This window comes from Lepidochelys olivacea (assembly GCF_965140295.1).
Source record: "Lepidochelys olivacea isolate rLepOli2 genome assembly, chromosome: 3".
Lineage (NCBI taxonomy): Eukaryota > Metazoa > Chordata > Testudines > Cheloniidae > Lepidochelys > Lepidochelys olivacea.
The window spans coordinates 100,190,318-100,305,271 of record NC_140413.1 but is presented as its reverse complement, the minus strand read 5'-3'; the positions used below and the strand labels follow the sequence as shown (position 1 = coordinate 100,305,271).

At 42.5% G+C, this 114,954-nt stretch overlaps 1 protein-coding gene across 4 annotated transcripts; it reads right to left on the bottom strand.

Moving 5' to 3' along the window:
- Positions 1–31,570: 31,570 nt before the first annotated feature.
- TMEM200A (transmembrane protein 200A) lies at positions 31,571–114,586 on the bottom strand. 4 transcript variants are annotated; one of them, XM_084623212.1, is made up of 4 exons: positions 114,336–114,586; positions 113,369–113,786; positions 57,669–57,827; positions 31,571–34,744 (listed from the first exon to the last, which is right to left on the bottom strand). In XM_084623212.1, the coding sequence occupies exons 3-4, from the start codon at positions 57,815–57,817 to the stop codon at positions 33,253–33,255; spliced, it is 1,641 nt and encodes a 546-aa protein (XP_084479338.1). In that variant the 5' UTR covers positions 57,818–57,827; positions 113,369–113,786; positions 114,336–114,586; the 3' UTR covers positions 31,571–33,252. The 4 variants fall into 4 exon arrangements, with proteins under 4 accessions (XP_084479338.1, XP_084479339.1, XP_084479340.1 ...); XM_084623213.1 differs by lacking the exon at positions 57,669–57,827; XM_084623214.1 differs by lacking the exon at positions 57,669–57,827 and having other exon boundaries at positions 31,571–34,739.
- Positions 114,587–114,954: the final 368 nt, after the last annotated feature.

The following is a 114,954-nucleotide window of genomic DNA, read 5'->3' as shown; positions in this document are numbered from 1 at the left end:
ATTCTCTGTAATTAAAAGATGAGGAGGATCCTGAGAAAAACAAGCCAGCTAGGTGGGAGAAAGCAAAAAGATAACAACTGGTTCTGTTCATATGGTGAGGAGGATGGGATGGGGGTGTGGGGAATGTAAGAATGAGGATTGAGAGACATGGAAGAAGATGATAGGGAAATTGATAGGAAGAGGGTAAGAAAATAATTGTGGAAGTCCCATTGCCCAAATAAGTTCAAGAGGGAGTGTAGAATGCACAATACCATAGGGGACAATTTTTCCTTACCTGGAGGGTGCCCCTTCCAGTGTTTTCATTGTAATGGCACTGTCTCTGTTATCATTATCATGACTCAACTTGTTGCGGTTCAATGACAAGACAGGACAAAGCTTTAAGCAAGCAAGCAAGCTGGTCTGCAGACGGGCTTCTGCCTGTCAGCTTTTCCACCCTCTCTTTTATTTCTCTCCCCCCTGTGCATTACATACTCCGACCGCAAAAGGCATCAACAAAGGAAACAATATGACTTTGATTAATATTCTTATTTACCAGCCTCTATCTACTACTGTCCTTGTTCTCAGGCCTTGAGCCCAGTCCAAGGAAGCTTCCCACGGTTCATGTCCTCTGGGCGACTTCCCATGATCCATGTCCTTGGACAGAGCAGTGTGTGCACTGCTCCTACACAACACCCAGGGTGTGCCCTGAATGTTTTGAGGTGCATGAACTCTACATGAACCCTTAATCCCCTCCTTTTTTGTTTATTTGTGCTCGGCCATCTTATGGCAGCCATCAATTTGCTTTTGCAAGTGATTTAACTCCCGGACAGACAAGGACATAACTCGGGGAGCCTGCCAGGGTAGGTCTCTACAAAGCCTTAACAAAGAGGGAATACATTGTACACAGCAGCAGCAAAAAATAAGCCCAACAATCACAAATACAGCATAACCGAAGAATTGTCGCAGCCATCCTAGAGAGGGCAGCCAACCTGTAAGCCAATTCCAAAAGCCCTCAGACCCCAGATCTTGGCGTATGTGTGCCATAAGATTGGCCAATTTGGCCAGTCTAGTTTCTATGGAATGACTATTATCAGTTAAATTAAAACAACACATATGCTGAAACGTGGAACAGCCTAAATGATGTTTCAAGAGCAGAAAATCAATGGCTGCTCTGGTATCCAAAATTGCATCCCTTAATTCGTGTTGCTCTGTGTTAAGTAGGGCAATTGCCTGGGATGTAGTATTAATTGCCTTTGCCGCAAAACACGCCAGGGCATTTAAAGTTTTTGCTGTATAAGTGGCAAGCCCGGGGACCCCAACAATAGAGGCCTCTAAGGCGGTATACTCAGAGCGGCTGAGAAGATTGACATCTGCGACACAATCTTCTGAAAGGGGTGTACTTCTTTTACTGCGCTTTTGGCCGGCAAAAGGCAAAATGAGTGTCATTCTACTGAGGCAACAAAGGGTGCCATCGCTTAAATTTGCGGGAATATAACTAAAGGAACGTGAGCCACAGGTAAAAAACCACCCTGATGGTAGGATGATATGGCCATAATTGTACGAAATATTCACGGCGTGGGAACAATTTAAAAAAGGTTGAGAAATTTGCCGACAGCTTAAGGGCACCTTTGTACTAGTGCAATTGACCACACGCGCACAGGTGACATTGTTGGCCCCGGCCGGATACGGCGTGTGGAGGGATACGGCCGTTTGAGGCAAAGAATAGTTGGCCGGGCCCCAATTAGCCATGCCAGAGTACTGGGAAGAGAGATTCGCGTAAGCAGCGAGCATCGTCTCATTCCCTATTTCCTCAGGATGATGACATACTGGAATAAGGCATGTACCTAACAGTTCTCCGGCTGCTACAGAATCAGATAAACAAAAGTGGGTAACATTTGCTATTGAAGCCAATCTTTCCCATAGGTTATATGTCATTTGGGCCCGTAACGGAGGAAGCGCTCCCGAGCCAACCCCTACAGGAAATAGCAGGCACAAAAGGCATACAATTAATACAGAATTAGCAGTAATTTGGGCAAGAATTGCCACAAACAGAGTCTCAGGAGTCTCTGGCTGTTGGTTTGCTGCCAGTCTTCGTTGAGCCGTGGCGACCAATGCTTTTACTGCTCCCCATGTCATGGGCTGGCTTGGGACGCTACACCTCCTCCGTTTCCGTCCCGCCGTTGTCGACCTGGGAGGCACCGCATTCTCCTCCAAGGTCAGCTGAAACTCCAGTATGGGGTTCGATAGCCCCTGGTGCCACGCCATGCTGTTTCAGTGCTGGTCGCACACACCGGGCCGGAACCCACAATGGTCTTGCAGGGAGAGACACAGCAGCATATCCCCGCCCCCAAGTAATTAAAGGTACTGGGCCCAACCATTGCGGATCGGGCAGCTGACACTAATAGACACGTGGTCTTTCCAGTACCTCGGATTTGTGAAAATCCCGATCCGCGGGGGTCTGCTGATCTGCGTTCAGCGTTAAATTATTTAAAGTAAACAAAAGGATATGCAATTGTTGCTGAATGTCTCCTAAGGTTCGGAGACGCAGCTCCCCTTGTTTTAATTGTTTGTCAAGCAAGGTTTTTAGCGTGCGATTTGCATGTTCAACAATGGCTTGGCCCATGGAATTATAAGGGATCCCGTGTTTGAGACGGACGTCCCATTGGGCACAAAAGGAGGAAAGGGCTGTGGAGCAATAGGCTGGGGCATTATCTGTTTTTATCTGGCTCGGGCGACCCATAACAGCAAAACAGGCTAGCAAGTGCTGAATAACTTTGGGAGTGGCAAGGAGAACCAACCGCAGGGGACGAACTTCAGTGAGTCTATCCACAAACTGCTGACTCAACGCTGCATTGATCTGTTGAATGCAGGCAATGTGTTCCTCAGTGATGGCAATAACTGCGCCCGGTGCCCGAGCTCCACGTAGGAGCTCGAACAACGGCTGCTGCATCGATGTGGGGAGACGAAAGTAGGGTCGAATCCAATTTAAATGACCCAGAATCTGTTGTAATTTAACAAGGGTTAGGGGTTGGGGTAGGACCACTTCCGGGCAAACAGGGGCAGCATAGGTTTGTAAAACCTTATGCCCGAGGTACTGGTAGGGATAAGAGCGTTGGATTTTTTCGGGTGCCACTAACAGGCCATTTTGGCCGAGAATCTGGGACAAATATTCAAGCTGTTGTGCCGTGACCTGGGGACTGCTAAGCAAAATGTCATCCATATAATGGTAGACCTTTAGTGTGGGGTATCGGGCATGAAAAGGGGCGAGGGCCCGATCCACAAAAAGTTGACACAAGGTTGGACTATTTTGCATTCCCTGGGGCAAGTCTTTCCACTGATACCTTTGAGAGGGTCGCTGATTATTATATTCCGGCACTGTAAACGCGAATTTTTCGCGATCTTGTGGGCAAAGGGGGATGGTGAAGAAACAATCTTTTAAATCTAACACACAAAGCTGATCGGTTTGAGGTATTAAATTCGGGTTTGGCAACCCAAACTGCAAGGGGCCCATGGGTTGGATGCGTTTATTTATTTCCTTTAAATCATGTAACAGCCGCCATGCACCAGATTTTTTCTTAATAACGAACACCGGGGTGTTCCAAGGACTAGTGGAGCTCTCCAAGCGCTGTGCATGCAAATGTTGGTGCACAAGCGAATGAAGCGCTTTCAGCTGTTCTAGAGGGAGGGGCCACTGGTCAATCCACACGGGCTCTAAGGATTGCCACACCAATAGTAATGTGGAGGGCAAGGTGGGTGAGGGAGGGTTTTGGGCCATTATATATTAATATCGAGGGTGGTGCTTTGCAAGTAAGTCACGGCCCCAAATATTGAGGTGGACAGGGAGCACAAAAGGGCGGATCATAGCAAGGGCACGGCCTCCTGGTTTAGAGGCCATGACCCAAGACAAACTTTGGCGCCCGGGTTTGCTACCCCTGATCCCCCACAACTCTTTAGAAAGAACTGTTGGCCAACTACCCGGCCACTCCGGATCACGAATCACCGTAACGTCAGCTCCAGTGTCCACCAGCCCTGTAAAAGAAACATTATTTAAGAGAAGTGTTAACTGAGGTTTCGAGGGGCGGACCGACATTGCTAGAGCAACAAACAGAGAGGACGTGTTGTGAGACGGCAACTGAGACAGCGTTGATCCAAAGCTGCCTCCGCCCCTGGCTCGATCCTCTGCGGCTGGCACCTGATAGGGGACTAAAATCAATTGAGCAATTGACCGTCCACGCGGGAGCGACTGCGGAAGATGGGTCCACACCTGAACCTTAATAACGCCGGTGTAGTCAGCGTCAATGACCCCTGGGATGACAAAAAAACCCTGTTTCCCAGCGTGTGAGCGAGGGAGAACCAGACCAACAAATCCGGCAGGGAGAGGTCCCATCACCTATGTAGGTATGGCGCAAACCTCCCCCAGCAACCGAAAATCAGCATCCTTCTGCATAATCAAATCAAGCCCTGCACTTCTGGCAGTTGCCGCCCTCATGGAGTCTATGGATTTTAAGGCAGAGGGACAGTCATCTGAGTGGGAAACACCCCCGTTTGGCCCTGGGTTCGGGGGGGACCCGTCGTGCGGTTTCCTGACCCGCTACGACACTGATTAGCCCAGTGATAGCCCTTCCGACACTTGGGGCATTTCTTTGAGGGGCGAGCAGGCGCCGTCGAGGAGCAGCACTCCCGCTGAAAGTGACCCTCCTTACCACAGCGGTAACAACGCTTCCCCTCCTTCCCGCTTTTTCGCAGGGCGGCGGCTAGAACTCCAGCTTTATGTGCTTGGGTTCCGATGTTTTGGCACGCCTGCAGCATGTCTGACAGCTCTAGAATTCCAGAGGCTTGTGCCGCCTGGAGAGCACGTCGGCAATCCTCGTTCGCATTTTCAACCGCCATTTTTAACAGGATCTCCTGAGCTGCTGCCTCCTGCAATCTGTTGGTAAAATCCATAAAGGACCCTGATGCACTCTAACGGATACTGGCAAAACTTTTAGTAAGCTTGCCTGAATCCGGGACCTTCCGGAAAGCATGCTGGGCGCAGGTGGAAATAATGGGGAAGACGGCCTGCATCTGAACGGTAGCAAACTGGCCTTCCCCTGCCAAGTGCTCATAAATGACACCTTGCTCTCTATATACCTGGGCTTGGTGTTCCGCTATCTGCCAATACTCACTAAGCCAAATAACATACTGACTGGGTGTCAGCATCATGCGCAACAGCGCTTTCCAGTCTTCAGGGACCAGGGTGTACCCAGTACCTAGCCCTTCAATGAGACCACGTACATACGTACTAGTCAGGCCGAACTCGCGAATCGCTTTCTTTACCTCTCGGATCACCGAGTAAGGCAAACTGACCCAGTTTGCAAGCTGGTTGCCCTGGCCATCATCCTGCCAGGTCACTGGACAAACTGAGACCAGATCAGCCAGCTCCTCTGCTGTAATATCTGAGCGAGTCTTCGCTGTGTGAACCATTTGTTGCACCAGCGAAAGCCTCTGAACAGACACGGACGACCCCCCGGGGGGCCCCGGAGCATGGGGCCCCACGAGGGGATGGCGATCACACACCGGCTCCGGTGGGGAAGACAGGGGAGGCGGTGGTAACTGGGGTGCTGGGGGCGAAGCAGGGGGAGGGATGGCTGCAGGAGCGGACGGGGGTGGCGAGATCGGCAACCCCTCTATTGGCGCGGGAGAGGATCTTTCTGAGGCGACACGCTGTACTGCATCGCGGCAGAGGTGCCAGGCATGTAAAGCCTGCACGGGCGCCCGAGGCTCTTTGTGCAGTGTCTGGCCCAACCGCTCCCAGTCCGCTAGCTTAAGGGTTCCAGCTTCAGGGTACCACAGGCATTGGGCACTCACCTCCTGTAGCAGGAGAGTGAGTTCTCGAGTGGGGCAGTCATGCTGAGCCTTACGCAGCAAATACTGTAGCTCACTGCGGTGTTGCACTTGCAAAGCAGAGAGGGAGCTTCCCATATTTACCACAATGAAAAATACTCACCGGGATCCGCAAAGCGGATGAGTGATGCGTCTGAAACCCTTGCCGGGTGAGGTGAGTGCTGAGGGCCCCACGTTTGGGCGCCAGTTGTTGCGGTTCAATGACAAGACAGGACAAAGCTTTAAGCAAGCAAGCAGGCTGGTCTGCCGATGAGCTTCTGCCTGTCAGCTTTTCCACCCTCTCTTTTATTTCTCTCCCCCCTGCGCATTACATACTCCGACCGCAAAAGGCATCAACAAAGGAAATAATATGACTTTGATTAATATTCTTATTTATCAGCCTCTATCTACTACAGTCCTTGTTCTCAGGCCTTGAGCCCAGTCCAAGGAAGCTTCCCACGGTTTATGTCCTCTGGGCGACTTCCCATGATCCATGTCCTTTGACGGAGCAGTGTGTGCCCTGAATGTTTCCAGGTGCATGAACTCTACATGAACCCTTCACTCAACTTACTTCTCAGTGAGTCTTTTCCTCTTTGGAATGAATGACTTGCAGTATTCACTGCTTCCATTGAAACTGGGCACATTTTGCGGGGACGTCTAAATGGACAGGTTTGGGAGAGAGAACCAATTCTAAAAGAGCAGTAGTAGGTGCAAGGAGTTGGCTAAGGGGAGAATAAAATGGACAGCTGGGCAGGGTTGTTTCCTCACCTGCCTGTCTGCTAAAATCTGACTACCTTGAACTCCCACTGATATAAGTTTGGCATTACACTAGTTAAATTACTACTATTTCTACATATGCATATACTGTGGATGTTCATATACTTTTCAACATCTTATTTATGTTGCTTGGAGCAAGCAAATGTTGTTTTCCTTTTAGATAATATTACAGCAGTTATATGTCCTTTGTCAGCATTACTTTGTAGGAGAGAAAACAGATGGTTCATACTGAAAAAGGCAAATAGAGGAGACTGTATTCTATCATTTAAGATAATGCCTCCAGGCTTGAGTTACACAGGGATCTCAAAGGACCTGTGGTAAATTGAGGCATATCCTTCTATCCAAAAATAAATGCAGTAATAGAAACAAGTTTAAAGAGAAATTGGGCAGGATGGTACAAGGGACTGATTTTTATTGTTCTTTATATTTCAGTAGTACACAGAGGACCCCAATCAGAGCAAGAGCCACATTATATAAAGCCTAGAAGATCCTTACCCTTTTTCAATGTTCAGATGTAATTTTGACTACCATTATCTAAAAGTTGTTACCGTTTCAAAACAATTCAGTAGTCTATGTGAAATAAGATTGTTGCAGTCTCATTGCTAATGGCCAGGGCTCTTCATCGCCAAACTGACTTCTGGCATTAATTTGGTACCCTTTTTTGTTAATGTCAGGGAGGCATAGGAATGACTGAGCATGGAGAACCAGCTCCCTTTATAGCTGTAGGAGGTTTTCCCTCTAAAACGGGGTTGAGGCATATTTATGGGATGGTTGAGGGGAGCCTGCACTTCTGTGGAGTCAAGCTGTCATTCTAACACCTTTGACCAGCACTTAAGTTACCTAAAGATAAATACAGTTCAGTCTACTATGTAGCAAAATGTTGGCCAAGGTGAATTTCTTCAACAGCTTTCTGATCTATAAATAGCAAAAGTAAAATAATCCTCATTTCAAACTTGTCCATATAATTTATTGTTTCTTTAATGGGACATGCATTCAGTTCCTTCAGCTGTGATTTTTGTGTGTCTTTCCCCCTCTCTGTCCAAAGTATTCAGCATGTATTCGGGATTGTGATTTTTTGACAAGACATTGAAGAGTCCTTCAAAGTCTATTCCATTCAATTTCTACATGTTCTTTGACGGGACTTAATCAGAACAAAAATAATATTAAAAATATAGGCGTTTATTGGTTGTCTCCTTCATGACATCATTGTTCCTGCATCCTTGAAAAGAATAAGGAAGGTGCTGGACCTGGTTTAAGAAAAAGGGCGGTAAGGGGAGAAAGTTGAAAGTTCTAACTTTGCCCTGTGTGCCTGTGGGGTTTGCTTATTTATTTAATTTTGAAATTCAATTGAAATTTTTCATTAGAAAACTTCTGCTCTGCTCTAGTAGATACCAGTTTTCACATAGGGAGAAATTAATCAGTTGTACAGCAGGTTATGGCACCTAGCCCTATCTCACCATATAAGCCATGTTGGCTGGCTGAGTCCTTGTAAAGGGATGGCCCTGCAACCCCTGTGTGTTCAGGCAGTGGTCTTTGGCACAGAAAATCACTTCATGGGTGGAGTAAGAAGAAGTCATGGATCTGTATGTATGCAGATCCTTTGGCTCCAGTGTGGAGGGGCTGGGCAATTTAAAGAGTATAAGAGGTTGTGGGATTCCTGGCTATGACTCGGGAATGTGAATTAACCCTCATTACAGCACTTCATCAGATCCTGAATACTTGGGCTTTGTGAATTTACTTCTAGTAGTCACGTTGGAGGAAATTTGCAATGAAAACTTCACATACATCTAAATATCTAAATTTAAGAGTAGTTGCAATTTGCTTAGCTCAGTGAAACACACAGGAACGTGTTTTCCCAAATTTAGCTTTTCAGCAACAGTAAAGGCTCCTATACTTTGATGTCATAGAACCTATGAAACATTTCTTATTGGCTTATTTGCAATGAGGGTGATAACTTTTTCTCTGTGTGATGTTTTTTTAATCTTTAGATCTCATTGGAAAGTGTAGAGTATGTGTAGCACTCAAATGATTATTTTTGTACGGTCATTCCAATCCTTATGTTGCTAACTACTGCTTTATTTTAAGTGTAATATAAGCTCACTTAACTGTACATTGAACTACCACAGTGCAAAATGTCTGCAGCTATATAAGACTTTCTTTTCATATTCTCCTCCTCTTAGCAGATGGCCAAAGGCTAATATTAGCATATCTTTTGAGGCATATGTGTGGTTTTGTTTTTGCTTCATTTTTTAAATGATCATATGACTTTCTAATGCTAAAGGAGGGAGAAAAAAGTGTGTCTGGTAACACAGAAAGCATCCCATTTGCTGATTATGTTAATGAGAGAATTTGCTTTTCTGGGAAATGGAAAATCCTTCAAGAAAATTGCATTAGCAGGTAAGAGCTGATTTGCCTCGCTGTGAAAGGAAAAAAAGACTGTTGATTAGCAGATGTCTTGCATATATAAGGGGGAGCGGGGGAATATAGCACAAGAATGCAGATAACCTTTAACTTAGAATCAAGTTATCTGCTTTTTACAGTAAGTGAATTACTATTTAGTTATTTAAATGACCAAGTTAGTTATCTGGTTTGTGTGTGAGTCATTAAGATTGAGGGTGATTCTAAATCTTATTAAATTAGTTTCTAATAATACATATACTAATTTTTAGAAAGCTTCAAGTTCACAACAGATGCCAAATTACAAATTAACAAATTATTTTTTTTTCTAATTTAATTCATCCACTCTATTGTAGCTTCATTTCAGTCTATACAACAGAGAGGTGAAATCCTTATGTTGTTTTATTCACCAATGACACTTTCACAGAATCACTGAACCATAGGAATGGAAGGGACCATAAGATGTCATCTAGTCCAGCCCCTTGTGCTAAGGCAGGACCGGGTGTCATCACCTGACACGTGTTCTTTATAAAAAAAAAAAAATGGTGGGGATTCTGCAACCTCCCTTGGAAGTCTATTCCGGTGCTTAACTACCCTTATATCTAGAAAACATTTCCTAATATCTAACCTAAATCTCCCTTGCTGCAGATTACTTCTTGTCCTACCTTCAGAGGACATGGAGAACAATTGATCACCATCCTCTTTAGAACAGCCAGTAACATAGTTGAAGACTATTATCAGGTCCACCTTCCTGTCCTCTTTTCTCAAGGCTAAACATGCCCAGGTGTTTTGTTTTTTTTAAACCTTTCCTCATAGGTCAGGTTTTCTACTCCTTTTATTATTTTTGCAGTGCTCCTCTGGACTCTCTCCAATTTGTCCACATATTTCTTACAGTGTGGCACCCAGAACTGAACACTGAGGCCTCATCAGAGCTGAGTAGAGTGGGACAATTTCCTCCTGGGTCTTACATAGTACACTCCTGTTAATACTCCCCAGAATATCATTAGCCTTTTTCACTACTGCATCATGTTATTTATTGGTTTTATATACTGTTGGTATTGTTTTCCCTGTACAGTTATTTCTGTTTTGCTCTCCTGCTGGCCTGTGTGTAGCTGCTCTTACATTATCTTGATGAGATTCTGAGGGGCAGAAGAGAAGCTTGAACACAGGAGCCAGCATTCAGGCTACTCTTTATCCTTTCTCTGAATTCATACCATCAAAATGCTCAGAAATAGTTTCTTTTTCATGCCTTCACCTCTGATGCCTTGATCCAGTACTTCCATGCAGAGATGGATTCTCAGAGCCTCAACAACTGGCATCACAAGATAGGCACCGGTTTCTTCAGCTTCTGTTAGACTTTAACGCCTCAAAAGATTTGAGAATTCATGTCACAGTCTCTGCTAGCCTTCACTGTATTTGAGTCAGCACACAAGTTTTACTTCTTGAGGCCAAAAGTGAGTGTCATCTGTTCTCTGGTTTCTCAGCATAAAATATGGAGTTATCATGTTGCTACATTATGGGACAGATATTTGCTAATGGAGGCCAATTTTTGCTGATAGTCTAACTCAGAAACAGCAGTGGAAAAAATGCTTAAAATTGACAGGCAACTTCTGGCCTTTTTGCACAGATTGAAAGAGAGATTGATCTCAATCTCAGAGTCTAGTGAAGTATCTCCCCTTTATATTTAATAATGTTCTCCAGCAAAGATAAAATTAGAACACATCTTTTTTTTTTTTAAATTTGAGTGAATGATTTAATGCTGAAGGAAATGTGGGTAGTTCCACTCCCTGAGTAAAGGGTGTCTGCTCAAATAAATTGGTTAGTCTCTAAGGTGCCTCAAGTACTCCTTTTCTTTTTGAGAATACAGACTAACACGGCTGCTACTCTGAAACCTGTGAGAATGGAGTAGTAGTTAGAGTAATCCCCACCCCCCCATAATGTCATGTAAATTAGTTTCCATCCTCCAGGAACAAACTGAGGAAAATTGCCTTACAAAACACAATTCTTCAATGCTAGCATAACACCCCACCACCACCCACACACACACCATCCAGGAGCATCAGAAAGGGAGCTGCAGGGGTATCCTCCCTGGAAAAAACACGCATGACAGAAGATGGGTTTCCCCAAACTTGCTCCAGGGCATAGCTGCATGGGTGGTGGGCTAGGCTTCTCATGCCACGCAATCCTTTGTTGGGCTGCTATTGACCAGGCATATCAGAGCTGTGGGTCTTGGCCTTAATCGATTGAAGTAGCTATTCTGTTTTACTTTGCTGCCTTCCCAGATGGCTCCTGACACTAGTTCTACCTCCAAAGTGAATCAGTTAGCCTGGGGAGGGATTCAGGTGCTGTACCTTAGCCCCCTGTAATGGCTTTTTCAGGGTCCTTATAATATTAGGAAGTTTGATGGTCCATTAGCATTTTATAAGGCTAACCAAAAATAAACAAAAAGGGAAACCATGAGAAGTGAAAAACATGCATATTATCTGCAAGGTGCCAACTCACATGGTTTAGAGATACATGGATTTTGGGCATCCAGCAGTTTGCATTTTTATTCCAACAAACCTACCATATCTGCAAAATTGGACTGGAAATCCTAGGAGAACAAATTCTCTCTCAAGACTTCAGGTATTTTCAGTATTGGTCCTAATGCTGACTGGATCATAGAAATTCAAGGACAGATGAAAAGGGGAAAAAATAATTTTTCAAAATCTCAAACACTAAGCTCAACTTTGATTTTCAAAATGGGTAAGGGTAAGTCTTAACTGGCTTGCTCACCTTTCGTTTTTACTAACGTGACATATAAAGATTTTTAAGAGAGGATTATAGAGGGAAATACAGCTACACAGTGGCAATTCCCAGTGGGAAGCATCACTTTTCTTGATTGTTTACAAAAGCTCTGAAGTCACCAGAAAGCAATTGCATTGTTGGCTTTATTTTGATTAAATATATTTATTGCTGACATTGCAAGCCACTGCACAACATACAGGCAGAAGAGGAAAACCCTAACTGGAACTCTCTTGGCAGTATGCTTTATTGTAGGTCAAGACCGTAGTCTCTCACAGGCAAATGACATAAACTTTCTGTGACTGGCTAAATCCACCCCCACACCACCAACCCTGTCTTTATGTAATAAGTCTAAAACCAAATACAAACATTCTGTATCTCCTACCTATTGTAAAGTCTTCTGTCCACATAAGTTTTCCAGCTGGGCCTGTCTTGTGCTTTGAATGAGTCAAGTCCTTGCTTGTATGTGGATGTGAATTATCAGGTATTTGGAGGAGTTCATGTCCTCCAAATTTCATTTATTGGTTGTGTGCTGACTGTCATGGTTACAGGACTAGCTATATCTTTGTCCTCTCTCTGGTCCCTCAGAATGTGCCCCCCCCCCCCCACAAGTGTTAGGCCTCACCTTCTCCTGGCTGGAATCTCATGATCTTCCTGTGCTTACACTGTCCTGCCTAAAACCCAGTCTATCATCTGAGCTTTTCCAGCAGGACCAACTGAGTTCAGCACTGAAATTTTCCCTTTGGGAGTTTCTGACCTGTGGATAACACAGGTGACCAGACAGCTGTCTCAAAACAAAGAATGGTTAATCTTAGTAGCAGGAATAAAGCATAACATAAGAGAAAAAGGAATTTAACACACTAAAGGTCTATATATGCATGACGATCTTACCTATATTCCAAGGCAGGCCTATCTTACCCCAGATCCCCAACCTCTAGTGTCTGGTTGTCAGTCTAATCTCTGCCTCAGTCTCCCTCCCTGTCCTTCAGGAACTCCATTTTTAAAACCAGTTGAAGGTCTTTATTCTGTCTTGTCTTTTCAGTTCGGTTAAACCACTTCCAGGAGCTCAGCAAGGCATCAGAGGTGCATTTCAAAGTAGATGGCTGTGCATTGTCTCTTATCCCTTGAATTGTTTGAGAGGAGATGAGACTATCAGGATCCAACCTCCCCCACCCCTCCCACAACCACCACCCTGCCTTCCTGGAAGCATATCCTGACAAACTTGCTGGTGAATTAACTCAGTTTATACCTACAACACAATATCCAGTAGTCACAAGTTATTATAGATGAACCCCATGTCCTTCACATTGACTGTACCAAGTTGGGACAAGATGAGGGGAATAGAACCCCTCATATCCCTGCAGGGGCACAAAATAGTGGTTCTCCAAGCACTTGGCCACCAACGGTACCAAGGCCATCATACCCTGAAGAGCTCTCGCAGGCTTGAGGAGCTCCTCATTAATTGGAAGGGCTACCCTCCCAGGAACAGAGGGCTGGAGAACATCCATGAATTTATGGGTATTCTCCTGGAGAAACTCCACTTGAATACCAAGGGACAAGACAACCCAGCATAAAAGGTCCTGGTATGCCTTGAAGGATGAACCAGGCAGCATCACATCATCTGGGGACAAGGACGAAACTGTTGGCTGAGCCAGAGATGGGTCCTGCTTCTGAGGTAGCGACTCTAAACAGGGAAACACCAGAGGCTCCACAGGAAGGGGAACGCTGGGTGTCTGGACTTGCAGCCAATCTGCAGCCACCAATGCTACATGAGCAGAAGACCTCCATTTTGACTTGGACAATGAGTGAGACCTCTGGAAATGAGAAGCTTCCTATTGAGCCCAAGGGGGCCATTGGCATGGGTAAACACATTTGTGGCCAGTAGGGGCCGGGCAAGGAGCCTCCATCCCAGCCTACGGGTGCATGCCAACCCTCGTAGCCATGCTGGTCAACTGGTGGCCTTCAGACCTCCTCTTGCAAAGTGAGGTGTGAGGATGAGGAGCCCAACTCTGAAACAGACAAGTCCCAGGACCTCGGGGACATGAGGGGAGAAACACTATTGGGAGCCATCCAGTGATCCAACTCATCTGTGGCCCAGAACAAGGTCAGAACCAGTGCTCCCAATGTCGTTGGCACCACCTGTGCCAAAAATGTCATTGCCACAGGCAAGGTTGGTTCTGGTACAAACAGTGGCATTGGAGCACCTGAGTGTATCGAAGTTGAGGGTGGTGACAATCTCTACAGCACCATCTGTGGCATCGATTGCATTGGTGCTGAGGAAGGGCCTGGAACCAAAGAACCTTGTACCATCTCTGGGGCTGAGCCAATACCAACCAGTAGGAGAGGTGCTTTATGGTACATTGCTGAAGGACCCAAGAGTTCATGGCATGCTCCAACTGGAGGCGCCATTGTGGACACCAGTCTCATGAAGTCCTGGACCAGTGGCAAAGCCAGGACCAAAAGGTCTTCCACAGCCAGGTAAGTTGATGTCACAGACATTGTCGGTAAGGGCATCATTCCCCTCAGTACTGGACTCAACATATGCTGGAATTGGAATTGACAATATGGAGTGTCTGTCCTCCCTACCCTGTACTGAAGGAGGGTCAGAAGTACCCATGCCATCCTGCACACTAGAGACAGTCCCATGCCAGGTCACGCTCTTCTTAGGGGAGACAGAAGAGCTGCCCCAGGACCTGGAGCACTCATAATTTGTCTTACCAGTCTTCTTTGGCACTGAGAACAGGAGGACTCCCATGCCTCTTTGGAGAGGCGCCTGCCCACAGTGGGAGGCAGCAGCACTTTGGGAGCCGGAGGGCGATCCGTGGCCTTCGGAAACCCTGTTCAAGCAAGGGCTGCTGAAAGCAGAGGTCCCGTGCCACCTGCGTCCTCTCCTTGAATGGTCTTCAGATCAAACAGTGCTCTTTACGATGGGCCTCACCAAGGCAGAGCAAGCACCTCATGTGGGGATCGCTGTTGAGAATCACCCCTCCTCACGAATCCCAGGGAGAGCACTACCACTACCGGTATAGTATACGCCCACAACTTTTGCACTAACACTAACTAAGCTAACTAGTAACTGTGTACAATGAATTAATCTAAGAGGATAAATTGTGAGGTTGTGAAAACAACCACCCTGCAGAGCTCTGACACCAGCGGAGAGAAGCAACTGAGGGGGGTCAGCGCGACACTGCCTCATATAGCCGGGGAGGGGCACGACCACCACCCTTCTATGAGTACTACCAGGCAAAAGTCTCTGGCTTCAGCGTACGCACACACCTACTTGGAATACATTTCCCCTAGTCCTGTTTCTATTCCACTAATAGCTGCTGTTTAACATCCTCCTGAGGTACTAAAGTTAGACATTGTTAAATCATCAGGTCCAGCTAACCTGCATCCAAGTGTGTCAAAAGCGATGGCTGTGACGCTCTCCGCACTGTTAATGTGGAGTTTTCACTAAGTATTGGCGCACTGGGAAAACTTAAGAATGAAGGAAAGCTAAAGTTGTGCCAGTTTTTAAAAGGGTAAACCAGATGACCCAGCTAATTATAGGCCTGGCAGCCTGACATTGATCCCAGGCAAGAAAGTGGAGCAGATGGAACCAGACTCAATTAACAAAGAACTAAAATAGGGTAATGTAATTTAATGCAAATCAATGGAAAATATAGCTGTGACGGGTTGAACCTCTTGGGAAGCCATCTGACGTGCTGAGATACCACTGAGTCTACCTGTTCTGACAGCTTGGGTGCCCTTTAACCTGTCTTGCTAAGCCAGGGTCTTAAAACCTCCTCTAACACACAGACACACAGTCAGCTGCAGATCAGCTCTGGGAAGACTCAGCTTAAGGGACTTGCTCCAGCACTCAGATGTCCACCTCCTTTGGAGTGCAGCCCCAAAGGTATATTATGAAATCTGCCCCCTCAGTGTGGAGAGAGGAGTGCACACTTCTTACCCCCCAAGTTAGAAATTACAGAAACTGGGTTTAATAACAAACAAAACAAATTTTATTAACTATAAAAAGCAAATTTTAAGTGGTAAAAGGGATAACAGAACAAAGCAGATTACTACGCAAATGAAATCAAACATACAAACTAAGCTAGTTTCACTAAAGAAATTGGTTACAAACAATATTTCTCACCCTAGATATTGTTGCAGGCAGGTTGCAAAGTTTCTGTGGTTCAGAGTTCCAGTTATATTCCTTTTCAGACTAGACCCCTGTCTCAGTCTGGACTCCCCCCTTGCCTTCCTTTTTGCAGTCTTTCTTCTTGGGTAGATAGGCCATGGAGAGGAGGAGTCCTGTTTGCCTTCCTCCCCCCCCCCTTAAATAGGATTTACATAACGTGGGAATCCTTTGTTTCCCAAACTTGACACCTCTTTCCTTCCAGTGGAAAGTTACAAGAAGTCCCAGGTAATGTTTAGTATCAGGTTACAAGACCTGACTCTGTAGGATCATAAGAGTCCATGAGTCAGTGGCAGTATGGAGATTCCACAGGAAGGCCAAGCTTTTCACAGTCTATTGTCCTCGCTGATGGGCCATCCGCCCTGTCTGGCTTTTTCATTGTTGTACCTATAGTGTTACCAGTGGGTGTCACCCAAAGTAGCATAGTTGAAATACAGATACATAGTCAGGTTTCAGAGTAGCAGCCCTGTTAGTCTGTATTCGCAAAAAGAACAGGAGTACTAGTGGCACCTTAGAGACTAACCAATTTATTTCACCATAAGCTTTCGTGAGCTACAGCTCACTTCATCGGATGCAAGTGAGCTGTAGCTCACAAAAGCTTATGCTCAAATAAATTTGTTAGTCTCTAAGGTGCCACAAGTACTCCTTTTCTTTTTGTGAGATACATAGTCAATATTCCTAACTTCAGATACAGAAATGATACAGGCATACAAATTGGATAAACACATTCAGTAAATCATAACATTTCCAATGATATCTCACACAAGCCATTTGCATGAAGTATATCTCAGTTATGTCATTCATATCATAAGCATATTTTCATAAAGAATATGGAATGACATGTCATAATAACCTGTCAAACTAAATTGAAGTCTAAAATCTTTTTTTATGAGATTACAAGTTTGGTTACTAAAAATAATAGTTTTGATGTAATATACTTAGACTTCTGTAAGGCATTTGACTTGATGCTGCATGACATTTTGATTAAAAAACTAAAACAAGATAAAATTAACGTGGCACACATTAAGTAGATTAAAAACTGGTTAACTGATAGGTCTCCAATTGTAACTGTAAATGGGCAATTGTCATCGAATGGGCATGTTTCCAGATGCATCCCCAGGTGTTGGCCCTATGCTATTTAATGTTTTTATCAGTGACCTGGAAGAAAACATAAAATCATCACTGATAAAGTTTGGAGATAAGACAAAATTTGGAGCAGTGATAAATAGTGAAGAGGACAGGTCACTAATTCAGAGCGCTCTGGATCACTTGGTAAACTGGACACAAGCAAATGACTATATGTTTTAATATGGCTAAATATAAATGTATACCTCTACAAACATAGACCATACTTACAGGATAGGGGGCTCTATCATGGGAAGCAGTGACTTCAAAAAAGGTTAGGGGATTGTGTGGATAATCATCCGAATATGAGCGCCCATGTGACTGTGGCCAAAAATGCTAATGTGATCACAGGATGCATAAACAAGGAAATCTCAGCTAGGAGTAGTTATTTTACCTCAATATTTGGCACAGGAGTAACCTCTGCTGGAATACTGTGTCCAGTTCTGGTGCCACAGTTCAAGAAGAATGTTGATAAATTGGAGAGGGTTCAGAGAAGAAGAATTAGAGGATTAGCAAACATATCTTTTAGTGATGGAGTCAAAAAGGTTAATCAAGCTTAACAAAGTGAAGATTAATTAGTATAAGTATCTACATGGGGAACAAATATTTAATAATGGGCTCCTCGATCTAGCAGAGAAAGGTATAACACAATCCAGTGGCTGGAAATTGAAGCTACGCAAATTTGTACTGGAAATAAGGTGTACATTTTTGACTGCTAGAGTATTAACCATTGGCACAATTTACCAAGGGTGGTGGATGATCTCCATCATTTTTAAATAACTTCAGGTTACAAGGCCTATTGACTTCAAACTGCAAACTCTGATGGATAGTGTCCCAGTTCCCAAGGTAACTGCATCTCTGGCATCTTCGTGACCTTCTTGAGAGCACTCTGCTTAGTTGTCTAGCATCTAGCTGTTACCCTTCTTGGGGCAGAGTCCCACAACTCTCGCTGTCTAGATCTTGGCCTCAGACGCCTCCAATCTACTGTAATTATCTCAGCAAGTCTGACTTTAGTTCAGCTCAGAAGCAATGTCAGGATTAACCAGTGACCAACCAACTTTCATAATGTAAAGTGCTATTTATTCAGAGCAAAAGCATCACAGAGAAAACATAATAAAAATAAAAAGCTTTTCTGCATCTTTAGCTTAGTAGTCAATCACCCATCTCCTGTCAGACTTCTTATTAGAAAAAAAAATATGTAAAATCTGAAATGCTATCATTTAGGAAACTAATTAAAGAAACAAGTACAAAACATCCATTTTAGCAATTTGACTATAAAAGAAGAAGAAAGTAAAGAACTAACAACATGTAAATAAAATACCTTAGTTTAAATTTTAAAAAAATCAATTTAACTTAGAGAAAATCATTATTTAAATAAAAAACATTATTAATGTAAACAATTATTTTTATGTAAAGCTATACATGAAAGTGATGAAATGCAGTGATGAGACATTGTACATTAATTCCATACAGCAACTGTCATAAGCCCCATTAGATGAAGCGAAATATGAATACCAGCTGCTTAGAACACAGTGAATGAATGCCACTGAATCTACAAGAGACCAAAAGTGAATTTCTGAATTTCAGCACGGAGATAAAATTCAGAATCAACTTGGTATGAAACCCATTCTTAATCTGATTGTGAAACATCCTTCCTCAAGTTAATTTTTAAGGTTGTCGTGTTTTTTCTGAGGAACACAAAAGTTCGTTCAAAAGTCACTGGGCCAGAAATATCTCAGATTTGTTCCTTAGGTGGACATCCAAGATAATCTTTGCTGAGAACAGGGAAGAGACCACCATTTCTGTGTTAAATTACAAAAGGTACAGATTAACAAATTGTAGTTTAATGGGATTCTACCATACCTTTTAAAATTTCTGAACACTTGATGTACTTTACTCAACCTAGACCTACAATAGGTTTAGAGAATAATTCCTTTTTCATTCTTTTAAAAGTTGTAAGTCTAAAACCTTTTCCAGTCCACAAAAAGAACAAATGAAGCACACTGGTAAACCAGAGATCATATAATCTACTCATACTACTTCAAAGTGCTTCCTGTCTATTAAAATGACAATGAGCTCTCTACACGAAAAAGTGTTTAATTATGTCCTACTCTGTGAGATTCAGAATCTGAATGCTGTTTATATTCTTTTACTCATATATTTTAATGTGACATATGGAGAGCCTTGAAAGTCATGTGAACGTAATAAGAGTAATAAAAAGAAACTATTAAAAGGTATCCCTAAAAGTTAGAATAGAACATGTCAAAAATTAAATTATTTCTGAAAAATGTAAGGACATGCATATTGGAAGGAATCATTTGAAGTACTCCTACACTGTAGTAGGTTGTAAACTAATTGTAACCACTCAAAAAGTGACCTGTGTGTCACAGAGGGCAGTTCACTGAAAAACTTTTCTATGCACAGGAGCAAACAAAAGGATGTTTTTGTGCCTTAAGAAAGGGATATAGATTAATACTGGAAATAGTATATTGCTACAGAAATCAACAGGATACTCTCACCTTGAATATAATGTTTATAATATAATATAATCACTTTGTCTTCAGAGGCATAGTGTAGAAATTGAAAAGGTCTTGAGTAGGGCAAGGAAAATGATTAGAGGCACAGACAGACTTTCATATGCAGGAAGATTTAAAAGATAAGAAAGAACTGATCAGAAAGGAGATGAATAAGAGGGGACTTGACAGAGACTTATAAAATAAATGACTGTTATAATGAATGTGAATCAGGTGCTCCTGCTATCTCTCTCTTAAAACCAAAATGATGGGAGGTTCCAGTGAAAATGAGAGAGAGCCAATTTAAAACTGTTAAAAGGAAACACATTTGTACAACTCATAATTAACCTGCAGAATTCTGCAGAAAACAACATCAGTGAGGTGGAGAGCTTAGTAACGAAAAAATAGATATTTTCATGAATACAGTCATCTGCAATTACATTAGTTGGGACAAAAGTTGATAAAGGATAGCAACCTTTATGCCTGAGCATATAAGTCTGTCACTAACTACTTATCTTATGAAAAAAAACCACCTTCCTTATAGGCACTTTATGGTGGTTTTACACTGTCCTATAAAACATCTGCTATGAATTAGTGTCAAATGCAAGATATTAGACTAGATGGACAGTTGATCTGTTCCAGTTTCAACAAAACATAATGGTTCAAATATAAAAATATTTGCAGTCTAGTTTCCATTCCCTCCCAACTAAGGCACCTAATCCTGCAAACACCTTACTCTTACAAGTAATCCCATTAAAATCGGGGATTCTGTGTGTGAATATGAATTACTTATGAGAGGCTATTTTGCAGTTTCAAGTCCAAAAATTCAAATTACAGCCACTCCCAGTAGGTGCACATGTTTAACACTAATGAAAGATTTGAAATGGGTGAACTGAAAGTTAAATGTGATTTTAGATAAATTAGCTGGAATTAGTTTGAATTCTCTGTAACAAAGAATATGAGCTTATTCTACAAAAGATAAGGAGTCTATTGACCAGAATGTTCCTAAACCACACATCCATTTGCACTTTACCCACCAAACAAGAGTCATGTTAAAAAAGACCCTTTTCTGTTCTGAACAGTGTAATGTTTTGTGGGAAACTGGAAAAGAGAAACAAATAGAGCGGAGAGGATGGACGTAGAAGGCTCCTGGAAAAAGACAGAGAGAGACTCCTAGAAGCAGGAGAAACAGAGAGACAAACTGAAAGGAAATAGAATGTGAGGTTGAAAATAACAGGAGTAAGTCTGGCAACTCTACTAGCCAGAGTGTAACTACAAAGTTTATTCAGGGAGAAAGCTAGGCTGGAACTTAAAAGTACTTCTCAGACTTTGTTCACCAGAGCTTGAGAGCTGATAACGTAGTACTGTAGTGAGAGGCAGTATTACCCCTAGGTCACAGAAAGGCCCTCTGCGCCTTAAAAGCCACTGTAGCCTGCAGAAGAAAAGGTTAACACTTTTAAGTGTTAATATATTGCTTAAGTAATATATTAAGAAATTTTTGCCTACCTTGAGCCAGTTATTTTCGTAAGTGACAATAAATGCTGTTAACTGAATGTAATGTGCATAAGCTGAATTTTGATTTTGTAGTGTAGTATATAAGCTACAAAGTTACACTGTGTTTATGATTTCTTCCTTTTAATAGGTGGCAATAATAGCAGAATTTAGTTTAGTACATGGGTGGAGTCCTGCATCCTCTGTCCTGAGCTATATCAAATATGAATTAGTTTGGGCTTTTTCTGTAGAAAAAGTCAGCTTTCTGATAAAACTTTTCAGAAGTTTAAGACTTTCTTTACCTTGTGTTTCCAGTGACTAGTACAACTATTTGTGAGTAAATTCTACAGTATCAGTCTCTAAATTCAAATTTCCAAGTACCAGCTGTTCTACAATTTAGAAAGGACCACTACTCTTCCATAAAATGGTGCTCAAAAGCCAGATTTTTAGGCTAAGACATAATTTAACTAATCAAGAAAGATCATGTCATCCATTTTTAAATAGTCTTTTCAGTCTTTATAAATACAATTATACAATTAAAAGGGGTACAGGTGGCAGATTTTCCTAGATCTAGCCCAGGTATGAACATAGTTCATATTACACACAAAAACTATGTTAAAATAATTTTATGCAGTGGTGTTGTAGACACGTTGTTCCCAGAATATTAGAGAGAGAGAGAGAGGTGGGTAAGGTTATATCTTTTATTGGACCAACTTCTGTTGGTGAGAAAGACAAGCTTTTGGGATTACACAGAGCTCTTCTTCAGGTCTGAGGAAAAGCTAGGATGTTAAAATAATGTAATGTAAGTTTGCAAAATCAAGAACCAAAATTAGGAAATGCCAGATTTACAATTCCCATGCAACCTTAATTCTGCCCCCGGGTATATCCATCATGTGCACTGAATGGGGTCATTGGGAAAAAACAGTGATGTGATCATATAATTAAATATTGTATCATAATGCATACACACCAGGAGGCTGAATTAAGGTTCACATTCCTAACTTTTGAGTGCTTGACTTTGCAACCTAAACAAAATTCTTGTAATATAGTGTAACATTCTGTACACCTTTTTTTCTTCCTCAAAGAAAAAAGTCGGGGAGGGGTTTTCATTAAATGGGTCATTGTGACCATGTTCTAAGTCTGGTTATTTATAGAATGGAGGCATCCTGGCCCAACTCTGTTGCAGCCTCCCACACAAACACTACAGCCCGCTGGTCCTGTCGCTCCATGATGTCCTGCCAATATGTTCCTGAGGAATGCAGGTGAGAGAAGAGAAATTATGATTTTTAACAGTTGGTCTCAGCAAAATCTGAACAGAATTTCATAGGACATAGCCAGAGCGATTCCCCCTACAAAATATCAAAGGCCTGCTGCAACTAAGAGAGATGTGAGAGCTTCTCAAAGAAAAGGTCCCAAGCATTCTTATAATGGAAAGTATTATGCAACCTAAAATAGGGGTGTTGTGGGCAAGTATAGTCTGTCACACCACCTCCCTGGGGTGGTAGCGTTATGGCCCTGTGGCCAAGTCCAAGAGACTGCTCCTCCTCTCAGGGTGGGATACCATAATGGTTAGAGTCGGGGAGCTGTCCTTAGGTTCAGGACTGTCTGGCCATGCCACCAGAGTAAATGGGACCACCCTTCAGAAGAGGGCGGTACAACCTAATGGCCAGAGTTAATGGGGCTATACTTCTGTGCAGGGCGGCGTGGCCTAGTGGCCAGAGTCAATGGGGCTGCCCCTCTGTGCGGGGCAGCGGGGCCTGGAGGTCAGAGTCTGTAGGACAGTCCCTCTGTGCGGGGTGGTGTGGCCTAGTGGGACCACCCCTCTTTGCAGGTCAGCATGGCCTAGCGGTTAGGCAGGGGGTTGGTCACCACCCAAGGGTAGGTTGGTGTCCGGGGTAGAGGGACCCAGACGCTCCCTACTCCATCAGGTCCCAGCCCAGGCCCTAACAGTAGTGAGTGTATCCACCATGAATCAGCAGGGATCCCTCCAAAACACAGGGACTCTGTTCCTGGTTCCACAACCGGATCAATGTCTGGTTCCCCTAAACTACTTCTTACCCTGTCTTCCTGTTCCAAAGTCCACAGGTCCTCTGATCCTCCAGGGTAGTCAACAGGCGAAGTTCCCAATGACTCCTTCCCCTTCTGGGCAGCCAGGTATTCGCCTGGGTCTCACCATGCCTGGTGTCATAAATATAAAGGGAAGGGTAAACCCCTTTGAAATCCCTCCTGGCCAGGGGAAAGCTCCTCTCACCTGTAAAGGGTTAAGAAGCTAAAGGTAACCTCGCTGACACCTGACCAAAATGACCAATGAGGAGACAAGATACTTTCAAAAGCTGGGAGGAGGGAGAGAAACAAAGGGTCTGTGTCTGTATGCTGTTTTCTGCCAGGGATAGACCAGGAATGGAGCCTTAGAACTTTTAGTAAGTAATCTAGCTAGGTATGTGTTAGATTATGATTTCTTTAAATGGCTGAGAAAAGAATTGTGCTGAATAGAATAACTATTTCTGTCTGTGTATCTTTTTTGTAACTTAAGGTTTTGCCTAGAGGGGTTCTCTATGTTTTTGAATCTAATTACCCTGTAAGATATCTACCATCCTGATTTTACAGGGGGGATTTCTTTATTTCTATTTACTTCTATTTTTTATTAAAAGTCTTCTTGTAAAAACTGAATGCTTTTTCATTGTTTTCAGATCCAAGGGTTTGGGTCTGTGGTCACCTATGCAAATTGGTGAGGCTTTTTATCCAACATTTCCCAGGAAAGGGGGGGTGCAAGTGTTGGGAGGATTGTTCATTGTTCTTAAGATCCAAGGGTCTGGGTCTGTAGTCACCTAGGCAAATTGGTGAGGCTTTTTACCAAACCTTGTCCAGGAAGTGGGGTGCAAGGTTTTGGGAAGTATTTTGGGGGGAAGGACATGTCCAAACAGCTCTTCCCCAGTAACCAGTATTAGTTTGGTGGTGGTAGCGGCCAGTCCAAGGACAACGGGTGTAATATTTTGTACCTTGGGGAAGTTTTGACCTAAGCTGGTAAAGATAAGCTTAGGAGGTTTTTTCATGCAGGTCCCCACATCTGTACCCTAGAGTTCAGAGTGGGGGAGGAACCTTGACATGGTGGCATAGTGGTGGGATTAACCTGAAATCATTTTGAGATCCAGTTGAGATTTTTTGAACTAGAAATACAGATTTTAAAAAGAAATTTTTTTTTTCCTTTGGAAAGAAAGTCCAGAAAGCTTTGAAACTGAAAGCAGATTGTTTTTTCTCTGCTTTGTGGCCAAGCAGAGACAAAAGGGGATTATCTTGTGAATTGCAGGTTTTCTTTGCCTGGAGGCAGGGTACTTAACTCCTGCAGGGAAATTCACAGTCTTCCAACCCAGAGGTTTTTTTTTCTTTTCTTCCTAAAAGTAAATAGGGGGTGTGTGTTCTACCCATTTGCTTTTTCTTTGGGCTGGGTAAGCAGGTTTCCAAGTAGTTGGAGGTTTTTTGCTTTAATTTGGGCCCAGAGCAGAGACAAGGGAATTGTCTTTTTCTGTAGGCTGACAGTCACTATCAGAGAATAGGTATTCTATTCCAGCACAGCAAAATTTTACAGCCACGTTTTGTTTGTTTATTTCTAAACCTCGGGTGTAAAGTTAGTTAAAAACAGAGAGGTTAGAATGACCAAATCCTCAGCTCGACTACAGCTGGAATTAGCCAAATTTCAGGCTGAGGAAAAACAAAGGGAACATGAAAGACAGATAGAACTCATGCGGCTGGAGAAGGAGGTACAGGAGGCTGCCCACAAGAGGGAAATGGAGGCAAAGAAGCATGTGGAGGAGGAGAAGGAAAAAGAGAGGAAGCATGTGGAGGAGGTGGAGAGGATAAAGGCCCAGCAGAATATACCAACAAACCCTAGCAATCCTTCTCCAGGTACCACTTCCCATCCCAGAAAGTTCCCCACCTACAAGGCAGGTGATGATACTGAGGCCTTCTTAGAAAACTTCGAAAGGGCCTGCCTTGGGTACAACATCTCTACTGACCAATACATGGTAGAGCTGAGGCCGCAGCTCAGTGGACCCTTAGCTGAGGTGGCAGCTGAAATGCCTAAAGAACACATGAACAAGTATGAACTGTTTAAATCCAAGGCGAGAGTCAGAATGGGGATAACACCCGAGCAGTCTCGTCGGAGGTTCAGAGCCCTGAGGTGGAAACCAGACGTGTCATTTACCCGACATGCCTACCACATTGTGAAACATTGGGATGCCTGGATATCAGGAGCAAGTGTTGAATCTCCAGTAAATTTGCCCTTCCTAATGCAAATGGAACAATTCTTAGAGGGTGTTCCTGAGGAAATAGAAAGATACATCCTAGATGGGAAACCCAAAACTGTAATTGAGGCAGGAGAGATTGGAGCCAGATGGGTGGAGGTGGCAGAGAAGAAGAAAACTGGTCGCAGTTGGAGCGGAGACCAGAAGGGACCACCCCAGACCACACCCTATTCCCGGGGGCCGCCCAAAGCCCCACCTACCTCCCAAAGAACCCTCCAGACCCCTTATCGTCCCACCACCCCGTTCTCCAGCAACCCACCTCGCCCCAGTGACCCGTCAGCTGGACGATGTTTTAAATGTAACGAGCTGGGGCATGTAAAGGCCAACTGCCCAAGAACCCCAACAGATTACAGTTCATTGCACCGGAATCACACCAGAGGTCCACAGGCCCAGATACCTCCCAGATACCCTTGGAGCGGAGGGAAACTGTGAGTGTGGGCGGGAAGAAGGTCACCGCGTGGAGGGACACCGGAGCACAAGTGTCAGCTATCCATGCTTCCTTAGTGGACCCCAATTTAATCAACCGAGAGATCCAAGTGACGATTCGACCCTTCAAGTCCAACTCTTTCAATTTGCCTACAGCCAAGTTGCCTGTCCAGTACAAGGGCTGGTCAGGAATGTGGACTTTTGCAGTCTATGATGATTATCCCATCCCCATGCTGTTGGGGGAAGACTTGGCCAATCATGTGAAGCAGGCCAAGAGGGTGGGAATGGTCACCCGCAGCCAGGCTAAACAAGCCGTGAGGCCTAGCTCTGTTCCGGAAACTTCTATCAGGACCCATCAGAGGTGATGGACCCGGACCCCAGGCCAATGTCTGCAACAGCAGTAGTGGATCCAGTCCCAGAGACCCAGACGGAACCAGTCCCAGAACCGGAACCAGCCAAACAACCAACACCAGACCCCGTGCCAGCACTGAATCCAGTACTTGCAACCTCAACACCAGAGGGCCCCACTGAACCTGAACTGGCAGCAGCCGATAACCCTACACAAGAGGCTCAGCCGGAGCCTGAATCCCAACATAGTGCACCAGCGGAGAGCGGTTCACAGTCAACAGAAACAGCTCCATCCTCTATATCGCTTCCAGAGGGACCAAGCCTATGTCCCCAATCCAATGAGGAACTGATGTCTCCAGCATCAAGGGAACAGTTCCAGACCGAACAGGAAGCAGATGAAAGCCTCCAGAGAGCTTGGACGGCGGCACGGAGCAACCCACCGCCTCTCAGCTCTTCTAATCGATCCAGGTTTGTTGTAGAAAGAGGACTTTTATACAAGGAAACTCTTTCTGGTGGACACCAGGAAGACTGGCATCCTCAGAGACAGTTGGTAGTTCCAACTAAATACCGGGCCAAGCTCTTGAGCTTAGCCCATGATCACCCTAGTGGCCATGCTGGGGTGAACAGGACCAAAGACCGTTTGGGGGGGTCATTCCACTGGGAGGGAATGGGCAAGGATGTTTCTACCTATGTCCAGTCTTGTGAGGTGTGCCAAAGAGTGGGAAAACCCCAAGACCAGGTCAAAGCCCCTCTACAACCACTCCCCATCATTGAAGTCCCATTTCAGCGAGTAGCTGTGGATATTCTGGGTCCTTTTCCGAAAAAGACACCCAGAGGAAAGCAGTACATACTGACTTTCATGGATTTTGCCACCCAATGGCCGGAAGCAGTAGCTCTAAGCAACACCAGGGCTAAAAGTGTGTGCCAGGCACTAGCAGACATTTTTGCCAGGGTAGGTTGGCCCTCCGACATCCTCACAGATGCAGGGACTAATTTCCTGGCAGGAACTATGAAAAACCTTTGGGAAGCTCATGGGGTAAATCACTTGGTTGCCACTCCTTACCATCATCAAACAAATGGCATGGTGGAGAAGTTTAATGGAACTTTGGGGGCCATGATACGTAAATTCGTAAATGAGCACTCCAATGATTGGGACCTAGTGTTGCAGCAGTTGCTCTTTGCCTACAGAGCTGTACCACATCCCAGTTTAGGGTTTTCCCCATTTGAACTTGTATATGGCCGTGAGGTTAAGGGGCCATTGCAGTTGGTGAAGCAGCAATGGGAGGGATTTACACCTTCTCCAGGAACTAATATTCTGGACTTTGTAACCAACCTACAAAACACCCTCCGAACCTCTTTAGCCCTTGCTAAAGAAAACTTACAGGATGCTCAAAAAGAGCAAAAAGCCTGGTATGATAAACATGCCAGAGAGCGTTCCTTCAAAGTAGGGGACCAGGTCATGGTCTTAAAGGCGCTCCAGGCCCATAAAATGGAAGCATCGTGGGAAGGGCCATTCACGGTCCAGGAGCGCCTGGGAGCTGTTAATTATCTCATAGCATTCCCCACCTCCAACCGGAAGCCTAAGGTGTACCATATTAATTCTCTAAAGCCCTTTTATTCCAGAGAATTAAAGGTTTGTCAGTTTACAGCCCAGGGAGGAGACGACGCTGAGTGGCCCAAAGGTGTCTACTACGAAGGGAAATGTGGTGGTGGTGTGGAAGAGGTAAACCTCTCCATGACCCTTGGGCATATGCAGCGACAGCAGATCCAGGAGCTGTGCACTAGCTACGCGCCAACGTTCTCAGCCACCCCAGGACTGACTGAACGGGCATACCACTCCATTGACACAGGTAATGCTCACCCAATTAGGGTCCAACCTTACCGGGTGTCTCCTCAAGCTAAAACTGCTATAGAACGGGAGATCCAGGATATGTTACAGATGGGTGTAATCCGCCCCTCTGAAAGTGCATGGGCATCTCCAGTGGTTCTAGTTCCCAAACCAGATGGGGAAATACGTTTTTGCGTGGACTACCGTAAGCTAAATGCTGTAACTCGCCCAGACAACTATCCAATGCCACGCACAGATGAACTATTAGAGAAACTGGGACGGGCCCAGTTCATCTCTACCTTGGACTTAACCAAGGGGTACTGGCAGGTACCGCTAGATGAATCTGCCAAGGAAAGGTCAGCCTTCACCACACATCACGGGCTGTATGAATTTAATGTACTCCCTTTCGGGCTGCGAAATGCACCCGCCACTTTCCAAAGACTTGTAGATGGTCTCCTAGCGGGATTAGGAGAATATACAGTCGCCTACCTTGACGATGTGGCCATATTTTCGGATTCCTGGGCAGACCACCTGGAACATCTACAAAAAGTCCTTGAGCGCATAAGGGAGGCAGGACTAACTGTTAAGGCTAAGAAGTGTCAAATAGGCCTAAACAGAGTGACTTACCTTGGACACCAGGTGGGTCAAGGAACTATCAGCCCCCTACAGGTCAAAGTGGATGCTATCCAAAAGTGGCCTGTCCCAAGGTCAAAGAAACAGGTTCAATCCTTCTTAGGCTTGGCCGGTTATTACAGACGATTTGTACCGCACTACAGCCAAATCGCTGCCCCACTGACAGGCCTAACCAAAAAGAAACAGCCAAATGCTGTTCAGTGGACCGAAAAGTATCAGAAGGCCTTTAACAAGCTTAAAGCGACACTCATGTCTGACCCTGTACTAAGGGCCCCAGACTTTGACAAACCGTTCCTAGTAACCACAGATGCGTCCGAGCGTGGTGTGGGAGCAGTTTTAATGCAGAAAGGACCTGATCAAGAATTCCACCCTGTAGTGTTTCTCAGCAAAAAACTGTCTGAGAGGGAAAGCAACTGGTCAGTCACTGAAAAAGAATGTTACGCCATTGTCTACGCTCTGGAAAAGCTACGCCCATATGTTTGGGGACGGCGTTTCCACCTGCAAACCGACCATGCTGCACTGAAGTGGCTTCACACCGTCAAGGAAACTAACAAAAAACTTCTTCGGTGGAGTTTAGCTCTCCAAGATTTTGATTTCGACATCCAACACATCTCAGGAGCTTCTAACAAAGTGGCTGATGCACTCTCCCGTGAAAGTTTCCCAGAATCAACTGGTTAAAATCGTCCTTGAGATGTGGAAAATATTGTTAGTCTTTATGTACTTGGTAGTATATTTAGAGATGCATGTGTCTTATTAACTCTGTTTTTCCTAGAGCTCCAGGAAGAAATCCCAGCCAGTGTTTCACCCTAGCTGAGATTTGGGGGGCGTGTCATAAATATAAAGGGAAGGGTAAACCCCTTTGAAATCCCTCCTGGCCAGGGGAAAGCTCCTCTCACCTGTAAAGGGTTAAGAAGCTAAAGGTAACCTCGCTGGCACTGACCAAAATGACCAATGAGGAGACAAGATACTTTCAAAAGCTGGGAGGAGGGAGAGAAACAAAGGGTCTGTGTCTGTCTGTATGCTGTTTTCTGCCAGGGATAGACCAGGAATGGAGCCTTAGAACTTTTAGTAAGTAATCTAGCTAGGTATGTGTTAGATTATGATTTCTTTAAATGGCTGAGAAAAGAATTGTGCTGAATAGAATAACTATTTCTGTCTGTGTATCTTTTTTGTAACTTAAGGTTTTGCCTAGAGGGGTTCTCTATGTTTTTGAATCTAATTACCCTGTAAGATATCTACCATCCTGATTTTACAGGGGGGATTTCTTTATTTCTATTTACTTCTATTTTTTATTAAAAGTCTTCTTGTAAGAAAACTGAATGCTTTTTCATTGTTCTCAGATCCAAGGGTTTTGGTCTGTGGTCACCTATGCAAATTGGTGAGGCTTTTTATCCAACATTTCCCAGGAAAGGAGGGGTGCAAGTGTTGGGAGGATTGTTCATTGTTCTTAAGATCCAAGAGTCTGGGTCTGTAGTCACCTAGTTATTTGGTGAGGCTTTTTACCAAACCTTGTCCAGGAAGTGGGGTGCAAGGTTTTGGGAAGTATTTTGGGGGGAAGGACGCGTCCAAACAGCTCTTCCCCAGTAACCGGTATTAGTTTGGTGGTGGTAGCGGCCAGTCCAAGGACAACGGGTGTAATATTTTGTACCTTGGGGAAGTTTTGACCTAAGCTGGTAAAGATAAGCTTAGGAGGTTTTTTCATGCAGGTCCCCACATCTGTACCCTAGAGTTCAGAGTGGGGGAGGAACCTTGACACCTGGCCTCTGCGGTCTGGGGCTCCGATAGCTCCTGGGCAGGAGCTTGCAACACACGCTCTCTCCCTTCCCCGGTCAAGGAAAACTGTGCTTAGCTTCTCCATTTTATGGTGTGGTTCCAGTTGGAGTATGCCCAGCAGGAGTGAGGGGGCATGACTTCCTCAGCACTCAGTATAGGGTTAACCCCTTCCTGCCCAGTGGGGGACAGGTATACCCCATCACAAGGCGTCAATATCAACTCTCCCTATAATACTCTCATTTCTGTTGGGCCAGATTGTGATACATGCACTTGTATTGAATAATTCCTTATTCCTCTAGCAGTATTACTGAGTCCAATGGCACTGTTGAGAAGAAAGGTACCTGCTGAACTTCAATTTTGGGCACCCAGGGCATGATTCTAAGCCAATGAACACAACTGAAAGACTCCCATTGACTTCAGTGGGTTTTTGGATCAGTCCCCCATAGAATGTAATAGATTTCTCTGCAAAGATAGTAAAGTACCTTACTTGCCATTGAGCCTGATAATTTCATTCTCTGAATGTATAATGTGGAATTCAACATTACTTACCTATTAGTTATTATATTTATCTCCTTTGTAAAGCACTTTAAGATCCATGAATGAAAAGCACTATGTAAGAGGAAGGTGCTGGTATTAATAAATAATAATAAATTAATAATAATAATAATATTGAATGGCAATAGCAAAGTAATCAGCACCTTACTTGCATATATAGTGAGGATCAGCCTCTTTTTTCCCCCTTCCAGGTGACACCAACATTGCTTTATGGATTGATCAGTGGGGTACTCTGAGTAGATTGGCTGTCACTCTGGCCAAGACTCGACACAACAGAAAACCTTCAGAATATGGAAAGTACTGGAATAGGACCCTAAATCTAGGCTTCTCTAATGATAAGTTGATGGCTGAACTACAGTGTCCCAAATGCTATCCTGATATGTGCACATGTGGATGTCAGGCAAAAAGAAATCAAGGGGAGGGACAGGCAAATATCCAGTAATGGACCAATATGTTTGACAAATGTAATGTATGATATTCCTAGATATGGAGAAAGCCTATGTATGGAGGGGGGGGGGGGGAAACCAGTCTTACCATAGACATAGATATACATTTTATTTTATTTCAAAAAATAGCAAATGTATTAAGAACACGAACCAGAAAGTTATTAAAAGCTTCATAGCAAAATATTTAGCCAACTCTGTTACAATATATAGGCTTGAGGTTCTAACAAGTAACACTATGCAAAAATTCACTGAGCAAGTAATGCTCTTGACACATAAACATTGCATTGTTGAAATATGGAGCTGGAAATTAAAAAAAGAAATATTTCTGTCTTTCATCTTTCATGATCAACTGAAGTACAACAACATTCTAACTTTTGATTCTTTTTTGGGGAAAGCCTTTAAAAAAAAACACAATTCCTGAGTATTTAGATGAAGTGAAAGTATCAAACATCTGTTAAAGATGACCAGTTAAGGCCCCAATACTGCTTGGTGAATGGTAGAAGGAGTTCTCAAGTGTGGCTGTCATGGCAGGATCAAGGCCTAAATGGCTTAATGGAAAAATGAAAACTTTCTAGTAGAAAGAAAAGGAGTACTTGTGGCACCTTACATATTAACAAATTTATTTGAGCATAAGCTTTCATGGGCTACAGCCCACTTCATCGGATGCATGTAGAGTCATTCGTATTAACTTTCTTAGCCTACAACTGCAACTGTGAAGCGTGCTTTGCTGAGAGAACGCTTTTTGTCTTAAATGTCAATCGTTTGCAAAAGCTTTCTATGCAATTTATCACAGCTAAACCTCCCCTGAGCCATCAAGCTATAATTATGCAAAATATACAAGTTTAAATTTAGCCAATTGGGCTTTCACGTTAACCTTAGTGTAAATATTGAATTGTACAGTTTGTTGTTTCAATTTTTTCAAACATAGCAATCCTGTTATTTAAATTTTGGCTACTGTAAACACTATATATAATATATTTAATTATTCTCTTTAGATTTGTCACAATATCATACTGTACATCATAATTCTAAAATCCTGTTATTCATCATGTTCAGATCTTTTTAATTAAGTTTGTACATTTTATTTGTAAAGCTGTTGCCAATTAATGCACTTTGGATAACTAATCCCAGAAAAATTTGCAAATTTCCAAGCCATGGTTATTCTACATATGGTTTTCTTGAATTGCAGTACTAAATTATAGTGGATACAGAAAGTTATCACAAAGCATAGTTAACTAGAATTCACAACACTGGTATTCAACTTGACCATTTACAGTGAGTTCACAAAAATGGTTTTTAATCTGCCCAGTTTTCTTCTACCCTCCCACCCCAACATGTAAACACAATGACATTCTAGGATTGCAGTTACCAAGATGTATCATCTGTAAAAGACAATGTGTGTCTGGATTTGGCAACTCCTGTAGATACTGCTACTCACTTTTCATCCTAGACTGGAAGCATCATTGTTAGAATGTTGCAATCACTAAAAGAACGGACTAGAAGCTTATGGGAGCTCCAATTCTGATGCAGGTTTTTTGACTTAGTGATGAAAAGTCATGTGCTTATATAGAAACAAAAGAGTAACAGATTGGAGAATATGGGATCTGTGGCACGAACATATATTTGAGTGGTGATAATATACAGTATTACAGTTGTATGTTACTAACACATGAAACTCTTGGCATTACAGAGATGATGATCTCTGTTCACACAAGCCAATCTGAATGTGCCATAAGCATTCGGTAAAAACAGGCTTGTGCCAGTTTCACTGAAAAAGAAACTTGTCAAAATATTTTTAAAAATACTGTAGGACGTTTTGTAAATTGTAATTTAAATATTAAAATCTTGTTTCAGAAGTTCCCCGCTTTAGGTTGTTACTCAAAAACTCCTCATGTTCAAAACTCAAATTATTATGAGATCTTGAAATCATAAGCAGCTTTTCCTTATTAGTAAAGTCCTTTTTAACTGTGGCTTGGGGTACAAGTAACCTATCCATTGGGTCCTCTTTGTTTTCTAGTTTCATGTATCCTTTACTGTTGCTTCGATCCAATCTGGGCCAGCTGGGGTGTTTTCTTTGTTCAGCTTGGACAGTGAGTGTTGACGGACCCCTCTCTAAATCCAAGGATTTTGAATGTGCAGACAGAAGATGCAAAGATGCGTTGGACCCAAATTGTTTTCTGGCAGCACCAGGTGATAAAAGTTTTCCAGCGCTTGGTCCAAGAGTTATAGAAGATTTGAACTGACTGGATGGAGGTTCTACAAATGAATTATTTCGGGGTAGCATTGCACTGGCAGGTTTGTAGGGTTCATTGGTATCAGTTAATGAAATGGCTAGAGAGTCCATTGACAAATTTCTAGACCGGCTTCTAGTGATCTCAGAATCCTCAGTGATATTGTCTATACTAGGTTCATCAATAACACAATTATTTAGTTTAATTACAGGCAGTGTGAAAGCACTAATGGAGGATGATACAATTGACTTTGTTTCACACTTTATAGAGCTACTATTTTTGTCATTCATTGCCTTGCTAGTGTGAGGGTAGAGTCCAAAGACAGAGCCAGAATGCTCAGCCAGCAAAGGTGGTAGAAGGTTAGAAGTGTTCTTGTCTTCATTTATGGCAACCTCATCTTCTTCAGCCGAACTGTCCATTCGAAAGTTACTCCTGAAGCCAGAGAAAGGTGCAATTGTGTTTGCAGCCAACCGCGATGCACATGAGTTCCCACTATGCTTGAATTCACTTTCCCCCAATAAAGCAGTGTAAGCGCCATTCAACTGCTTTTGTTCCTTGATTCTCAGACTGTGCATGTCTATTACAGTGGAATATATGTCTCTCATATGTATGATTTTTGTTTCCTTGTCACGATTTTCATGTAGGATGGCATTTGCACAAATAAAAATAAAAATTCCAATGCCCATAGTAAAGGGGCCCAACATTTTCATCTTATCTGAGTGTAAATGTTGTTCAAAGAAACGAAATATAACTCCACCTTGGTTTGTTATGATCTGGGTTTCATTTAAGGCTAGACTAGCTTCAGGACCTAAAAATTGTTCCTTTTGGGGCCAGTATCCAAGGATAGCCATTGCAATTCCCATGAATGAGATAAGCACTCCCAAAACAAGAAAGAATCCTGATGGGGAGTAAAGTCGGATTTTGCCCCTAACAATTACTACATCAGCCCTGGGCCGGCGTCTGACTGGCTTTTTCTCTTCAGAAGTTGGTGATGTGGCAAGATTTAGGTGATGCTGAGATCTGGCAGAGTCTTGCCTCTTTAAGGCTGCCAGCCCTGTTATTACTCCACCAGTTGCTATCATAGTTCTGTATTCTGCGCTAGAAAAGAAAACAGAAATACTAATATAAGTAATTTCAATATAATATACATATGTTTGTTAATCAGACATTTACTTTAAAAAGCCATTACATTTTAACAGCTCTTCATAAATGGCAACTTTCAGATGTACATGGCATTTGAGAAAACAAACTGGTTTTTGAGCACAGTAAAGCTAGGTAATATGTCTGGCATAATTGATAGAGATATAGTGGAAAACTAATAAGATGGCACACGGTGAGTTGTCAGGAGTATATAAAATGAAATTACTGAAAATGCTTAATATATGGCATCGTTCAGAACTGGTCTCTAACAACGCAATCGACATTATCTCAGTTAGACAATCTTGAAGTTTTAGCTAAAAAAGCTTTTAAAAGCTGTGAAACAATTACCGTTAGTGTGAATATTAATTGTACTGAATATCATCTTTAGGACAATGAGTATCACAGATTTTAGTGTATTTTTAAAAATACATTCCATTATTATTACTACTACAATTATTAAGTTTATTAATACTAGACTTTTAATTCCTAATAACAGGGTCATTCTTGCCTTTACCTAATAATGCTTCCCTTTTCCACATGGCAATCCTAAGTTTTTTCTTTGTTTTTCATGGAGCACAAGGCCCCATGGATTTTTGTTTACATCCTTCTTTCTGAACCAGCATCATCTAGTTGTCCGAAGTAAGTTTTTCCCCTTGGGTTCACCTGTCTGCCTGGGTGTCTATAAATGATGTGAAACTTCAACAAATACTGTTTTAAAAAACTATCATGAGGAATGTGCACAGCTGTAGAAATAGTTCTTGTCAGATCATTACATTTGAGAGTGGCCAAGGAAGTACCCATCCAACAAAATACAGGGAAATAAAACTTTATTTTGTACAGAATCTTTCAGAATGCTTTCTAGGGTTAAATAATACACGAAAGAATGTTAACAAATAAGAGCGAGGGCATGAGTAATTGAAAGATACGAGCCAGGGAGTACAGAAATGGTGCTCAGGTGAAATGGAGACCTGATAGGCTGAGGTACACAGGAAGATAGTTTTAAATGGCTGTAGAGGAGAAGACTCTTGCTCCAAGAGTGATGAGATTTTGTGAATAGACAAAGAGAAAGCTGAGTGACAGAGGGGAATAAAGAAAAACAAAATCTGTGATTTATAGAACCATAGACCCATGGAGTTAGAAGGGACCACAAGGATCATCTGGTCCAACCCCCCACCACCAAGACGCAGGATTTGTTTGTGTTTAACCATCCAAGACAGAAGGCTATCCAGCCTCCTTTTGAAAATCTCTAGTGAAGGAGTTTCCCCTAAGCAGTCTGTTCCATTGTCCTTCTGTTCTTAGTTAGGAAGTTTTTCCTGAGATTTAATCTAAATTATGGTTGTTTTTAAATATAAGAGGGCAGGTTCTGCCCTTGAACTCATGCACACAACACCCTTTGGCTTGCTTAACGTGTCATATGTGCACATCTGAGGACACAATTGGTCCAACATGGTAACAGTCAACATTACCATGACATGAATGGTGAGCGAGAAGGACTGTTTGAGAATGGGGCAAGGTGGGAGCACTTCTCCAGAAGAAATGTGTCCAGTGTTCATTATTAATTGTTCAGACATTGTTTAGTGAGTGGAGAGACAGAGACATCCTAAGTGGCCTAACTGCTTCATTGTTATTAAGGAATAGATAGCTTCCATGAAAAGTCTCAGAGTTTTGCCTGAGTAAAGACTGCCAGCTTGGGTACACACAGTACTTTATGAATTTTGGAGAGCAAAAATCACAATTATTCAGAAAACTTTTGACATCTGAAACTTCAGTAGGAATTAGGTACCTAATTCTCTTAGAATTCTTTGAAAATTCCTGGCCCTGTAATTAAACTGGAGCTGCATTTCAATGCTATTTTGGTAACTTCAGTGTGTTACTGCCATGTGGTCTCTTGCTTCAGAAAAGATACATTCTAAAAATATGTCACTTTAAAAACTCCAGAATGGAGACTAAAAATAACTGAGTGTTTAAGGTTCAGATTTTTTTTTTTTAAGATAAATGAAAACAAAATTTGCCCATACACATATGTGCTTACGAGGTTTGTGCCAAAACACAATCAAACATCAAGATGACTCTTCTCAATTTTTGTAAAATATTGTTTTGGACTCCAGACAAAAATAAACAGGGCCTGGTCTGTGGAAAATGTTTTCTTTTGTTAGGGTTCAATTTAAACGTAATTAGTTTTTCTGTAAAGTAAATGAAGAGAGAAGCATGCCATAACAGTACTAATACAGTATTGACAGATTTGCTAACATACTGGGGTTAGTTCTATTATCCTTCTCCAGGTCCCAGACATTTAGGATGGGATTTTTTTAAAATACATAAACTCAGGAGCACAAGTTCCCCATTTCCTTTAGGAGCACAGTCATTTAGGTGCTTCTGAAAATCCCACACTTAAATGTCCAAGTTTTATAGAAAATGCTTCCCATTTGCAGACTTCACAAAGGTTGCAGAAGAAAAGCATCTATTATTCATTATTAATTGTTCAGCAATAGCTTAGCTGATGGAGAGAAAGAGAGACATTCTAAATACCTGATTCCTTATATTCTTTAAGGACAGATTACTCTCTCCCCCTCTGGGAAAACATGTAGTAGGAGGGGGCTGCAGGACTGGAAAAGTCTTTTTGCCTGAGTAACAGTTGAAAACAAAGACAACATTCCCTTGTCTTTCCTATATCTTTCCTGACCTCACCCTCATTGTAGAATTACTTCTAAATTCATGGCCACAAAAATCTCTCTCCCTCCCTCCTCCCCACCTCTGCCACCAGGTTTATAAAGCAAATAAGGTACAGGGCTGGCAAAGATTTAAGCTTCACCTTGGTGCTAACAGAAATGGCTAGATTCTGATCTCACTTATCTGGAGTAACTGCACAGAAATCAATGTAATCACTATGGACTTAGATTGGCAGGAGATCAAAACCTGGCTTTATAAGAAAGGATAGCAATTAAACCTTACAGAGCAATGCTCCAATACATTGCTTGTTTATGGCACAATGTTTTATCTACTTATTAGGATGGAATACATTTCATTAGGAAGCTTTTTACAAACTATATTATATTCATGTTAAAGAGGAACTGCAGATACACTCAAAAAGAAAAGGAGGACTTGTCGCACCTTAGAGACTAACCAATTTATTTGAGCATAAGCTTTCGTGAGCTACAGCTCACTTCATCGGATGCACTGGAGTTCTCTCTATATTCAGTTTGACTGAAAAGACAAATCTCTGAATACACACATCTGAACAAGCAAATCTTAAGATTTTGACTCAGAGCTGAAATGGAGTATGTTAAAAGTTTCAATTCAATCTTGTATTTTGGTGGCATTCTGAGTGACATTACAGCCCTGCTAATAAAATGGATCAGATAATGATGCAATGGATAAGAAGGAGAAAGAGAGGGGAAGATTTTTATTAATTATTATTAATCATTTGTATTACCACAGCACCTAGGAGCCCCAGGCCTAGCCCAGGGACCCATTGTGCTAGGTGCTATAGAAACACAGAGCAAAAAGATGGCCCCTGTCTCAAGGAGCTTACAATCGAACTATCAGACAAGAGACTGCAGGTGGATTAAGACAGAGAGGAGTAAAAGAAAACAATGAGACAATATTGTTTAGCATGATAGGCAGTGGTTGCAGCTCTCTTTTTGCCTAATTCATTCTATAAAACATAACATCTTCAGCCTGCTGATGCAAAAGCATCACAGTCACCATATAGCTTTTAAAGAACAAAGGTTTCTTTTTAAGCTTCTGACCTTCCAACTTGCAGTTGTACTAGTTTTCATGCAACAAAAATGTCAGCTCCAAAGACAGTTTAGTGATTCCGTCAGGAAGGAGAGAATTCCCCAGATTCCCTCCCTATTGAGGCCACTTTGCAGTGTGCTACTGCTGCAGGAAGGAACTCAAATGTGAAATGGCAAAACCACTAACTTTACTCTGTAACCCTATCATTTAAATCAGCTTCTGTACCAGCTGACTGGAGGATAGCTAATGTGACGCCAATTTTTAAAAAGGGCTCCAGAGGTGATCCCGGCAATTACAGGCCTGTAAGCCTGACTTCAGGAATGGGCAAACTGGTTGAAACTACAAGAAAGAAAAATATTGTCAGACACATAGATGAACATAATTTGTTGAGGAAGAGTCAACATGGTTTTAGTAAAGGGAAATCATGCCTCACCAATCTACTAGAGGTCTTTGAGGGGATCAATAAGCATGTGCAGGGCCGGCTCTAGGTTTTTTGCCACCCCAAGCAAAAAAAATTTTGGCTGCCCCCCCTCCCCCCTTTTTTTTTGGCTTTTACATGTTTGCACTTTGCAACGTTTGGGGTTTTTTGTCTTAACAAGACATAGCATAGTCTTAGCATAGCAAGACGTGGGGCCGTGGGCAGGGCTGCTACAGCCATTTCAGACTGGGATTGGCACCGCGGGAGTGGAGGTGATTGTGCCCTGGCTGGAGGGACCGGGCAGCCCACCCCCCCACCGCTTGCTCCTGCCGGCACGGGGCTGCGACGCCCAGCTCCAAGTCCTCAGTCGTGCTCGTGGGGAGGAGACAGGATGGGCTCCAGGCACCAGCAAAGCAAGCATGTGCTTGGGATGGCCGGAATGCTGCCCCTAGAAATGTGTCGCCCTAAGCACGTGCTTACTTTGCTGGTGCTTAGAGCCGGTCCTGAGCATGTGGACCAAGGGGATCCAGTGGATATAGTGTACTTAGATTTTCAGAAAGCCTTTGACAAGGTCCCTCACCAAAGGCTCTTATGCAAAGTAAGCTGCCATGGGATAAGAGAGAAGGTGCTCTCATGGATTGGTAACTGGTTAAAAGATAGGAAACAAAAAGTAGGTATAAATGGTCAGTTTTCAGAATGGAGAGAGGTAAATAGTGGTGTCCCCCAGGGGTCTGTTCTGAGACCAGTCCTATTCAACATATTCATAAATGATCTGGAAAAAGGGGTAAACAGTGAGGTGGCAAAATTTGCAGATGATACAAAATTACTAAAGATATTTAAGACCCAGGCAGACTGTGAAGAGCTACAAATGGATGTCTCAAAACTGGGTGACTGGGCAACATGGCAGATGAAATTTAATGTTGATAAATACAAAATAATGCACATTGGAAAGCATACTCCCAACTATACATATAAAATGATGGGGTCCAAATTAGCTGTTACTACTCAAGAAAGAGATCTTGGAGTCATTGTGGATAGTTCTCTGTAAACATCCACTCAATGTGCAGCCGCAGTCAAAAAAGCTAACAGAATGCTGTGAATCATTAAGAAAGGGATAGATAATAGGACAGAAAGTATCATGTTGCCTCTATATAAATCCATGGTACACCCACATCTTGAATACTGTGTACAGATGTGGTGGCCCCATCCCCAAAAATATATATTAGAATTAGAAAAGGTTCAGAAAAGGACAATAAAAATGATTAGGGGTATGGAACGGCTTCCGTACGAGAAGAGATTAATAAGACTGGGACTTTTCATCTTCCAAAAGAGATGGCTAAGGGGAGATATGATTAAGGGCTATAAAATCATGACTGGTGTAGAGAAAGTAGATAAGGAAGTGTCGTTTACTACTTCTCATAACACAAGAACTAGGGGTCACCAAATGAAATTAGTAGGCAGCAGGTTTAAAAGGAAGTATTTCTTCACACAACACATAGTCAACCTGTGGAACTCCTTGCCGGAGGATGTTGTGAAGGCCAAGACCATAACAGGGTTCAAAAAAGAACTAGATAAATTCACGGAGGCTAGGTCCATCAATGGCTATTAGCCAGGGTGGGCAGGAATGGTGTCCATAGCCTCTGTTTGCCAGAGTCTGGGAATGAGCGACAGGGGATGAATCACTTGATGATTATCTGTTCTGTTCATTCCCTCTGGGGCACCTGGCACTGGCCACTGTTGGAAGACAGGATACTGGGCTAGATTGACCTTTGGTCTGACCCAGTAGGGCCATTCTTATGTATTCCTAAAAATTAGCTTAGTCAACCTCAGGGGGATCACTGCAATTTGGTAGAAATTTACAAGAGCACAGAGCTGGTGTATTAGCTCCTGCACCATACTCTGTCCGCTGACAGTGAAGGGAGCATGGCCAGAGTCTGTATCAGCCCCTCAGAGCCTGTAACAACGTATGCCGGGCCCTTTAAGGTAGGCTTATGGCTCAGCACAATTCTGTTTCTCTGGCAAGGCTTTATGGAGATGTTGCCCAAAAAGGTCTAATGGGAGTTATGGTGCATTTCACAGACAGGAAGAAAGGAAGACCTGGTGAGTAGCAGCTGCTGATGGGTCTCTCCAGTGAGGAGGTGACTGGAGCCTGGGTAGGGCCTGAAGAGAGCAGCCTGCGATGGACAGTGGAAAGAAGCATGAGAAGGGCTCAGCATGAGACCTAGAGGCATGCAGGGCAGTAAGGACCCTAGGGAGAATAAGTTGTCCATTTGGGGAAAGACTGCTGGCAAGGCCTAGACCCAGAGCAGTGAGCCCTGCACCGAAAGATGAAGGATTGAACATGTCTAGATAATACTTAGCCCTGCCAAGAGTGCATGGTACTGAACTAGATGACCTCTCAAGGTCCCTTCCAGTTCTACGATTCTATGAGCTAGGAAGCAGGTAAAGGAACTAGCTCAGGGTAAAAGCAGTAGTATGGGTTTGGACCCTGGATTTGTACCTGCTTCTTGTTTAGCATTTCCAGGCTGGGGTTTCCAGAGAGGCTGGGAGGAATTCTCCCCTTTCACTTCCCTGCATCGAGTATGGGGGCAAAGTTGCTCAAACACAGGGCTGTGGCTCAGAAAGGAACCAGAGAGAGACAGAGAGAGAAGGAACAGCTGGAGAAGCCAGTTTGTTGTGGACTGCCATTGGATGTTTGTTTACCCCAGAAGGGGTGGAGTTCTTCTAACTTAATCAGATGGCTAAAACTACCCGCAGGCTAAGGGGGAAACTGGGGTAGTAATTGCACCCAATGGTGGATAGGTAAGCCCCAGCTATATGGCTATGGGCAGGCAGTGTAATTTAGTGCAGGGAGACCAAGATCACAAGAGTCCACACGCCAGTCCCTTCTGATTTGTACTGTGTGCTCGTCAGCCATAGCTGAGGAGCTGGGCAAATTAACAGTCACGTAGGTCATTAATTTCCATGATGCCAGCAAAGCATGAAGGGTTTGATTCCTGCATCAGTTGCTTAACAACTAATTAATTATAGGCTAAGCTTTCATTGAGGCACTGCCAATATTTTAACAAGAGGCTCTGTCATAGAGTGAATGGCCCCTTTCGGAGGAATTGGGGTTGAGTGCGCCAGTGACTGATAAACCCAGTGGGCTTCCTGAAGGTTAAGAGAAACACACTAAAACAAGTCCAAAATGCTTTCAGTGGGCATAACTGAGCCAGAGTACTTTGTGACACAACACAAAGTAAAGTACCAAGCAGAATCTGCAGTTGGAGATGGTGATTCCCAAAACCCAAGGAGAGCCTGGGAAGGGCTGAAAAGCTGTGCCCAGCATAGAAACTTGAAGACAGGACCTCAGGGGAAGGGGCTGTGCTGAGTGAGAGACTGGGGCAGGAGCAACTTTATTTTGAGTTTATTATATGCTAATAAACCAGTCGCCAAGGTGGTCTTGTTTATTAACAACTTCCCAAACAATGTATAGCAAGCCCTTCCCTTCCATTAGTCACAAAACACCTGTTCTGAGATGAATTCCAGGTATAAAACCCACCTGCCTCTCCATCTTTGTTTGTTTTATACAACACATTTCTATTCTAAGTTGCTGTACTATACCCGCTGAGTTCATGTCTTGTTGACAGGCTAGCTTCTAAAGGTGCAACAGCCTCAATGCACTACGTTTAGTCACAGTGCTAGCTTGATAATAAAAAGTTGAGAACAGTAATCCTTCTAGAACTGTGCATAATGAACTTTCCTTCCTTAAGGAGAGACTCTCTCTCTTTTCTATATGCTGCTATGTGAGGATACAGTCTGTGTCACATAACAGAGACAAGAAACAAATCCAAGGAGCTAAAGGAAGAGTGAGAATAAAAATGGCAAGAAATCTATGGCATATGAGAAAAGGCTGCTTTACAAGGGGCCATATTAATAAAGCAGTAGTATTGTTTAAAAAGGAAAGAAGAATAAAAATGGCATGTGCGTACAGGAAAATAAACCCAATGGGGTTAGAATTTCTTGTGCTTGCTTATAATTGATTGAATTTCCAGTTTATTTGAGATCTGGCTGTGTAACTTCTTCTATTTACTTTGGTTTAGCTTAAGTAAGGTACTACCCATTATGAGTAAAGTGGCAGAATCTGTCTCTAAGCCATTTCAGCATTTTATTTTATGTAAAATCATTGTTTCAATCAAAATCAGTATTTTGATCAGAAGCAGGTATTAGCTATTTGTCCAAATATCTATATTGAATATACCAGTTCATTCATAGTTATCAGTCCTAATATCTAGGAATAAGAAAAGAATCCATGACAAACTGCACCTCTAGATGAAACAGGTATAGTATTTTTCATCTTTTATGTCATAAGCTATATCTGCTTGTGATACAATTGAAAGGAAATCTTTGTGCTGAAAACTTTAGGAGCTCATTTTAATTTCAACTGCGTAGGTGAAGGATGTGGGTTTGTACATATTTATACGCATTTGTCTTTGTTCTGCTTTTATCTTCTAGAGATTGAGAAATATGGGTAAGGAGCTTCTTCTAGAATTAGAAAAAGGATACTGGAAGATAATTCTGTAGCTAAGCATCTCTAAATCTAAAATCCCAAATATACAAAACTAATGGGAATTTAGATTGAATCTTACATGATGCAGATGAGAGTGGAGATTAGACATCAACCATAAATCATGAAATAAATATTTCAAAGGACTCTGACACTTCTGAAGTGTAGCATGTGGGGGTGCAGAATAGAAGGCTTACTCTCTGTGGTATAAAGCAAAGAAGAGGTTTGTGTGACTTGGCATATGAGATTGGATATGAAGTCAGAGCATGGTTAAACATTCTGGAGCTCGGTGTGCCGAAAGATGGATGAATGCAGTTTCCCCCCTAAATCTAAACAAAGAACAATGCCCAAAACACTCAGAAATAATTTAGTTTGTAAATACTGGGCTTATTTACTTGATCCCTTAATCGTTGACCCATTCATTTCTGTACACTGAGCCAACGTTAAACAAATAAGGTGGTGTATTTAAGCCACAAACATTTGTGGAGCCTCTAAACTAGCATTTACAGACATACTAGCTAACTCCAGTTAACCGGCAATCTTTCAACTTGAGTTTAAATGAGCAAAAACTCTAGTCTAGACACACTCAGTGCAGACAATGTCATGATGTAAAACACAACATGTCCTTGTCTACACTGAATGCTAAATTAATTGTGTTAATTAACATGTTTAACAAAATGTAATTTCCCACTGTATACGTACTCAGTGAGTGGCAGACAGAACAACAGGCACAAAATTCCCTGTTGAAGAGATCCAAAGGGAGGGTTAAGGAATGTATGCTGACAGATGTGAAATCAAAGTCTGCATAAACTGTGTGATGCTTTAGAAGAGTTTTCCTTCTGATCTAAAAACATTTCATTTATATAAAATATGACCCTTCAGAGTTGCAGGAGTTAAATAGAGCCTATCTAACATTCTCCTTAGCAGCTCTGCAACCTAGAGCGCCTAAATGACTTAGGAGCCTAAGTCACATTTCCAAAGGCACCTAGGGTGGGATCCATCTAGGGACTGAAGGGTTGCCATGCTGAATGTGTCGGCACCTAACTTTTTGGTACCTAGAAAATCACTGGAACACATTGCAATCCACAAAGCCTGAGTTAAGTTCCTAGGTTCCCTATATAATGGGATCCACAAAACCCAGTACGCTAGGCAGGGAGCTCCCTAAGCTAGCCAGAGACATGCTGGCCACAGGGGTATGTGCTAAGTCCCGCCCTTCTCACAGAGATAGGTGCCTAAATCCAGGCTGCAAGGAAACACCTATCCTTGCTAGCAATCCACGAATGGGAACCAGCCACCTGGAGTCAGACAGCTGAGGCTCTTCTTGTAGGTATAAGTTATGTGCTTGCCTGCCTCACGTCATATAAAGAGTGTGGGTGTGCTGCCCACTTCATAACTAACTTTTAGCCCAGGGGTTAGAGCATGTGCCTGAGCTGTAGGAGACCCAGGTTCAATTCCCCCCTCTCTTGCAGACAGGGAGAAAGGATTTGAATGAGGTATCCCACCTTTCAGGGGTCTCCATCTCACTCTCTCTCTGGCCCAATGATTAGAGAGAGTGAGAATGACACTGTAGTCCAGTGGCTAGGGCACCCACCAGGGTCTGGTTCAGGCCCCCCTGCTCCAAGCATTTGCTAATTATTTACCCACAGAAGAACAGCTGCAACAAGAGAGGCTGAGGGAGCTACGCTTCAGACTATCCCATAGCACAGAGGTTAGAGCACTCTCCTGAAAGGATCTGCACAGGGATCCCCCCATCTGGTAAAGAGGGGGGAATTGAATCCGAGTTGCCCACACCAGAGGTAAGTGCTCTAATCACTGGGCTAAAAGTTATAAAGTAGGCACGACCACTGGATTTTTAATGAGACCTGATCCAGTAAGCAGCCCCTGAACACACCTACCAGATTGAGTCCTGCACATGACTTAAGCGGCTAAACATCTAGCTTGCCCCAGTTTGTGAATTGCTCTGGAGCTTCAGTGGGAGAAAGGTGTCCAGCTGTCTACAGGCCTGTGCACTGCTGCCGCCCACGAGGCAGAAACTTAGCTACCAAGGGAACTTTTACACTGAAAAGTTTGGCATTGCATGAGTTTAGACACCTACAGAGTTTGACGGGAGTTTTGTGGATCCCATCCCTCATGCCTAACCTACTTAGGCACCTAGTAGGATTTTCACAAGTGCCTTCCTGCCTCTTTAAGGGCCAGATTTTCAAAGGAATTTTGATGCCCAAATCATAGGACATATCTACACAACCCTGCAGTACGGACTACAGGGCTGTGAACTGCAGTGCGCAGGAACGTGTAACTCTCCCATGTAGACACTGCTGGCACAATCTAAAAGGTACTTTTGTTTGCATAGTCCTCTCTCAAAGAGGAGCATGTTAACATGAACTAGGTACCTTTTACAAAAAGAAAAGGAGTACTTGTGGCACCTTAGAGTGCTCTAACCCCTGGGCTTATGCTCAAATAAATTTGTTAGTCTCTAAGGTGCCACGAGTCCTCCTTTTCTTTTTGCGAATACAGACGAACTGAGCTGCTACTCTGAAATAGGTACCTTTTAGTTCATGCCACCAGCGTCCACTATTACACTCTGCAATTCACAATCTGTAGTCCAAACTGCAAAGCCATGTAGACAAGCCCTAAGTGTCTTTTAGTGAGACTTAGGCACTTCTGAAACTTTTACCAGTAGCCAATACCTAGATTAAAATGCCATCCCCTTACAGTGTTATAGAACCATGTCGTCCCATCAAAGCTAACAGTGAAGAGTGTTAGAACACTGAAACCCCTACCTGTGTCAGGCAAGTGTGCTAGACTGTAGTTATACTTGTAGTGGGATGGGCCCTTTGACTAATCAGCCATCATAAATACCTGTTAGCATTTAAGACCTCATCAACATTACAAAAGTAACTATATTTAAATATGGTTGTGGCTGAACCATGTTATACTGTAATCTGGTTTATTAAAATTGCCTGTTGTAACCATGTTAGAGAATGATGTTCTAGACTAGATACCTGCCAGGGTTAAAAAGCCATGGCTCTAGAAGATGGTTATAACATGATTATTTTTGTCCACATTGGCAAGACTAAATCATGTAACAGCATACCAGATTTGGGTTACAACCATTTTAACAAAAGTTTAATCATAAGTTTGTTTGTTTGCAGTGTTAACAAGGCATTGATAAAGGTCTAAAAATTTCCTTGAACTACATCACCCCTAGTATTAGGTTGTTTCTAATATTATACAATTCCTAAAGCTAATATTGTGTTTTTTGAGAGGCAGACTACTAATGAAGGACAAATCAGTATTAATAAAGAATGGAAAACGCATTATTTGAAAAAATATTCCGTTTGCTAAATGACATTGCCACGAACAGTTGAATTATGTTTGTGATACCTTGAAGTTATGAAGAAACCATTATAAAATGTATGGTAAAGCTATATAGTGCTTTCAATTTAAATTAGTATTAAATTAGTGTGAACTAGCTAAACATCCACATGAGGGCATCATTAGAGCTTCTAATCATTCACACTTATACTCAATTTGTTGACAGCTAGCCCGAAGTTATGAAAACTAAGATACCAAAAGAAATTTAGCAGTGTTGTTGTAGCCATGTTGGTCCCAAAATATCAGAGACACAAGATGGGTAAGATAGTATCTTTTTCTTGCACCAACTTCTGCTAGTGAAAGAAAGAGACATGCTTTCAAGCTACACAGAGCTCCTCTTGAGGTCTGGGAAAAGTACTCCGAGGGTATGTCTACTCTGCAATGTAAGCCCAGGGTTCGAACTGAGGCTCAAGCCTAACCCCCCTCCGTCTACACACAAATCGTGCTAATCCAGGGTTGCACAGGGTACGTCTACACTACAATTAGACACCAGCCGCAGGTGTCTAACGGCAGTTTAGACCTACCCACGAGGATGGAGAGTTCAAGCCTGAGTCAAGCTGGGATCCAGGGTTCAATCCCTATTGCTTTGCAGTATAGACACAGCCTCAGTGGACTCATGCTCTGGAGGTACCTCTACACAGCAATTAAACACATACAGTTAGCCCGGGTCAGCTGACTTGGACTCACGGGGGTCAGGCTGCTGGGCTAAAACTGCTATTTAGACATTCGAGCTCAGGCTGGAACCTGATCTGGGATCCCATGAGGGGGCTTCAGCCTGAGCCCGAACATCTACACAGCAATTTTTAGCCCCTTAGCCTGAGCCCTGCAAGCCTGAGTCAGCTGACCCAGGCCAGCTGCTGCCATGCCATGGGTCTTTTATTCCAGTGTAGATGTACCGTGGGAGTTTGCCAAAAGTATTCCACAGTCCCATGGGCCAATTTTCTTTATCTTCTGGACAGTCCAGTTTGGTGGATAGTCAAGTTTCCCCACACTGCACCATGGACAAAGAGCTGGAGTATCCACATTTAAGGAGGATAATAGGAAGTCTGGGCTATGGGTGGTTGGATTCAGGCTCACGTAATGCAGTGTAGCCTCTGGAGCTCCAGGAGTTCAACAATTCCTAACCTGGAGTTACAAATGAGCATTCATGCTCAAGCTCTAGGTTAACAAATCCATGGTCTACTAACTTGGGTTCAATTAACCCTGGGCTTACACTGTAGCATAGACATACCCAGAATGTCACAGCTAAATACAAGGTGGAACAGATTGTTTAACATAAAGTAGTGAACATGTTTTGTAAGAAACCATTCAAGGTGAAGTGGCCTGTTAACATCTCTGCAGTCATTACCTCCACCCCCAACACACTTTTGAAGATCCCTGGGTTCTACACATGCCTATTCCAACTTGTGGTGTACCTCATCCCGTGCACTAAATGGCCCAATAGCAACTACATGGGTGAAATCAGATAGCCGCTATGCTCTCGAATGAACTCACACAGATAAATGATAAAAGACAAAAATACCATATCACACATGGGAGACACTTTTCACAAAATAATCACTCTGTATCTGACCTCTCAGTCCTCACTGTCATAAGAAACCTGCACAACACCTTCAAAAGATGAGCCTTGGTGCTTAAATGCATAACTTTGCTAGACACTAAAAATCATACTCCTAATAGAGATGCTGGATTTATGTCTTACTACAACAATCTGTAACCAACTAACCTCCCTTTTTGTCCTATGACTGCAGTGGTGTTAATGGACCAATTCACCTTGAATGGTCTTTTAAAATATGTGTTCACTACTTATCCTAAATAATCTGTTCCAACTTGTATTTAGCTGGGACAGTCTCAGTACCTTTCCCAGACCTGAAGAAAAGCTGTGTAAGCTCAAAAGCTTGTCTCTCTCATCAACAGAAGTTGGTCTAATAAAAGATGTTACCTCACCCACCTTGTCTCTCAGAATCAGTTTAAGTCATACAAAAACAGTGAATTAATATTTCATATATACAAAATCATGAGGGGGCACTTATGGGAATGTCAATATCTCAATATAAAGAAATATTTAAGAAGCCTAAATTTGGCACTCACAAATGAGTTCTTCTCACAAACGCTTTTGAAATGGGACCTTACCCAGTACCATTAGTGTTAAAATGACATAGAATGACCATACTTTGGTTACAATACTCAAAACTGCAGATGGCAAGAATCTGCAGGGACCAAAACAACATATCAGTAATGAGACATTAGGAGAAAGTCATGCTGAAACATAGAGGTGTACATTATCAGAATGGTACATAGGGATTTGGGCAGCAAATTCCCTTAAGCAAATATATAATTGCTTAGCTATTTTTTTCTACATTAGATAACCCTATCAGCATCCACGATGTTAGGGCACAGGATTTAGGGCTGATCCTTTGACTTTGTCACCCCTCTGCTTGAACTGATGAAAACCAGCAGCAACAACGTGAAGCTAGAAAGTGGAAGCTGTGGTAAGAAAAGAGGAGTGCAGCCATCCAGTGCCTTTGTGCCTTCTTCCATGTGAGGGAAGTTCCTATTCCCATCAACTCAGGCATCTAAAAACCCTAGCTAGAATAAGGGCCAATGAGATACTAAGGAAGAACAGTTTCCTGTGCCAGCATACTGTATTTCTAGTTTGCCCACCCAGTGGTCCAATTCCTGTTCACACAGAGACCTGCTTCTGCTCAGATAGCCCTCCCTCCACCATTCTGCCTTCCCTACCTCAGATACCTGTTTCCCTTCCTCGACCCAAACCAGTCAGCCTTTGCTCCTGTTATACCAATAAAATAAAAACCAGCAGGATCTTATTAAAGGGGAAAAGGCAAAATGCCACATTTATTGTGAATACAGAAAGAATCATAGTAAGCAGTTAGTTATAGCTATAACATTCCATTCAATCCCATATTTATTCACACATTCATTCATACACACACACACACAGGTTCTGCAAGGTTGTTATCATAGTTACCATCTTTAGAGTTGCTCATGCCAAGCCACTGTGGCTTGGACATGAGGTGGCCACAGGTGGCCTGGACATGAGGCGGGAACAGGGCCTTGTCAGATGCACATCTGATGCTCCTGGAAGTTGGTTTACAGAATCAGACCCCAAAGTTCTCACTTACCAGAGTCCATTTTTATAGGAATTTCTTCCTATGTCAGTCTATGGGAATTGCTTCATCATGCTGTTGCTGAATCAATCAGCAGATGGCACATTTCTGACGGCTCCGTGCTGCCAGATGTTATCTTGTTCTTTGGTTCTCCCATTCTTGAGGCTGTTGGGTGGATTCCAGTCTGCCCTCCGGGGATCCTCTGGTTATTTCCACTTGACGCCTTCTTCAGCCGATGGACACTGAATTCTTAGGCTGGCACCTCCCTGATCATTCAGTTATTATCCACACCAAGCATCCATCCACATACATCCTGTATCTCTATTTTAATCACAATTGTTAACAAAGCGAGATGAATACAACAAAAGAGCGGGGAGTCTCTGGGTGCTGTTTCTGTTGTTACAGAGTATTGCTTTGAGTCTCTCTCTGTGTGAGTGGTTGTTGTTACAAAGAATTGCTTTGAGAACAGACTCTGTCTTAGAATGTACTAACACAATTAGCAGCTTGCAAGTTTCACGCATAGAGGGAGAGAAACAATACCTAAAACCAAGAGACCTCTTAATTAGTAATACCCCGGAATTTAAACTATGGGGAATCAAACTCATTTGTGATTTTAATACAGAACTTCTTTAATATGATCCAACACTCCCACCTCCTATCCCTTACCTACTTTGCCACAGAGCACCCAGGGTTCCCTTGCACTCCCTGAGACCTAACTCACTGTCCACTATGCACTCAGAACTAAATTTCAAATACCTATTTCTAACTCCAGCTTTGTCCCAGAGTGTAGCCACTCTGAAACAAGGCAAAGTTGTTGTTGCTTGGTTGTGAAACTATAAATCAGTATACTTCTGCTCAGCTATTTGTGGAAAATGTATCACACCACATTCAAAATCAGTACCAGTCACTACCACTACAGACAGGATTCCTGCTAAAGAGTTTGTAGAACTGTAGGCTACCAGGACTGAGAAAAAAAGAGAATGTCCCTAACATATGAAGAACAATAAATAGAATACTGGCTAAAGAATTGAGGTACCAGTTATAGACCTAATAATGGATGTGTTTCAGGTCCTGTATTTAGCTGAAAACGGAAGCTCTTCATTCACAGAGTCTGGTTTTATGCCTCTCATAAATTAGATGCATTATGTGGTTTGTGGACAGGACCTCAACCTCGCTCAGACAGATGTTGGAATTGAGCAGCAGTACATAAAATCTGACATAGCAAGTGACCCATACCTAAATGAAAGCTTTATTAATGCACATCATAGGTTAAAATTTATTCACAGTTACACATGCAAAGTTCTTTTTGAAGCTATTAGGGGACCCACTTCTACCTGTAGGTAGAATCTGGCCCTATGTTGTTAATAAGCTACCTTATCTTGGTCCTGAATCTGACTGCTCTCAGTTACAGATGTACATCAATTAATTTCATCAATGGGAGATGCCCCTTATTTACACCAATTTGGTGTAAAGATCAGAATCAGATACCTAAAATATAAATAACGTATTTGTGTTTAAATTAGAAATGAAAAAGAATGCAAACTTAAACTATTCAGGAAATCATATTAAAAGCTGGTGATTTGGATTGTGATACTTTTATAAGGAACCCAGAGATTATTTCAATAAGAAGTTAAAAGGCCACATGAAAGAGAATCTAGAGTTATGTTTTTCCAATTACTGTAAAATTTATAGTATGTTTCTTGCTTTAGGGTCTCTTCAGACCATCACAGAGGATTGCTCATATTAGTCAGTTTTCTATCTCTAAATCATTAACCCAATTTCTTGATACATTGCTCAAGAGAAAAGAAGGTCAATAAATCTGCCTCTGCAGACTACAAAGCACCAGCAGATAAGTGTGGGTTTTTTCTTTTCTAAAAAAACGCTTCTGGATTGTCAGCTGTGTGGGAATGCTGAGTGAAGAAGTTGGGAAGGTGGGAGAAATGTATGGGGGGGAAGATAGCTGTAATAGATTGAAGCAGTAGGTATCTACCAACATTCATATGACCACAGAGGGTACATCTACACTGCAATAAAACAACTGCAGCTGGCCCGTGTCAGCTGACTCGGGCTCAGGCTGTGGGGCTATAAAATTGAAATGTAGACTTTAATGCTCAGGCTGGGATCTCAGAGCCCAGGCTCCAGCCCGAATACCTTTGCTGCAATTTTATAGGCCTGCAGCCTGAGTCCCATGAGCCCAAGTCAGCTGACATGGGCCAGCAGCAGGTGTTTTATTGCAGTGTAGATATGTACAGAGCTACTTATCTTTCGGTTTACAGTATGTGGGGGGATGGTCATGCTATATATACACTACCAATTATGTTTTTTTTTTAAAATAGCATCCTAGGGATGCTTTTCTAAAAGTAGACAATTCAGACAGCTAATGTGACAAGTGAAAACAAAATGAATACTCAAGTATATTTAAGGGTATTCATTAGTATCTAAAATTTTGTATGGCACCTTTCACAAATATCTATTTTATTTGCATTGCTGTAGTGTTTAGAGGCTAATCAGTCAGTGATCAGAGTCCCATTGTGGCAAGCACTGTTCAAACATACAATGAAGGGACAGTTGCTACTCCAAAGAGCTTACAATTTAAGTATAAGACAAGAGACAGCAGATGGATACAACAAACAGATGGCAGAGCACAAGGTAACAGTGAGACCATTATTAGTAGTGTAATAAGTAGCAGTCACAGGATACCAGTTGCCTAAACATTATCAAGTGTTTTTTAGGCATCCTATCATAGGTGTGTCTTAAAAAGAGATGTAAAGAAAGCTCATTCACCTCCTCTACAGTGGCCTTGTGGATTTTGACATTGTAGAAGCAGTGGCATGGGAAAAATTGTAAAGGTGCTTATTGGAAAATTTGACAAATGTGCTGTCATAAATATAAAGGGAAGGGTAACCACCTTTCTGTCCACAGTGCTATAAAATCCCTCCTGGCCAGAGGCAAATCCCTTTCACCTGTAAAGGGTTAAGAAGCGAAGATAACCTCTCTGGCACCTGACCAAAATGACCAACAAGGAGACAAGATACTTTCAAAGCTGGAGGGGGAGGGGGGAACAAAGGGTCTGTCTGTCGGTGTGATGCTTTTGCCAGGAACAGATCAGGAATGCATCTCAGAACTCCTGTAAAAAGTTAGTAAGGAATCTAGCTAGAAATGCGTTAGATTTCCTTTTGTTTAATGGCTGGTAAAATAGCTGTGCTGAATGGAATGTATATTCCTGTTTTTGTGTCTTTTTGTAACTTAAGGTTTTGCCTAGAGGGATTCTCTATGTTTTGAATCTGATTATCCTGTAAGGTATTTACCATCCTGATTTTACAGAGGTGATTCTTTTACTTTTTCTTTAATTAAAGTCTTCTTTTAAGAACCTGATTGCTTTTTCATTGTTCTTAAGATCCCAGGGTTTGGGTCCATGTTCACCTGTACAAATTGGTGAGGATTTTTACCAAGCCTTCCTAGGAAAGAGGGTGTAGGGCTTGGGGGGATATTTTGTGGGGGGGGAGGGGAAGACTTCTCCAAATGGGCTCTTTCCTTGTTCTTTGTTTAACACGCTTGGTGGTGGCAGCATAGGGTTCAAGGACAAGGCAAAATTTGTACCTTGAGGAAGTTTTTAACCTAAGCTGGTAAGAATAAGCTTAGGGGGTCTTTCATGCAAGTCCCCACATCTGTACCCTAGAGTTTAGAGTGGGGAAGGAACCTTGAAATGTGCTATCAAGGATGGCACTGCAGATATGATTGGCAGGTTGATAATATGTATGTGAGAGGCCATGAAGGGCCATAAAAGAGAAAACAAGTTAGTCTGTGCTTGTTCAAGGCAATCAATGTACTGCAGCAAAAACAACCACCAATGTCACAGTTCAGCAGGCTAACTAAGTAAGTAACTGGATGAAAAACTGTTTAGTTTTAAAATATGCACAGGAATTAGCAGCTCAAATACCAGGAGGGCAAAAGTTCCATCCAAAATGAACAAAAGCCTGACACTGAGATAACGGATGACAGAGATGCAAGCAATAAGGACCACACAGAGTGAACATAGAGGGCAGAAGGCAGAGATGAACCAGATCAGGGAACTACGTGCAAAGGCCTGGAATGTTAGAGACAGAATGTTACCCTGAATTCATAACTTAACCAGTGCAGATGACTAAATAAGAGAGTAACATGGAGGAGAGAAAAGAGGCAATGAAAAAAAAAAATCAAATGAACCACATGATTCTGTATCTACAGCAAATGAGAAATCAATGAGACAGAAAGACCACTGAGAATTGAGTTACAGGTGAATCAAAGCAGGCACCATTTTAACTGTGAGAACTATATAACACAGTCAGGACTGCTTACTTGACCCGGGAGCTGGTCAAACCCTGGTGGTTCATTTTGAGGATTCAATTCTATATAACTAAAGCCTACCAGAAATATCCCTCCTCCTTTTCTACCCCTTTACTCCTTCCAGTCACAGGCACCCTTTACTTCACAATTTTGTCTTTGGTTGGTAGTGAGTGGTTCACCCTCTTCTGCATGCTGCCTAACAGTACCCCTCACTGGTGTGCTTGATGCATGCCTCCCACCTTTGTCATGTGGATCACTAGGTAGGGCCATTCTCCTGAAACATCATGGTCTTCAAGGAGGCCAAGAAGCTGACCTTAGCAACCACATAGGGCCTGCTACAGAGCTCATAGAAGTCAATGGAAAGGCTGCATATTGACTCCATAGATGCTGGATTAGGGTCATAGGCAAAAAGTGAGAGAAATAAGCTGTACAGGCAGGCGACCTCCATAAGTCTCTGATATCTAGGTAGGGTAACACCTGGAAGAAGAGGTTAGGCTGTGTGGCTAGCATCAATCTATGTATACCGGACTCTTGTGGTCCTGGGCTGATGACTGAGGGCTTTGCTGTAAACCAGATGTATCCTAATTGAGAGGCTGGGTTCTGCTTCCTATACAAGTGCCCTTTAAATAGCCATGAATTTCAGAAATGTTTAACAAATGGAATCTGCAAGTCTTTACAGCTGAGTTGGTGTGTGGGTAAAAGCGCAGGTCAGAATCAGTGATACTCCCAAGAGTTGTGCTTTGGGGCTGGGGTTAAAACAAGAAGATTAACCGCAAAATAGAAAGACCCAACTATGGAAAACAGTAGTGGGGCCAGGGAAAAAAAAAAAGATTTCTTCCTTTGTCCTAGTCATTAAAAAATAGATCCCCAAGCTGCCATTAGGGACAGCTCATTTCTTTGTTGATCCTTTTTCTCTTTTCATCCTGACGTTCTGCCTTTTTAGAGGACTTGTTGCCAATTCTAGGTGGGAAGCATAGATACTCCTAATAGTGTGGAGCTACTTAAAACTGTGCTTGGAAACATTCACAGGGAAAGTCTGGCTACACTATATATTTAATTGTTTTGGTATGGTGGGTTGGTCTCTGCAAGGGTTGGGGAGCGGGGTGGGTAGGGCGCTGCTAGAATGCAACAGCACTTGCATGCCACCCTGTCAACCCAGCTTAGAGGGAACACTGCAGGTACCTAGCAACAGGTCGGCACCAATGCCGCACCCGCTGGCCTCTCAGCAAGAGTGCTGTCACTGCATGTTGCCATGACAGCAAAAGTACAAGAACAAGTACATCACGGCTGGGCAGCCTTACCGCAGAAGCACAGATTTAGAACTCCCAATATCTGTTGTACATCTATTTTTGCAGAAGTATAAATCCATAAATATGGCAAGAACCAAGCTAACAGCACAAGTGTCCAGTTCTACAGTGTGTTTCTGAGTGTGCTCCTAAAACACTGGAACTTAGACAGGTCTCCACAGCTGCAGAAACAAGACAATGTATTGGATGATTTAGCCTGCCATGGAGCCACTGGGACAAATTCACGGGTGACTAACAATCTGGAAGGAATTACAACCTCTTCCACCATGACCACCTCCAATGTGAAGGTCTCACCAACTGAGACTCCCATACACACAATCTACACAAGGATTTTTTCACAAAAAAGTTCCCACTCTTGCTAGAACCATTTCAGCTCCACCAGGTCAGTAACAGTGGGAACCCTAGTGTAAATTACAGAAAACCTACCTGGTAAGCCTGGACCATGATATCCCCTAAACTCCCTTCCAGTACTCCTAGAGAATGCAAACCACCCAGAAGCCCACAGCCCTGACAACCCTCTGAACTAGCCAGCAGAGCTGGCCAGAAGCAGAGATTTGAGCATGCTGTCTCATCCTAGTTCCCCGGCTCATAATCCAGTCCCAAAGCTCCACTCCAGGTGGTGCAGCTTCATACTGCTCCCCAACATTACTCCACTATTGCGGTCACTGCTTCTTAGTACACACTACGTCTGTGCTTGACTAAAGTCATCTGATCCCAATTGTGTCACATAATATAGAATGTTTTGTGCTGTGAAACATATTGCTATAAAACATGCAAGCAGTGCAATTCAACCAAGTTAACCTGGCTGTTGGAATCTTAATTTTTGCATTTTCTGACACTCGGGAATTAGCTGTGCAACTGAGCATTGCATCAAGATTGATTTTTGTGTTTAATGACATATTTTGGCTTGGTGAGATGTTCTGATGAACTCGCTTTAATTGTGCTTGCCCTGGCCTTATGCTAGTATGTACTTCATTGCTTAATCCATGCCTGCTCCAATTTTCTCCACTGCAGGCTACAGCACTTTCCCCACTGCTTTAGTACTTATACCCTCCCCCCATTTAAATGGATTCCTCACTGTCTTACTGTAAACCCCAAAGCAACCCCCTTTTCTTTACTGAATCAATTATTTGAAAAATCTATTACTTTAAAAAAGAGCGTAGGCAATAAAAAGAACATGGAGAGAGGGCAGACAGAACAGAGTAGATGTAGAAGGGAAGACAATTATAGTTTTATTTGTGCATGCAAGGTGAGCTGGGGAAGGGAGGTGCTTTTCAGCATGGCTTGGTTCATCTATATCGTTATACCACCTCCTCTCTTAGCCAGCACACATGGTATGGGGAAACTGCAGTTTTTAAGGAACTTTATTTCTCTGACGTAGTAACTACGTTACATCATAGGAATGCCAATTTTGAGGACTAATGTTAGCTGGGGATTAATGACAAGCATTTCTTTACTTTGTTGAAACTGATGGTCAGCAAGGGATATTGCTTCCAGTAGAGAACTCCTGACTCACATGTCCTATGGGTAAAATATTAAAGACCCCAATATACCACATGGTTTTAGACAGTGCTACAGTAAAGTGATGATCCTGGATATCAGTAATATAAATATATTTAAATTGGTTAGATTCAACCCTGGGTTTATGCTGGCAGGAATACTATTCATCTTTAGAACACATAACAATTTACCAAGGGGACTATCCCCATTCTGTAGATGGAGTAACTGCTACACACACACACACACACACACACACAAATAGGGTAAAATTTTAGAAAGTGTCTAAATCCCATTTTCAAAAGTGACTTAGGCTCCTAGGTCTCTTAGACCTTTTGGAAAATATTATCCTTAGGTTCTGAACCAGCAAACATTTATGCACGTGCTTAACTTTAAGCATGTGAATAGACACATTGACAATTAGATCTCCCCTCACTCCTTTCTTTTTCCTATCTAATAATATGGCTATGGCTCCTTCTCATTGACATGCAATAACCTCCCCAGCTCCCTACTTACGCATAAGCCACTAATAGGCTTTGGCTCTTACCCGTCCTCCCTGCTAACCTTTTCCCTCTTCACTCCTCTGCTGTCCACATCCACCAACTTCTTAAGGAATCTCTTTTTAGGCTCAGGGTTTGTGGCAGCCTCTCTGCTGGTGAATCCAGATCTGGCAGGGTGTGGATTGTGTAGCCACATTTTGTGCTGTCTATTAGAATTTGTAAATGGAAAAACAAAGGAAAACCATTTAAAAAAAAAAAAAGAAAGAAAAAAAAGAAAAGAACATGCCATGCTGTCAGTAGTCCTAATCTGTTTATATGGTGACTCTTTTTTCTATTTTAGGATATAATCTTTGGCATTTTTCACTCTTTATTTCAGCATTCCAATCTGTTTGGGATATTTGTCTCTATAAACCGCAAACAGAAACAGAAAATGTTTTTTTTTTTTTGACTCCCACTACTAAAAAAAACATAACTCACGAGTAACGCTGCGAGTCTTTCACAGAGGTCCAGGAAGTCCTGGATTCTGTGACTTTCTGGGACCTTCGTGACTTCTGCAGCTGCACTGGCTGCTGCTGGGGTGGCCTCGAAGCCAGCTGCACTGGCTGCTGCTCAGGCAGCCCTGGGCAGCTGGCCCTGGGGCCACCCGAGCAGCAGCCAGTGCAGCTGGTTTTGGGGGCTGCTGGAGCAGCATTTGTCCTGCCCCAGAGCACCAGTCCCGAAGCAGCAGTCCTAGGGGCAGCTCCAGAGCCCGTCAGAGCAGCAGGCGGCCAGGGACAGTGAGCCCCTAACGTCAGAGCAGGGGCCAGCTGTCAATCCCGCAGGGGACCCCAGAGCAAATGTGCCCTTGGGCCCCAGGAGCAGCTAAGATTTAGTCAGAGATATATTTAGTAATAGTCATGGACAGGTCACGGCCATGAACTGTTGTTTATTGCCTGTGATCCGTCCATGACTTTTACTAAAAATACCCATGACTAAATCTTAGCCTTACTCATGAGAGATTCTTTTAAAGTCTAATTGGATTAATATGGCAATAATATTTTTAAAGTAAAAATTCTCAGAGAAAGGTTAGCAAAATTGCTACTAAAGATTTATCTGCCTGTTGCTGAGGGAGCCTTTCTGATTACAAAATGCCTTTAATCTCTCTCTCTTAAAACAGGTTTCTATGCAGTTCAGAATCCACTTTAAATCCCAAGAACTCTCTTCCTACTAAATTTTGTAGTAAGAGGAAGAATGTATCATAAATCCCATTGCAAAAGAAAGATATCGATCTGTCTGTCTGTCTAACAGCATACTGACATATTGTGCAATAGCAAGAATTCCTTCTAAACTCTCTGCTGGCTGAATATTAACCAGATTTAGCATCAATATTCTTATGCTGCTTAGTAGTGAGAATGCTTGTATGTGTATCATGTAAAACCATATAATAAGTCCAAAGGGATGATAAGTTACTCAGTGATGGTTAACAAAACTTTCCATCAGATCTCAACGATTGACATATTAAATAGATAACTGAGTACAGGTCAAGTTTAAATTCTGCCTGTTTAGATGCTTAATAAATGAATTGATAAATAAATGCAATAAACAAATTACACAAGCCATTGTTTATTTTCCTCTCTGCAAACTGTCTTGTTGAAACAGTCCAGCTGCCATAAAGTCTGCTTTCTGCTATGAAGAAAGCAATGGTTCATAGTTTGGAATTTAATATTCAACTGAAAGTCTCAGCAAATAGTCTTTTCCACATGGAGCTGAAATGACGCTCATGTTCTGGACCACGTGTTGTCTGGGTCACTTTAAATTTTTAAAATAAACCTTTTTCTATAAATGTAAGGTTTTGCCTCAATCAGGATAAGTGTTTTTTCAAACTGATCTCCTTGAGAATATCTATCTTTAGCACCATACTTAAAGGTGAACTGCATAGCCAAACAAAAGAGGTTTGTGTCCTGTATAAAGGTGGCAAAAAAAATATTAAGCTTTTACATTAGAAATTGAACTGCAGCTTTTCCAGCCCTGTCTGAAGGAGGAAGGAGTTGTTGAGATACTCCAATGTTACTCTGTGAGGAGGTCATTTGCGAGATACCTGTGGCATAAAACAGCCCAGAGTCAGCATCTTCTCCCTCCTCAAATAAGAAATCTGAAGTTCAGGTTTCAGCCTCAAACTATGATCTAATTGTTCAGATCCTCCAAAGACTGACAGAGCTCTTCAGCACAGGATTTGATCCTGCCAGATGCTGAGCACTCCAGCCCATTCTAACAATGCACTTAACTGGCATGCTGAAATTTGAGCATATGAATAGTCCATTGACCTCAGTAACACTACTCATGTGCTTAAAGTGAAACATCTACTTTGTAAATCCAAGTGTTTTGCTGGACTGACCCAGCATACACCTTGCAAAACTGAGCCCATAAACAGGGAAACCAAGGCCTGATCTTGCTAATGTAAATGATAGGCACAGAGACAGACAAACAGACAAAGAAACAAATGAGGCTAACTTCATGCATAAGAAAGTAAGAGTGTAAGACACACAGTTCCTTATTCTTTGTTGTTCACTTTTAATGTAGGAATTCTATTTTCTTTCTAGCTCTTTATATAGAGGATCACAACATATTCAGAGATAAGGTCTGTTTTTTTTTAAAAAAAAAATCATACATTAAATTGGTGTTACACAAAATGCTGAAAAATGCACACATGCACTGGGGGCCGGAGGAAGGAACCTGAGACACAATTCATCTAATATCAGTCTCAGTAACTGAAGGTGTTGATTTTAGCAAATATTTCAAACAGTGTTATTTTTAAATTGATGTCTATTAAAAGAAACATTTTTTGAGAATGTAAAACACAAAATCTGAAATCAGTTATAGATGTGCATGCTGACAAATGCCTATATCCTGCAAATTGCAGGATTGCAGTCTTATACATTACCAATACATTTACATCAGAAAATAAAATAGTTAAAAATTATTCCATTCCCCCTTCTCTTGCTTTCCCAAATCGTGAATTTATGCTCCCATATTATAAACATCTTAAGCAAGAGCAGAATTGGGCCCTTAACTTTTCAGGGTGCTATCAACAGTTGCAAGAAAATGTAAGATATTTATTTCAAGATTTGATAAGTATGTGAAGGGCTAAAGGCCCAGTACTGCAAACTGGTGGATGTTTCTATGGGGCAAATAGTGCTCCTTTGGATCAAAATTGTATCCTCAATGAACTTCTACTCCTTTTTACTCACATGAGCCATCCCACTGAAGTTAGAGAATAAGGATCATTGCTTGTTAAGTTCTGACAAATGCTCCATACTGTAAAAGACTCATATAAAGATAGTCCCTGTTCCAAGAAGCTCATGTAAGTGTTACAGGCTCAGATTCACTCTTTCAAAACAGTTTGTGGGTTTTAAGCTTTCTACATACATGGGATCTTGGCTGTTTTTAAAAGGCTTTGCAGTTCACTTTTAACACGTAGGTAATTTCATCCACAGGATGAATATTCATCCATGATGCTAAATGCTATATTTCTTAAGCACTGAAACTCCAGCAGGCAAGGAATGCTGGAAAAGGCCATATTTCTCAAACCTTCTTTCTTTTCCTCTTGTTTCTGGGTTGTCTGGTTTTGATGCTTGTTTGTTTTTCCGTGCTGCCCTATTTGTTTCTCACTTTCATCTCAATTGATTTTTCTTAAGCTCTTTAAGGCCAACATCTTTGACAGGGGGGGAAATCTCATGAAAAATAAATCTGCTAGATTTTTGTGTGTCTGAAACAACACTCTATACAAACTCCAGATCAAGTTTTAAACGAGACAGAGAATATGCAGATGCCTTCAGAAAACAATGAAAGGCATGAAGGAAAGTCCTTTCTGCCCCTAGAAGGAGCGATCCCATAGTCACAGAACATATGCAATTGCTTATTCTATGGCATGTAAACACTGGCTGTCAGTACCATAACTGCAATATCATGGAAGCACAGTATAAAGGCCCTACTATATAACAACTGAACAGTATTTGTGGACCTGGCTACAAAACACTTGTCCCCTCACCCAGTAACAACAGAATAGTGTGAACGGTACCTTAACCATGTTCCCAAACTGTATTCGTAGGAACACAGGAATTGCCTTGCTGGACTCAAACAGTGGTTTTAGCTACGGCAATATTGGATGAAATCTTGACCCTATGGAAGTCGACGGCAAAACTTCCATTGACTTGAATGGGACAGGATTTCACTCACTGAGTTAGAAGAGTATTTGTTTCAGAGTAGCAGCCATGATAGTCTGTATCCGCAAAAAGAACAGGAGTACTTGTGGCACCTTAGAGACTAACAAATTTATTAGAGCATAAGCTTTCGTGGAACTTCATTGGTTTTAAACTGCACCTCTCCATACACACACAAAATCCATAGCACTGAAGCAGGCAACAAGACTTATGAAAGAAAAACCTCAGTGTGCAAGAGTAAACTGTTTATAATTTAACACGGTCGGATTTTCTAAATCATTATGTAACTATTCTCCAGAGGGTTATCCAATGGGATGTGCAGCTCTAGAGTTCATCCATTTTTTAAGATATCCATAAGCAACAACAAAATTCTTATCCCCAATACAATTGAAGTGAAACTATGAAAGGAAAAAATATGAAAAATCAGTCTTTAAAAATCAATATAATTAAATCCAAAAATAGTAAAATGTCAATCATAAGATTATGATTATTGCATGGCATAACTACAGGACAGAGTTAAGGATATGTGGGTGTTGTCACAGGGTAGCTAGCATCTTAAATGAAATGGGGCCCAGCTCTCCTGTTCCAGTCTGGGTGCTCCCTAATTTGGTATAATGAGGACGGTGGAGCTGCCCCCAGAGTTATAAATGAGAAACAGCAAGGGAGGACACAGAATCCAGAGAGAGAAGCTGAGGTGGATTGAGAGCTTTGGGGGGTGGCGGGGGGAAGAGAATCACAGCCGGGGCAAGGGAGGTAACGCTTCTGACAGAGAGAACAGTGAGAGTTCCCTAGTAACCACTGGAGCCAGATCGGACTGCTGACACCAAAATGCAGCTGCAGGTGCATGGATCACCTACAAACTTCCCCAGGCCAGAAAGCCATGGCAGGAGAGGATCCAAAGGCTGAGGGCAGCAGAGGGAGATGGCTGCTGGCTATCTGAGCTCAAGGACTGAAGTCTGGGGAACAATGAAAGGGTGAGCCCACTGATGTATCCAGGTGAGAATTAGAACCAGACCTGAGATCAAAAACAGGGAAGCACCCCAGCTAGAGGGGCTGGTGTGAAGCATGGTGAGAGTTGCCAGAGCTGTACCTTAGAGGTCAGGTGTGCTGACAGGCAATGGAGCTGTACCACAGAGCCTCAGCATGGTGAGAGATGCTGGAGCTTTACCTGGTATGTTGATGACCTGCTGGAACTTGAAAGATTGAATGTACTTCTTTGGACTGTGCTGAGGAATTCTGTATTATAGTTGTGGGACTTTTGTTATAATTTACATGCACAGGGCTGTTTTTTTGTAATATATTAACCAAGTAAAGGCTATTTATACTTGGAAATCTTGTATGGAGTTACTGGGGACTTTGAAAGAGCGAAACAACCACCTTGTCACAAGTGCCTTAACTGTGCATTTCTTACCTTAAAATGTTTGGATTTCTTGTAAGTGTAACCATAACTATATATTTCCTGGCTTTATAATGCTTTATTTTGGGATAATTACAACATCCGTGTAATGTATCTGGCTCTAAGTTACACTCAAACTTAATTCCATTTTAATGTCGATTTTTGTCAGGTATTATACAAAAGAGATGACAAATGAGAAACTATACGACATGCTGACAACACCTCTCTTTCCATATAATTGTCAATAACAAGGAGGAGTGCAATGTTTTGCATTTAAGTGCTATTCTTTAATCCAAATATTACATGTATAGAATGACTCGTTATAAGTCACACCATTTAAAGAGGGGGGAAAACCCCCCCTAAAGATGAAAGACACTTAAATGATTAAAAGCAATCATTAACTGTTTAATGGAAATTGAATTGGAATTTCACAGATCCTATAAATTTCATAGTATGTAAACCATTTCACATCTCAAATGCATATATCATGAACGGTCTCACAGATGCAGCCAAGAACACCCCTTGAAGTTTTTCAAATTCTTGCCTTTGCTGTCAAACATCCTTATAAACTTGCCAACAGCTAGAAAGATGCTGCTCAAAAACACAACAGATGTATTAGAAGAACAGAGCATTTTTATGTCATCATGGAACTGAAAAGAATTTTTCTTTACTGCAATTTTAAGCACAGTGCTCCCTCACCGTAAAGCTACATTTTGTTTGCCAAGATTTCTGAATATTTCTGCCTGCTGGTTCTGACAGAAAATGGAGTTTTAAACCATTAGCTACAGTTAAATAGTTTTAAATAAGGAAGCTCTATTAAAGAGAAGACTCACAAAGAGTGACCGCTTTATAAATACAATTTTTTTGCTATTTTTTCATATCAACTATGAGCTCATTATCCTAGATAGAGGCCTCAATTAGGAAAGCATCCCTATTCAGGGTAATATTTAAGCACATGCTTGGCAGGCAGCCCTGTTGCACCTTCCTGCAGCCTACCTGAGAGATCACATATCCAATGGGACTGAGGAAATGGGCCTAAGGAGAGAGGCCCAGGTAGCCCCCATTTCCTCCAGCTTCTCTTGAAACTGCCAACCTTCCAGCCTGTCCCCACAACACGCATCCACCCAGCTATCTGCAGAAGCCCCCAGACTTCTTCTACTATATCCTAGCCCCAGCTGCCAGGTTTAGTGCAGCTCCATGCCCTACTCCTACCCCTTATTTCAGAAGGATGTGTTGTACTTAAGCTTTAGGTTGGCAATTGATTTACATATTTGCCAATTATAGACTATAAGGGAGCTGCACAAAACTTGACAACTACTGTATGTTAAAGTTAAGCATATATTTTAGTACTTTCCAGAATCAGGACCATAATCAGTAAAGTCCTGATCCTGCAGCAATTGAAGCCAGTGGCAAAACTACCATTGACTTCATTGGAGCACTCTGATCCAGATCCAACACAGAACTTAAGAACATGTTTACGCATATTCACACTTTACACATGTCAGTAATCCCATTGCACCTTGCAGGACTGAGGATTTGTCTACATGAACATTCCGTGTGTGGCAAACTGGGGTGTAAATCTAGCCTGCCACGCCTTCCTTAAGTGTCCACATGGACCCTCTTGACACACACACACTGTTACTTACTGCACTTTGATCTACTCCCGTTTCAAAGTAAGGTAGATCAAGCGGAGTAGCAACTGTTAATGTGTATTTGCAAGGTCTACATGGACAGTTAGTACATGGAAGGCTAGTGCAGCGTAGATTTACACGCCAGCTTGCCACAAACTAAATGTTCATGCAGACAAACCCTGAGTCTCTAACCCTACATCAGGTTCTGCTAGAGTAAACCCAGATGCAGGATCAGGGCACAAATGGTACCAATCTTTCACAAAAATCAAGACATTCTCTTTTGAAATCAATGATGTAGTCAATTTAAAAAAAACAACATTTTTACTTAAACATTTTTATCTACTATTATTACAATTATTTAAGATTCCTATAACTGAGCAATATTAGACAAAATAAATATTTTACTTCTTTCTTCATTTCGTTGACTTTGTGTACTTGACAATACTTTTATATGATCAGCTTTGCTATTCCCTGTGTGATCAGGTAGGCATAGTTGTTTGTATGAGCTTTTCATACAGCAACAGGGGAGAATAAAGCTTGTTTTTGCACGGGGGGGGGGAGGGGGGAGAAAAAATTATTGTAAAAGTGAAAAAGTTGGCAGGGGGACTTGGAGGCAAAGGATCTGAAACTTACCGTATTTCACTAGACTTCTCATAAATGTTGTTCCCTTAAATACTAAATCTTAGACTAATTTTGTTTATATTAGAAGCATTTGGGAACTATTTGTACCGGTTCTAACATCCGGTCATAAAATTTGCAATGGACACATAAAATGTATTCCTCTTCCAGGAAGAGTTTAAGATGATTGCATGATGCAACACTAGTCTATTGTGCTGCCAACCAAAAGACAAAGGTCAAATTCAAGTTTCCAAAAACAGAAAAGGCTAGGTCAAGGGTAGAGACACCCCCACACCTTGCTATTTATCTGCTAGATAGACTAGAGGGAGCCAAAAGAACTGGTTTTAAAAAGATTATGCCTTTTAAAAAAATCAATTTTCTGAGAGACAAATTCCAGCAATAAAGAATTATTCTTTATAATTACTTTGATTTTATTCACAGCTGCCTAGAGACATAGTTTCTGCCCATATGCCATGTGAAACATTAAGTCCTCATCTACCAGAAGAGCCAAATTCTCCTAGATCTTCATCGGACTTCCAATGAAGTCAACAGCAAACCTCACATTGACTTCAAATGGGCAGAGCTGGGACTTTGGTTTATAGCTTAACAACGTCTGTGTCTCTGTTTAACTCATTTCTTGACTGAGGCATGGTCTAATCCTTGTTTATAGAAATACATGCATATTCTAATGAGTGTGTGTATTAAGTATTCAAAATTGAACAGTGAGGCTAACTGTATGTACAAAAAGGTCATCGTCCTCTGCTGCATTCAAGCAGTGCTGAAGCCTGCCCTAATATGTGCTGCCTGCTCACAGCCCCCTAAGGAGCCAAGGAGCAGTCAAAGATTGTTGAGATGGTCCAATCAGGCCCGTTTTTGTCAGCCACAGTCCCTATCCCTTAAGCAGGAGGGAGTGGTGTGCTGGCTCTGCACCAATTGTGGATCCCGTATACAGATGGAATCTTCCTGGGCCCAGTTTAACTGACTTAGAGATAGCCAGAGCTGCCGCATTGTAGGGAAGGACCTGCCCAAAGAGCTAGAATATTTTATTTTCAGGGCTGAAAAATGTCGAGTGTGTGGTTTTGTTCTTATGACATTACTTTAGGCAGCAAATTGTCACACTATGAAATGTCATGGGAAATCAGTAATGTTATCTCCCTATATTAGAGTGCTGCAGAATTGCAGAAGACCAGCACGGTTATATGATATTTATACAGACCAGGCTAATCTCCAGTTTTCGGCCGTACCCTCAGACTTTCTTCTCAACTTCTCTAACCCTCTGTCCCTTCTTCTGCATTTCTCCTAAACTGGCTAACAGAATTATTATTATTTGAAGTTTTTGCCTCTTCCCCACTGCTGAATGTTACCATCCCAGCTTCTGCTTGATGGGAAGGGGAATCAGGTCAGTAGCTCAGATAACTCAGAAGGCAGTAGACACTTTACAATACAGATAGAAAGGCAGAGGTGCATGTCCCAATAGCTTAGCTATGATGCAATAAATGGGGGGTAGCAAAACAGGATGAAGTGAGAAAAGACGAGGGTTACAGCCAGGGTGGATTTGGAAGTATGGGCTGGATGAATGCACTATAAGGTGGGCAGAAAGCTGGCTAGATTGTCGGGCTCAACGGGTAGTGATCAATGGCTCCATGTCTAGTTGGCAGCCGGTATCAAGTGGAGTGCCCCAAGGGTCGGTCCTGGGGCCGGTTTTGTTCAATATCTTCATAAATGATCTGGAGGATGGTGTGAATTGCACTCTCAGCAAATTTGCGGATGATACTAAACTGGGAGGAGTGGTAGATACGCTGGAGGGGAGGGATAGGATACAGAAGGACCTAGACAAATTGAAGGATTGGGCCAAAAGAAATCTGATGAGGTTCAATAAGGATAAGTGCAGGGTCCTGCACTTAGGATGGAAGAATCCAATGCACCGCTACAGACTAGGGACCGAATGGCTAGGCAGCAGTTCTGCGGAAAAGGACCTAGGGGTGACAGTGGACGAGAAGCTGGATATGAGTCAGCAGTGTGCCCTTGTTGCCAAGAAGGCCAATGGCATTTTGGGATGTATAAGTAGGGGCATAGCGAGCAGATCGAGGGACGTGATCGTTCCCCTCTATTCGACATTGGTGAGGCCTCATCTGGAGTACTGTGTCCAGTTTTGGGCCCCACACTACAAGAAGGATGTGGATAAATTGGAGAGAGTCCAGCGAAGGGCAACAAAAATGATTAGGGGTCTGGAACACATGAGTTATGAGGAGAGGCTGAGGGAGATGGGATTGTTTAGCCTGCAGAAGAGAAGAATGAGGGGGGATTTGATAGCTGCTTTCAACTACCTGAAAGGGGGTTCCAAAGAGGATGGCTCTAGACTGTTCTCAATGGTAGCAGATGACAGAACGAGGAGTAATGGTCTCAAGTTGCAGTGGGGGAGGTTTCGATTGGATATTAGGAAAAACTTTTTCACTAAGAGGGTGGTGAAACACTGGAATGTGTTACCTAGGGAGGTGGTAGAATCTCCTTCCTTAGAGGTTTTTAAGGTCAGGCTTGACAAAGCCCTGGCTGGGATGATTTAACTGGGAATTGGTCCTGCTTTGAGCAGGGGGTTGGACTAGATGACCTTCTGGGGTCCCTTCCAACCCTGATATTCTATGATTCTATGATTTAAATCACTAGACAGGAAGACTCAATTTAGCCATGGATTTCTACATAAAAGTGCATTCTTGTTGGTTGTTATAACCTTAATACACATTCTTCACAACTCAGAGGTAGGTTTCATTTTTAGAAGGTATAAAGTATACATTTTTAAACTGATTTATTTAGAAATCTTTTCAGATTAGTTTGACAGCTATATCAGAAAATGAATTATTGTTTAGTTATTTCATTTACCAAAAGTAATAGAAGCAGATATTTATGAAGTCATTGGGAGGTGAACTATCTCCAATTCAACAGGTTAATCATTAATATTTGGAGGATTTTCTTGCAATGCTGTATTAGGAGGAGAACATCACCAGACAGACATTTAAATTGTTTTATTTCACTAAAATAACAACGGTATGTATTTTGGATTTTTTTCTTCAACAGCAAACATATTTTAACAAAACAAGCATTTGAATTTAATTAAACATTCACGCTTTTTAAAATCAGGTTTGTTTTTGTTAAAATTGTTTTTAACTAAAATAGTTAAATGAAATATTTTTTTTAAAAAATTAAATCAACTATGTCAGCCAGGTCAACATGAGAAACTTAAAATATTGGCTTCTACAGCTAACTCAGTCATCTTCACCTTCATTTTCCTGTTTGTTCATAATCAGGAAAAGAAAAACAAGCTTTCCTGATTTTTCAGGTCCAAAACGATTTCTCAATTTGGAATGAATTAGTCCAAAAGGAAGAAAATATTTTTCTACACCAGGAGAAGAAGCTACTGCTGTTAAAAGTGAAATTATCACTTCAACACTGAATCCCAGTGCTTAAGTGACTTCCACCAGTTCACTGGTGTGACTTTCTTTAAAACATCATCATCAAACATATATTTCTTGAATGGTTCTTATTCCCAAACTGGGTCTCTTTTACGGCCTGCTGCCATTATAGGTTTTCCCTTCAAGTGACAATGGTATGGTAGATCTCAGATCAATGAAGGCTACACTCAGAAAGACCTCAAGACTTCTGGAATATGCTGCTCAAAGAGTTTCACTTTTGTTTCTACTGCCTGTCCCTCCTTTTCACATTTATCTCCAGATTTTTTCTCCTTGTCCAGATCTAGTCCGCCACCAACAATCTTCTATTCACTGAACTTTTTGAAACTTTGCACTTTTAGAGAGAGGTAAGAGATTGACTGTGTACACAAATTTGCAGAGGGACAACAGGGTTGAGGTCTGTTATTTCTCACCTCTATATATTATGTATTTATTTGTTTGTTTTATTTAAAAATAGTTTTGCTGTTCACAAGCATGCTATCTCTGGAGACACAAATCCACAGTTTGAGAACTGCAAAACTAAGCATCTCTGATGGTATCTTCTAGACTGAGCGCTGAGTCCCATTGGGTAGATAGAAAGATTAACCAAAATAATCTATGTAGAAGCCCCTGGAGCCCCATAAAACTGGGTCCCTAATCCATGAACTATTGGAACTCATTTACAAAACTTTCCTTAAAAATTACATGAATATATTGTCTCATACTATAGAATTAGAATTTATAATCCCTATTCCATGATGAGATATCTTTGAGCTATAATGTATCTTAATTAAAACCATCTTTAGATGGACTTTTTTGAAGGAAAAAAACCTGATTTAAACAAAATTTAAAAAAAAACTCAGATTTCTTTAAAAAAAAATTTTTTTTAAATCATGGATTTTTATCCACCCTGGTTACAGCAACAGCCTTACATAGCTTGTTGGTGATAACCTTAGTGGGAAGGGAAAAGTGATGCAGGGAAAAAGGAATGGGGAAAAGAAAGACATAATGGACTTTGGAGTAAGACAAGACTACAGTGAGGCAAGGCTAGATAGGAACAGAGATAAAAGGAAAGAACTTTGCACATGTAGAGAAAAAATTGGGAATCTCAAGAACACATCTGTTTTTGAAGTAACTCTGGTTAGCTAACCTGTGTTAACTAACTTGGGTTAAAAAGCAAGGAAGATATGACAACGTAGCTTTTAACTCAGGTTAGCAGCTTGAGTTAAAGCCCATAGGGGAGCCTGGAGTTGAATTCAAGCTACTAACCCAAGTTAAAAACTGCGCTGTCTTGTCTTCAGTGCTTTTAACCCAAGTCAGCTAACTGGAGGTAAGAACACACCTTTTATTTGCAGTGTAGACATATCCTCAGAGTATGCTCTTCAGGACAAGGACCATCTTTTTGGTTTGTGTTTGTACAGTGCTTCACGCAATGGCATTCAAGTCTGCGACTGGGGCCCATACGTGCTACAGTAATACAAATAATAGGAACAATAAAAGGAAGACAGAAGGGAGAGATGCTGCAACATCTACGCTGCAATTAAACAGCTCCTTAGGCCTGCCATCTGTCCCCTGGAGGCTTCAATCAGGAGCAGTTCAGAGGCCCTAAGGGTATGTCTATGCTGCAATTAGACACCTGCCATTGGCCTGTGCCAGTTGACTCGCGCTAAGGAGCTGTTTAATTGTAGCGTAGATGTTTGGGCTGGGACTGGGACCAGGGCTATAGGACCCTGCAGGGGTCTAATTGCAGTGTAGATATACCCAATGTCTCCTAGTACATCCTGTCATACACGGGGAGCACATCTGCTGCTACGCTTCCTAAAGGGATTCCACACACACTCTTGTACTGACAGGAGCCTTGCTGGCTGGCCCACAGGAGTTTGGGGTGATGGCTGTGTCGGTTCCCCACCATTTGGGGTGACTAGCACCCCAGGCAGTCCTAATAGGAAGGAGCTCCTACACCCATAAAAGTGTGGGAATTATAACTGTGGCCAAAACATGTGCAGGAGAAAAAGGGGTCACAGGTTCATGTTTTCCTTCCTTGCTCACCAGTGCAGGCTCCAGCAACAGTCTATCCCTAAACATTTTCTAATCTTCAGGAATGTACAGTAAATCAAAATTCCAACTTATTGGTAGTCTCCCTCACCCCCCTCCCCGTCATTTTCCACAGCTTAGAGGCATCGATCAAGCCCTGACTATTATATAAGTAGCACCAAAGGTGTGCTTAGTACTTTACAGATCTAGGCCCTGATTCCAGAAAACTGGTTAAGCATGTCCTTCAGTTCCACCTGAGTCATGGAATTCATTGAAGTACATAGAGTAAAACATGCATTTAACTTTAAACACATGCTTAAATGCTCTTCTGTTTAAAAATATTTTTCCACACATTGCAAACACAAGAGATTAAAGGCCTGAATTGAAAATATTTTTCCATGCATTGCAGAAACCTTATCTTTATCACGATCCATACTCAGAGCTGCATACTCCAGCCCTAAACTAGGTCTTCCATACACAACAGCTACAGAGACATGATGGAAATATTTTTAATTGTCTCTGCAATAAGAAGGATTTATTGAATGTTTATGGAATAGTTCATGCTTTTTATTTATATAGCTTTTCTTCCACACAAAGGTTAGTGTTTGTGACATATAAATCAGATCCATCTCTGTTGGTGATTAAGGCATCATAACTGATTTATTATTCTCACTAACTTCTAAAAATTCAAGATAAGCTATCAAATGAAAAATGGAAAACCACTTAGACAAAAGTGTTACAAATCTCTAAATGCTGTTTATCAACATCTGAAGGTTAATTCAAATCTAGAACATCTGCAACCCACTTGGCATAAAATCCACTGCTTCATTACAGGCCATATATGTCTGAACATCTGCTGAGAGTGGGGAAAAAAAAAATAACTAATCAAATAAGAAACTATATATACTGTTTTCAAACCCTCCCTATAATAACGATTTTAATAACAGCTAAGATGTTAATAGGGAGCTGAGGTTTGCATTTGTTGTTTAAAACAAAAAAACAAAAAAAACCCCAAAACAGTCGTAAGTGAGAGAAGGTGACATACCACCTACGTCACCTCTTTATCAAATAGCTGCAATTATTCTTTATCAGCAATACTTTGCCATTTAGGGCTAAATTCTGATATCCTTATTCACACTGAATATGACCTTACTCCATAAGAAGGTCTATTGTTATCAAAGAGCTATTTAATGTAAGAGTATCAGACAGGTTTTTAGGACACAATTCTGCCACCTTACAAATGGTGAGTAATACCTTGCTCATGTGATTTCTCCACCCTGGCCATGGATTTCAATGGAATTGCTCACCTTGAGTAAGGTACTGTTTATTGTGAGTAAGGGAGACAATATGGTGGTAATTATTTTGCAGATGTGGATAAAAATGTTGATTGATTCATAGCTAAAAATATGGTATATGCATTCTAATGCACACCTAGGAATTATGATGACTTTATTATTTATATAGTGCCATAAGTGTACATGTTGCTACATTATGGCATAAAATATTCACAGAAGACCTGATCCTGAACATCTCTACTCACAGGAGTAGCCTTTCTTCTTCGTGCTGAAGTCCACAGATTTGTTTCAATGGGTACTTCAGCCTGCTTACATCATGGGGCAGAACCAGACCTAGCAGTCACTGGCAATAGGGAAATGCCTCATCTTCTGAAGTTCCCTCCAGTTTTTTTATGCCTCCCCAACAGCAAGTAGGCTCAACCAGACCTCCCTGCTGCAGAGCTTTTCTAAGGGAAATTCCATAGCTAGTACCAGGTGTGCACACACTCTCTCCCCCTCCATAGGGGATTCTTCCTCCTTAGGGGAGGAAGGCCAACAGTCCAAATCAGAGTTAGAAACTCAAATACTAAAACATATTTTTAAAAACCCACCAGGCAAGAGTTTACTGATCCTTGTGAAATTATGCTTAGGAAGCGTGCAGGTGCTCTAGGCCACGTCTACACTACCACTTACGTCGGCAAAGCTTATGTCACTGGGGGGGGTGACAAAACACACCTCTTAGTGACATAAGTTTCACTGGCATAAGTGATAGTGTGCACAGCGGTATGTCAGCGGGAGAGCTTCTCCTGCCGACATAGCTATCTCCACTCGTTGGGGGTGGTTTAATTATATCAACGGGAGCGCTCTCTCCCGTTGGCATAGAGTGGCACACAGGAGATCTTACAGCAGTGAAGCTGCAACAGTTCAGCTATGCGGCTGTCAGGTCTCTAGTGTAGACATAGCCCTAGACAATCTATAAGTATCTATCCTATCTCATACACCCTGGAAAGGAGTAATAGAGAGAGGGATTTCCCGCCACACCTAAAAGACTGAGAAAGTATCAGGTGATTGTCCCTAGCCACCACTGCATGTCACCACGGCCTAATGTCCAGGTTATTGTTCCCAGCTTCTGTTTCAGGTTGCCATGCCTCACTACCACCTCCATTTCTCCCGCAGAGGGGGTATTTGTGGGCAGCAGTCTGGCTCTGGAAGAGCCAGCAAGCAATAAGAAGCCTCTTGGCCCACTATATATTTCTTTCTATGCCACCATCCCCTCAGCTGCCATTATATAAAGCCAGAACATTCTTCAGTGTGTACCTGGTCAAAATGCAACTTTGTATTACTTCTGAAGATAAATGTGGCCGTTTTGCCTGGTGGGCAGAGACTCTGTTTCTAACCAGGGGCATTTTTACCTGAAAGAGTGGCCTCCTCACTATACAGGCCCTTCATAGGCAACCACAGGGGACAAGCAGAGCAGGGTCCTAACTGAAATATCTAAACCAGTTCCTAAAGGAGGCTTGTCTTCAAAGCATTCCCATTTTACCATTCCCAAACAATGCTTTTGTTCTGTAGATGGATGGCAGCCTTTTTCTTTTTCAAATTTTGACTATTACCATTTGATCTATTCCCAGGGTATCTCTGGGTAGCAAAAATACTGGCTTTAGGGAAGAAGGAAATTCAATTATCTCTTCATAGACAGTTTTTCTGATCAGGGTTTCTAGATGGACTTTGTTCTATAAGAGTTTTGAACCACAGAGATAGAGCTGATCACAGTGGGTAGCTAAAGAGAAAAGCAGTTAGAAACTTTAAATGTCACAGTAGCTTTACTAAAACTAATACAGGGTGGAGGAGGATGTTGGAATGCATTTATTAAATAGAAATAAAATATTTATTAATTATTATATTAATTACACTTTCAATAAAATAAATGAATATAAAAGCTTTATTAAACAATCACCATCAAGTGAATTATAAATACCCAGAATATTACACAGTTTTACAATCACATGAAATAGACTCTGTATAATCAAATGGCAGGTCCTGTTTGGTCCTTAAACGAGTGAGCAGCATGTGTGAAGAGCCTTCCCCCATTTGCATCGCCTGCAGACAGGCCAAGTTGAATACTGCAGCCATGGCATTTTGGGGAGCATCAGGGCAGCTACATTCTTACTCCAATGGTGCTGCTCTCCATGCACCACTACTTGCTGATTTTGTGAGGGGAGTAAGCCACATCCACTAAAAGTACTACAATAATAGGCATGCTACATATAGTTCACCCTGGAACTCAGACAGAATGCTTCTCAATACTCATCTCAGGGTGGAATAGCACACAGTACCCTTTTCTATGGCTGTGCCTAACTGGCACAATCTAGCCCTGTGTAAATAGATGCTGCACTTAGTTGAACATACATAGGTTTCGAAGGATTATATTCTTATTGGTAAACATTGATTTCACCGTGCAAACACAAAGTAATGAAAAAATGTTTCCATCCATTAATAAAAATTTAGAGATAAAAAAAAATGCTGCTTGAGACCTTGACCTTAGTAGATTTAAGGATATTTACTTAATATATTTTGACTTGTGATATTGACAATTTGTGTTTTAAGGGTTATAAAGCTTTAACTTTTTGAATCTCAGCATCTGTCATTAAATAATTGTCTCACCCCTTTTAACTTCTTTTCAGCTTTGAATTTAAATTGATAAAAATCTATTTAAAAAATGCTTAAAAATGAACAGATATTGATCAAAAAATATAAAAAAATAAAAATTGAATTTTGCCAATTCTAAATATCTGATATAAGTATTGTTATACCAAGGTCTTAACCAAAGGACTACTGCAGTCCATATATTATTTGGTACTGTATCTACATTAATTTTGGAATTTTAGAAATAGTATTTAAGTCAGTGCCTTTTGACTGCAGAGACTGGTTACTCACCAGCAGAATAAATAAATAAAGGAACTAGAATAAACATATTTCAAAATATTGAAAAGTGAACAGACACACATTGGAAGAAAACAACATAAAATGTTTATTTCTAAACCATTATGAAAATTCTGAGAGACAGCAGAGCTGGGCTACTTTTTGTCCTGTCTCATAAGAGCTGCAGCTTTTCTGCCTTCAGCATTTTAAGACAAAATTGCTATTCTGCCGGAGAGAGAGATGTGCTCCATTTTGGGAGTTTTTGAACAACTTCAATAAGCTGGAGTGAACAAACATAAATGAAATCTCCCATAGTTCACTGAAGAAAACTTAGACAGCGTGTTCCTTCCCTTTCCATACAGATTATAATGAACTGCATGGTTATGAAAAATCAGTCATTTTTTGGCAACATTTATACTCTTCCCTCCTGATATTTTTCAAAAATACTTTTCCAGAGATTCTTCCTCCTTTGTGTATTATTATCCTGCACTGCTGGTTATATAAGAATAGTAATATCTTTGACTGTGGGGAAGAGAGAATCTGGAACATACTAGGTCGAGGTTGAAGTTAGCTTAGAATATTTTGCTTTAAAATATCCTTATTTGTCATTTTCAAGTCTTAAGATGTATAGTTCTGTTTAACTATGTCAGGTTTCAGAGTAGCAGCCTATGTTCGCAAAAAGAAAAAGGAGTACTTGTGGCACCTTAGAGACTAACAAATTAATCTGAGCATAAGCTTTCGTGAGCTACAGCTCACTTCATCGGATGCATCCTATGTGTTATACATGTGTTTAACTATGTGTTATACATGAGAGTGAGCACATGGTGGTTAGACCTGACAGAATTCAATTTTTATTTTTTAATAATTTTTATGGATGTTATCTGTTTATCTTTATGCATATTTTTAGATCATAAATTTAAACTTTCACAGTTGCGGAAAATTATGGGAGTTAGACACAGATTCAAGAAGTTAAATTATTAAAACACAGTTTGTCAACATCACATCAAAATATACACAGTAAATATCCTTAAAATCAACAAATCATACCTGTTTTTACTATTCATTCGCTAGTCCATTTGTAACCAGCCTAATTCAGAAGTCAATCACTGGATTCTGACTACGTTCTCAGGCAGCATTTTTCTTACTTTGCCTACCTGTAAATTTTGGTTATTATCTATGTAAATATTTTTTTCCTGGTGTGGAGTGTCTATACAGTAAAATTGATGTTTACCAATAACAATATAATCCTTCCAGCCGAGTGGTGTAAAGATTTTATAACCATGAATTTGGGATGGTCTCATCTCATATCACACCCCACAAAAACTGGGTGAAGAGTATAATACAGCCACATACTATATTGTATTTTCTGCTTGGCTCTCCTGGGAATCCTAAGAGCCAATGCAACCAATAAGAAGCCCTGGTAGCGTGGCTGCAATGGAGCTGTATTGCCAGGGAAATATAGCAGGGCCCATCCCTTCTAAATCCCACAGAGATTCATTACATTTGGCAGTGGGTCGAGGGAAGGGTGGATTTAAAAAAAAAAAATCAATGATTTAAAAATAATTTTAAATAAAATCAGATTTTTTTTATTTAAATCAGATATTTTTGATTAAATGCTTTTTGAGGAAAAAACACCTATCCAAAGATATGTATCTTAATTAAAACTTATAGCTCAAAGATATCTCATCATGGAATAGGGATTATAAATTCTAATTCTACAGTATGAGACAATATATTCATTTAATGTTTAAGAAAAAAGTTTTGTAAATGAGTTCCAATAGTTCGTGGATTAGAGACCCAATCTTATGGGGTTCCAGGGCTTCTGCATAGATTATTTAGGTTAATCTTTCTATCTACTCAGTGGGACTCGGTATCTTCTAGACTGAGCACTATCAGTGATGCTTAGTTTTACAGTTCTCAAACTGTGGATTTGTGTCTCCAGAGATCAAACATTTTTGCTGTTAACAAGCATATTAAAATAAATAAATAAATAAATATATCGAGGTGAGAAATAAAAGACCTCAGCCCTATTGTGCCTCTGCAAATTTGTGTACACAGAGTCAATTCCTTACCTCTCTCTAAAAGTGCACAGTTTCAAAATGAATTGAAGATTGTTGGGGGCAGAATAGATCTGGACAAGGAGAAGTCTGGAGATAAATGTGAGAAGGGAGGGACAGGCAGTAGAAACAAAAGCGAAACTGTTTGAGCTCCATATTCCAGAAGTCTTGAGGTCTTTCTGAGCATAACCTTCATTGATTTGAGATCTACCATACCATTCTTCACTCGAAAGGAAAACCTATAATGGCAGCAGGCCGTAAAAAGATACCCAGTTTGGGAATATTTTAATGAAGTTCCTCTGCCTGTGGGTAAGACAGGCACGTGTGCAAAATGCAAACAGTGCAACAAAGAAATGCAAGGCCTGGTTGCCCAAATGAAACAACATCATGAGAAGTGCTCCTTCACAGGAGGAAGCTGTGTTGAAGATGATGAAAGGAACATGTCTGAACATGCAGGAACTTCAGGTTGGTAAACTTTTTTATTTCATGCTTCTTTCTTAAGGACTGCCTGTCTTCCTTCCGGACTACTCTTGAATTCTCATGTTTGAGCAAAAAATATAGCTGTTACTCTATGGTACTATAGTTTTAGATACAGTTGTGATAAAAAATAAATAGTTGAAATAGGCAGATCTTCCTTTTACAATTTCACCTTTAAAGTAGTACTGAGTGTCAGTAAATGCAATGAGTAATACTAAATGAGTAGTGTGGTAATAATAATTAAATAACTGCATTGACTTATTTTGTTTAGTAGAATCCATCCTCAACATACGGGATTCCGACGACTATCCACCTTCAAGATCACCATCATTTTCTATAGTTTCAGAGTTATCTGCCAATGACAGTGTTTCAGTCACATCATATATATCACATAGCCACAGTATATCACCTGTAGCAAAAAGAAAAAAAAAAAACTCCATGATCCAGAAACAGCCATAGATAAGTTTGTGATAAAAACCAGCAGATTACAAAAAGAGGTAAGCGATAAAAACATTGTGTGGTTTGTTTATGCAACAAACTCTCCTTTCTGTATGACTGAGAACCTACACTTCATTAACATGGTTCAGTCATTAAGAACAGGATACAGTCCACCCAACAGCACAGATGTCGCAGGCAAATTGCTGGATAAAGTGTATGAAAGAGAAATTGAGCAGTATGCAAAAGGTCTAGAGGGTGAACTTGTTAACCTGAGTCTTGATGGGTGGAGCAACGTCCAAAATGATCTTATTGTATGTGCCTGTGTGACAACAGAAGAAGGGAATTACTTTCTTACAGAACCAATGGATACATCAGGAAATGCACACACAGCAGAATGCTTACAAGAAGTAGCAGTAAAAGCTATAACAAACTGTGAAAAAAAATGCAAATGTCTAGGATGCAGCGTGGTCACAGACAATGCTGCAAATGTATCCAAGATGAGAAGAAATTTAGAAGAGAGTCCCGAGCTAATAACATACGGTTGCAGTGCTCATTTGATGCACCTCCTAGCCAAAGACTTCAGTGTTCCAGAAATAAAGGCTAATGTTGAAATTGCAAAATATTTCCGTAACAACCACTTTGCAGCAGCTGCTCTGAAAAAAGGGGGAGGAATCAAGCTAACTCTCCCACAAGGCGTGTGATGGAACTCAGCAGTGGACTGTTCTGAGCACTGTACCAAGAACTGGCCTAATCGGATGACAGTTTGTGAACAAAATCGTGAAAAAATAGATGGCACTGTCAGCACCAAGGTTCTCAACATAGGGCTTAAGAGAAATGTTGAACACATGCTGAGTACCCTGAAGCCTATTTCTGTAGCTTTGAACAAAATACAGGGAAATAGCTGTTTTATTGCTGACTGTTGAAATTTGGAAGGAACTGAGTGAGATCTTAAAAAGAGAAATATGCATGACAGAGTTAAATTACAAGCATTAAAAAAAGGAATGGGACAAGCACTATCTCCAGCTCATTTTCTTGCAAATATTCTCAATACTCGGTACCAGGGTCAAACCTTAACTGCTGAAGAAGAGGAGTTGGCTATGACATGGTCGTCCAGCAATCATCCCTCCATAATGCCAACTATAATAAACTTCAGAGCTAAGGGTGAACCATTCAAGAAATATATGTTTGAGGATGATGTTTTAAAGAAAGTCACACCAGTGAACTGGTGGAAGTCACTTAAGATCTTGGATTCAGAGACTGTTGAAGTGATAATCTAACTTTTACAGCAGTAGCTTCTTCTGCTGGTGTAGAAAGAATATTTTCTTCCTTTGGACTAATTCATTCCAAAAACTGAGAACTCCTTTGGGACCTGAAAAAGCAGGAAAGCTTGTTTTTCTTTTTCTGATTATGAACAAACAGGAAAATGAAGGTAAAGACAACTGAGATAGTTGACACCAATAGTTTAAGTTTCTCATGTTGACCTGGCTGACGTAGTCGATTTAATTTTTTTTTGTTTTAAAAAAAATATATTTCATTTAACTATTTTAGTTAGCAATTTTAACAAAAACAAACCTGATTTTAGAAAACTTGAATGTTTAACTAAATTAAAAAATCCATATGCTTGTTTTGTTAAAATATTATATTTGCTGTTGAAGAAAAAATTCCAAAATACATAATGTTGTTTCAGTTAAATAAAACAATTAAAATGTCTCTCTGATGATGTTCTCCTCCTAATACAGCATGGCAAGGAAATCCTCCAAATATTAACGATTAACCTGTTGAACTGGAGATAGTTCACCTCCCAATGACTTCTGCTTTAATTACCTTTGGTAAATGAAATAACCAAACAATAATTCATTTTCTGATATAGCTGTCAAACTAATCTGAAAAGTTTTCTAAATAAACACTGTTCAAAAATGTATAGTTTGTAACTTCTAAAAATGAAACCTACATCTATCTCTGAGTTGTGAAAAATATGTATTAAGGTTATCACAACCAACAAGAATACACTTCTATGTAGAAATCCATGATTAAAATCGAGTCTTCCTGACAAGTGATTTAAATCAAATCCATCCTGCAGAAGAATTCTTCCATTGACATAGCACTGTCTACACCAGGGGTCAGGTTGATATAACTGCATCTCTTGGGGGGTGGAGGGGGGTTTCATATCTCTGACAGATGTAATTATGCCAATGTAAGTTTCTAGGGCAGACCAGCCCTCTGACTCCTGCTCTCCCTGGATAGTAGAAGAGAAGGTACAGTTGCAATCCCTACTAGATTCCCTTTGTCAAAGGAGCGTTAATAATTGGCCACCTACTTTAAAATATTCAGTAGTCCAACCAGTGCTAAAGAAACCATTGCTCTGCTCTGTCTAACCTCCCTTTGCTAAGCAAAAAGCTAACAAATATCTTGTACCACATGTCAGATGCCCATACTCTAAGTCATAGAATCATAGAATATCAGAGTTGGAAGGGACCTCAGGAGGTCATCTAGTCCAACCCCCTGCTCAAAGCAGGACCAGTCCCCAGTGTTTGCCCCTGTCATAAATATAAAGGGAAGGGTAAATCCCTTTAAAATCCCTCCTGGCCAGAGGAAAACTCCTCTCACCTGTAAAGGGTTAAGAAGCTAAAGGTAACCTCGCTGGCACCTGACCAAAATGACCAATGAGGAGACAAGATACTTTCAAAAGCTGGGAGGAGGGAGAGAAACAAAGGGTCTGTCTGTCTGTCTATATGCTGCTTTTGCTGGGGATAGACCAGGAACGGAGTCTTAGAACTTTTAGTAAGTAATCTAGCTAGGTATGTGTTAGATTATGATTTCTTTAAATGGCTGAGAAAAGAATTGTGCTGAATAGAATGACTATTTCTATCTGTGTGTCTTTTTTGTAACTTAAGGTTTTGCCTAGAGGGATTCTCTATGTTTTTAATGTAATTACCCTGTAAGGTACCTACCATCCTGATTTTACAGGGGTGATTCCTTTACTCCTATTTACTTCTATTTCTATTAAAAGTCTTCTTATAAGAAAACTGAATGCTTTTTCATTGTTCTCAGATCCAAGGGTTTGGGTCTGTGGTCACCTATGCAAATTGGTGAGGATTTTTACCAAACCTTTCCCAGGAAGTGGAGTGCAAGGGTTGGGAGGATTTTGGGGGGAAAGACATGTCCAAACTACGTTTCCCAGTAAACCCAGTTAGAGTTTGGTGGTGGCAGTGGTTATTCCAAGGATAAAATTAATTTGTACCTTGGGGAAGTTTTAACCTAAGCTGGTAAAAGTAAGCTTAGGAGGTTTTCATGCAGGTCTCCACATCTGTACCCTAGAGTTCAGAGTGGGGGAGGAACCTTGACATGGTGGCAGAGTGGTGGGATTAACCTGAAATCATTTTGAGATCCAGTTGAGATTTTTTGAACTAGAAATACAGATTTTAAAAAGGAAATTTTTTTTTTCCTTTGGAAAGGAAGTCCAGAAAGTAGCTGAAACTGAAAGCAGCTTGTTTTTTCTCTGCTTTGTGGCCAAGCAGAGACAAAAGGGGATTATCTTTGTGAATTGCAGGTTTTCTTTGCCTGGAGGCAGGGTACTTAACTCCTGCAGGGAAATTTACAGTCTTCCAACCCAGAGTTTTTTTTTCCCTAAAAGTAAACGGGGGGGGGGGGGGGGTGTTTGCCTGGAGACAAAAGTGGCAGGGGTTGTTTTTTTAGGATTTTGATTTTTTACAAGGAGCACAAGTTTGAAAAGGAATTTTTTTTTCCCTTTAGGCTGCTGGTAAGCAGGTTTCCAAGTAGTTGGAGGTTTTTTGCTTTGATTTGGGGCCAGAGCAGAGACAAAAGGGAATTGTCTTTTTCTGTAGGCTGACAATCACTATCAGAGAATAGGCATTCTATTCCAGCACAGCAAAATTTTACAGCCAAGTTTTGTTTATTTCTAAAACTCGGGTGTAAAGTTAGTTAAAAACAGAGAGGTTAGAATGACAAAATCCACGGCTTGACAAAATCTGGAATTAGCCAGATTTCAGGCTGAGGAAAAACAAAGTGAACATGAAAGACAGATAGAACTCATGCGGCTGAAGGAGGAGGAGAAGGAAAAAGAAAGGGAGGTAGCGAAAGAGGCAGAACAATACCAAGTGGCTGCTCACAGGAGAGCTATGGAGGCAAGGGCCAAAGAAATGGAGGCAAGGGCCAAAGAACTGGAGGAGAAGGAAAAAGAGAGGAAGCATGTGGAGGAGATGGAGAAGATAAAGGCTCAGCAGAATATACCAACAAACCCTAGCAATCCTTCTCCAGGTACCACTCCCCATCCCAGAAAGTTCCCCACTTCCAAGGCAGGCGATGATACTGAGGCCTTCCTAGAAAACTTCGAAAGGGCCTGCCTTGGGTACAACATCTCTACTGACCAATACATGGTAGAGCTGAGGCCGCAGCTCAGTGGACCCTTAGCTGAGGTGGCAGCTGAAATGCCTAAAGAACACATGAACAAGTATGAACTGTTTAAATCCAAGGCGAGAGTCAGAATGGGGATAACACCCGAGCAGTCTCGTCGGAGGTTCAGAGCCCTAAGGTGGAAACCAGACGTGTCATTTACCCGACATGCCTACCACATTGTGAAACATTGGGATGCCTGGATATCAGCAGCAAGTGTTGAATCTCCAGTAAATTTGCCCTTCCTAATGCAAATGGAACAATTCTTAGAGGGTGTTCCTGAGGAAATAGAAAGATACATCCTAGATGGGAAACCCAAAACTGTAATCGAGGCAGGAGAGATTGGAGCCAGATGGGTGGAGGCGCCCGAGAAGAAGAAAACTGGTCGCAGTGGGAGCGGAGACCAGAAGAGACAACCCCAGACCACACCCTATCACCGGGGGCCACCCAAAGCCCCACATACCTCCCAAAGAACCCTCCAGACCCCTTATCCCACCACCCCGTTCTCCAGCAACCCACCTCGCCCCAGTGACCCGTCAGCTGGACAATGTTTTAAATGTAACGAGCTGGGGCATGTAAAGGCCAACTGCCCCAAGAACCCCAACAGATTACAGTTCATTGCACCGGGATCACACCAGAGGTCCGCAGGCCCAGATACCTCCCAGATACCCTTGGAGCGGAGGGAAACTGTGAGTGTGGGCGGGAAGAAGGTCACCGCGTGGAGGGACACCGGAGCACAAGTGTCAGCTATCCATGCTTTCTTAGTGGACCCCAATTTAATCGACCCAGAGATCCAAGTGACGATTCAACCCTTCAAGTCCAACTCATTCAATTTGCCTACAGCCAAGTTGCCTGTCCAGTACAAGGGCTGGTCAGGAACATGGACTTTTGCAGTCTATGATGATTATCCCATCCCCATGCTGTTGGGGGAAGACTTGGCCAATCATGTGAAGCAGGCCAAGAAGGAGGGAATGGTCACCCGTAGCCAGGCCAAACAAGCCGTGAGGCCTAGCTCTATTCCGGAAACTTCTATCAGGACCCAGTCAGAGGTGATGGACCCAGACCCCAGGCCAATGTCTGCAACAGCAGTAGTGGATCCAGTCCCAGAGACCCAGATGGAACCAATCCCAGAACCGGAACCAGCCGAACAACCAACACCAGACCCATTGCCAGCACTGAATCCAGTACTTGCAACCTCAACACCAGAGGGCCCCACCGAACCTGAACCGGCAGCAGCCGATAACCCTACACAAGAGGCTCAGCCAGAGCCTGAATCCCAACATAGTGCACCAGCGGAAAGCGGTTCACAGTCAACGGAAACAGCCCCATCCCCTACATCGCTCCCAGAGGGACCAAGCATAGGCCCACAATCCAATGAGGAACTGATGTCTCCAGCATCAAGGGAACAGTTCCAGACCGAACAGGAAGCAGACAAAAGGTTTGACAGCCCCAGATCCCTAAATGGCCCCCTCAAGGACTGAACTCACAATCTCAGTCAGGCTTCAAGCCCAGCTATGTGATAGCAACAGACACCACATATTGCTTTAAGAGAAAGGTAGCCATACTTGTTCTGTTGGACCACTCTGCAGTATTGATAACTTTTACTCCTGTCCCACGTGCAAGAGGCTGCAGGGCTGAACAGAAATGCCATTATTTTGATTTTTAAATATTTTGGAAGCACTAAAATAGTACAAGGAGGAGTCTTTGTGGCATCTTAGAGACTAACAAATGTATTTGGGCATAAGATTTCGTGGGCTAAAACCCACTTCATCAGATGCATGGAGTGGAAAATACAGTAGGGAGGTATATATACACAGCATATGAAAAGATGGGAGTTGCCTTACCAAGTGGGGGGTCAGTGCTAACGAGCCAATTCAATTAAGGTGGAAGTGGGCTATTCTCAACAGTTGACAAGAAGGGGTGGAAATCCCTTTTGTAGTGCCTGCAACAAACCCCGGTGCCAACTCTGTCCGCATATCTATGCAAGGGACACCATCATAGGACATAGCCACACCATCAGGGGCTTGTTCACCCTGTACATATGCTGTGTATTTATACCTCCCTACTGTATTTTCCACTCCATGCATCTGATGAATGCCCACAAAAGCTTTTTATTTTTGCCCACAAAAGCTTATGCCCAAATAAATTTGTTAGTCTCTAAGGACTCCTTGTTGTTTTTGCTGATACAGACTAACACAGCTACCACTCTGAAACCTAAGATAATACAATAATAGGGGTCATAGTCCCCTATTATAAAATGAATATAAAATCTCAGTCTGATGCATGAAAAATGTGACCAACAGCTGGAATGCAACACTCTACATAGGAAACGTCTATAGCCATTATGTCTTGCTTATCGCACCTTGTAGGCTGTGAACTGTTTCCAAGCTCTATGTTAATACTATTTTTGGCATAGATCTTCAAAAGATTTTAAATTTTAAATGAACGTTGTACTTGAAAGTACAATATATCTGCAGAACTGCATTCCCAACTTAATTTAGACAAGCCTTAGCACCTATTTGGTGGAATTCATTGTATTCCATTTACTTCATTGAGCATGGGCAATCTTCATTCTATTCAGAGAAATGCATATTGGAGAACAGCTTTCTATCTTCAGCAGCAACCTCTCCATCTTCTGTTTATCAATACAGCTGGAGATACTTGCTCAAAATAAACATTTAGGCCATCATGGTCATCTAAATAATTAGCTTACTTTAAAATGTATAATGTAATAGCCTGGATGGAAGTTAAATTCCTCTAGAGAAAAAGCACATTTATAGCTGGAAACATATGACTGATCAGTAAAAAAAAATTCATAATTTTTAAGGCCAGAAGGGACCATTGTAGTCTGATCTAGTGCATAACACAGGCCATAGAATTTCATCAATAATTCCTGCATTGAGACAATAACTTCTGGTTGAGTAGAGCACATCTTTTAGGAAGACATGAAATCCTGAATTAAAAACGTCAAGTGAAGGAGACCCCACAAAACCCCTTGGTAATTTGTTTTAATGGCTAATTACCTTCACTGTTTAAAATGTGTGCCTTATTTCCAGTTTAAATTTTATTCTAGCTTCAGCTTCCAGCCACTGGATCTTCCTATGATTTTGTCTACTAGATTAAAGTGCCTTCTGCTATCAGATTATATTCAGGTTCCAACATTCTCAGAACTCCTTTTGATCAAAGAGCATAATAGTAATTTGCATTTGTCTGGCACCTTCCAGCCAAAGATCTCAAATAACTTTATAAAAATTAATTAATGTGAAGCATCACATGGGGTAAGTAAATATTATCCCTTTTTTTTTTGCTCCTAGGGAAACTAAGGCATAGAGAGACTTCCAAAATCACACAAGAATTCTGTGGCAGAGCCGGAAATACAACCCAGGCTCTCAATCCTGTGCTTTTACTTCAAGATTGCTTATGCTTTGAAGACAGAATTCTGAAGTACTGTAGTACACGGCTTAAGCATTAGAATCTGCATTACAAACACCTCAAAAATGTATTGCACATTTACTATTAATATTTTAAATAGTCCAGAACAAGAACAAGACAGCCTGCACACTGTCTCAAACGACTGACCATTGTTAACACACTTCCTACAATATGACACTAAGTCTAATGAATCACAAAAATTAATGGTCCTAGCCAGTGATGAGCTGCCAAAATCTTAACAACGGGTTCCCTCCTCACCCCACGAGGGGGTCGCTGCCCACCCCTGCCCCCCGGGCTCCTGCCCCATCCACCCCCATGCGTTCCTTGATGCCCCCTCCCCAGGACCCCTGCCCCATCTACCCCCCTCCACTGACTGCTCTCAGAACCGGGCAGAAGGGTGCCCACCCCACCCCTAAGAGCCAGAGGCACCTGCTGGGGGGCGAGGTGGGGAGTCCTGGAGGTGCTTACCTGGGGCAGCTCCCAGGAAGCATCCGGCAGGTCCCTCTGGCTCCTAGGGGCGGGGGAGCGTAGCTGGGGGGGCAGCAGGGGGAGCAGCTGCTCCCCCACTGATCACATAAAAAGTGGCGCCTTAGGCGCCGACTCCCTGGGTGCTCTGGGGCTGGAGCACCCACGGGGAAAATTTGGTGGGTGCAGAGCACCCACTGGCAGCTCCCCTCCCTGCCCCGTGCCCGGCCCCAGCTCACCTCACCTCCCCCTCCACTGAACGTGCTGCCCCACTCTGCTTCTCTGCCCCCTCCCCCAGCTTCCTGCAAATCAGCTGTTCGGCAGGAAGCCTGGGAGGGCTGAGAAGCAGGCGGCAGCTTTGCACTCAGGCCGAGGGTGTCGGAGGTGAGCTGGGGCATGGAGTGGTTCCCCTGCACCCCACCCCCACCCCGGTTACCTGCTGCAGCACAAGAGGCCCTCCTCGCGCCCCCTGGCCCCAGCTCACCTCCACCTCCCTGGGTCTGAGTGGGACGCTGCGGCCTGCTTCTCAGCCTGCCCCAGCTTCCCGCGCGAACAGCTGATTCGCGGGAAGCCTGGTGGGGGCGGAGAAGCAGAGTGGGGCGGCGCGTTCAGGGGAGGAGGCGGAGACGGAGCAGAAGTGAGCTGGGGCTGGGAGCTGCCGGTGGGTGCTCTGCACCCACCAAATTTCCCCCTTGGGTGCTCCAGGGCTGGAGCACCCATGGAGTCGGCGCCTAAGGCGCCACTTTTGGCTGGTTAAATTCAGAAGCCCTTTTAGAACCAGTTGTTCCGCACGGAACAACCGGTTCTAAAAGGGCTTCTAAATTTAACAACCGGTTCTAGTGAACCGGTGCGAACTGGCTCCAGCTCACCACTGGCCCTAGGCAGCTCAAATTCATCTTTGCAACTATTAGAACTCCCACCTATGGAGAAGTTGTTAGTGACCTCAGAATGCCAGTGCAGTGCTCACTGGAATAAAGTCAAGGAGAGGTTGCATACTCAGTAATGTCTTTTGACATCCTAACATAGGAGGAAATTCTTTTCCGAAACATTAAAATGTTTTTTTAAGTCAAGGAAGAAATTTAATAGCTCAATTTTGAAGAAAGCCTAGCAGCTAGGCAGGCCTGATTGGGCTCAGGAGCAGAAAATGTCATGCCTACATACTCCCAGATTAGCCTTTGACTTCAGAGGGGCCAGGATTTCATGCACAGTATTTAAAGGAATGCCGTGGTGTGTAGATGTTGCTTGTAATTATTAGAACTGGGAACACTGGCTGTTAGGAGTCTGAAAGGACAGGAAACAGGAAGAGGGAAGAAATTGAGGAGGCGGAGAGAGAGCTACTGAGGGTGCAGCAGCAGCTTGGTAAAGAGGTTTCCACTTTAAAAATAAAGTCCTGTTGAAGTTTGTTAGTACCTTGCCTGGTTGCTACAACATTTTGGCGACGAGGATGGATCTTCTGCCTCTGAACCCACCTGCACCCTTTCTGCAAAGCCCAGGTGAGCCTCCAATTGCTTTTACTGCCTGGATCCATACGTTTGAGTCTTATCTGCTTGCAATCACTGCTACAGAGATTTCTGAAGTAAGAAAATGTGCTCTGCTAATCCACGGCCTTGGAGCAGAAGGGCAGCGTATATTTTACACTTTTCCCCTTGCAGATGATAAATATGAGACTGCACTCACGGCATTAAAGAACATTTTTGTGCCAAAAGTGAATCTAGTAGCTAATCGCTACAGATTTCGCCAGTGTGAGCAGAAACCAGAGGAGACTATAATGCAGTATATTGCTTCCCTGAGGAGTCTGATTGTAACTTGTGACTTTGGCAATATGGCAGATGAGATGATTAGAGACCAGCTCATTGAGAAAACAACCATGCTTCGTGTAAGAAAACACTTACTTCTAGAACCACAACTTACACTAGAAAGAGCAATAACCATTGCTACTCAGATTGAGTCAGCTACAGCTGAAGCCAAAATAATGAGCATGGATACAGGAGGCACAGTCCAGGCTGTGACTCCTTTGCAGAAAAGTTCACTATCGCTGCAGACAAACAATTACAAGAGGAAAACTAATAGAAAACCACCGAATCAGCAAATACAAAATACAGTAAAAGCATGCTTTTGCTGTGGATCCCCACAACACCTTGCAAGTTACACAGGATGTCCGGCATAAGTAGCACATTGCAATCATTGCAAAAAGATTGGGCATTTTGCTAAAGTATGTTGCAGCAGCCAATTCAATTAACAGGTGCATGCAGTTACAATACCAGATGTTAGTGTGCTGAGCATGGACAAAAGCACTACTGTGCATATTCCAGGTTTTCGTATTCTAACGAGGGAACCACACTCATACACCTGGCACACGATACTCATCAAGGAATTGTCAGAACCAAACAACGACTACGGGATCTGTATTGGTGGCCAGGGATGGACTTTCAAACTGAAGCACTCATAAAATCCTGTATCACTTGTTAAATGCATGATAAGACATCAGTGATATGTATCCCTCCATTACACCCTGTTCCTCTTCCTGAATCTGCAGGGGAAAAGTGGCGATTGACATTGTAGGACCCTTTGATACTGCTCCAAATGACTGCCGTTACGCCATCACTTTAATAGACTATTTCAGTAAATAGCCTGAGGTAGCATTTACATCGCAAATCTCTTCTGCTCCAGTAATTAAGTTCCTCTCTTCAGTTTTTAGCAAGGAAGGTAACCCCAAAGAACTGGTTTCAGATAATGGTAGTCAATTTACTTCCCTGGAGTTTGAAACTTTTCTAGCAGAGAGGAACATTTTACACAGAAGGTCATCCCTATATTACCCTCAAGCCAATGGGGAAATCGAACGGTTTAACAGAAGTTTGAAAGAGAGTTTGCAAATGGCTAAACTGGAAGGGCGACTGTGGATAACCTTCACTACTGATTTCTTGCAAGCATACCTGGCTACACGACATGCCACAATGCAAAGATCACCCGCAGAGTTACTGCATGGGAAACAGATGAATACTAAACTGAACATTGCTGGATTGTTAAAGGCACGACCTGAGGCCCCAACCGAGGATGATGTGAGAAAAACAGTTGAACAGAACCAAGCAAAGTATAAGGCTTTCACAAACAAGCAGCGGGGTGCTAAGGAACCAAAGTTAGAGTGTGGTTCCTTCGTTAGAATCCGAAAACCTGGAATTTTATGCAAAGGGGACCATAAAGTCACAGCTGCTCTTAAAAACAGAGAGAAAAGGAACCTCACACCTATCGACTTTCTGATGGGCGGGTATGGAATGCTTCTTATCTTGCACCTGCCTATGCACCAAGAGGAGATTATGCCAACACCCAGTCAGCATTGGATGACTTCACCGTAGTATCAACTCAACAAGACATTGCACTGGAACCAGGGCTTGAGAGATGGCCTGTCAGACCCAGACGACCATCTGTCTGGAATAGAGACTAATGTTATGTAGTATCTACTGTGTTTTCAGTGTAATATTTCTGCCAACGATATAATGTCTTGTTTCATATTTGTTCCTGTGGTTAGAACAACAATGTTTATTTTAATTGGAAGAGTTTCTTAAGAGAGGAGGGAATGTGGTGTGTAGATGCTGCTTGTAATTATTAGAACTGGGAGCACTGGCTGTTGGGAGTCTGAAAGGACAGGAAACAGGAAGGGGGGAGGGGAGTTGAGGAGGCAGAGTGAGAGCTACCAAGGGTGCAGCAGCATCTTGGTAAAGAGGTTTCCACTTTAAAAATAAAGTCCTGTTGAAGTTTGTTAGTACCTTGCCTGGTTGCTACAACAAACAGTCAGCAAACCAGAAGTCAAAAATAATTATTTGAGTAACTGAAGATTGCGCCAAGAAAGAGTAAACTCCCATATCTTATACCTTCTCATTCTGAGTCCAAAGAGCATGATCCTCCACTCTCTTAAACCAGTTTTGTGATGTTCAGAGTAACTGCTTTGAAATTAATGCAGTTGCATCAGTGTAAAACTGATATAATGCAAATAGAAAATCAGAGTCCTTATGTCTCTCCTGAACCACTGGGGGTTACATAAACTTAGGAGTTACTCTGGAAGGCTCCAATTCACAAACTAAATGAGTCACACAGTGACAGAGCATTGAGTTGCTGGTTTCTCACCTGGCTAACAGCAGAAGCGCTTGGCTAGTCCGGGTGGCACCAGCACCACTCCCACCCCCTTCAGCTACATCTAAGACCACTCACATCACGGTGAAAAGGAGGCTATATCCACATTGTGGTGTGTAGTTACACTTGGTAGTGAAAGGCTCTGGCATGGGGAGGCAATGGGATAAGTCTCAGCAACAGGGAGCTGCCAGAGCCTTTCTCCGCTGCTGGAGTCTATACTCGCAGAGAGGAAACAGAGAGACACTACTACACTGCTAAAAATAGCAGTGTAAACAGGAAGTGCTGCTTGGGCATGTAGAGATCCATGTAGGATATATGCCCCAGTGTTTGGCTGTTTCTTTATTCTACTCATCTCAGCAGTGCCTCACCATCTACACTGCTATTCATATCCATATTAGGGAGTCACGTAGTGTATGTGCTCGACACACTGCTGAAAGGCGTGTACAGTGTAGACGTACCTTTAGGGAATACAGACTTTGATGCAGGAGCAGTGAAACAAAGAGGTGAGAAGAAATGAAGGCAAAGGAGTGGGAGGAAAGGATGAAGTACAGAAACAGGACTTCTTTGGGGCATCTAGAGAGAAGGGGATGTTATGGGGTCACAGAACGTCAGTGGGGTTAGAATTTTCTGGTGGTAGAAGAAAGGATACCTCAGAAGAGAAGATAGAGAACTTGACACCAAAAGTTCTATAAATGGACTGGGCCCACCATTTGATACCAAACAAACTAGAGATGGGGTAGTAGGCCATGTACACAAACTTCTTCCCCACAAGGGAATGGGGGGGTTGGGGAAGAAGAGGGGAGAAACAAGGAACTGTTTGAGGGAAGTAATAGTTTCTTGAGTGCTAGGCCTTAAGAAGACCTTAACAGATTCAGATAAACATTCAGACCCTTGAATAGAAGGCTGGATACGTGGCTATGATATCTTTTATCATAACTTGTGAATGTTTGTCCTAAGAAGCAGGGAGAATGGATTCCCACCCTGTTCTCCATTTATTTTACTGTATGTGCAGAGTGGGTAAGAGTTGTTGCAATATAAAAATGTGGCATCTGTTTTAATAAAAACAAAACCTAGCCTGAGAATGAGCAATAAAAAAAATGTTTGGCAAATAAAATATACTCCACTGAAATTTAGAACAGTAAACAAAATATAAAATGATAAATACAAGCCATCCATCCCTTTTAATTTGATCAATCTGCTAAAGTCATGATGACATTACACCCTGTCATCTCTCATTTTCTTGGGTGACAAACGGCAGGATGGAGTTTTTGGCTCGTTTTCAGCTCTCTGCAGTGACTCAAGGTATGTGTTTTTACAGTTTTACCTCCATGATTGATAGTTGTCTTGAAGATCCACATAAATCAAGTAATGCTTAACAACGTTCATCCTTTGACTTCTGTACACAGACATAAGTTTGTTTAATCTGCCCTGATGGCTTTGTGCTCTAGAGATGTGAAAATGGTACATTTCTTTTTTTAATTTAATTTAATTTTTGCTGCTTTGGGCAGTTTTCTGCTGCCACAATTATGATTTTCTATGGAAATCCAACTGGATCCCAACACATTTGGAAGAGTGCAAAGCAGGTTATATAGACATTATATATCATACTCACCACATGGATTCTCTTGTCTGAGAAGCTGGTCACCTACCAAGGCTGGATTAAGGTTTTGTCTACACTATAAAGTTTAGCTGGCAAAAGCTGCCTTTTATAAAGCTACTTTTGGCAACAAAACTCTGATGTCTTGCAAACAAAATAAAATCACCTCAACGAGAGGCATAAAACTTTTTGAGGCAAAGTTAAAGCAATAAAGCATCAGTGTAGACACTGCTGTTTGTTTTGTCGACAGAACTGGCTTCCGCCAGTATTCCATCATGCCTGCCCTGACCACTCTGCTCACTGTTTTGATCTCTGCTGCCCTGCAGGCATGCGCTCCTCCCCTTTCAAAGCTAGGGAAGTAGCTAACAGCTGAGCGAGCTGGTCAGTTTGGGGAACAAAGAGCAAATCATTAATGTGGAATGCTCCTGTTCTGCCCTGCACTAGGAACACAGGGGCTGCTGCAGGAAGCAGGAGAGGGAGGATGGCGGGGCAGGGAGGGGAGAACTGCTGTCCTGCTTTGACAACTTCTGCAGGGAGAGCTCAGAGCTGCTCAGAATGCGGCTCCCAGCAGCTGAGGAGGATGTGGGAGAACTTGGAGGGAATCACAGAACCATAGGCAGGCAGAGTGGGCTGCTTCGGGAGAGACTGCTGTGCCGAGCAGATGGGAGCTGACGTGGGGGGGGTCCCCTCCTCTGCCTCAGGATAGGTGAGTCAGCCTGCTGTCTCCCCTACCCCAGACACACCACTCTCCTCTCCCTCACCCCCACACTGCAGTTGAAAAAGCTGTTGACAATTACTAGGATGTCCCTGGAACAATGGAATTGAGAAACCTACATCATGTGATGCTGTATCTGCCCCATAAGGTGTTGCAAACCCTTCCCAAAGCACCCTCTGGCCAGTTGCACAGTGGGATAGCTACCATAGTGCACTGCTCTCTGTGTTGATGCAAGAGCTGTTAGTGTGGATACACTCTGCCGACACAAGGAGCTAGTGGGGACATGCAACAGCAGGTTTAATTAAAGCAGCGTAACTTTTGCCGACAAAACTGTGTAGTGTAGACAAGGCCTAGGGTACGATGGACATCGCCTTAGAGCCCCAGCTACCAAAGCCATGTGATAACATCAGAATCTAAGCTTTTGTTGAAAAACAAATTATGTTTATTAACCTCAAGGTTGCAAAGAAAAGCTTAAAAACATGAACCCAGTGTAACCAATGCAGAGATGGTTACATGAAAATGTAGACAGCAACCACAATGGAAAATACCTGGCTGCACACACCACTAGAGCAGGCCAGAGCCAGTTCTGGGGGGGGGGGGGGGGGGGGGCCACTGCTGCTGCTCTGTGAGGGCTCTGCTGCCATGGCCGAGTAGTAGTAGAGGGTCATCATTGTCACTTCACCCTCTACTGGGTATTGCCTAAAACTGGCCCTGTCACCCACTCATGGCCCACTTCCTCAACAAGTGCAACAGATTACGGCAGCATGGGGGTCTTGTAGTTGTGCAGTTTAGCATTTTACTGGCTGCTGCTACAGTACTGATCTATTCTTCCTGTCCACGTTTTCTCTTCCTGATTTGATCATAGTCATAGCTCTATAGTCATCATGAGTGAACTGTGTTTCCCACACATACACCTCTACAGGTAAGCCAATAAAAGCGATAATGAATTGAGCGCCACCACTTTTGTCAGTTTGGCATTAAGCAAAAGGGCCATTGGATGTCTGGGAAAGAGTTTAGTCCAGACAGGTGGGACACGGATCACACCACAGCGACTGAATCAAAAGAGCAGACAGAGTTTGAAATGAGAACAGCAGCAGCAGAATGAGCAAGAGCAAAATCTCCAAGCAGGATCCCACTGTTATGTTATCCCACGGTTATGTAAGCATCATTGAATCTGATCTATGCTCTTTACACAGGAGATCACAGGACTGAGCATGAGCAACAATCAAAGTTTAAGGAAATAATAGACAATTTACAACCTCATCCCTCTTCTCAACAAAATACAACTGTGCTCCAAGACAGCATCCTTCTAACTAACTCCAGAGGAAATGACTCATGAGAAATATCCTCCTATGAACATTTTCAGCAGCATCAACAACTTCTGCAAGGGCCATTCATGCTCCAGCCTGTGGTCTGAACAAGTTCCTTCCTCTGTCTGATTGCTTAGCTCTCCGACATAAATTTAGTTATTGGACCTATATTTTTCGGTGGATGCTGTTTGAGACCTACAGAGAGAACTGCCAGGTTAGGACGTGGCCATTTCAGAAAAAACTAAGGACAGAATGCTGCAGTGTGTTTTCCTCAGCCCCACAGTTAAATGGGAGCATATCAAATCTGTCCTCCATAATCTACCCTGGATTCCCATGAATATGAAGGACGGAGGCCTTGAACTTGACTCATCTTCAAAGCGCTCAATGGCCTGGACCCAGCATATCCAAAAGATCATTTAAAGATCAGGAATGAAGAATGTGGTTAAGAATCCCATTCTTCAGAAACAATGGAACTTTCTACTATAATTCTGCAAGAGACAAAGCTTTCTCAAGGAGCAGTCTGAGACTATGGAATGAACTCCCACATGAAATAAGGACCATCACAAATCTTACCCATCTTCTGCTCCAGGTGCACACTTCTTTCACCTTGCCTTCTCTAACAAACACACAGCAACATGTAAATTTAAAAAACACCCACAACAACATTAAAAACCCAAAACACTTCATTATACACACAATCTCCCCTCCCCCCTGAGAGGATGAGAGAAGGAACAAACCACACATCATAATATTAATCACGTCATTTAATGCACTACTGGAATGCACTCAGATACAACGGTGATGAAGGCAGCATAAGAACATATAGAACAGAATAGAAAGCTATATTATAGGCCCTAGGACACGCCATTCACATCCAGGTGTGGTCACTTAATAATGCCTCTGGAGAAATTCTTTTGCATTTAATAATCCACAATCACCAAGTAGTGCAGGAAAAACAATGATCTAATTTAAAGGTTAAAATCCACAGTACCAACAGCTGGAATAACCCCCTTGCCCCCACCCCACTGTGATGGAGCACCCCCTTTTATTCACACCCTAAATGCTATTGTAATAACCTTTGTACAAAGTATACCTTGTAAGGTATCATCTGAAAATTCATAATTTGCTGGTCAATACTGTCCTGATAAAATATGTATGGCAGCATTGCAGGTGAACTTCTAAAATTTCCCTGTATGATGTTACGAGTGCATGTTCAAAACTCGTAGCACCAAACTGGTCAAGCAGGCCTGTCATGAATAAAGGAGTGTACATATGCCTTAATTTGCATATAAGCAGTAAACAGAGTCACCAAGTAAGAAGGGAAACAAAGGAATCTCAAACAGGTGGGAAAACAAAAAAGCAAGGAACATCCTTCCACCCAGACTCTGTCTTCTAGTTCCCAACTGGAAACATTTTTCAAGAGGGAGACTTCTGAAAAGAAGGGGCAAATATCCCAATCTACTCCTCTCTCTCTCCCCCTTCCCCTAGCATTCTCTAAACCTGATAAGACAAAAGGAAACACAGTCATTTGACTTTGGGGGAAGGGTCCTGACCTGAGAGTTTGATCAGTAATCTTGTTGGAAGCATGTGGTGAGAAGTTTTGCTTGAATCTTATATAGTTTGTTAAGTTAGGCACCAGTAAGCGTTTTATCTTTATTTTTCTTGTAACCATTTCTGACTTTTATGCTTCATTACTTGTACTCACTTAAAATCTCTCTTTGTAGTTAATAAACTTGTTTCACTGTTTTATCCAGTGTGTTTGAATTGAAGTGTCTGGGTGATTCTATTTAAGATAACAAACTCATATTATTTCCTAATAGGAATAACAAACTTAATATATTTGAACTGTCCAAGAGAGGGCTGGACAGTACAAGGCATACGTGTCTGGGGAAAATCCGGGACGGGGAGTGTGTTGGGCTCACCCTGCAGTATAAGCAAGGCTGGTGAGAGCCAGGGTGTAACTGGCAGGCTGCAGTTACACACAGACACGCAGGGTGTGACTTGCATGCTCAAAGACTGTTTGTGAGTGACAAAGCATTGTAAGGCACCCTAGATTGCAGGGCAGGGGTGAAACAGCCCCGCACTGGTCTGAATTGTACCCTGGTATGTCACACCCAATTATTACAACCTATATCCATGCTACCTTTTCAACAGTAATGTCAGTAACACCCAAAATAATAGACTAAAAAAGTATGTTCTGTGGAACATAATATAGCTCTGTGATAGACCCAGGTGAGTTGGGTACAGCAGAGTAGCAGAAGGCAGATATACTGGCGACTGGATTAACAGTTTTCTGTTCCCTGAAAGACCAGAGCAGGGGCTGCTCCAGGCTAATAAGAACACCTGACTCCAATTAACCTGCAAAAAGTCAGGTGAGGCCATTAAGCTAATGTGACCACCTGACTCTAATTAAGGCCCCTCTGAAAATATAAAAGGGCTCACTCCGGTCAGGCAGAGAGGAGCCAGGGGAGAGGAAGTGTGCCTAAAGGGCTGGTTAATGAAGAGACCCTCAAGTCATTAGTAAGGGAGCCCTAAGGTAAGGATGAAGAAGGGAGAAGCAGGAGAGCTGTGGGGAAGTGGCCCAGGGAAATGTAGCAACTCTGGCAGTAAAAGGTTGGCTGCCAACAGCTGCTACCATTAGGGTCCCTGGGCCGGAACCCGGAGTAGAGGGCAAGCCCGGGTTCCCCCCAACCTGCCACTACAGAAACACCTCCTGGGAGGGGAAAACAGGCCCCTGTCAGGACAGGAGGCTAAACTGTTTTGGCGTGAGGCCGTAGGACAAATGGAGACTGTGGGAATTCTCTCACCAACCTCCATTGCTGGCTTATGATGAAAAGGGCTCAGTAGACTGTATCTTTGGCCCTAGAGAGAGAAGGGCTACATGGAGGGTTGCAGTGAGCCTCTGAAGCTAGCATAAACCACCTGAAAGTACGGGACCCATGGGGACAAGATGAGAGCTCTGCCACACTCACAACTAACTAACTTTGCAAATGCTCATGACTATCTTTCATTTGACAAGTATTTGCAGGATCAGGGCCTCAGGAAGCAAGTTATATTTTTCTAATAAAAATATGGTCTGAAACCACTGAACTGTCTTCAACAAGGCACTTAGGGCCTCACTCATATTCCACATTGTACACAATTCACTGGGGCCAAATCTTAGGAGAATAAAGCAGACACAGTAGTAGGATGGAAATAAACAATATGGTTTGAAAAGTAAGTAGGAATCTATGGCCAATTCTGTGTCTCCCCCTGCACAAAGCCTAAACAAACAAACTGGCATCCTTCTCTATGATACACTCTCTCCACTTTCCCCTCCAATAGTCATTCCCTCCCATCCCCAAATATATTCACCCACCTTCACTTCCCTGTCCCTTAATGCAGTGGCTCTCAATCTTTCCAGACTACTGCATTCCTTTCAGGAGTCTGATTTGACTTGCATACCCCCCATTTCACTTCACTTAAAAGCTACTTGCTTACAAAAATCAGACATAAAAATACAAAAGAAAGTCAAAGCACAGCATTACTGAAATATTGCTTACTTTCTCATTTTAAGCATAATTATAATATAAAATTATTTGTATGTATATATAAATAAATAAATTGTACTTACATTTCAGTGTATAGTATATATAAACAAGACGTTGTCTTTGAGATATTTTAGTTTGTACTGACTTCACTAGTGCTTTTTATGTAGCCTGTTTTAAAACCAGGCAAATATCTAGATGAGTTGATGTACCCCCTTGAACTCCTCTGTGTACCCCCAAGGGTACGCGTATCCCTGGTTGAGAACCACTGCCTTAATGCATACCCCAATGTTTGTTCCTTCTACTATCCCAACCCTCCCCACCCCCACCCCCCTACACACAACTACTCACCCCACTACACTTACCCACCTCAGACACTCCTATCCTCCACTCATACTTTTACAATTCCCTTCATCTTCCCAAACCCATTTTTTCCCATCTGGAGTCACCCCAAAACTTTCACTGTCCAAACATATCTCCAACCACAGGTCAGAGTTCCTCTGCTTCCCTCTCCTCCTCCAGGGCCTCCTGGAGCCACTGGGATGCTTTGCTAAAAATCATGGTCTGAATAAAGACACTAGATTTATGGCTTATTAAAACAATCAGTAACCCACTAACCCCTCCCCTTTTTTTGTCCTAAGTCTGCAGAGGTTTTGATGGGCTACTTCACTTTAAATGATCTCTCAAAATGTGTTAACTAGGGCTGTCAAGCGATTAAAAAAAATCAAGATTAATAACGCTATTAATCGAACTGTTAAACAATAATAGAATACAATTTACATATTTTTGGATGTTTTCTACATTTTAAAATATATTGATTTCAATTACAACACAACAGTGTACAGTACTCTATATTTATTTTTATTACAAATATTTGTGCTATAAAAAACAAAAGAAATAGTATTTTTCAGTTCCCTTCATACAAGTACTGTAATACAATCTCTTTATCATGAAAGTTGAACTTACAAATGTAGAATTATGTACAAAATATGACTGCATTCAAAAATAAAACTAAGTCCACTCAGTCCTACTTCTTGACAAACAAGTTTGTTTATATTTGCAGAAGACAATGCTATCCTCTTCTTGTTTACAATGTTACCTGAAAATGAGAACAGGTGTCCACGTGGCACTGTTGTAGCTGGCGCTGCAAAATATTTATGTGCCGGATGCATTAAAGATTCATATGTTCCTTCATACTTCAACCACCATTCTAAAAGACATGCATCCATGCTAATGAGGGGTTCTGCTCGATAACAATCCAAAGCAGTGCAAATCAACGTGTGTTCATTTTCATCATCTGAGTCAGATGCCACCAGCAGAAGGCCGATTTTCTTTTTTGGTCATTCCAGTTCTATAGTTTCCACATCAGAGTGTTGGTCTTTTAAGATTTCTGAAAGCATGCTTCACACCTTTCAGATTTTGGAAGGCATTTCAGATTCTTACCTTGGGTCGAGTGCTGTAGCTATCTTTAGAAATCTCACATTGGTACCTTCTTTACGTTTTGTCAAATCTGCAGTGAAAGCGTTTTTAAAATGAACATGTGCTGGGTCATCATCCAAGACTGCTATAACATGAAATATATGGCAGAATGCGGGTAAAACAAAGTGGGAGACATACAATTCTCCCCCAAGGAGTTCAGTCACAAATTTAATTAATGCATTTTTTTTAACAAGCGTCCTCAGCATGGAAGCATGGTGTAATGGTGACCAAATCATGAAGAGACATACCAATGTTTAGCATATCTGGCATGTAAAGATGTTGCAATGCCAGCTATAACATGCCTGTTCTCACTTTCTCACTCTGTAAATAATAAGAGGACAGCATTAACTCCTGTAAATGTAAACAAACTTGTTTATCTTAGTGTTTGACTGAACAGGAGGAAGGCCTGAGTGGACTTATAGGCTCTAAAGTTTTACATTGTTTTGTTTTTCAGTGGAGTTACGTAACAAACAAACAAAAATCTACATTTGTAAGTTGCATTTTCATGATAAAAAGATTGCATTATGGTATTGGATGATGTGAACTGAAAAATACTATTTATTTTCTTTATCATTTTTACAGTGCAAATATTTGTAATAACAATAAAAAGTGAACACTGTATACTTCATATTCTGTGTTGTAATTGAAATCAAAATATTTGAAAGTGTATAAAAACATCCAAAATATTTAATACATTTCAATTGGTATTCTATTGTTTAACAGTGCAATTAAAACTGCAATTAATCGTGATTAATTTTTTTGAGTTAATCATGTGAGTTAACTGCAGTTAATCGACAGTCCTAGTGTTGACTGTTTGTCTTTAAGTACCTTTCCCAGACCTGAAGAAAAGCTCTGTGTGGATCGAAAACTTGTCTCTTTCACCAACAGAAGTTGGTCCAATATAAGATATTACCTCACCCACCTTGTGTCTCTAATACCCTGGGTCCAACACAGCTACAACAATACTATAAACTTTCATTATTAAATTTTACCAACACCAAGCCTGAAAACAAAATTAACTATTTTGAAATGAAGCTTAGTAAAAGAGTAAAATTTTCAAAGTATGCAAGTGACCTAGTAGCACAAGTCACACTTCAAATAGGACAAGATCTAATGCTGTAAATATGTCCACCATGACAAAAACTTCTGTGATTTAAAAGAAAACAATACTGGTTTAAACTCAATCATTTGGGTTAAAAGGAGTTCTTTTTTTCCCCCCCACAATCTAAATTCTTCGATAGCCGTTGTTTTAGAGGAATGGAAAAGAATGAAAATAGCATACATGTTTGCACAATTACTTCTAAGCCACTTTACATAGAAATGAAACGAGACCAGGTTTTATAGACACTATTAAGGGAAATAAATTAGAAGAGCTGTCTATACCTGGCTTTCTCAAATTCTTGAGCCAGTCTCATTTGCTTTCCTTCCCTAGACATATCTGGATGGGGCTTGAAACCTGGGTCTTTTCATGCACTGTCTTGACAATAACAATGCAAATTACTGCTTGAGATTCTGTTAGATTTCCTGTGCGCTTTTTTCCAGCTCTTACTAAAGACTCTTTCATGCATCCCTCAGGGCTGCAGGAACTGAGGAGGTATTCCCCTATAATGACTCCTTCTGTCCAGCCGCAGTTAGGGTTGCCAACTTTGTAATACTTAAAAACTAAACATTACATCAGGAGTGCCTGAACCTCCCCTAGCCCTTCCCCCTGAAGCCCCATCCCCAGTTTGCTCCTCTTCTCCCCTCCTGCACTGCTCGCTGCTCTCCCCTTCTTTCCACCCCCACACCAGCCCGCCTGGGAAGGGACTCACCCACAGAGCCCAACGCAGGTAGCTGCAGCTGCCCAACCGCAGGTAGGAGGCAGCCCTGCCTGAGTAGGGGCTGGCACGGGTGATGAGCCAGCACCTCCCTACCTCCCCCTCCTGCAGTAACCGGACTTTTGGCATCTTTCTGGCAGACTTTTGGCAGAGACGGGCTCCACCTTACGAAGAGAGGGAAGAGCATCTTTGCAAGCAGGCTGGCTAACCTAGTGAGGACGGCTTTAAACTAGGTTCACCAGGGGAAGGAGACCAAAGCCCTGAGGTAAGTGGGAAAGCGGGATACCGGGAGGAAGCACAGGCAGGAATGTCTGTGAGGGGAGGGCTCCTGCCTCATACTGGGAATGAGGGGCGATCAGCAGGTTATCTCAAGTGCTTATATACGAATGCACAAAGCCTTGGAAACAAGCAGGGAGAACTGGAGGTCCTGGTGATGTCAAGGAATTATGACGTGATTGGAATAACAGACTTGGTGGGATAACTCACATGACTGGAGTACTGTCATGAATGGTTATAAACTGTTCAGGAAGGACAGGCAGGGCAGAAAAGGTGGGGGAGTAGCACTGTATGTAAGGCAGCAGCATAACTGCTCAGAGCTCCGGTACGAAACTGCAGAAAAACCTGAGTGTCTCTGGATTAAGTTTAGAAGTGTGAGTAACAAGAGTGATATAGTGGTGGGAGTCTGCTATAGACTACTGGACCAGGGGGATGAGGTGGATGAGGCTTTCTTCCGGCAGCTCGCAGAAGCTACTAGATCGCACGCCCTGGTTCTCATGGGTGACTTTAATTTTCCTGATATCTGCTGGGAGAGCAATACGGCAGTGCATAGACAATCCAGGAAGTTTTTGGAAAGCGTAGGGGACAATTTCTTGGTGCAAGTGCTAGAGGAGCCAACTAGGGGGGGAGCTTTTCTTGACCTGCTGCTCACAAACTGGGAAGAATTAGTAGGGAAAGCAAAAGTGGATGGGAATCTGGGAGGCAGTGACCATGAGTTGGTTGAGTTCAGGATCCTGACGCAGGGAAGAAAGGTAAGCAGCAGGATACGGACCCTGGACTTCAGGAAAGCACACTTTGACTCCCTCAGGGAACGGATGGGTAGGATCCCCTGGGAGACTAACATGAAGGGGAAAGGAGTCCAGGAGAGCTGGCTGTATTTCAAGGAATCCCTGTTGAGGTTACAGGGACAAACCATCCCGATGTGTCGAAAGAATAGTAAATATGGCAGGCGACCAGCTTGGCTTAATGGTGAAATCCTAGCGGATCTTAAACATAAAAAAGAAGCTTACAAGAAGTGGAAGATTGGACAAATGACCAGGGAAGAGTATAAAAATATTGCTCGGGCATGTAGGAATGAAATAAGGAGGGCCAAATCGCACCTGGAGCTGCAGCTAGTGAGAGATGTTAAGAGTAACAAGAAGGGTTTCTTCAGGTATGTTGGCAACAAGAAGAAAGCCAAGGAAAGTGTGGGCCCCTTAATGAATGAGGGAGGCAACCTAGTGACAGAGGATGTGGAAAAAGCTAATGTACTCAATGCTTTTTTTGCCTCTGTCTTCACTAACAAGGTCAGCTCCCAGACTGCTGCGCTGGGCATCACAACATGGGGAATAGATGGCCAGCCCTCTGTGGAGAAAGAGGTGGTTAGGGACTATTTAGAAAAACTGGACATGCACAAGTCCATGGGGCCGGACAAGTTGCATCCGAGAGTGCTAAAGGAACTGGCGGCTGTGATTGCAGAGCCATTGGCCACTATCTTTGAAAACTCATGGCGAACGGGGGAAGTCCCAGATGACTGGAAAAAGGCTAATGTAGTGCCAATCTTTAAAAAAGGGAAGAAGGAGGATCCTGGGAACTACAGGCCTACTACAGGGACTACAGGGACTCACCTCAGTCCCTGGAAAAATCATGGAGCAGGTCCTCAAAGAATCAATCCTGAAGCACTTACATGAGAGGAAAGTGATCAGGAACAGTCAGCATGGATTCACCAAGGGAAGGTCATGCCTGACTAATCTAATCGCCTTTTGTGATGAGATTACTGGTTCTGTGGATGAAGGGAAAGCAGTAGATGTATTGTTTCTTGACTTTAGCAAAGTTTTTGACACGGTCTCCCACAGTATTCTTGTCAGCAAGTTAAAGAAGTATGGGCTGGATGAATGCACTATAAGGTGGGCAGAAAGTTGGCTAGATTGTCGGGCTCAACAGGTAGTGATCAATGGCTCCATGTCTAGTTGGCAGCCGGTGTCAAGTGGAGTGCCCCAGGGGTCGGTCCTGGGGCCAGTTTTGTTCAATATCTTCATAAATGATCTGGAGGATGGTGTGGATTGCACTCTCAGCAAATTTGTGGATGATACTAAACTGGGAGGAGTGGTAGATACGCTGGAGGGCAGGGATAGGATTCAGAGGGACCTAGACAAATTGGAGGATTGGGCCAAAAGAAATCTGATGAGGTTCAATAAGGATAAGTGCAGGGTCCTGCACTTAGGACGGAAGAACCCAATGCACAGCTACAGACTAGGGACCGAATGGCTAGGCAGCAGCTCTGCGGAAAAGGACCTAAGGGTGACAGTGGACGAGAAGCTGGATATGAGTCAGCAGTGTGCTCTTGTTGCCAAGAAGGCCAATGGCATTTTGGGATGTATAAGTAGGGGCATAGCGAGCAGATCGAGGGACGTGATCGTCCCCCTCTATTCGACATTGGTGAGGCCTCATCTGGAGTACTGTGTCCTGTTTTGGGCCCCACACTACAAGAAGGATGTGGATAAATTGGAAAGAGTCCAGCGAAGGGCAACAAAAATGATTAGGGGTCTGGAACACATGACTTATGAGGGGAGGCTGAGGGAACTGGGATTGTTTAGTCTGCAGAAGAGAAGAATGAGGGGGGATTTGATAGCTGCTTTCAACTACCTGAGAGGTGGTTCCAGAGAGGATGGTTCTAGACTATTCTCAGTGGTAGAAGAGGACAGGACAAGGAGTAATGGTCTCAAGTTGCAGTGGGGGAGGTTTAGGTTGGATATTAGGAAAAACTTTTTCACTAGGAGGGTGGTGAAACACTGGAATGCGTTGCCTAGGGAGGTGGTGGAATCTCCTTCCTTAGAAGTTTTTAAGATCAGGCTTGACAAAGCCCTGGCAGGGATGATTTAATTGGGGATTGGTCCTGCTTTGAGCAGGGGGTTGGACTAGATGACCTCCTGAGGTCCCTTCCAACCCTGATATTCTATGATTCTATGATCTGGTAGTAGATCTGACCGGACTTTCCAGTCGAAAACCAGGCACCTAGCCACCCCAGTTGGGGTGGGGGCAGCACAGTGTTGCTAGTGCTAAAGTCAAAAATCCTGTTTCTTCTCCATTCCCTATACTCCCCCTAGTGGTGCCCAGAGTGGAGCGTCTGTGGAAAGAGGAGGTAGAATCATCCAGCTGCCTCAGGGCCTTGCTGGCAGAAAGAAAAAAGGGAACAGCTTGAGGACTGGGAGGATGGAACATGGCGGGGGGGAAGACAAGTTGGGGAGATGGGCGGCTCCCTGGAGTCCTGGTTATCCCTTGAATATGTATCCCGTCATGTCAAGGTTCCTTCCCCGCTCTGAGCTCTAGGGTACAGATGTGGGGACCTGCAAGAAAGAATCCCTAAGCTTATTCTTTCCAGCTTAGGTTAAAAACTTCCCCAAGGTACAAACTTTGCCTTGTCCTTGAACCGTATGTTGCCGCCACCAAGCGTTGAAACAAAGAACAGGGAAAGAGCCCACTTGGGGACATCTTCCCCCAAAATATCCCTCCAAGCCCTACACCCCCTTTCCTGGGGAGGGCTTGATAAGCATCCTTACCAATTTGTACAGGTGTACGCAGACCCAAACCCTTGGATTTTCAGAACAATGAAAAAATAAATCAGGTTCTTAAAAAGAATTTTAATTAAAGAAAAGGTAAAAGAATCACCTCTGTAAACTCAGGATGGTAAATACCTTACAGGGTAATCAGATTCAAAACAGAAAATCCCTCTAGGCAAAACATTAAGTTACAAAAAGACACAAAAACAGGAATATATATTCCATCCAGCACAGCTTATTTTACCAGCCATTAAACAAAAGGAAATCTAATGCATTTCTAGCTAGATTACTTACTAACTTAACAGGAGTTGTGAGGCTGCATTCCTGATCTGTTCCCGGCAAAAGCATCACACAGACAGACGAACCCTTTGTTCCCCCCACTCCAGATTTGAAAGTGTCTTATCCTCTCATTGGTCATTTTGGGCCAGGTGCCAGCGAGGTTACCTTAGCTTCTTAACCCTTTACAGGTGAAAGGGTTTTGCCTCTGGCCAGGAGGGATTTTATAGCACTGTATGCAGAAAGGTGGTTACCCTTTCTCTAATATTTATGGCACCTTATTATTTCCAATAAGTCCGTTTCCTCTTAAACCTCAGGTCTCTAATTACATTCCCCCTCGAGTCCCTGTTCTCCTGGGATTAGTGGCGACTTGTGGGTCCCTCTACACAGTATCAGTGTGAGTAAAGCTTTCCACACCTGGGTTGAGTTAGGTGCACAGAAACAAGCTCATCCATATTACTGAAACATGTCAAGGTGAAAGCTATTGCTATTGTAAATGTGCTTTAGTAGTCTGGCATTACATTAATTGCAGTGATATATAAATATTGATTTACCCAAACTGATGGAAAGGTGGGGCCTGAGCTTACTTGTTTTGATAGAAGTTGGACTTTATTGTAAAATGTTTAAGAGTCACTGGTCTGTACTGCAGTTTTTAAGGCTTTGAGTCCTAACAAATCATGGATGAATTTTAAATATGGGAATAAATTTGAATAATTGGAAATTCATCTCACTCATGACAATATTCAACTATTGGTCATATTGCTCATGTGTTTTAGCATGTAAAACCTTTGGGCAAGATGAACCATTTAGAGTAGGAGTGGTAAAGATCCAGAATGCAGGTCAAGTGGATAAGTTTAAAAGCATGCTACTGAAAGAATGACCAAACATCTTTTTTATATTTTTAGTTTAATATTTAGTAAATTTTAAGTGACAACATTAATTGGATATAAACTTGTTCTCCAATAACAGTCTACTGCTTACAAATAAGCAGAGATATTCATGTGGAAACATTCAGGCTCATAAGGGGGAGAGGGGGATGGGTTTAAAAAAAAATCACATCCTGGCAATAGTGATATCACACCAAACATAAAAGTTAAGTTTTTTAAAAGGCCTCCTAATTAATCTGGTTTTGTAATGATTTAAACGAATAAAAACTTGGGTTATAAATAGTTATAAATTCCTGGAATTCTCTGAATTCCCTCCTGTTGTGGAAGGAATCCTTACAGTTGTCATTGTAAAAGTTCTAAAAGCCCTATTCTGGTTTCATATTTTATTTATGAGTGTATATACAACAAACCCTACCGTGGGTCTTCAGTGGTGTTTTAACCTGGAACCTTCAGGACCAAAGTACATACCTTTGCCACCTGAGCTAAAACAGTAAGTCCATTAACTGATGGCACTATGAGGTTGTTTTCCTCTATATACCTCAGCCACTAGGTGTAGAGGCAACACATACTTTACAAGCATGCTAACACAAACCCTAATGCAGTATACACAAATTTTTAAAACTCAACCTCAGATTGCCTCTTTCTATGGAGGATGCCAAGATGGCAATCCTGAGGTGCTCCGTCCCCCTTCCCTTATGAAACAGCAGGTAAGAAGCAGCAAATTCATAAAAGTAGAATTTTCTGTTCTTTCTTGATTGTTTTTTCACTGAGCGGTTGTGATGGAAAGTAGCTTCAGTTATTTTCTGTATTTTTATGAATAGGTTATTGTAAAGGAGCATAGAAACGGCTGCCAGGCACAGCAGGGGTTAAAGAAAACCTGTGGGTTCAGCTAGCCCTACCCCGTTATACCTGCAGCCAATGCCAGGCCTGGAAGGGGGAGAAAAGCAGGGAGCCCCCCCTCAGCCAGGAGCTGACCGGCAAAGAGGAAGGAGCTCTCTCTGTGCCAGCCAGCCAATGCAGCCACTGGAATCAAGTAAGTCTTCCCCTGTCAGGGGGAATCTACCGCCAAGCCCCAACTGTGGGGAAATTGGACTAGCAGGGCCACGCCTCAAACTAAAGGACTTACAATAGGGAGCAGCTCAAACAGGTCTTAAACCCCGCCCCCGCCCCCCCCCCCACACACACACAGCTGGGAGCAAGATCCATCTCCCCTGTCTAGGGGTGTGAGTGGCCCAGGACTCTGAGCCAGGACCTGAGGGAAAGGAGGGCAGGTCCCTCCCCGCCCCAACCAACGATCTAGGAGCTAGGCTGCCCGGCTACTGAAGGCCCTATCACAGTTATATAAAAAAATATTTTATTTGGTCAATATGCATACGTGAAACCCTAGGGATGAAATCCTGATCCCTTTGAGGTCAATAGGAGCTTTGGCACTAACATTAGCGAGGCCAGAATTTCACCATGGAACTCCAAAAACAATTTAGAAAAATACTTTCATTAATTTTTCACTTCTTTTAACTGGGGGAAATGGTCACACTTTCAGCAAACTGAATGAGTGAGTAAGATTCCAACAAGGGGTATTAATAATAAAAAAATATATATGGAAATGTACAATAGGAGCCTGAAATGCCACTCACGGCAAAGGCCTCATGAGGTTTGTAAAGATACTCCACACACACAAAAAAATGTATTTTGTTGCTTTACTTTCTACAACTCCATTCTTTGAGCTTATGTTAGGCCCTCTACTACATCAGGGAATCCTGTTGCAGTGTACTTTCTCCCCAGGGCTCCAGCTCTGGGAAAGTGGGATTTATCTTGACTAGTCCTCTACTGCAGCAAACACCTAATTCTGCTCCTTTCTAGCACCCTCTTCTGCCAGTGGGAGCATGGATACAGAGAAACAATATCCACCTCCTTCCCCAAGGCAGAGTAGTGACGAGCAGAAAAGGACTCAGGAAAAAAAATTTCTCTATACAGAATTATATTGTTACAGAATTATCTCTATAGAACTGCATGATTTTCAACCAACCATCGTATTCCTCCCAACACTACTGCTGTGTAAAGACACAACACTGTAAATCAGAATCACTGCTCTGTGCTCATGATTCCTTCTCATTGGCCGTTGTACCTACTTTCAATGCAGAATTGCAGGCTGCCGGTAGTTCTTTAATACTTTTTTACAAGACTGTCATCTCCTGTTGCCAGATGTATACCAAAGTTAAATCAAGGCCTTTATGAAAAGTAAGCATTTAGGAAAAACCAAGAGGTTTAGATTCAAAGGAGGAGACCCTGATCTTGTGACAATATTCAGTTATAACAACTTGATTTCATTTATAGTAAATGAATGATATAAAATGCTTTGGAGACTACTTCTGCTATCATGTTCACGTGAGTGGTCTCCACCAAGATTGACTGAGAATAAGAGCAACGTGTGTATACGTACTGAATTTAGTCATGTGTGGAAATGAATACTGCTGCAATAGAATGACAGTTACTTGCAGTACCATTAGTGTGAATTTCACGCAAGGCATGGGGGACTAGCAGAAAGTACTCCACACCACTTATGCTCCATATAAAGAAAGAGGAAGGATACACAACAGCCTGCACAACTGGTGAGAGGAGCTGCTGCTGCTATAGCACACAATAGCTATTACCAGCAGGAGAGTGGGGTGGGAGGAGGTATTTTTTCATGCTTTGTGTGTATATAAGATCTTCTAAACTTTCCACAGTATGCATCCGATGAAGTGAGCTGTAGCTCACAAAAGCTTATGCTCAAATAAATTGGTTAGTCTCTAAGGTGCCACAAGTATTCCTTTTCTTTTTGCGAATACAGACTAACATGGCTGTTACTCTGAAACATAGCACACAATAAGTCTCTACAGGATCCTCACTCATTGATCCCAGGTAAAAGAGGATTTAACCATCCAACCTAGTCTGCACTCCACTTGCATTCTTTCTCCTCTTTCTCCTCCTGCAGGTGCATAGTGCGTCCACCAGTTTCCACCATTTATTTTGGTCTTGTGCTGGTCTGTTCAGGCTTCTAAGTGTCATGTTGATAGATCTGGTTTCTGTCTCTATTATTCTGCATAATGTTTCTCTAGGTCACCCTCTTTCTCTCTTTCCAGGTAGTGTCCATCTTATCAATTGCCCCAGAAGTTGTACTGGTGGAATCCTTAAAGTTTATCCTAAATATGTCCATTGTCACTTTTTTTATATCATGTTTGATATTTTACATTGGTTTGCTCTAGAATTTCCAGTGTAGCAAGAAACTTTCTGATGGATGGACTCTGAAGATCATCTGCAGGCATTTATTTTAGAATGAATAAATATTCTTATCAATTTCTGTAGTAATTTCCATGTCTCTCTTCCATAAAGGAAAACAAACACAATCCTCATATTAAAAATTCATATTTTTGAGTCTGTCAATCATACTACTTTTCCAGATCTTTTCAGGTTTATGAAAGTAGTTTATGCTGGAGGATAAGCAACAAATATCAAAAGCAGCAGTGTCACCTATCTAGAGAGTAAGACGTGCAGCGATGATAAAATGATTTACTACTTCTAGTGTTTCTTCATTTCTTCTAATGGTTACTTTTGGAACATTGATACCATATATTGTCTTCCCCTTGTGGATGAATAAGCCAACTTGTATCACTGTTATCTGCCAAAAGCTAGATCTTTTCTTCAATTAAGCAACGTGCTGAACTAAACAGGACAACATCATCCTCAAAACGGAGGTCAACCAACTATGCATTATCGTTTGCCCCAAAAATTCCTCATTAAAGTGTCCTCATTTGTTATTTTCCTCATGACATACTCAGTCACCAGTACAAACAGTAGTGACGACATAGTATACCCTTGCCTTCCTCCAACTGTCACTGCAAACCATTGGCTGATGTCACCATCTCTGGCTGCACATCCAGTATTAACATATGGTCTTTGATAATTCTTAATTATTTTTGCGGGTATTCCACAGTATTGCATGATTTTCCAAAGACTGTCTTTGTGTATAATGTCAAAAGCCATCTGCACTCAACCCTTTTATACAGCAATATGGTCTGCACATCATCTCAGTGGTCCACTTGCAAAGAACCTGATCACTCGGGCATTATTTGGGTAGAGGGTATTTCATCCTTAATGAACAGCTGAAATTTTCTCTTAAATATTTTCTTATTTTACAAGAAGGTATGAGACATACAGAGTACTCATTAACAGAGGGAATTCAGACAGTTGCTACATTTCTGACTGTCTTAAAGAATGCGCCCATTGTATGCACTAGCCACCCAGATGATAACAGTGGTGTTTTGATTTTGATTTTGATCAATAGTGTTTTGATTTTGTTTAAAAAAAAAATTGCACGCTATTCTTTCAGAAATATGCAGATTTCTAATTCTGATGGTTTTGGATTTTAACTTTTATTAGTGATTTAGAGTCAGTTATCCAGTTAATGAGACACCGTGGCTGACAAAGTATCAGAGTTGTATAATAATAGGGATACTAGAATTTCTACCCATTCTTTTCTATCCCATAAAATACCCAGAATTCAGCTCCATGTAGACACACAAGTCCACTCACACAGATCTAATTTCAGTACCAGAGCCTTAGATTATGAACTCTTTGGGGCAAGGGCCATGCTTTTTTATGTGTTTGTACATAAACTAGCACAACAACCCTCCAATCCTTATTAGGACCTGCCATAATATAAATATTAAATAGTGATTTTAAAATATGTAAACATTGGTTAGATGATTAATCTTTGCTTTTGTCCCCCCACTTTTTTTCTGGTTAGCTCAGTTATTTATTCTCTCTTTTCTTTGTTTGGTTAAAAACAAAAACAAAAAAGCAACCCCAAATCTTAACAGGGAAGACCAGAGATGTATGCAACCTAGGGTCCATTTCTGCTTCTACTGCAGTCAATTGCAAGACTCCTGGTGTCTTCAGTGGGGCAGGATCGAGTCCCTACTGAATAAAGTAACTGCACTGCTTACAAAATACATCAGAAGGATTAAAACAACATGTATGACACCAAAATATTACTATTAAATATCACATCAAGCTCTCATATCAGCCAAGTCCTCCAGTCCTTACTCAAGCAAAACTCCCACTGACTCCTGTCATATTACCATGTAAATCCAAGGAAATGGAAACATACCTCAGTGAAAAGAAAAGGAGTACTTGTGGCACCTTAGAGACTAACCAATTTATTTGAGCATGAGCTTTCGTGAGCTACAGCTCACTTCATCGGATGCATCCGATGAAGTGAGCTGTAGCTCACGAAAGCTCATGCTCAAATAAATTGGTTAGTCTCTAAGGTGCCACAAGTACTCCTTTTCTTTTTGCGAATACAGACTAACACGGCTGTTACTCTGAAACATACCTCAGTGAATTAGGGCTTGATTCTGCAAGGGGCTGGGAACTCTGGCCATGATCCAAAGCACATAAACAAGCACATAGGTGCATTAAAATCAATGGGACTACAAACGTATGTAAAGTAATAAGCCCCACCACAGCCAGCAGTAGGGATTGAACCTGGGACTACTTGTGTAATTACAGGTCAGTACACGGTTAAATGCTTTGCTGGATCAAGCCTGGATTGCTCAGTACCTTGCAGGACTGAACCCTGACTGTTTTAATCTGATTATAGAGCTTTCAGTGAAAGTAAAATAACCCTTAGATTCTGACAAATTTATAATGGGTAAAATCATCAGTTGTAGCTCACTTCTGTTCAAGTAAAGCAATCTTACTACACTAAACTCAGTGAGTCAGTATCCCTTTAGCAATATTGCACTTTCACGCTGACTCTAACAAATGAGCAACAAGTAAAATATGTTTCTATGCCAACAACCTACAAATTACATATGATTTTATTCTCCAAATTACTAATCTATCTAAGGCATTTTACCTGCCCGTATGGAGTGTTGTTTTCTGCTAAAGTCAAAAGACTAATTGTCCCATAATTATATTCAAAGTATTTTGCTACAAGTAAATGCTACTGGCAACGTACACACTAAAATGTTCCAAACTTAGAACAACATCGCAGTATTTCCAAATTATTCAACTACAGTTTCTATACAATGAAAACATAATTTACTGCTTTTAAAGTTTCTACATTTTGCGTAGAGTATTTTAGAAACAAAGAAAGGGGAAATTTGATGGGGCTTTTTTCCTTTCTAGGTATTGATACGGCTCCCATCACTTTATGAGAATGCCTTTTATTTACAGCAAAATAAGAAAACAATCACTTCTGTGTCAATCTAGACCCAAGGTAAATCACAAAAGAGGAAACCTATTATAACAGAATTTTATTGAACCATATAATCCTCATCCTTTAAAAGCATAGTAATAAAATGCAAATCTCTCTCATTTTGCAACTGGTTGTTTTGCAACTGGTGTTATACCAAAAGACAAATTAAGGGAATTATCTCCTCTTCAAACAGTAAAGACACTTATTTTGTATATTTAACTATTGAATAAAATATACTTTGCCAAGAACTTAAATGAATATACAATAATTCTGTATCAACATACTGCATAATAATGAATGAAAAAATTAACCTCTTCAATCCTAAAATATTGGCTAGATGAGTGTTTTCAATTCTGCAGAGCAACATATGGATTGACTTCTATGTAACTATTGTTACTTTATATTTCTTCCTAGGCACAATAATTATCAATTAACCCTCAAAACTGTACCTATAGTCTCCTTTAGGAACATAGTTACTAATAAGCTTCTGTCCACTGTAGTCAGTTATGTATCGATGTAAGGAAACAATACAGTCCCCTTGGTAGTTTCCATCTGTCTCTCACCAATAATCAGTACACCACCATTTCTGTCAAAGCAAACATAAAGCTAAACAAAAATCAAAGTTCTCTACAAATAAACACGAACAGGCAAACTAGCCTTGGGGAAAGCACAACCGTTTTGATTCCACTACTCACTAGCGACTCCTGCCACTGAGTCGATCGCAGCCTGTGAAGTATTTCAGAATTGTGAGACCACAACAAAGGAGGGTGTAGCAGCTGCAAGGAGACCGGCAGCCTCCACCATGCTAAAGATCCTATTTAGGAGGCAGAGAGTTTATGGAGGGTGAGAATTGTATTTCGGTCTTCCCACCATGCCCCCCTCTCCTGCCCCAGGTTAGCGCAGTGAGTTGAAGGAAGGGGTGTCTCTCTTTCCTTCTTCCCAGCTTTGTAGAGTTTCACGGATAGGCAGAACAGGCGCTGAGTTGCTCTCCCTACCCCGTGTCTCCCCTGCCTGGAGAGCTCAGATCTGTGCCTCTCTTCCGAAGTCACGCCTGACTGACTTGGGAGGGTGCGGCGTGTACATGGCTCTCTGGACAGGGAGGGCGGGGGAGGAGAAGGTTGGTTAAGACCCCACCGCACCCCACCACCTCCCATACCTGCAGTGACTGTGCGAGGTCTCAGCCGCTCCGGCTGCTTCCCTGCTCCCAAGCGAACTCCGGGGCTGCTCGGCGCCTACGCGGGAGCATCAGCCCTCTTCAGAGAGGCGGGGGCGACTCAGCGGGTGGCTGGGCAGCCGATTGCCTGGCCCTTTCCCAGCACCATCCTGAGAGCGACCCGGGCCGAGGGAGCCATGCTGGGGGGCGCGTGTGGCGGAGAGGCCGGGGGCGGCTGCAGGACACTTATTCCTGGCCCAGGGAGGCGGCTCGCCGTCCGGGAGCTGCGCGGCCAGCCAGAGGTTGCTGCCTCCCGCTCATCCCTGGGCACCGAGGAGACGCCATGGCCCCGGGCTCCCGGACGGCAGCGCGAGCGGGGGCGCCTCGGCTGCTGCTGCTGCAGCCGGGACTCATCCGTCAGCTGGAGAGGGGGAGAGACAAGCGGGAAAGTTTTCAGCTGCCGGCTGCAGAGCGTGCGGCGCCGCCCCACCCCCGCGGGAGCTCCCGCAAACGCGGCCCACCGGCCAGCCACCCACACCGCCGCGCCCGGCGCACGGCCCGCGCCCAGCCCCTCACGCCCGCCGCTTCCAGCCCCGGGGGCGCGGCCCAGCCTGCCTGCCGCTAACTTTCACCTCTCGCCTCCCAGCCTGCAACCCGCCTCCGCAGAAACCAGCCCCCAGCTGGCCCCCGGAGAGCCGGGGCGACAGCGGGGCGGGCCTGGGGGCGGGCCAGGGACCCCAGCGCCCTTGGGGACAGGAACAAAGCTCCTAGCTGGGAGCAGGGACCCCGCAGCCCCTAGCCCGGGATAAGGGCGAGGCCAACGCTGGGAGAGGGCGGGGACCGCACAGGACCCCTGGGCAGGGACAGGATCCCTTAGGCGGGTGGGGCACAGGGCCGCCCAGAGCTAGGCACAGGGACAGAGAGCCCCCGGGAGGGACAGGCGGGGTCCCGGCCCCAGCCCCTTTCTTACCTCCCTGCTGCAAGAGGAAAGGCGAGTCAGTAAGTTTCTCCGTTCCCCGAAGAGCCCGGGAATCCCCGCGGCTCCCCCGCACGGTGCCTGCCCTCCTCCTCTCCCGGCTGCTTTGCGAGATCTCCGGGAGCAGCGAGCGGTGTGCAGGGCGCTCGGCCCCTCGTGCCTCCTCTCCTTCCCCCGGCGGGGCGCTGCGCCCTGGGGCCGGTCTGCCAGACTGCCGAGATCCCGGCGGCTCCGAGTCCCAGCTAGCCGGGCGGGGGAGGAGGAGGAGGAGGAGGAGTCGCCGCAAGGAGAGACACTGATCCGGCAGGAAAGAGAGGAGGAGGGCGCAAGTGTAAGGGGCTTGTGTTGGAGGGGAGCTCTGTGCGTATGTGTCACTTGCATTCACACATTGCAGCTACGTGCTACAGTGGGAATGCCCGTGTCTTTGGGAACAGGCAGGAGCGGTGCAGGGGAGACCATCTGCGGAATTTCCCGAGGAAGAAAAAAGTGGTCCCACCCAGCCAGCTGCTAGGGAGCCGGGTGGGATTCGCTCTTGCACCCTGACTCCCAGTTGCATGTCTGTACCTGCAGGACACTGGCTCTTAAAACTAGTGGCAAATAACCTCCCGGGAAG

Bases quoted from the DNA above. Each gene is read 5' to 3' on its own strand.
- TMEM200A (XM_084623212.1), bottom strand. From the start codon at position 57,817: ATGTGGCTACACAATCCACACCCTGCCAGATCTGGATTCACCAGCAGA. The intron at 34,745-57,668 runs GTAAGAGCCAAA...TTTCTTTTCTAG, and splicing joins AAGGTTAGCAGGGAGGACGG to CGCAGAATACAGAACTATGA.